The sequence below is a fragment of the Patiria miniata genome, unplaced genomic scaffold, assembly GCF_015706575.1.
Source record: "Patiria miniata isolate m_02_andy unplaced genomic scaffold, ASM1570657v1 HiC_scaffold_3, whole genome shotgun sequence".
In the NCBI taxonomy this organism is placed as follows: Eukaryota; Metazoa; Echinodermata; class Asteroidea; order Valvatida; family Asterinidae; genus Patiria; species Patiria miniata.
Window position 1 is genome coordinate 7,526,424 of NW_024037069.1, and position 144,179 is coordinate 7,670,602.

The 144,179-nt window shown below is 41.5% G+C and overlaps 5 protein-coding genes and 1 non-coding gene across 6 annotated transcripts; 1 reads left to right on the forward strand and 5 right to left on the reverse strand.

Annotated features, from left to right (window-relative positions):
- Positions 1 to 24,342: 24,342 nt before the first annotated feature.
- Positions 24,343 to 43,286, reverse strand: LOC119736937 (plexin-B-like). Its single transcript, XM_038210974.1, has 27 exons — positions 42,077 to 43,286; positions 39,616 to 39,822; positions 39,144 to 39,269; positions 38,630 to 38,745; positions 38,115 to 38,247; positions 37,373 to 37,526; positions 36,942 to 37,041; positions 36,686 to 36,803; positions 36,247 to 36,381; positions 35,497 to 35,592; positions 35,224 to 35,332; positions 34,571 to 34,761; positions 33,987 to 34,141; positions 33,719 to 33,833; positions 32,201 to 32,337; positions 31,555 to 31,722; positions 30,968 to 31,058; positions 30,438 to 30,665; positions 29,733 to 29,909; positions 29,211 to 29,415; positions 28,409 to 28,576; positions 28,035 to 28,115; positions 27,409 to 27,590; positions 27,046 to 27,155; positions 26,637 to 26,799; positions 26,032 to 26,168; positions 24,343 to 25,617 (listed from the first exon to the last, which is right to left on the reverse strand). The coding sequence occupies exons 1-27, from the start codon at positions 43,268 to 43,270 to the stop codon at positions 25,302 to 25,304; spliced, it is 5,112 nt and encodes a 1,703-aa protein (XP_038066902.1). The 5' UTR covers positions 43,271 to 43,286; the 3' UTR covers positions 24,343 to 25,301.
- Trnal-aag lies at positions 32,604 to 32,676 on the forward strand. Its single transcript has one exon. It is a non-coding gene; the product is annotated as a tRNA-Leu (tRNA).
- A 7,020-nt stretch (positions 43,287 to 50,306) lies between the features above and the next one.
- LOC119738635 (plexin-B1-like) lies at positions 50,307 to 76,780 on the reverse strand. The gene is made up of 27 exons (XM_038213545.1): positions 75,626 to 76,780; positions 66,005 to 66,211; positions 65,508 to 65,633; positions 64,976 to 65,091; positions 64,387 to 64,519; positions 63,610 to 63,763; positions 63,171 to 63,270; positions 62,923 to 63,040; positions 62,489 to 62,623; positions 62,051 to 62,146; positions 61,788 to 61,896; positions 61,209 to 61,399; positions 59,233 to 59,387; positions 58,681 to 58,795; positions 58,395 to 58,531; positions 57,739 to 57,906; positions 57,140 to 57,230; positions 56,186 to 56,416; positions 55,470 to 55,646; positions 54,596 to 54,797; positions 53,791 to 53,958; positions 53,419 to 53,499; positions 52,787 to 52,968; positions 52,426 to 52,535; positions 52,058 to 52,220; positions 51,461 to 51,597; positions 50,307 to 50,622 (listed from the first exon to the last, which is right to left on the reverse strand). The coding sequence occupies exons 1-27, from the start codon at positions 76,778 to 76,780 to the stop codon at positions 50,307 to 50,309; spliced, it is 5,073 nt and encodes a 1,690-aa protein (XP_038069473.1).
- Positions 76,781 to 97,704: 20,924 nt separating this feature from the next.
- LOC119738638 (hepatocyte growth factor receptor-like) lies at positions 97,705 to 105,537 on the reverse strand. The gene is made up of 11 exons (XM_038213548.1): positions 105,412 to 105,537; positions 104,174 to 104,401; positions 102,532 to 102,708; positions 101,611 to 101,815; positions 100,792 to 100,959; positions 100,420 to 100,500; positions 99,796 to 99,977; positions 99,432 to 99,541; positions 99,024 to 99,186; positions 98,420 to 98,556; positions 97,705 to 98,020 (listed from the first exon to the last, which is right to left on the reverse strand). The coding sequence occupies exons 1-11, from the start codon at positions 105,535 to 105,537 to the stop codon at positions 97,705 to 97,707; spliced, it is 1,893 nt and encodes a 630-aa protein (XP_038069476.1).
- Positions 105,538 to 135,572: 30,035 nt separating this feature from the next.
- Positions 135,573 to 136,841, reverse strand: LOC119737203. The gene is made up of 3 exons (XM_038211386.1): positions 136,611 to 136,841; positions 136,229 to 136,303; positions 135,573 to 136,123 (listed from the first exon to the last, which is right to left on the reverse strand). The coding sequence occupies exons 1-3, from the start codon at positions 136,817 to 136,819 to the stop codon at positions 136,063 to 136,065; spliced, it is 345 nt and encodes a 114-aa protein (XP_038067314.1). The 5' UTR covers positions 136,820 to 136,841; the 3' UTR covers positions 135,573 to 136,062.
- Positions 136,842 to 137,199: 358 nt separating this feature from the next.
- On the reverse strand, positions 137,200 to 140,675 carry LOC119738648 (plexin-A4-like). The gene is made up of 5 exons (XM_038213561.1): positions 139,518 to 140,675; positions 138,820 to 139,026; positions 138,322 to 138,447; positions 137,862 to 137,977; positions 137,200 to 137,392 (listed from the first exon to the last, which is right to left on the reverse strand). The coding sequence occupies exons 1-5, from the start codon at positions 140,673 to 140,675 to the stop codon at positions 137,200 to 137,202; spliced, it is 1,800 nt and encodes a 599-aa protein (XP_038069489.1).
- Between the last annotated feature and the right edge of the window lie 3,504 nt (positions 140,676 to 144,179).

Here is a 144,179-nt window from a genome sequence, read left to right on the forward strand (position 1 = left end):
CTCACTTGTCAGAAAAAGTCATGAAAAATCGACACGAACAGATGATGCAACGACTCTTCGCGTCAAATGTACTCATCAGTGATGTAGTCAGTGTTGTAGTACTCGTACTCGGTTATCGTACTCGAGTCTTTTTTTTAATATTCTTACTCGTACTTGTACGTCAAGTACTCGTACTCGAAATGATGGTACTCGTACTCGGGCAGCAAAGTACTCGTACTTGACATGTCGAAATTGTACTCGATCATCAAAGTACTCGTACTCAAATAGCAGTACTCGGGGGGAAATGGTATAGCTTGACTTACCACGGCCCTATTTTATCGATAATTTCAGTTTGAAATGGTTCATTAGCTTGTAGAGAAATCGAAGTTTCCTGATTTTCCTCTGTGCACGTCTGGACAAACACATTTAACAGCTAGCCGTGAGTGGGTCTGTTATCGGTCTGACTGGGCCTGGGCCAATTACGCACAATGAACCATTTGCCGTATGGCCGTATTCGGAAATACAAGTAAGTACTCGTACTCGTTCTTTTCCCCCTACTTTTGTTTTCTTCAAATGTCGGCTGATGTTGCAGATGACACTTTGATCCCCTTAAAACTAGCAAAAATATCCTTCAGTGTGGAGCTTGAGGTGACCTCAGTAAGGCCATAAGGCTTGATAATTCTGCACCCATTTACGATCTCGACCAACACGAACAGTCTTCGGGAAATTTGGATAGTCAAGACAAAAGTCAGAGAAAACGGTAACGTCAGATGCATATACACCGACATCGATATCATACAATGTGCTGCCAGGCCGATCATTTGTCTGCTCCCTTACATATTGCGCTAATTAAAAAACGTTTATAGGTTCCAGATACACGACCATCGCTCCCTCAGTCTAGCTTCTAGAGACACAATTACAAAATTACAACACAGTCTGCAAATTGAGCCCGACAAAATTTAGTACAAAATATATGGGAGCCCAGAGAGGCCACATAAAGCTTATACTAGATCGTAACACCCTCTTAAAACACGTTAAAATTGTGCAGCAGCAGGATTCCAGTCAAACCAGTGAGTTTGGCGGTTTTGAGACATCATCTTACATAGCTACGGCGATGCGGAGACTTGTTTGGCCTAAAGGGGAAAAACATCAAAGCTGACGGAGTTACCTTCTCCCAAAAATGATTATTACCTTTTTGTCAAAATACGCATGACAATTTGAAAGCATCAATACTATTATGTTTCATTTACTAAATTTTGTATATATTTCCTCAAACTAAAGGATTTTGTTTTGTTTTGGTGTTTTAAGAATAATTTATTGCAATTCTAAAGGGAAAGTTCCTGAAATCCGTCGAATACGTGTCTGGATATCAGCCAAAATCACAAGGCCAGAGTCAAAAAAAGAGGCACGTACTTTGTCGAGAGTGAAAGTCAAAGTTTTCGGATCCGGGATCAGTTCCCTTGGTCCACTAGTGACCAACCTCGTCCCCAGGGTGTCGAGCAGTACGCGCCCACCACTACCTGCTCTCTCACCCTGGTATTGGATCATTTGCATGTGCAAGATGTTTGAACACGTATGCAAATGAGGAACAGTCTGGTGCCTGGATATACGTTACACATTAGCGTTTGTTTTGGTATGCGGTGTCTGGGGTAAAAACAGAGTCAATTCGTAGCAGCGCGAGCACGGCGTGAGTTACGAAAACACGATTTTTGAAATCAAACTGTTACAATCTTATCGAGACAACATGCAGTATCATATTTCATATTAATATAAGCAAATTGGAAAGGAAATTAGTATTTTCGAGAAGGCGTGGACGAATGATCGCGAAAACGCGTACTGCACGTTGTGAATAATAGCACCAAGTACACGATAAAATCCATTACTAGCCAATTGCGGTATCCAATCAGGATACAGGAAGAAAGTTTCCTATCCAGGGTTTACTATTGGAAACGCGGTTGGAAATAAAGTAAGCACTGGGAACGAGGTTGACTAGTGACATCCGTGCCCTGTTGATTTTTGTTACCATATTCCGGTAAACACATCCTGTTTGTTTCCTGGTACCCGTGTTTTTTCAAAGCCGTGCTAGCTAAAAACACACGAATATACCATATTATATTCAGAGGATGGAAGGAGTAGAAAAAGATCCGATTAACCTGGGGTCAGGTATTCAATCAAGTGTGAAGGTTTGGGAATGCATTACATAGAAGCGCGCGTTTTTTAGCGGATGAAACATGGGCAAACAATTTTAGGAGGTCTGGAGGCGGGGGGGGGTGGAGAAGAGTGCGGTGAACACGTGTTCTGTGCTTGTGCATCTGCTTTTACTTGTGCATCTGCTTTTACGTGGTGTCACGCTCACGCGCATGCTGCACGTGTTCTTAAAAACGACCTGCACGCATTTTTGTATTCCTATGGGCTCCGTGCGTCGCAAAGAGGGCGCCCTTTTACGAAGACGCACGAACACCTGGGGATTTGCACGCATTTTTGTATTCCTATGGGCTCCGTGCGTCGCAAAGAGGGCGCCCTTTTACGAAGACGCACGAACACCTGGGGATTTGCTCTATGTACACGCAGTGGCCGTGCTTCGCGGCAAATGAATTTCAGTCTGGCAAGATGGCGTCGGTCGGTCACCCCCAACTGTACTTTCTTTGCCAGTGACGGGGTACTTGTGAACGGAGCGGATTGGTCGAAGGCATAATAGACATAGAATAAAAAGACTAGATCGGCAGCGCGTGCAGACGCGCCATAGAGTGTGCACAAAATTCTCCGTTCCTTCATGGACGCTCTTCGCGCAGTTGCAGAGTTTTCATGCATATTCGTATTAAAATTGAATATGAAAACAATTTCTAAAGATACTTTCCTCGTGTTTTTTTCGACTGCTATTAATCTTTTTTTTCTTCTCCACCATAGCCATACAACAAACGTTAACGTTTCAAAATGCCGGTGCGCGTTGCTAAAATTTCAAAATACATGTCATGCTTTTCTGATTATTAATCAGAAAAGCATGACATTTATTTTGTTTTATATGCAGTTTAAAACTGCATAATTATTTTAACAATAATACAAACACATGGAATGTAGTAAACGACTTTAATTTCCATTTGAATAATTTGATATTAAAATTATGATATATGTAAATGATGAAGGATTTGCAAGATTTGTATTAGTTTGTTGGGAGAGAATAATTTACTTGCAGTACGTGTTCACCACGTTTTCATTCAATTTAACGCCTGGCTCATTCAATTTAGACTGAAATTGAAGGATCACGCAGATCGTCATTCGACAATCAAAAAGATATTTATTTTCACTATCCGAACATTCTATCGTCTTTTAGCTACACTCGTCTATTCAAATTAAAAGTATCGCATTGTTAATGTTCATTCCATTTCGTCTGAACCAGTACTTAGGGGTTGATCGGGCATTCCTTCTCATTAATGGGCAACATATTTCACATTTCGTCAAGCATGTTTTTACACTTCCTACGTGTAAAATTCTGAATTATCTGGGCTTAAATCATATCTGATGTCTTCAATCCGTAAATGCTCACCTCTCTCTCTTAATTGAAGGATCCGTGCAATGAATTTTTCTCAGTAATACATTTTGTGCAACTTTCTACTACTCTGAAATGTATAAAACTACACATTCCTTTTTTTTTGGTTAATCTTATTTCAAAGTACACTTTAATCTTTAAACTTGTAAAAGTATCCATGATTTTCCGGACTATACTGAGCGCGCTGTTGCTGTAATGTCATTTCAGGAAGACACTGTTCAGCTCGGGTGGTTTCTTTCAAATTATTCAGCCAAAATTTGCTAATTGAAAACATTTTGTGAAAAGTGTTGCTCATTGGCTTACTGCTTACAACAAAGAATCACCAAAGAAACGAAATTTATGACAGCACAAAATTCAAAATTCTAGCAATTGTTTGTGCTGAAATAGACAAGTAACATTAATCTGCCCGGAATGACATCAAAGTTTTACTCAGGCAGATGGAACTTTGCGTTAGCATAAAAACGGAAAAACACCCTCTAAATAGAAAAATAAGAGCAGTGGCGTGGCGCGGTCGGGGAGGGAGGGAGGGGTGGATGCAGTGTGACAACCAACAACGAGATGGAGACTTTAAAAGCGAAATTGGGAAGCTGATACAAGCAAAATGATGATGGTGAAACAAATTTTAAAGGAACGAATATGATATGTTGCAACGGGAAAAAAAACAAACAAGGCGTCGCATAGGGGAAGGAGACTGGTATTCGTACGATCGATTTAAACAATATATTAACTCCTTCAGTTTGTTTAGATCTGCATACTCTTCATATGCTCCTCAACATTGTGAGATTGTGGCGCCTTTTTGAAGATTTTGAGATGTTGAACACGCCACTGGAGGAGAGCACAATAACACGAATTCATTTGGAATAATATTGGGTGGGGATATGGGGGTGGGGGACGTACGGCCCGCCCCCCCCCCCAACCCTACCGAGATCCAACAGTATCTGACAACAGCGCATTAGGGACAATGGAGAGAAAACATTTTGGGGGTATTGTCCCTTACAAATACAGATTTTTTCAACAAAGTGTGGGCATAATGAACTTTAATGTACCGTAGTGCCGTGAATTTTAAGGACAAACACAACAAATAAAAACAACAAAAAGTTGTTGAAACGATCATCGATTTGTGATTTGATGAGGGCTAGAGGGCCTACATTGTTAAATTCTAAGGTAAATAGCTTGATGCAAGGTTTTTTTTTTAGCAACGCGCACCAGCATTTTGAACCAAATAATATATAAATACGAGGAAACAACTTGATCAAGCCTTGAAATCAATACTTAGTTTGATAACCCATTTTGAATTTTGTTACGGGCATAACTAATACAGGCCAAACATTTTATTTCTACAGGCAGAAAAATACACTTTGCATACAAACTTACGGTAATAAGGGTGCGCGCAACGCAACTTTTGCCCCGCCCCGGCCCCAAGAGCTGAAAAATGGCGCCGTCCATGGCAGAACGCGCGTCTGTACTGTACGCACTGCCAATCTAGTCTTTTTATTCTATATGGTCGAAGCTGACCAAACTGCGTGTGTACTAGGTATATTCCATAATTTAGGGTGCCAACTTTTGACATTTTGACCCAAAATGGAAAATTTGATTGACAGGGGATTCATTAATAGTGATTTTCAGTATAACTTAAAGATATTGACATTCCTCATTACATGTAATTGTAGCTAAAATCAGACATTATTTACTCCTGAAATGCCAATATACCATGTCAAAACTCATTCACGGATTCACGTGTAAAGGGGCACGCTTCACTAACGCACGGAGCCAATAATTGGAGCAACTAAAGTAATTTCTATATATTTCACTATAAGTAATACTAGGGTAAAAATTATCACAATGTAAAGAGGCACACCAAAATTAATTGGCCTCCGCACAATGGGTGCTGTTACTCGTGCTAACACGAGTATACTCTTGAGCACACGAACGGCAGGAGTACGACCCGAGGGTAAGCGAGAGTGTTCTCCCGCTCAGTCCGAGAGTGTGCCCTTGCAACGAGAGCAATGCACACGCAACATTTTCCTGCACTCGAGAGTAGCAAGAGTAACACGCTCGAAAGCACCCTGTAAGAGAGAAATGTGGAGCAGACAAACCATCATCGCTAAGAGAATATTTTTAGGGGGAAATTTGTAGAAGACAAACTAGTACGGCTCGAAGGAAAGTTTTAAGAGGGAAATATGGAGAAGATACGGAGCCCCTAAAGGGACATATTATGTTTTTATCTCGTGCGCACGAGATATATGTCGTGCGCACGACATATATCTCGTGCGCACGACATAATTATCTCGTGCGCACGAGATATATCTCGTGCGCACGGCATAATTATCTCGTTCACACCGGAGATAATTATGTCGTGCGCACAAGATAATTATGTTGTGCGCACGAGATATGTGTGGCTACGCCACTGGTTACGACTGTTTTAAACCTGGGGGAAAAGTCATTAATACAACGTATAAACCATACCTGGTGACGTAGGCTGAATCACTAGCACTCAGGAAAAAGTATGCGGCGCTTGAAGATATTGGATTGTCCGATAGCAGTCGCAAGAGCTTGATATAACCATTACCACGGCATAGCGTTAACCGCCGCATAACCATGCCAAATGGACTGCACGGAGAGCAGTTAGCCTTGTTGGAGAGAGTTTAGTCGGTCACATACGGCAAATGGTTCATTGTGCGTGATTGGCCAGGCCCAGTCAGTGACCAGTTGATACAGACCCACTCACGGCTAGCTGTTAAATGTGTTTGTCCGGACGTGCGCAGAGGAAAGTCAGGAAACTTCGATTTCTCTATAAGCGCCAATCAACCATTTCAAACTGAAAGTATCGATAGAATATAAGGCTGTGGTAGGTCCAGCTATACCACCCCCCCCCCGAGTACTGCTATTCGAGTACAAGTACCTTGATGATCGAGTACAATTTCGACATGTCGAGTACGAGTACTTTGAAATTTGAGTACGAGTATCACAACACTTGAACGAGGCTACAGTGTGTGAACTGAATTATTGTCGGTCCACAAATAAATCAAAAGTTGTGAAGTAAAAATGCCATTTTTTCGGTCGATGTCTCACTCTTAAGTGAATAACTACTGGATTGCTAGAGAAAAAAGAACATTTTAGGCCAAAAAAAAAAATATTCGGTCTCTGGTCAGACCAAAGTTACGGAATTGACGCAGCCACGCGGCTTTTTTTTTTTTTTTTTTTTTGGCTTTGTTTTTTTCTTCAAGCTTAGGTACTATTTTGCTTTTTTGGTGTCCTCATGTACATTGGTGTCCTCCATAATTTGCCTTGGTGCTTTCGATCATTTGCCTTGGTGCAATTTCCCATTCCTAGGTGCTCTTTGGTAAAAAAAATTGAGGAGGTGCGGAAATAGAGGGCGCTGTTGGAGCTACCGCGGAACATTTTGAAAAAAGAAAGATCGACGCGCATGATTAAAATCGACGCGCGCGCTGACCAGAGACTGACTTATTTTTTTTTTGGCCTTAGTCAATTTTTTTTTCTGGGTGAAATGAAACGGGAGAAAGCAAGGACAGTAAATCTACAAAATTCTGCGTAGGCCAATACATCCTGCAAACACATTTACCAGTTTGTAATAATAAGGCCAATGAAAATGATTGCAAGTGAAAGCTAGGTCGAGGAGCGCTTTCGACATTGTCCATTTTTTATGTACAATTTATCACAGAGTCCTCCCTGTGACTCGAAGCAGTTACAACTATTTCTGAAAAAGAAAAACATTTAATTTTTTTTAAGGCAAGTATAGAATACCTCTGTCCGTCGAACAGAGGAATACCCTTTACCGTCAGAGATGTCGTATAGACGTGCTATTACGACATACATCCACCAGGCGCGGTTCTACGAGGGGGGGGGGGGGGGGGGCTAGGGGGGGCTGTAGCCCCCCCCCAAAAAAAAAAATTGTCTAGCCCCCCAAAATAAATTCTGTAAAAAAAATTATTGCATTAGCAAAAAGAAGGATTGTGATGTACATGCGAACGGTCTCCCCCTGTATTTATTTTTATAATCAGTTCCGTATCGTACAGACGTGCTATTACTACATACATCCACCAGGCGCGGTTCTATGAGGGGGGGGGGGCTAGGGGGGTGTAGCCCCCCCCCCCCCCCCCCCCCCCCCAAAAAAAATTTGTCTAGCCCCCCCAAAATAAATTCCGTAAAAAAAATTATTGCATTAGCAAAAAGAAGGATTGTGATGTACATGCGAACGGTCTCCCCCTAAAGAAGAAATAGCCGTGACAAGGGTGCATTAGTTAATATAGTGTGAATGATTTTAGGATTTTATTGGCGCTCCCCATTGAAAATATGGCATGAGCCCCCCCCCCCCCCCCCCTATTGATTTTCGGAGGCCTAAGTGTCTGGAAAAAATAACCGGTCAACATTTCAGCACGCCTCCCTGAAAAAATTCTGGATCCACCGTGCTAGCCCCCCCCCAAAAAAAATATTGGTTCTAGAACCCCGCCTGACATCCACTGCAATTGTGTCTCGCTTGAAATAACAATTGTTTTATTTTGCGTGTTATACATGTATTTATTTTTATAATCAGTTCCGTATCGTACAGACGTGCTATTACTACATACATCCACCAGGCGCGGTTCTACGAGGGGGGGGGGGGCTAGGGGGGGCTGTAGCCCCCCCCAAAAAAAATTTGTCTAGCCCCCCCAAAATAAATTCCGTAAAAAAAATTATTGCATTAGCAAAAAGAAGGATTGTGATGTACATGCGAACGGTCTCCCCCTAAAGAAGAAATAGCCGTGACAAGGGTGCATTAGTTAATATAGTGTGAATGATTTTAGGATTTTATTGGCGCTCCCCATTGAAAATATGGCATGAGCCCCCCCCCCCCCCCCCCTATTGATTTTCGGAGGCCTAAGTGTCTGGAAAAAATAACCGGTCAACATTTCAGCACGCCTCCCTGAAAAAAATTCTGGATCCACCGTGCTAGCCCCCCCCCCCCCCCCCCCCCCCCCCCAAATATTGGTTCTAGAACCCCGCCTGACATCCACTGCAATTGTGTCTCGCTTGAAATAACAATTGTTTTATTTTGCGTGTTATACATGTATTTATTTTTATAATCAGTTCCGTATCGTACAGACGTGCTATTACTACAAACATCCACTGCAATTGTGTGTCGCTTGAAATAACAATTATTTTATTTTGCGTGTTATACATGTATTTATTTTTATAATCAGTTCCCTATCGTGACCTCCGTTTGATAGAAAAAGTTAACTGGCGTACATACAATTTGCATTAAAAACAAATCTGTTATCGTTCCTTTTCTAGGAATAGTTTCAGTACATTTCCTACTGCTTTATTATTGTTGCACATCGCAAAACAAAATTGCAGTTATGTAGGGCCGTTATATGCTTAAAGATTCTTTGAGAATTACTTTGATTATTCATCTGACTACAGGTTTTTATTTCTTAAATTGCAATTCGCCGCAACTCCAGTTATATGCTTGGGCATTTTACTGTAATGTTTCCAAAATATTGGCGATAACATTTGAATATAAATGTATCCATATTCTAGAAAACGGTGTTATTTGGTTTTAAACTCCACCCGTGACGTCACCCTATTTTCCTTGCGCTCCAAATTGTTGGAAGGTAATATTGCCTCCATCACTCCATTTCTACAAAAGAATGGAGCGGGAAATAAGAAACACCAAAAATGACACAATTACTTTTGAAAAAGTTGCAACTTTGCTACACCGTTTCTCAAATAACTTTTTTCTTCTTCTCATACTGTAAAATGCTACACCGTTTCTGAAATGGAATTTTATGCATCATTCGTACCTTTACGTGAAAGTCAAGAACCATTTTTGTTTCTTATACAGCATGCTACACCGTTTCTCAAATAGAATTTCATGCATTTTCTATTATAATTTCCTACAGTGTTTTGGCGAATGTCAAGAACCATTTTTTTCTTATGCAGAATGTTTACACGTAGTTACATGTAACATTATTCTCAGACGAAAATGAATTAAACCGATAAAAAACTATAGTATGAATTTCTGCCACAGCTGTGTTTATTTAGTCACACAGTTTTGTGCTGGATACCAAGTAAACGGGCAAACCAGACACAATGAACAACTTGTGGGGGCAAACCACACCCCCAGTATGGGTACTCAGACCCCACCCCTTCCCTAACAGACCTAACAGCTGCTAGGTACCCAGACCTAGCGTTACAACGGTACATGGACATGTAATAACAACAAAAGTACAGTGTTTCAACCGATGTAACATTCGGTCGACTCGGCTTGATCATAGCTTCCTGAAACTTGCGAGCTCTATGTCAAGTGTGTAATTAGTCTCGGTTCTCGACGCTCCGTGTGTTTTTATTCAACGAGCGCACAATCAACCCACCCAAAAACCGTTATCGCGAACCATCGCTGATAGAGGGCGCTTTCACACACAGACCGCTATATTAGCCACGAACGCCCTCACAGGAGCGTCTCGGGAAACTCGTAAAACTGCCCGCGATTTTCCGGGCAAAACGTGCCATATGCAAAATTTGACGCCCTGTGATGTGGTCATTTGCCAAAAAAATCAAGCATGGAGAACACGTGATAAGTTTAGTACCTGAACGACTGTTTTGCTGAACACGCAGTTAATGTTTATTGGCTTGTTTTGTAATGGATCGACAATGTCGTACGTACGGTACACGGCACGGTACACGGTCGATTACGAATAAAGTACAATAATGGCGGAGCGTGCAGCTCTATTGGCGGTCGCATTCGGCCAAGAAAATGTCGCTGTTCTGTAATTTGTAACCGAGAGTTAGTCACCTGTAAGAGATACTCTACATGTAGTACCTTAGCCAAGAAAAACCGTTATTTTCGACCCCCCCCCCTAAAAAAACTACACATGCCAGTTATCACTCTAGGGTTTCATTGCACCAAATACGCTCTAATAGAAAACAACATAAAATTGGACAGCGCCACCTGGTGACGCTCAGGAGCAAGGTGGCGAGTTTTTTTTCGCTGGAAATTAAATTGCGACCCCGTGAACATTTTTTTTTATATTCCCCCCCCCAAAAAAAAAAAAACCACCCCTAAAAGGGTTGTTAATCCCTAGGCCCAGGTCTAAGAGTAACCTCCCGCCTCTATGCGAAATAGACCCACAAGTCCGGCCTTTTCGAATAACATCGCCTGAGTTGGAAGCCACAAGTGACAAATACTTTATTGACATAAATATTTCTACAATCTATCCCAATTATAAGCCGCAAGGTCCTCTTATTCTAAAGTAACTGTGGGGGCACAAAATATTAATGAGCTCGTGCGCACTAATTTTAAGGTTTGTGGTGGAGTGCACCCATAGGAATTTTTGTGTGTGGACACAAGGATTATACTACATGTATAGCGATCTCCATTTTAATTCCTAAACTGGATCAGTGGATGACACAATAGGGTTTGCTTATAAACACTTGCAAGTATTCACCAACAGCCTTAGCCCCGCAAAAACAACTTCTCTGTGTACACATGACATGCATGAGGAGTGTATACAACAAAATGTATCGTAGATTGGAAGAGAAGTATGGCTGCATCAATTGCTGTGGCCATTCTTCAGTCCGTCAACATCAATGCAACACGTAGTGAGCTCGACGAATGACGCCATTCATCAAAACTGTCCACCAGTAGCGTACGTACACATCCAAAACGCATGGCCGAACGCATTTTGACAACACACGTACACGTAAGTATATAGTACACATATATACGGTGGCCCTGAAGGGACATCGCATATCGCAAACGTGTGCGCACACGTGTGCGATGTCGCGAAATTTATCGCGAATGTGTGCGCACACGTATGCAATGTCGTGAAACATTCGCAAATATGTGCGCACACGTATGCGATGTCGCGAAATTTATCGCGAATATATGCGCACACGTATGCGATGTCGTGAAATTAATCACGAATATGTGCGCACACGTATGCGAATTTGTTTGCAATGTCGTGAATTTTATTGCATACCTTGTCGCATACCTTTCAGTAAAATTCTCAATGAACTGGGGAGTTGTAGCAGCTAGTCTGGAATCTAGACGTACTGTTAGATGTAAATAGGGTCTGACTAATAAACCTTCGCGCGCACGCTGTTCCTCGTGCAATCGTTACTACTAGTACTGTCGAGCACAAACTTGCTACTTGCGCAACTTTGAAATTTGGGCGCGTAAGTTTGAAACTTGTGCGCGCAAATTTCAAAGTATGCAATAAAATTCACGACATTGCAAACAAATTCGCATACGTGTGCGCACATATTCGCGAATTGTTTCACGACATCGCATACGTGTGCGCACATATTCGCGATTAATTTCACGACATCGCATACGTGTGCGCATATATTCGCGATACATTTCGCGACATCGCATACGTGTGCGCACACATTCGCGATAAATTCCGCAACATCGCATACGTATGCGCACACGTTTGCGATATGCGATGTCCCTTCAGGGCCACCATACATATACGATATGAACGCAGACGAACTGTACCAGACTGATATGTCATTCATTACGCAGTATTATTGTGGGTTTTTTTTGCGCTTGCGTATTTCCGATGGAACCCTTGTTGATTATGCATGTTGAGGTCACTGCCTTTTTGTAACGTGATATCGCACCAGTTTCCCGAGACGCTCCTGTGATAGCGGTTGGTGTGTGATTGCTTTGTGTGATAGCGGTTTGTGGCTGATAGCGGTCTGTGTGTGATTGTGCCCTTTATCAGCGATGGTTCGTGATAATGGTTTTGGGGTCCGGGCGGCGAATTTTCTTTTCCCAAAACGACATCCGCAAAGCGCCCTCTACGACATTTCCCAAAGCGCCCTCTACGACACTGTTGTGATACGTACGCAGGTATATTATTATTATTTCCCTCATATTGCACCCTAAATTGTTGTCTTTTCTAATCTGAGGCTTTGAAATAAAGTCTGAATTTCATAATGCTCGAAATTATTTTTTTTCTTCTAATTTTATATTTTCTTCTCATGTTTTTAGAAAAGTTAAAGGGACACAGGTCCTGGAACAGCCCAATTGGGCTACAAAACGTGCTTTGAACGAGATGATGTTAATCGGAAATAAGACGAGTGCTTCATGTGATAATTTCTCAGAGTATATGAATGACATTTTTTGAAATATTAGCAATGAAAACAAAAAGTGTTTTATAATGGGTGATTTCAATATTAGTGTGACGGAAAGTGTAGTTTTTATGCCCTTGTTCATGTTATTGTATTCTAATCTTATGAATGAACTGTAGTATAGTACGCCCGTGACTGGGCGTGGCTTAGCAGTCAGGGTGTGTGTGTATGCACGCACACGATTGGTTAACAAAGCCCCATATGTTTAGTGCATCATATTGGTTTAGTGCATGTGCTATGTATGTGCGTAAGTAGATTGCTACGTACGTACGCGCGGGAGGTTTCTGGCAAGTGGCAGCGAGCTGTACAAACGTGAGTTGGGTGTGCCCTCGCTGTGGCGTGTATTGCTATATGGTGATTTGCGCTATATGCTAGCTACGCGCGGGCGAACTGTTGGACAGTTTAGCCGTACACTTGTGGGTGCATTGTGGTTGATTGGGGCTGGGCCCATGGTTTCGTAGTGCTACGTGCGCACAAACCATATCTCCACAGTGGCACTGAGCTATGCAATGTGATATTGTTTAGGCAGTGCAGCATTGGTTGTTGCGTTGCTGTATTGTTTCTACATTGCAGCATTGGTCTGTGCATTGCTATAGTGTTCGTGTATTGCAGCATTGGTCTGTGCATTGCTATAGTGTTCTATATATTGCAGCATTGGTCTGTGCATTGCTATAGCGTTCATGTATTGCAGCATTGGTTGTGCATTGCTATAGCATTCCTGTAATGCAGCATTAGTTTGTGCAGTGATTATTGGAGTGAGCAGTGCGATATTAGTTGTGTATTGCAAATAGGGCTCATATTCGAAAACCACAGGTTGTAATAAAGCTACCCAAGACAATTACTCCCAAATCATTTAATCATTTAATTGTTGTCTCTGAAATAAATCATTGTGTTACTTGAGATTACCGACCATTCAGTTGCCAGTTGTCCTTGTTATTGTGTTATTGCCTAGTTAACAGAAGGTTTAGGGATCAATTCCTGCGGCGGTAGATTTCCACCCAAAACGAGCCTGCATCCTTAGCCTTTAGACTGCTTTGTGTAGTCCCTGGTCCGAGGAATAACTTGGTTCGGGAACAGTCCCGCCACAAATGGTGTCAGAAGTGGGATTGGAATTGATTAAGGTGACTTCTCTGTTGACTAATAGAATTGCACAATTGGTCTTCACGTGTTGTTGATTTCGGTAGTGATTTTGGGGTTGAGATGAGCGATCCAGGCTCGAAAGGTCGAATTGGCACCTCGAGTGCTGAGGTCGAGGTGCAACGACTGCGGATGGAAAACCAAATACTGCAGTGGGAAAAGGACCTCACTGAAAAGAAGTTGGCACTAGCTGCCATGGACTTGCAGTCGGGTGATTCCCCAAATGGAGGAAACGGGGGTACGCAAGCCGAGAGTGGGCGTGTGCGCCGTCGTGTTGATTCCGATGTTGAGTTTAGGTTGCCCGAAGAAACATCTGGGTATGTCTCTGGAGCGACGGGGAGAGAGTCAGGTGCAGGTGTGGTGCCTGAGTTGGTCCCTACAGTGGGGAGGGGGGTGAGCTTTATTGAAAGTACACCTCAGAAAGGACAAAGCTCAGGGGTGTTCCCCCGAGCGCAGTCAACGCCTATTTCTAGGGAGACGGAGGGTCCTAATGGGGATCTGTTGTCGTTCACGCCTGAGGTTGGTGTGAGAAGGGGTAGGGCGAGTACCAACCTGTTCGTTGAAGATAAGGAATTGTGTACCCCTAAACAGGTACATAGTGAACTGTTGAGTTTCGCGACTCGACCAGTCGAGGCAAAGAACAACAGTTCAGCTCAAGTTGACATCTCGTCAGTGGGTCCGTGGCCACTGAAAAGAGAGGCACGGGTCCATGGTGGTGTGGGTCAGGTGGGTAGTTTGGAGCGACCAAATCGCAGGCCAAACATAACCCCTGATCGGTACAGTGGGAAGGTACTCTGGAAGGAGTACTTCCGCCATTTTGAGTCATGTCGTGAGGTGAATATGTGGAGCGAGAAGCAGGCTGCGAGGTGGTTAGCTGCAAGCTTGCAGGGAGACGCTCTACGGTTGTTGGGTGACTCAGGCCACAAGTACAAGTACAGTGCACTTGTTAAGCTGCTGGAGCGCAGGTTTGGGTCAGCTCGACAGAGTGAAAATTATCTTGTCGAATTGAGACATCGACGCCAAAAGCCAAAGGAGGGCTTGCAGGAATTAGGGCAAGCGATTCACGAGTTAACAGCAAGAGCATACCCTGAGTTGCAGGAGGATGCTCGGGAGAGGTTGGCTAAGAACCACTTCATAGACGCCGTTGATTGTCATTCAGTCAGGGAGGGCATTCATCGGGCTCGTCCAAGGACTTTGGATGAAGCGGTCCAGGCTGCCCTAGAGACAGAGAACTTTGATAAGGTCGAACAGCAAAGGTTGTTTGACCGGAAGCCCGCCAAGCTGGCGAGAGCTGTTGACTCCGGAACAGAGCAGAGGTTTGAGACTTTAGAGAAAAGTATCGGTGAACAGGCCCAGGCATTGAAGTCTGTGGCTGAATTGGTAAAGTCGTTGTCGACTCAGATCAAGGGTCAGGGTCAGGTTCAGGGCATGCCCCCCAAAACGAACAAGCCCAGTACCCTGAAGTGCTTCAGGTGTGGTGAGATAGGGCATTTTGCCCGGGAGTGTCAGAGACATCCACAACAGGGAAACGGCAGTCAGCCCCCCGTAGGACCCGCGGGAAGGCTGAGTGGACAAAAGGGTCCAAAAGACAACAAAGTGACAGCGAGGGTGGTAGTAGAGAAAAGAGGTCAAAGCATGGGGATGGGCAACGAGTAATAACTCTGCCCAACCCAAGTCGCGGCCCTCGTTATGGTTTATTTGTTGATGGAATGGTGAGAGGGATCAAGTGTCGGTTTTTGATTGACACGGGATCCACCGACACCTTGATAAGTAGTACGGTGTACTATCAAATTCCAAAGGAGAAGAGACCAGTCTTAGAGACGGAGGAGGTCCAGGTGAAGCAAGTAGACGGTAGTCGATTGCCCGTGCTTGGCATAGCTTGGGTGGAGGTGCAAGTTGGTCGAACCACGCACCAAGTAAGGGCAGTGTTTACCGAAATGAAGTATAGTGGCATCCTGGGCATGGATTTTCTCGTGCCAACAGGTGGAAACATAGACTTCCAGTCAAGAGAGTGGAGGCTCAAGGGTGAGCGAATCAGGTGCACAAACGGTGCCGGTGAGCCCTTTGTGGGACGTGTAGTGGTTTCAAAAACTACCGTGATTCCGTCCGGTCATGAGGCCATGGTCCCAGGTATAATTGCCCGGAAGGGTGCCGACTTGGTCGGGCCAGCCATGGTGGAACCAATGGAAGGTGGCGGTGACCTAGCTAAGAAGGGTTTGGTTTTGGCCAGATCTCTGGTTGAGACTGAAGCAGAGGTTATTCCGTTGCGGGTCTTCAATCCCGGAAGGGAGAAAAGAGTTGCACGTGAGGGGACCACAGCGGGAACGATCTTCCAGGTAGAGGTTGGTTCAATTCATGGTGAGTTGGATGTGGTGGCAAATGCTGGTGAGGAGTTACCCCAGCACTTGCAAGATTTGTTTGAGAGGGGTACAGCCAAGGTAGAGGCTACGTACCATGAGGATGTCCGGAAATGTTTAGTTGACTTTCAGGATGTATTGTCTAAGGGTGACCACGACATTGGTCGCACGGACGTGGTCCAGCATCACATAAGCACTGGTGATGCTAAACCGGTGAGAGAACGGATGAGGCGTCATCCGTATTGCCATCAGGAGGAAATCCAGAGACAAGTCGGTGATTTGGAAAAGAGGGGGGTGATTGAACCTTCCGACAGTCCATGGGCGGCAAATGTTGTTTTGGTTGACAAAAAGGATGGTACGAAACGCTTCTGTATTGATTATAGAAAGTTGAATTCGGTGACCATCAAGGATGCCTATCCTGTGCCGCGCATTGATGAAACATTCGATGCGTTGAGTGGGGCGAAGTGGTTTTGTACACTTGACTTGGCGTCGGGGTACTGGCAAGTCGCTCTGGATGAGGACGCCAGCCAAAAGTCGACATTTGTAGTGAGAAGCGGGTTGTACCGGTGGAAATGCATGCCTTTTGGGCTGTGCAATGCCCCGGCAACATTTGAGCGGCTCATGGAAAAGGTCATGGCCGGCTTGCAATGGGAAATCCTACTGATTTATTTGGATGACGTCATCGTGTTTGGTCAATCGGTGACGGAGACCCTAGAACGTCTCCGAGTTGTGTTGAAGAGGCTTAGAGACGCTGGGCTCAAACTCAAGCCCAGCAAGTGTCATTTGTTTCAGAGGTCAGTGACTTACCTTGGGCACATTGTGTCCTCGGAAGGGGTAGCCACGGATCCTCAGAAGATCGAGGCAGTCGCAAAGTGGCCGGTCCCGAGGTGTGTACGAGATGTTAGAAGCTTTTTGGGCCTCGCATCGTACTACCGGAAGTTCATAAAGGGGTTTGCAGAAGTGGCAAGTCCACTTCATGCCTTGACCGAGAAATCAAGAGAGTTTGTGTGGACTGAGAGTTGTCAGGAGGCATTTGACGAGCTGAAGGGCAGGCTTCAGGCCGCCCCAGTTTTGTCATACCCAATGCCCGAGGGCGACTTTATCTTGGACACTGATGCCAGCGGTGAAGGTATCGGGGCGGTGTTGTCGCAGGTCCAGGGTGGTGACGAAAAAGTGCTTGCGTATGCGAGCCGGAAGCTCAGCAAACCTGAGCGAAATTACTGTGTCACTCGTAAAGAGTTGTTGGCTGTGGTTGTCTACTTGAAGTATTTCAAACAATACTTGTACGGCCGCAGGGTGACGGTCAGAACTGACCATGCCGCATTGCGGTGGGTACTTAATTTCAAGAACCCCGAGGGTCAGCTGGCGAGGTGGATGGAAGTCCTGTCCCAGTACGACTTAGTGGTTGAGCACAGAAGCGGCAAGAAGCATGGTAATGCTGATGGGTTGTCGAGGCGGCAATGCAAACAGTGCGGCCGGGAGGAGGTGGTCAACGAGGCAATTGGTGTAGTACCCGAGGTTCAGCCTCAGGGGAGTGAGTTTTTGGTTAGGGGCGTAGCTGCCCAACCAACCCTGTCTCGAAGTGCTTTAAAGGAAGCACAGTCACAGGATGACACCATGAGCTGGCTCATGAAGTTGAAGGAGGACGGCGATAGTCGTCCTGAGTGGAAGACAGTCTCGCACTTGTCGGCAGCCTGTAAGACCTATTGGTCACAGTGGGACCAGTTAGAGGTCCGGGAAGGAGTTCTACATAGGCGATGGGACTCCGATGACGGGAAGTCCATCTGATGGCTGTTGGTGTTGCCATCAAAGTTACGGAAGGAAATTCTGTCTGAGTTGCACGGTGGGCAACTTAGTGGTCACTTGGGGGTTAGCAAAACTCTGGCCAAAGTCAAAGCCAGGTACTTCTGGCCAGGCATGTCTGCGGACGTGCGGTCATTTCTCCGGGGCTGCAATATCTGTGCCAGGAGAAAGTCGGCTGCAAAGAAGAGGGTTGCGCCCTTACAGCAGTATCGAGTTGGTGTTCCGATGGAGCGAGTAGCAATAGACTTGCTCGGGCCATTGCCCGTCACGGACAATGGTAATCGTTGGGTGATGGTGGTTGGCGACTACTGCACTAAGTGGATGGAAGCATTTCCGCTTCCTGATGCTACTGCAGTTACAGTAGCGCACACATTGGTGACTGAGTTTGTCTGTCGATTTGGGGTGCCCCAAGAACTTCACTCTGATCAGGGCACAAACTTTGAGTCCGAGGTGTTCAGTAAAATGTGCCAAATCCTCGGCATATCGAAGACTCGGACAACCGCCTATAATCCGAAATCGGACGGCATGGTTGAGAGGTTTAATAAAACCTTGGTCAACATCGTGGCGGTGCTGATTGACCCTGGGCGAAGGCAGAAAGATTGGGATGAGTTCCTCCCCTTTGCCACCTTCGCTTACAGGTGCACGCCGCAAGACTCGATTGGGGAATCCCCCAACATGATGATGTTGGGGAGAGAGGTGAATGTCCCAGTGGATCTGGTGACAGGGTGTCCTGAGGTTGAGGAGGAGGTGACTGCAGACTTCGCCGAAAGGTTGCGAAGTGATATGCAGGAGGCCCATAAAAGGGCCAGGGAGTGCCTCGGGAAAAGTGCCCGGAGGCAAAAGAAGAACTTTGACAGGAGAGCATCTGAGCATGGGTTGAAGGAGGGCCAATTTGTGTGGCTGCACAACCCTGCAAAGAAAAAGCACATGTCCCCCAAATTACAACTTAGGTGGGAAGGACCATGGCTGATTCTTAAGAGGTTGTCAGATGTGACGGTTCGAATCCAGCTTAAGCGTGGAAGCAAACCAAAGGTTGTCCATGTGGACCGACTCAAACCATATGTCGGTGAGGCCATCGAATCTTGGGATTGTCCATCAAGGGACGAGGTGACAGAAAACCTCCCCATGGTGACGGAGGGTCAGTATGACCAAGGTTCAGTTGAGGAGTTGGTAGATGAGTACCCTGTGGTGGATGAGGCCATTACAGAGGAACCAGTTCCAGACAGTAGAGTCAGTCTGCCCGAGAGGCAAGACATGTCACCGCCCAGGCGGTATCCTAAGCGATCACATAGGTTACCCCTGCGGTTTCGCTAAGATAGTAGGTGTGGCTTTGATTCCATAAGTGTTTTCGGGGTGAGGTCGAAACTAAGTTGTGGTGTATTTATTTTGAATTCTTCTTTCCTTTGTGTTTTTCAGGAGTTGAAGAAAATTGAGTCGCAGCATGACGAAGGGTGAACCGAGGCGATACAAGTGCCGTGAGTGTACCAGTTGGTACCTGCATCGGGCAAGCCTATGGCGCCATATCAGAGACATCCATGGGCCGGCGACGAACACCTTGATGTGTAGCAGGTGCGACTACGTTGCAGGTCAGGTGTATATCCTCCAGCATCACATGGAGACGGTACACAAAATTGGTGTGGTGAAGGGTGCAGCTGGTCCTTCCCAGGCACCAGAGTCTTGGAGCGTCAGTACGGTGACAAAGGTCGCAGAGAGCCGTGCAGCAGGTCCGGGTACGTCCTCCAGTGCTGGGTTGCCACCGGCAGCAGTGCCAAGTGGGGTCACGCCAGTCGTCGATGCATTGTCCCTGTCAGCCTCACCAATCCAGGATTCCCCGAAAGTTTCAACCTCGCCAAAGTTGGTTGTCCCCCCTTTTCGCCCCTTGGGAGGCAAGCCGAAGGGGATGATGCAGATGGTGAGAGCGGCCGAGGCCACGTCCCCATCCTCAGCATCACAGTCTTCATCCCAGGAGGAAGAGGAGATGTTCCCCACTCAGAAAAGGGAGGATCCTCCGAAGAAGAGAAGGCGCACAGCTACCGTCCGAGAGTACACCTGCATGCAGGTTTTCCTCGATGGGAAAGTGGTCAAGACGGATGAGCATAACAGCGTCTACACGAAGCAGATAGAGGTAGATGATGAGGGAAAGCCAACAGGGAAATAAACAGGACGACGCGTTCTAGTTTAGGGTTTTTGTTTCATTTTTCTGATTAACCAAGTTTCTTAAGGTTTCCAAAGTGTTGAACAGTTCAAGTTTTCAAAAAAGTTTTATAAAGTTAAGGTTTATTGTCGGTAAAAAGAGAGAAAAAATAATAATAATAGAATCAGTCTTGAAATCATATAGAAAATCTTACAAAATCTGCTGATGTGAATTTTGATGTATAAAGAAATCTTTATTTTATATAAAACAGAAATCCTAATTAACAATTTCGTAGATCTTGTAAAACGCCTAATTTTTGCACTGGGTGACTTCTCGTAAAAACAAATTGTGTAAATATTAAAATTGACAAATTCTTAGCTAAGACTCTGTAAAATTTATCCTAGTCAAAACATGTAAAATTTCGAGTTGAGAAAATCTTACATCATATTTAATGTGTATTTCATTATTTCAGAATTATCTTAACATTCCAGCAGGTGATCAAGCGAAAAATTATTTCAGAGCATTTATATTTTAATCGTTGTAAAATCAGTGGAAATTATCTGTAAAATTTCTTGTGAATTTTTAATGAGCTGAATTTAAGGAAAATTGTGTACGATCATTCCCTGTTAAATCTTGTGAATATTTAATTAGCAGCAAACTTTGGTGTTCCTGTACATGTAGAGTACATGTAAGGCAAGTGCCCTTATCCGGTGTATAAGAGCTTGTGAATATTTAATGAGCTTTGAAATCTGCCCCCCCCTTATGTTTTATATTATAATTTAAAGAAAAAGTTAAGCTTTAAGTTTTATATTGTAATTTAAAGAAGAAGTTAAGATTTAGTCACACTTTCCTTTTATTTTTATTTATGGCTTAGAGTTGGGGACAATCTCTGCCATTGGTCGGGCCCATGTGACGGAAAGTGTAGTTTTTATGCCCTTGTTCATGTTATTGTATTCTAATCTTATGAATGAACTGTAGTATAGTACGCCCGTGACTGGGCGTGGCTTAGCAGTCAGGGTGTGTGTGTATGCACGCACACGATTGGTTAACAAAGCCCCATATGTTTAGTGCATCATATTGGTTTAGTGCATGTGCTATGTATGTGCGTAAGTAGATTGCTACGTACGTACGCGCGGGAGGTTTCTGGCAAGTGGCAGCGAGCTGTACAAACGTGAGTTGGGTGTGCCCTCGCTGTGGCGTGTATTGCTATATGGTGATTTGCGCTATATGCTAGCTACGCGCGGGCGAACTGTTGGACAGTTTAGCCGTACACTTGTGGGTGCATTGTGGTTGATTGGGGCTGGGCCCATGGTTTCGTAGTGCTACGTGCGCACAAACCATATCTCCACAGTGGCACTGAGCTATGCAATGTGATATTGTTTAGGCAGTGCAGCATTGGTTGTTGCGTTGCTGTATTGTTTCTACATTGCAGCATTGGTCTGTGCATTGCTATAGTGTTCGTGTATTGCAGCATTGGTCTGTGCATTGCTATAGTGTTCTATATATTGCAGCATTGGTCTGTGCATTGCTATAGCGTTCATGTATTGCAGCATTGGTTGTGCATTGCTATAGCATTCCTGTAATGCAGCATTAGTTTGTGCAGTGATTATTGGAGTGAGCAGTGCGATATTAGTTGTGTATTGCAAATAGGGCTCATATTCGAAAACCACAGGTTGTAATAAAGCTACCCAAGACAATTACTCCCAAATCATTTAATCATTTAATTGTTGTCTCTGAAATAAATCATTGTGTTACTTGAGATTACCGACCATTCAGTTGCCAGTTGTCCTTGTTATTGTGTTATTGCCTAGTTAACAGAAGGTTTAGGGATCAATTCCTGCGGCGGTAGATTTCCACCCAAAACGAGCCTGCATCCTTAGCCTTTAGACTGCTTTGTGTAGTCCCTGGTCCGAGGAATAACTTGGTTCGGGAACAGTCCCGCCACATTAGCTTATTGCAGTATGACACAAACAATGCAGTACATAACTTTATTGACATGCTATCTTCTCAATTTTATCCTACTATAAATAAACCTACAAGAGTTACTGAAAGTAGTGCAACTGTGATTGATAACATTTTAACATCTCTATAAAAAAATTCTACAAAATCCTACTTCTCAAAATAAATCTATTTATACTCTGTATAAAAAAAAGTTAAATCCCTTAATCAAATATCCAAGAAAAGCTATTTTAGCAAAATAAAATAACCAGGAAAAGGGTAATATCAAAGGAACTTGGATAAGGGTAAGCGAAAAGACAATCCCTCTCATTTTGTTCAAGATGGTGTAACGATTGACAATTATAACAAAGAAATTGCTGATGCATTTAATGAGTATTTTTTTACCGTTGGCTCTAGAATTGCAAGTAATCTACCATTACGTAATGCCACATTTGCATCTTTTCTTTGTGATCGACAGGTAAACTCTCTTTTTTTTTAAACCTATTCTGCAAAAGAAATTGTAGACATTCTTAACAAAATTCCTAATGGAAAGGCCCCTACCTTTGATGGCCTAAGTGCTTTTGTTATCAGACAGGCTTAGTATGTCTTAGCAAAGCCACTTGCTTGTATCTTTAATGAGTCTCTGGTTACAGGTGTTTTTCCAAATGGTCAAAAGATAGGAAAGGTCACACCAATATACAAGAGTGGCGACAAACATAATATTAGTAATGATAGACCTAAAACAGTATGATCTACATTCTCAAAAAGTGTTTGAAAAAAATAATATACTATCGTCTTATAACTTTTATAAATAAACATAACCTTTTGTCCGAATCGCAATTCGGATTCAGGGAAAAGCGATCAACTGAACTAGCAACGTCGTATGTTGTTCATAAGTTGCTCAAAGCCATAGATGATGGTACATTTTTATTGGTATTTTTTTTTACCTTTCCAAGGCTTTTGATACAGTTAATCGTGAAATCTTAATTTGTAAACTGGAAAAGTATGGTATTCGTGGTGTATAGCCTTAAACTGTTACTTATCTGAACAAAAAGAATTTGTTTCTTATAACTCTGTAAATTCAAACCAGCAATCTATCCACTGTGGTGTTCCCCAGGGCTCTACATTAGGTCCTCTACTATTTATTCTGTATATTTACGATATATTTTATACATCTGACATCATATCATTCTGCTTGTTTGCGGATAACACAAGTTTGGTGTAATATTGAACTTAAAAAAAATTAGTCACTTGGCTTTTAGCAAACAAATTGTGTATAAATCTGTTTAAAACTAACTATATGATATTTTTCTTGAAGACAACAAAAGTAAACCCAATCTGTTCCACTTGTTTTAAATGATATAATTTAAATCGTGTCACGATTATCAAATTTCTTGGTGTGTCAATGGATGAACATCTTACATGGAAAAAACACATAAGTGATATCTAGAGCAAGATATCAAAAACGTTGGTATAATGAATCGCTTAAAGTTCCTATTCCAAGCAACATTTTAGTTATGCTTTATAATTCTTTAGTTCTCCCATTTTTTAACTTTTCAGTTCTAAACTGGGGTAGTTCCTCAGTAAATTTTGACAAACTTTTGTTGTTACAAAAGCGAGCTGTTCGCATCATTTCTAATGTTGGCCACCGTGATCATACTGCTAGCTTATTTGCAAATCTAAAACTGTTACGAATTAAAGACATTTACTACTTAAATTAAGGTAAATTTATGTACATGAATAATTCATTACCTGCTTGTTTTAGCTCATAGGCCTATTTTACGTTATCATCAAACATACATTCACACAATACTCGAAGTGCTTCTAGAAAAAATATCCATGTTTGTTACAGTCGAACGTCCTTGTTTAAAAACAGTCCTATTCAACGTGGTGTAAATTACTGGAACAGTCTTAGTAAAATCTTTGAAAAAGTCACCATCACAAACTATATGTGTCGAAAAACTGAAGAAAAAAAACAACTTCTTGATGCATATTTATAACTGTTATGTTTATAACTGTTATGTTAATTTATCTCGTAATGTTATCATGGGCGTCGCCAGGATTTTTTCAAGAGGGGGGCAAAAAAAAATTGCCAAAAAATGCTTGTATTTCTCAACACATTCTCGATTTATCAGTTTTAGAGGGGGGCAGGGACATTTCCCCCCCCCCCCCAACTCATTACATTTACACCACTTTGTCTTCGCGCCTCTTTTTTTTTTTTTTTTTTCTTCCTTTTTTTTTGTTGCTTTTCCAGGGGGGGGGGCAAGTGCCCCCCCCTTGCCCCCCCCCTATCGACGCCCATGAATGTTATGTCTTAGTACCTGCATGCACACTCATTCGCTGTTGTAGTCCTTTGTCCTGTCTGTCCTGTTGTCTGTCCCTAGGTTAGGCTTCAAAAGCATTCTTGCCTCACCCAAACCTATATAAATGTTGTCCTTTGCGTAATAATTTGATATTAAACTTAACCTGTAATATTGTACGTGATGCAACACATCTGAACTAAAATTTGTCTTGACATTTTCAACAGAATCTCAATATTGGCTATGTTAGCAATACACCAGTTACTATGCAATGCTAATAATCTGAATTTAAAAAAGTGATTAAATGTGTATCCGTGTATCAAATAAATGAAATAATGATCCAAAAGCAAGATTATCTTAAGTCAATTGAATATCGAATATGAGCATTTATACAGCACTCAGTGCTAACTACAATCATTGTCAGATCTAACTCCACGACTTTTTAAAATAAGTTTTTCGCAGGAATTTACCAACTGTTTCTGGTGGTTTTTTTTAACCTATTATGTCAAGTTGTTTTTGAACATTTACTAGGCAACCATTGAGCAGCTTCCAATACCTTGCATATAAAGAACACTTTCGACATAAGACTGTCCTTTCACCAAACAAAATGTAAATTTTTAAGGTAAACAAGATATCGTTTCAATAAAATGAGCTACATTTCATATTTATTTTGCAGAAGAATGCAAATATGCACGTGCCATCTTTCCACTAAGAATATTACTCCTTTACTACAGGTATTCCAAATATATAATGTCAATTATGTAATGCTGGAAAAACCTGTGTACAATACGTTAAATACAATAACATTGCTAGTATGGTTTGTTCCTTCTAGTTTTCTGGCGATACCGACAGTCGTTAATTTCCTGAAAACTTCACCCCTTTTTTATATCAATGCTTTGTGCAGCTTGCAGGAATCTGTGCAGAAATTTCCAAATCAGCAAGTTATCATTTGCAATTAATTTGCACAGTACTTATCTAATGACAATTTTATTGACATAATCCAAGGGATCATGGGCGGCGGTCGCATGGCTCCCGCTGGTTTCTCCGTCACTACACGGGCCGTCAGCACCAAAGGCGGTCTCCTGCTGCATCGGGACCAGATAGCTGTCGTCTGTGGCACCAGGTTCTTCGCGATGTTCGATGGGTCGCTTACCAACCACACCCGCACTAGGAGCTGCTACGTAGTCACGGTCTCCCTCCAACAGTTCTTCCAGCTCGTTGGCAACTTGGACGAAGGTGCAACGTGATTTGGGGTTGTCCTGCCAGCAACGTACCATTATGCCGTAGCTGTATCAGTCAGCAAATGTAACAAGAATCATTAGATGCTGCATGCTTGATCGTATATCAAATTGTGTTTGCACTTTTACTTGAAACCCCCGACAATACACTTTCCATTATTACTGATTACTCGAGCACATTAACCCTACATTTTTGAGAAAAACTGTTCACGAGAATTGAGTTTCCCTTTTTTTATTTGAAACCCCAAATAAAACAATCTTCACTGTTTCTCACAACTAGAGAGTGTTATACCTACTTTCAATTATGTAAAACCTTTGAGAGTAAAATAGATGCATTAAGATCCCTTCACCTTCAGAAAAATTTGAGCAAAATATAAAAGAATCATGCATACTTTTACAGAAGTTAAAACGGCATTAGATGTGTTATTATTTAAAGGTAATGGTGACCGCTGTTTGACCATACATTTCTGGCGGGCAGTTCTTGGGAGCATCCATGCGTTGACCTCTCTTCAAGAAATCATACACATCTTGGTTGGGTATTCCTGGATACGGTTTGGCACCCTTACTGAAAATCTCCCACAGGAGCACACCATATGACCACTGTAGAAAACCAAAGAAGACAAATATTTGTCAATGTTAGAGACCATTCGAATGATAACTGTTCAATTGAGCTACCGAACAGTTGACATGAGCAAGCTGGAAAGAGTAGCCAAGATTAACGAAGATTGACCGAACTACATTGTATTTGAGTCTTTATTGAACTGTTTAATGAGATCTTGTGTCAAATTGAAATAAAAACGTTCATTACTAAGTTAACTTAGAAATCAGTTCGAGGTGGGCGTCTTAAGACGAAATAATCCAGCTAATGAGGGTCAGGCGCCTTGAAAACATACCCGATGTAAATTATCAATAAACTGACATTTTATGACCGGACATCGAAGTTCATGTAGTTTCTCTTCGAAGGATAGTTCCACAGAACGCAAAGAGATGTGTTTTGCTTTCTTTTCCGTTAAGATCTTTATCTAAACATCATCTAACATTAAATCAAAGATGGATTTAATTGCGTACCACGTCAGTCCTGGCGTTGTACACTCGACGTTCCATGGACTCGGGAGCCATCCATTTGATAGGCAGCTTAGCCTGGGCATCGCCGCTTGTGTAGTAATCCGATTCGTGCATGTCACGGGATAGTCCAAAATCCGCTATCTTCACCAGAAGATCACTGTTCACCCTAATGAGGTTGTTAAAAGTTTATCTTACTTTGGGGTCACATCATTTAAGAATCGCAATACCATTAATTCGAACTCTGGAGTTAATTCAATGAATGCCTGTCCCTTGGTATCTCTGGTGCATTAAAATTATTTTTGATGAAACAGCTGACCGATTTCTCGTAACATTCATTTTGCTTTTTCTCAAACACACATGAAAAGACATGTGTAAAAGCCCCGGATGATAATAGAAGAGAGGATACACTCACATGCAATTTCTGGCCGCAAGATCTCTGTGGACAAACTTGTGCTGAGCCAAGTAACTCATACCGAGTGCGGCATGTGAGGCAAACCTCATCAACAGAGATGTCGCCAAGGTCTTAATTGAAAGTAAAAACCTCAAATGAATAAATAAATACTACACACTCATAACAAAACACATGACATACTGTTTACGAAATGGGACAGCATTTTGTTTAATAAATCTCGTGAGTGAGCTATTATTTATCAAACGTAACAACATCTACCAAAATCACCATTAAGTCAGTTCCAAACTCATGCCACTCATCACCAATTCTTTTATCAAACCTTCCTCTATTTGTTATCGACATTGATCGCTCTTGACTACATACCTGTTTCTTCTTGACCAGATATGTCTTGAGGTCACCGTTGGCCATGAAGGGTATCACCACCAAGGGGTTTTTGACCGCGTCAAAGGTCAACCCCAGAAGCCCCAGTACGTTGACATGGTCGAAGGTTTTCATGATCAGGCCTTCCTCCAGGAACTTCACCACATTTTTCGGGTCCGAGGTGTCTATACATGCAAAAGTGGGGCATTTATACGTGATAACTGGCACGCCCAACTTACATTTGGCAAAGCTACTACACAAAAACAGGAACTTGTATTTCAACTTATTTTCATCACCACAGAAATGCAATAACCCAGAGACACATTCAATTCAGTTTAAGAACATTTTACAAGCCACAATTCGCAATTCTGAATGAAAAGACTCTTTCAGCTCTTTCAATCAAGACGCACATTGATTAATGTTTTTCGTTCCTCTTTCTCGGTATAAGGTCATCCAACACCTCTTCTGTAACTCTAATTAGCAATAAGTATAATCAAGACCAAAATGCATACCATTCTGAAATGGGTCCTTTTTAACCGAGGAACAACTTTTCAATGCTTTGTTTTGAATCCATGATACTCAGTCATAGAAAACATCTCTCACAAATGGCCGACATTCTCATCACCAACCTTGCACTGTCTTTACGGCCACAATTTGATCTTCCCCTGACGTATCGTGTAGAACAGCTTTCAGTACACGCCCAAATGCACCTGTAAAATTTATTCAAGTGTTTTATACTCATCTTTGCTGATTATCTTTTGCTGGTGCGAAGACTAGCCAGATGGCAGACCAACCGTCCTACCGACCTACCGACTTACTGACAGACCGAGCGACTGAGTCTAAATAATCTCCTAAAGGTCGAAACGTGAAAATGTGTTTCAATCACGCCAATAACGGTTTGCACACACAGCCCCTTTATATAGGCCTCTCCTTCTCAGGTAAAATAACAGCTTACACTTTGAACTCATGAAATGTTTATAGTTTCGTCGTACAAAGTCACTACCTTGTCCGAGAGTTTCCCCCAATTCCAGTTGGCTGAAGTCGATATGAATGTCGTCGGGAACGAAGCTGACCTTGTTGTTCAGGACAATGCGCTTTTGTTTTGGCTGAGCAGATTCCGACTGTTTCTGGGATCTATACCACCTGCGTCTTTTGACGTGGGAGTCAATTTCTGAAGAAAAAAAATACAATGTCGCATTAACAGTAAATAACGTAATATAGTGGTAAGTTTACGAGCACGTTCAGGCTTACAAATCGGCAGACAAAACAACCTTTGCATGCTATACAAGATTCACAAGTTGTCTAAAATGTTAAACGCAATCTTGGCAAAAGAGTTCTATATTTATTTTTGTTTTTGTAGAGAACTTTGTTTCATCCTGTCTACAACTTGACAATTTACAGTCAAATGAGGAGCACGCCATTTGAATTCTTTTGCCGTGTATTTTACTTTCAAAACCGGCTGCCCGTTAGCAGCCATCTTGAGATGATTTTTTTTTCAGAAGTAGATCATAATTTAATACGGAGATGTGCAGCTACGTCCTGTTTAATTTTTTTTCTAAACTATCATAATTATGTTGAAAATAAAGAATTGATAAGTAGCCGTTAGACTCAAGTGATGAAGAATAAATGGATATTAAGTTTTAAAGGGTTTCAGGATGTTTACCATTTCGCCGTTTTGAGATCGAGTGATTTTAAGAGCATATTCCTAGGTAGAGTGAGATTATCCCTTTGCCGCAGTTTTGTGCACCTTATTTGGCAATCAGGGGTATAATTAACTCAAGTCACCTCCTGCCACCAGCACTTACCAAGATGAATCGCCACTATCCTGCCCAAAAGTCTTCGGTCGTGGGTGCGCTTCCTTCGCAATTGTCTGCAATACACGAAGGTAGCAGCGAGCAGTATCGCCATGGAGAGTGGAATGACCAAACTCGGTACAAGTATAGCGACAAGTGGCACCGTACTGGGATAGACCAAATAGCCCAACCTAAATTTTAAGTTATTGTGGCGAACCTATGAATAATACAAATGAAATGATAAACAATTCAACAACTGACATAGACTTAACCAATTCGTTAATGTCGACGCTATAATAATTACCTTTGAAGAAACAATCAACAATGAAAAAGTAGTGTAATTACGTTTTGGGGAGAACTGGCCGAATTTTGGGCGTTTTTGAACCTTTCGGATTGAGTATAACAGATGTTCAATCCGAAAAGGAAAAGGATAAACTTCCCCCTTGGGGCCGCAAAAGAAGGAACAAATTTAACAAACAAAAAAACACTTGACAGCTAACCTCTGATTCAAACATGGATCCGCCTCTAACTTACCCATACCACAGGCAGACCTTTCCCAGTATCTTTTCCCATGAAGTCCCCGGCTGCTGGTGCCTCATCGGGCAATTCACATACGAGTGATGTCTCACTGATCAAGTTGACGTCACAGCTCTCTTCGCCGATCGTCACCTTGATTTCTACAGCTGTGATGGCGCTGTTAATCCGCTTGCCCTGTTAAAGCATCCACAGGTAATTTAAGTTAAATACTTTTCAAGGAAATTTATTGGTATCTGCATTGGTGTATTTCAGAAGAATTTAGTCTTTTCGGTTGTGACAGTTAATGTTCAACACTTGTTTTATTTCTAAATACTTGGGTCATATGGCTGTATCACACGTACGGATTTATGTCATTTTTCATGTACATGTACTCCTACATACCGTGTGAGGACCGAGGTAACAAAAAAATCACATCACATTTACATATGCTTTTGCAATGACTGATCTGAGTTTGATATGAAGTTTTGTAACTCAGCAAGAGTTACCAAGATAGGCCTACTGTATTTTGGGAAGATCCACTTGATTCAGGAGGAAGAGATATCAACTTAAATTTATCTTTAGTCACATATGAGAGGTGTTTCACTTTACAAAGCACTGTATAAGTATGCTTCGTGCACGTTTACCGACAGGCCCCATATCTTTGTACAGACAGAAAAAACAATGAAAGGATAGGCGCATAGAATAAGACACGCGTATACCAACCGTGATTGTCAAGGTTTCTCCTTCTTTGTCCTTCATACCACCTTTAAATTTGTTATACACTGGATCCTCAAAGTACTCCAAGTCGACATCGTTATCCTGAGACCATGTCAACAGTTGAGTGACCCCATCCATGATGAAGCCAAAGGTCAAGTTTTCATTGCTTATGTCGAGGTCTGTTATGTTCGGAGATGGGCACCGCATCTCTGTTGCAGATTCACCTTGACATTCCTGCAAAATAAAGACCCACATCAGGCAGTTGATAATTCCGGTCAGCATTAGCTCCGGTTGACAATGGCACCCCTCTTTGTTTCTACTCTAAAACAGAAATATTTTTAATGATGTATTGGCTGTCATTCTTTACATAGTACCCTTTTTGTCATTTTCACATTTAAAGTGGTCGTTCGCGGTAACTCAGCAATATAGAAGATTTAAAAAGTTTCCTAATTATATATGTTGGAAGAGTGGAGCAAGTAGCTATATTGTGATCGGTGGTTAAGTGGAAGTTGAGCAGGGATAGGACGGTATAACACATTTCTCACCTCATTTGCATTACTGACAACGATTTTACGGTTTCCACTTGTGTTTAGAAAAGTGCCAGTAACCGTCAAAGTTCGACCACCCCTGACAATTAGAAACACCGATGGCAAATACTGAAAATACATTTCATACACTGAAAGATATTGGCTGGTGTATAGAATCAATTTAAACAATTTAGAAATGTATACGCACATGTTCACTTCAGATATTTTGAGCAAATGACATTTTGAAGTTTAGAATAAAGCATAATATTTCACTGTTCACTCAGTTATCAGTAGTCTTCGGTGATAAGATGATTTGTAGTAACCTGCTTCTTAAAACAATCAAGCATAAATTTGGCTGTAAGCTTGCTGTCTTGAAAGCGTGCCTTACAATAGAAACATAACATTTCACAAAATTAAGACCTAGACAAAAATTTCTTTTTACTCCATTTTTTGTTTGCATTTAAAAAGTTTTAAAACACCGAAATTCTCTTTGGACAATACAGTCTGTAATGATTTACTAATAATGTGGATGATGCCAATTGAAGTATATAGCCCATGGTAAAACAGATGAAGACAAAAAAATCATGTAGACTCACGAATTGATGCTTTTCAGAGGAGACACCTTAGTAATGGTGGGATTCTCAGTGTACGTGTACATATCTGATGAGGTTCTCATGGCCCCATCAAAGGAGACTTTCACAACACCTTGATATCCAACTTGGCCAGCAGTGGTTGTGCATTCTAGCACGGATTCAACCGGTTTGCTTTACAATTTGGGAAAGAAAAAAATCACTTGAGACAGAGGCCATGCAGAGCTTTCTGCACAGACGTAAACGTGAATTCATCTCTGTGTATGATGCTCCTTAATACTGAATGGATGTATAGCAATTATTTTTCAAGGTAATTGGAAATTGGACAGGATAAAGTAGTTTTTTATAATGAAATATATAACTAACAAAAGCCGTTCCACAAAGGCGGAAAAGGAAAACCTTTTTAACAAAATCTAAGCAACTGAAGCTTGATAGAAGTCCAAATGACTTTGTTGAAACTAGAAATTGTACCGATGTTGGGGAGATCCCTCTTTTTCCTGAATTAATAAGTATCGTACAAAACACTGTTATTTGTTTCCATTGAATGCTTCAATAAATGTCATTCCAAAGGGGAAAATTAGACAATGCTCCGATTTTTGCCGTATGCGCAACAATTTAAATAATGACGTGTATTAGGAAAGAGGCACAATACCTTGTTATGTTGCAAGGATTGTCGCCGATGAACGCTGCAATATTGCGTCCTGTGTTGAGGGCTGTACCATTCACACTTACTGCCGTCCCACCGGCTTCTGGGCCAAGGCGGGGTTGGACATGTGTAATCGATGGGTCCTGTTAACAAAATACATCTTATAAAAACAATTTTAGAACTGTGTTTGTCAGTGTGTAACCTCCCGAGTGAAAGTTGGAGTCCCACCCGAGTGATTTTTTCCAACTTTCACTCGGGAGGTAACACACTGAGAATACAGTGTTAAAACGTCGGTGAAGGGCGAAACCTTATTTGATTTATATCACCCCGACGCAAAATTCCATCTTATAAAAATATGCGGTACCCGCTGCTATGCACATCAGATTCGAACCAGCTAACCGATCCCGTTAGCTCGGTAGTCGAGTGGTAAGACATCTGCACAAGAAAGCAGGAGGTCGTGGGTTCGAGTCCCACCCGAGTGATTTTTTCCAACTTTCACTCGGGAGGTAACACACCGAGTATACAGTATTTAAACATAGGTGAAGGGCAAAACATAATTTGATTTATATCACCCCGACGCAAAAATTCCATCTTATAAAATTATATTATTGTTGGCCGGAATAAGTATTTGCTAGTTACTCGTGCATAGAATCCTCGAGTATTATTGATTTTAAATATTTTGACGTTTCAAACGTAAATCTGACCTACGTTTTAGGAAATTCACTCAAATGCCAGGGATTTTTCCAAATATCCTTAAAGGGAAAATACAACATTTGCAAACATCAAAAAATAAAACTACAAAATCATTTTGAAATACCTTGCTGGACTGTTAGTTAATGACAGTGTAAAGCATCCTGTAAAATAATGGCACCTGGTATACTGTCATTTTCAAGAAAAGTGGTATTTTTGTATCAATTTCCAACGCTGATCGGCCGACCAGCGTTGGAAAAAACTGGCTTTTTTTCAAATACTGGCCCCAGTTGACCATCGCACTTGTTTGCAATCGATTACACACCTATGAACGGGTACAAGCCAGCTAGACAGGTTCCCTGACCTTACAATTCCCCAGTGTATGTAAACTGCTCTGTTTCTTCTTAAATGGAGTCAGGGAACCAGACTACAGGAAAATGATTGTTTTTCTTGGTTTTTATAGCATTTTCGAACCCAAAACCTCAAAAAAGTCAGTGTAACTATATTTGCTATATATTTCCAACCCCCCAATTCCATCCATTTCTGAAAATTACAGCAAAAGCAAATGATGTATATTCCCTTTAACTCAAACATACAATTTTTGGTGTGAAAATATCAACTAATGCAGCTAACATATATCTTATCATTGCTCCAGCTGATATAATGTGGTGCCGAACTGCTAAGAAAAGAACATTCGTGAACAGATCTCATTCGTGATCATACATTCAGTGATTACTATTTCAGTGTAAACACATTTTTTTGGACGCTTGTTTCTTTTCCAAACAGGTTCCTCAATGAGTCAGTGTACACGAGTGCGTGCAGGACGTGACTTACTTTGAAGTTAAAGTTGAACGTTCCTAAGCTGTGTTGCATGGTACCATCTGCACCCGTGACTGTCAAAGTAACCAACTCGGCTCCTTCACTTTCTGCTCTCGTTCTGCAGCTGACACTGAAACATAAAGTGATATGTGACATTAAGACAAGGATGTTCAGCAAGACCACATCCACTCGGTACAGTTTTAAAATTAAAATTTAACAATGTTCCACAACATGGCAACAAAAGTAAAGTAATTTCCTTGCACGAAGTATGATTTGACCCTACCTTGCTCCAATTTGGTAGTCTGAGTTTAATCCAGCCAGATCACAGGGCTGATCGCCAACCATCACACTCACGACATCCTCAAATCTCCGACCGATATCAGTTCCCATCACATCTATGACTGTGTTGCCTTCAATGGGCCCAGTCAAGGGAAATACCTAATGCGTGATTGGAAACAATAATAACATAACACACCAAAGCAAGTACATGTAACATGAAACAATGCATTTAAATACAACACATTTTTAGTAAAGATGCATTGGTAAATGCTGTTGAAAGACAACTTGTTCAGCTTGGTGGCTCATATGCAGTCATCCATATAAGCCTACTTTATAGACCATACACCTTTGCTTATGCAGTCATACGAATTGCGGTTTTTTTCATCTTGCACATGACAAAATTTCCCTTTTTTACCTTGTCACAAAGGCAGGTCAAATGGATACAAGATGTGCTTCATTTGCTGGCAGCATTCTTTAATACTTTGTGATATATGGATAATTACAAACATGTTGACAAGTAGCCTCGCCTGGAATATTAATAAAGAATATTCAAACGAATAATATTCAGCTTGAGAGTTTATAGCTTACCTCACTCAGAACTGGATCAGGGCAGTTCAATCCGTTATCCAAAGTCACCCTATCTTCACTGCAAACTTCATTCAGTTTGCAAACACCAGACTCGCTCGGCATGGCACCACACCAAACACATTCGAGTACTGGGCGGGCTGTAACACAACGGCTGCAGTCTGGCTTCTGGACTTCACACTTGTACAACGATACTGTTTGGTGTGAGCAGAATACAAGATAATCTCATGTCTTTCATTCAATTCGACATTTTAAAGAACAACCTCCAATGCAAAACTGTTGATAACAAACAGTTTTGCATTGGAGGTTGTTCTTTAAAATGTCGAGTTGAATGAAAGACATAAGATTATCTTGTATTCTGCTCACACCAAACACAATCATGAAGAGTTTATTTTAAAAACTTGAAATACCAATTTTCACCCCAAAAAGTAAAACGTTTGCACGGTTCTGAACTTAAAATAATAAGAAACAAACATAATTTTTGTTTTGTTGTATTCCTAAATTCGATACTGACTTTGGGCAGCCAGGAGTGGGTGTGATTCTAAAAGGTAATAACTTGAGGTTTATCATGTTTTGGAAAAAAGTCTTCATATACATGTATAACCATTTTAGACTGACGAAAGCGTGAATCTCCTTAATCAGTCCTTATTCCTTACCGTCAAATCCATGTATGTCATCTAGGATGTGCGCAACACCGCTTGTGTCAGTCCATGAAACAGACAGTTTCACTTCCATCTCTGGTTCATCATTGGATAGGTAAGTGTACTGTTGAAGGCAAGCAAACAACCTCACCTTTTAATACCTGAAGCTCAAAACATCAACATTGTGTCCAGCCAGTATGCAAAATAGAGAATTACTTTCATTTTTATCAAAGAGATTAGCAATCCAAGGATACAATAAATATAAGTTTAATTGTAGGTATAACCTACAGCCTTATCTTGGCATGTGACTCTGTCTCCATTGCGGTCTGCATCTACAAACTGAGGTGATCCCTCAACGTCTAAGCTGCACTGATATCTAGAAATCTGCACATGGAAAAGAAAGGTATTGACAACCAATTTTTTTTTTTTTTTGCAAATGAAGTGAGTCAGGAAAGAGTATTAAAAACTAAGATTTTCTTGGCAGTATTTCCTTTCATGGACTCGGTAAAAGGTCTTTGAAAGTAAACAGCTTTCTTTGAAAATTCAATACATGACAATGCGATGTTTATAATTATTGCATGCCACCAAATGGCAATTCAAGAGCAGCTTATCATTCAAATATTAACCTCTATCTAAGCACACGCGATGTTAATGATTATGGTAATGTATAGGGTGCATAAAGCATTTGCAAACTGCACCGACTACACTGACCTCAAGTTTACATAGAGGGTCCAAAAATAGTTATCATACAGCTAATGATAACTTTGCAATTCACTTTGCATTTAATTCATTTAATTCAAAGTCATAAAGAAGGTCAGATATCTAGAACAATAGCATTTAGCAAACTATATCGGACAGTATTCCAAGGGGGAGTTGTATTTTCTTCTTGGGGATGAATTAAGCAAGGTTGCAAGGTTGGTATGAAAAATGTCACTCTCAGGCATTGACAAGGGACTTTTCTGATAGACGGGGGTTATCAGATTACAGATTGTCATTGTGTTTGTTGAAGGTTTTTTTTCCAGACATTAATAAACAAACCTCAGCTTCATTTGGAAGGTTTGCAGTCATGATAGTGATGCTCCTCATAATGTTATTAGGAAGCAAAACTTCAGCAGTCCGGTTCAGCAGTTGAGGGCAAAACTCAGGTCCTTTGACTGCAGAAGCTGTTGGATTCTGTAGGTAAACGCCAACAAACAACAAACTATGTCATTGCCTCCCCAAAAATATACATCTGCTTCGATTTGAACTAATGATCTACAGAAATCTGATAGAAATGATCTAGTGTCCAAAATATAAATATAATTTCAGATACTTCCACATGTACATGACAATTAGTGTCATTTTCAATAACTAATGCGCAAAATACGTATTAACTGAATAGTAAACATATAGGATTCTACAATCAAGAAATTAAAGTCAAACTTGGGTTTTTTTTTCAAATTTTGTCTTGGCTTAGCTCTTATATTTTTGTTCTCACGTTATCTCCAGTAATGATGATTTCATTAGGTCGTGTGCATGTGGAGCTTTCATGAGAACATCTGTTCTCAAACACGCACCAATCACAGGCCCAGCGACTACCAACGCAGGATACACAGCTACGCAAAAAAACAAAGAGAACTGCATTATTAATAGATTAAAAAATCATCAGGAAAACGTACTAGGGGAGAAAATAAGCATTTAAACAACCTAAAGGAAAACAAATTGAATTTCAAATACAACTGATTTATACTCACGAGGTGTGCGTTGAACACTCGTAGAAGTAGAAGTCGGTGTCTATGAATTGAACTGAAGTTTCAGATGACTCGACACCCAAATCTACATGTACTGCATCATCTAAGTGATAAATAAGAACAAAATCACCTTGTTTATGAGTTGAAACAGACAATTCGAAAATGAGCGTGTATTTTTAAATTACTACGAGTTCAAATCGATTTGTGTGGGTACAAAATGTAGACATCATTTTCATGCTAACAGTAAGCACGTCAGTGTATAAAAAATTGTACTGCCTACGATCACATTCCTCTGTTGATATAATGCAATTGATTTACAAGCATCATTTCATTCTAGAATGGACAAGAAGGAAACTATAAGTCGACTTTTTGAGTGCTTGTTCTGTATATTTTGCCATAAATAACATCCTATGGATGTCTCTTATTGCACTTGCCTCCTTGTGGAATGGTAGGTATCCCATCACTAGGAGGTGACGTACACTCTAGTACTTCACCATTCTTCGTAGCTGGAGATTCGAATGACCCGAAATAACATTCATAACTCTGGCTTGTCCCTAGATCGGGTAACTGCTGCACAGTCAGGGTTATCTAAAAAGGGAAAGATGAATACTAATAATTATTCATTTCATTAATATTCCAAGAACTGCAAGAACATAACTTCAGTGGTCAGGATACTCCCCACTCGCCAGGATAGATTTATGCCACTAAACATAGTTGAAATAACATTTGGTGAGCTCACTTAATGACTGAGAATGAGTGACAGGTATATTACACGAAGCACAACATTCTGAATCATTCCGACGCATGGTGACATATTTTCTTAGAGAGTCACAAATTTCAAAACATAAAAAAAAACAATTTGACATCAAATAAACAGGTCTCTGTACAAAGCCAAAATTTCAATAAGAATACAGAAAAAATACAAAATTTACTCATTACAATTAAGGAGGCAAAATAATTGAGCCTTATATGATTGAACCATAGGCGTCGCTTGAACTATACATGTATAGGCGTCGCATTGATGAAAAATATTTCCGCGTACCTATAGGCCTATCTGGATATGTCCATAACAAATCTGCACTTTGAAGAAAGTGTTTAGTTTTAAAGTATGTTTCAATTTTGTTCCTATAAGGATGCGAGTAAGATGTAATCTCAATACATCTGGCTCTAGCTCACCTGTTGCTCAGTGACTGTGATTGGCAGGTTATCATAGGGAGCTACATCGGTCATACTTATGCACTGAGCTGCATTGTAGGCCAACCATCGAGTAGATACATCAGGTAAAGGACAGTCGGAATATCTCGTACATCTAAAACAGAATTCAATGTTATGATAAGGAAAGCAAAAACCAAAACGGAAAAACATGCAATGCTTTACTTTCAAGATTTCATTGAGAAACATCGTTTCTTTCACGTACACATAACATCGGACAACCATGTAATTAATGAATAGGCTCCTTGAACTTTATTTATCATATACAGTGTAAATAAAAAGGAAGTTCTTTCACTGACACAATCAACTAGACTGACCAGCTGTGGGAACTCTCCTAATAAATTACTTCCATTCCAGAGTGCACAACTTATATACATGAAACCTAATTGTTGCACCTCGTCTGAGTGTGATAGACTACCGTTCTTACAACTTCTCGAACGACCCACTCACACACTTTGGAGACATCCCGTGTGACTTACCTTCGTTCCAGAGTGCACCATCCACAATATGGGTCTCCATCATTCCGTGCATCAGTCCCAATACACGTTTCGCATGTAGTGTATTGGCCACAATTCTCAACGCGAAGCTTCACCAACTAAAGTGTAAAACAAATTGTAACTTCTTTTTACAATCTTAAAAAGTATTGATTTCATCATCAGGAAAGTTTTTTCTTAAAATCTTGAATCTGGTTTTTAGTTTACGAAGCAAAGGAACAATGTTTATTGTGTGCATTTGGCCAAATTTGCTATGCTTTTCGTTGTTATAAATAATACTCAAAGCACCGAATGGTTTCTGTGGCTTTTCATAAATGACTGGAAATCTGGTTGCTGTTAAAAAAACACATTTGCTTGTCAGCTTAGCTTTTGACTTTTCTGTTGACAAATCTGTCAACTTTTCTGCTAATGCGAAGCCCACGAGGGACGCTAAATCAAGCAGAGAAAGTTATTATTCAGTTAAAAGCATTCCTCCTCGGCAGGTTAGGTATGCGCTTACCTTTTGTTCTGTCAAGAGAAATAGTACACGTGTTGATTCATTAACCTTGACATCTGGCAGAACTGAACTGGTGTCAACGCTAATGCGTTCATAAAGTCGGCTGGTAGTGTTACTTTCCACATGAACCTAATGACAAGATGCATAATTATGACACATAGGCCTATATATTACTTAAACAATCTGTTTACACCGACATTGTACATAGAGAGTTAAGTTTTGACACGGACATGGTCAACCCGGCATGCACTGCTTGCCTTGAGTGTTTGTTCATGCAAGCCAATTTATTAAGAGAAACCAAAACTAGCTAATTGTTTCTCATTTAAAAAAAAATCAATGCGTCGTGATAGTTACCAAAGTCTCGAGTGCAAGGGGTGTGAACGAAATGGTTTGAAATAAAACTGTTGCTACACATTCCAATTTAGGGTCTACGACGACTTCAGCCACACATTTAAATCGATTAGGGATAATTTACCTTGAGTAGATGCCCCCTCGATGTCCCGATTAAAGCGATAGTGTGGTTGACTTCTATTGTAGTTATGATGGATGACATGAGAGTACCAGGCAGCTCTAGAATTGCCGCAGATGGAACGGGGCCTATGCCCTTGGCGTACTTGAATAATGGCGTTTGATTTTGATCATTGGCCACGGGTATGCAGAAATAGCGATCCAGAATGGGAATCTATAACGAAAGTAGAAAGAAGAAACATGATTAAAACAGTTAAAGCAATATCGTGGTTCGGCAGTGGCAATTATCAAGACACATGAATCCAGTCAGTTCAAGGAAAGTCGTTGATGAAACGAGAATTTCAATTCAATTTAATTTAAGGGTTTTATTATCGATTCGTCGCATCCCAAAGCTGAATTGTGGATGATATACAATCAAGTACAAATATAACAAAACATTTGAATTACTTCATTCAAAAAATGAATCGTCATAACAAATTAATAGCTATCAATTAAGAATAAAATGAATAAGATGTCAAACAGAATAGCAATATAAGGACACACATAAAGAATATATATTTTATCTTCTAAGTAAACAATAAAGCAACATTCGTGCTGATGAAATTACGGTTGTTAATGAAATTTCGATTTCTATGTTATCATAACAAATTATCATACCCAAACTCACGCATTAACAATCCTATATCAGAAAAAAGAATGAGTGCTTTAGCGTGTTTATACAACCACACTGATACATCAACCAGGGGACTACAAAGAAAGTTACCTTGTTTTTACCATCATCTATGGTTCAATTACCTATAGTTTGCACCATTATTGCAGAAAGAAACAGTTTCAACCGTTCAGTTGATATAAAGTGGAGAAGTTGGACAGAGGGCTTGACTTTACACGACTGGTTTGCTATGAATTTTGGGGGCATATTTAGGGCCTACAGAGTAACAGACATTAAGAGCAGAATAGCGATGGCCAAGAAGCGCACATTGCAGTGGACCTGGTCCCTATCTGGAAAGATGGAGGCGTCGATACATTGCCAAAATGTTACATTTTATACTATTTTGCAGTTTTTCCTCTTCCCTATTCTATATTCACTCGTTGTTGTGAAATAGCAGCATATTTTGCACGTATACAGCGTGAGTAAAATAAAACGAAACCCAAATGTTGGGACCATTGTTTTATATGCAAACCCAATTCATAACCTTTCTTTTAGGCCAAAAAAAAGTCTCCGGTTTCTGGTATGCGCGCGCGTCGCCGTCGCCATGCGCGTCGGCAAAATGAAAAAGTTTTTTTTTCAATGAAAGATGATGTCTGAAAACCGCCAAACTCACTGGTTTGACTGGAATCCTGCTGCTGCACAATTTTAACGTGTTTTTAGATTGGGTTATGGTCGAGAATAAACTTTATGTGGCCTCTCTGGACTCCCATATATTTGCACTAAGTTTAATCGGGCATCATTTGCAGTCATCAGCCGACATTTGAAGCAAAAAAATCAGGTAAAAAAAAAAAAAAAGCCGCGTCGCCGCACCACTTTTTGGGCAAGCTCCATACCAGAAACCGGAGACTTTTTTTTGGCCTTAGTACTAGAATCATTCAAATCACCTATGTAATTTTTAAGTGATGGAATTTTAAACACAACCAGCGTTTTAAAGTTCTGTCCACGGATCACAAAAAGGTAAGTGTTCTTCCAGCAAAACGAAAACAAATCACGTAAGGATGTGTGTGAATTGTTTTCGTTTTGCTGAAAGAGTGCACACCTTTTTTGTGATCCGTGGACAGAACTTTAAAACGCTGGTTGTGTTTAAAATTCCGTAAATTGAAAAGTACTTAAGTGATTTGAATGAATCTTGCATTAAACAAAAGCTATGAATTGGGCTTTCATATCCTAGATTTAAAAAGTGATACTTGCAGAACTTCACTTAAACATTAGTCCCGACATTTGGATTTCACTTTTTTGACTCACCCTGATAGGTCTTAAATGTTTTTACAATGACTAAGACGACTCTAGACGATATTATTTAAGGTTAGGCAACCTGTGCACTTGCGTTGGGTTGAGTTGAGTTGGGTTAGATTTTCGCCACAAAAGTACAAGTAAACCGCCTTTTGATTTTGTAGTACGTGCAACGTATATATGCATACCTTATTCTCTCCAAAAAGTGGATTTTGTTTAGTTTGTATTATTTTTTTTTACGGATTTCATTTTGGGCACAAATAATCCGCTCTGTAAGAGCCAAATTAATGCCTGGCAACCAATAATTCGAAATTTTTGAAGAAATAATTCCATAATTAAATGTTGGTGGATTTTAAGATAAATGTGTCATTTAAAAGCGAATACAATTTATATTGCTAGGAAAATAAACCAAAAAATTGGGGAAAAACAGTCTACTTTTCGAGGTGAAACTCAAAACAGCACGGGGAATGCATCTTTGAATGTCAGAGAAATGGCAACATCTTTCTTAATATTCGTCTGTACTCACCACGAATGGTCTGCAAAAAGAACCCTCCAAATAGTCGATCTTGTTTGGCCCATTGTCATTATTGTTCCCATCCTGAATACATCCCCGCACTGCTTCTCTGAAGGCATCCAAGATATCCGTCATCCTGTACACACACAATGCTGAGTGATCGATGGGTACATCACTGGTACCCGGAGCTCCTTGGTTCTTGGCAAACACAGCATACAGCACCTGCTCGTCTGCAATGAGACCCAATGATGCCGCTAGATCAGGTCCTGCTGGTCCAAAGTGAGCTGCTTGCACCAAGCTGTACACACTGCCATCTGATCCACTGCACTGTAAGGTAATTTCTGTGTATGCGTCCATGGTTTCATGGCTGTGACAGACTCTGCTCATCTTAGAAACAAACTGCGCGGAATTCAAATCCTCTTTCTGGGAGGCAACGAAATATGTGAATCCATCAAGCTCGAAAGTCTCAACATACTTTATGGTATAAGATTCCCTTTCTGCCAAGTTATTGGAAAAGACTGTATCCGTTATGCGGGCTGATAAAAAGGAACTGCTGCCCAGGCTTCTTTTTGTAATTGCTGGAAAGAATCCTTCAGATTCAATATTTTCCCCAGTAAACGTAACAGCCACATAAAGCATCTGTTGTCCAACTCTTCCTGGAGCAATTAGACTAACAGTAGATGCATCCTCAAACCCAGCAACGTAAGGAACTGACTCCATCATCACGTTACTAATATCCTGTAACTGCCGTAACTGACAAATACCATCATATACACCGCCACAGGTTATCAAACTGTTTGGCCGAGTACTGTCAACTACCAGTATCTTGTTGTAGTTATTTGTAAGGTGGCAGGGCATCACACTATCTGGCCTGCTGGCATCACAGGTTGAAACATTCTGTTTCTCTTCCAAACTACCGTCCAACCTGTACAACCAATTGACAGCTCCAACATACACATCGCCATGGTCACTCAAGGTAAAATGGTTGAACTTTGAATCACGACTTTGGGGTTCATTCAAAATATCAGGATTGCCAAAGCTGGCCAACTCATAGTCTGACAGGTCTCCGTGCCACTCAGCTGATGTGATAAAAACATTTATGCAGATGACGCTCCAAGACAGAGCAATTGCCCACAAGAGGGCGGAGTGTCTCCTACTAGACTCCATAATATTTAGTTCACGGGGATGTTTGAGATGGCAATGCATCGTTTTGTACAATGCGGTGGGTCATAGAGAAAAGTCTATAGCCACAGGCTGTAAAAAAAAAAGAGATAAAATAAAAATTACCAAGGTTTATAGTAAAGTAAGGGAACCCATACAATGAAAAGATTTACAGATAAAGGATGGTTCTCCTTATTTCTAACTGATTTTTTTTTACAAACGTTCTAACTGTTGGTTTTGCACAAAGTCAATTTCTGGTTATGAAACGAATGTCCAGATCGGATCTTTCGGACCCTTGTTCAGAGCCTAGAAGTTTCAAGAAAAAAGGTTCTCGTTCGTTTACCTGAAAAATATACAAAAGGGTGAAAATTAAATACTTTTATGATTGAAGAGACAAAACAAAATCCAAAAATAGGACTGGATGTCGATTTCATTGTTTGTATCGTTCTGAAAAAAAAATACACACAACTTTTTCCACCTTCGTGGAAAGGAAAGTGGAAAATGTTTTGGTGTGATATCCAAAAGCAGTTGGCATCGATGAACTGGTTAACATCGATGAACTGGATAGTTAATGTCATACTCGGTTCTTCGATTATTCAGCACCCGGATCTACTACTTACCAAAAATATCGAGCTGCAACAATATTAATGGTGGAGAACCATTAACAAGGGTAGCAACACCTTTAAAACTTGGATTTTGTTCGAATGGGGCTTTTGTTTCTTTTTAAGAAAAAATGGCCTGTGAAAACACAAACCAAGGAATACCTTTATCAAATATAAAATGTTATACAAAGTTTAATGTCACGTGACTTTCAGGAACATTTTTACAATGCTGGCAAAATTGAGGAGAATTATTCTGAAGAATTTGGAAATTGAAGGCTTGAGATGATGAATGTCTTTAAAGCTGGATATTAAACCGAAATGTTGTCGTCCTTTTTGTCAATTAAGCGTGACCTCTTTTCGTTGATGTTCTATACAGATTAAATCTTAAATGTAACCCTTATTGATATCTTTTGACTGAAAGCAGGTTCGTACAGTCCATCTGTTTACCGCTGGCCCTCTTAAGTGCAAAACGGTGTAGAATTCCACATTTAGTCTATACGCCCATAATTCCCCATTCGTTCTTCCTCATAAATAATTTATATTCTACTACACTGTGGAATAACCGATGACTGCATGGCGACTGTTTGAAGCTGTGGGGAAAAGTGATTAATTCAAGATATCAAACGTACCTGATAATGTAGGCTGAATCATTAGCACTCAGGAAATAGTCTGTGACATTTGGAAATATTGGATTGTCCGATAGCAGTCACATCTATAACAGAGCTTGACGTGTGACAATTGCGTTAACCAGCACTAGTAACCGTGCCTAATGGGCTAGACGCAGAACAGCTAGTTGTAGTAGTTTAGGCGGTCTCATGTGTGCGAAGTGATTCTCCTCAACATCCCTCTGCTTAGTCTAAAGAGCAAAAGTTGAGTGACTGATGCTGGTGTCGGTACTCCAATGAAGGTTGTTCATGTTTGTTAAATCACTCTCTGCCGCTCAGCCCATATATAGCCACAGCAACATGAACACACCAAGAGTGGCAACAATCTAATGTCGATAGGGTGCGCAGTGCAGTACTGTATACACATATTGATAGAAAAACATGTTAAATAGAAAGGTTTCTTCATGGGCCAACGATCATCATTTGTTAAGTTGCCGTAGCTGAGTTTCTACATAGGCCTGGTTCAAATTTTGGGTTTCGTTTCCGGGTGTTGAAACTCAAGGTCTTTTTAACAGTTCCCTGAACGGTTGGTGAACTCGCTCAGTTGACAGTACACTCAGTGTAAGTTGTTACTGTGACGAACAAAATATTTTTTTTAAAATTACTGCCTGGTTTCTAAAGTTCTCGAGACTGACAAGAAATCTAGTTGTGACGAAGACAAATCCAATTCACAGTGAATTTTCCCTTTTATTGTTGACTATTACTCCAAAAAACTTTCTGTTTTACTTTGATTAATTTAAATGTCTGGTAAACTTGTACTGTTTATAAAGAGAGTGTAGTCCTAATCTTTCTCACCGTTCAAGTTCCGTAAAACAACTTATGAAACCATAGAAATTCAGTATTTCGTCATGACACGCAATAACCTCTCTGTCTAGTTTTCAGTTATGCTCCGGTTCTGTTGATTTTATAATGCCAGCATAACCGCTCAGCATTACGAGATTGCAAAAAAATGTTTTCTGGCAATAAACCCAGCTTGTCTGGATAAATCACGAAGCTAAGGATCGAGTTGTATATCCGACTGACAGGAGGTGTGTAGGAATAACTGGAGACAACCAAGCGAGGAGTGTCCGTGATGAACGGCTGAGCCTACACTCGCAAAACCCAAGATGTTCAACTCCACATGCAGTAGAAAGAGAAGTCTATCGGAGTGTACAATTCTACAAAACATGACTTATTATGTACAGGTGAAGTCACGGTTGTTTAGCTCGAAGCGTATATAATTGCTAAGGTATGTCATCATTATGGGAGCGACTCCAGCTACGAATTTCCGCAAGTTGTTTCCGGAAGCACACTGACGCTATTAACATTACGTGTATTCAACTGCAGGGCAAATACTAATTTACATTGGTTTCGATGAAGTAAACACTGACTGTATTATAGAAGCACTACAAAGACGGTGTCAAGTTTAACAAAGGTTTGGTTGAACTACTTCCTTGAGAGGTACTTTGACACGATGGGAACAGACTTTAGTTTCCTGGTGCATACGTTAGGGTTTATCACATACACAGGTTATACTGGTCAAATTGGCAAATAGATTGTTTTGTTTCACATGTCATTTTCATGGACTTTACACAATTTTGTTGTACTTATAAATTTCCGTCTCACACTTATTCAAACGTGTAGTTAGGTCTGACTGCAAAATACTATTTTGCCATGTTGTGGAGGGACCGTTTTTCAAGATGGCTACTTATTTTATTTGGGTCTCCCGGATTTCCATCCAATCTCATTATAAAAAGTCAATAATAGTGTTGTTATTACTTGATGCATTTTCAGGTGTTTACGGTGGGATGAACTTAGTCGTACAAACCAATTAACACTGCATGAAAATAAGACTGACGCTGGTTTTTTCCAAAGATGTGAGTTGTATTCTATGTTTTATTTACATGCAGTTCTTTAGTATTGAGTAAAACAAACCACTGACTTCTCCTATCGATTGATGTATTTCATTTCTCTTTATGCGGTGTGTAAGTGTGACTTCATTTCAACTTAACCATGCTGCTGCACATAGTGTAGCATTGGAACCAATGGAACCGGAAGTAAGTGTATCTGGAGTTCTTAGCCAATGGGCGCTATTGATCAGTGGGGCGCGCGCGTGTATATGACGCAGTCACTTACGAACCGGATAGTATCACTCCTGCCAAAATATGGTGAGGACATGCTTTCACATAACTTTCATGTCTGTAACCATAATACCAACAATCATGTAGGGCCTACAAATACAACTTACAAGCTTGAATATGCTAAATTGCGCAGTATGATATTATATTCAGATAAACGTAGTCAACTAAGCGTATAGAATTATATCGAATATATCGCATATAAAAGTTGCAATTAAGTCAAGTTGTATTTCTGCATTATCGAGGCAACATATGTGAGCGGCTTTTCTTACCTTACATTAAGAACTATTTTACAAAGGTGTGTTTATTTTTTGAAACAGCTTTGATAGATGTCTCTCCTCTCACACATAAAAAACACGATGCAATTTATGTAAATGCAGCAATTTACATAAGGTAGAACGCATATTAATTTGGCAAAATAATGCATATATGCACGTGGCATCTGTCTTCACAGACTAGTTTGTAGGAATATATGAATCTCCACTAAATACCAATTCAAAGGGATTCCATTTTTTTTTTCATGAGAGTGTAATGGTACAGTTGTGTTGACAATGGAATATCCCTCAATCATTTGTCTGTACGAAGGCGAAAACCTGTGCACACGCGATTACGTTAGAACAGATATTTAGTCAGCTAGCAGGCCTGCATGTACATGTATTGAAAATATAACAAGTAATGTCAATTATGTAATAGAATATATGCAGATGGAGCATTCAAATTAAAAATGCCGATTTTAGTCGTTTTTGTATTGATTTAAACCAAGATTTAGATTAATGATTAAAATAAAATAATTCAAATCAAACAACCCTGCTCCCCAAAACTATAAGAATAAGAAGAAAGTCATCGGATAAATCGATCTGTCTGTGAAATGTTTGTGATTCAACACATCTGAACTAAAATTGTCTTAACATTTTAAACAGAAATTCAATGTTGGCTATAAGTTAGCAATATACCATTGCAATGCTAATAATCTAAATAAAAAGGTGATTAAATATATATATCTGTATCGAATGAATCATGATCCAAAAGCAAGATTAAATCAAATCAAATGAAAATCGAATACATGTATGAGCATTTATACAGCACTCGGTGCTAACTACAATCATTGTTAGATCTCCAACTCTACAACTTTTTAAAATAAATCTTTCGAAGGTATTTACCAACTTATTCTGGTGTTTTGTTAACCTGTTAAGTCAGTTTGTTTTTCTACATTAACTGGCAACCATTTAGCAGCTTCTGTTACCTTGCTTAAAGAACGTCTTTACAAAATTGCTAATTTTTCGCACCTTCGACAGAACACTCTCCTTTCACCATTTTTTAAACACTTTTAAAGGTAAACAAGATATCATCTCATGAAATGAGCTACATTTCATATTTATTTCGCAGAAGAATGCATATGCACGTGTCATCTGTCTAAGTATATAGGTCTTTTTACTGGTGTTCCAAATATACAAATTATGTCAATTATGTAATACACTATTTATCTTAATAATTAAATGCTGAAAAACAACTGTGTACAATACGTTAAACAAAATAACATTACTATTAGTGTTTGCTCCAAATTTTAGTTTTATAGCGATACCGACAGTCCATAATTTATTGATAACTTCACCCATTTTTATATAAATGTTTTGTGCAACTTGCAGGAATCTGTAAAGAAATTTCCCAGTCGGCAAGTTATCATTTGCAAATAAACATTGTATGGCTTATTATTAGTTGTCTGTTTGTACAGGAATGTATTTTACGAAGCTAATGGTTATATAATACAATACTGGAAAAATAATTGTGTATTTTAGAATAAACGGTTCAAGTATTATTATAAAATGTGAACATTTTTATCTTTACTGGATGTCAAGGTTCTAAAGACGGATGATGGTTTGATCACAGATCTCTTTGTTAAACCCACAGATAAACACCAATATCTCCACTCAACCAGCTGTCATCCCCGACACTGCAAAACCAGCATAGCCTACAGTCAGGCCCTCAGACTCCGTCGAATCTGTTCTAATAATTCCGATTTTATCCACCACTTACAGGAACTTAAGAAACACCTCGTCTCCCGGGGTCATAGCTCCCTGGCAGTCCATCGAGCAATCCAGAAAGTCAAGGCTCGCTCCAGGGAGTCAGTACTTTCAAAAAGACCTGTGCAACAACAGAGTTCCAAGGAGAAAGTTCCCTTTGTTGTCACTTTCCACCCCTCACTTCCCCCATTCGTACAATAACCAGTTCTAACCATCATATTCTTCACACATCAGATCGACTTCAACGTGCTGTACAAGAAGAACCCATAGTTGCCTACAGACGGCCACCCAGTCTCAGGGATCTCATTGTCCGGGCAGAAGTCCCCCCCCCCCCTTTAGTGATAATGTTAACCCCCCTTTGCCACAGGGAACTTTCAGGTGTCCCAACACCTCCAAATGCATTGTCTGTAGACAACACATCAGAGAATCGGACTCCTTCACCAGCCATACCGGTGGTACCACCCATAGGACAAGGGGTCATGTCACCTGCACCACCACTAATCTAATCTATTTAATATCTTGCAAAGTTTGTGGTGTTCAATATATAGGTGAAACGAGAACTACACTCAAGAGACGTTTCTACGGCCACAGATCTACAGTCAACACCCATAAGCTGGATACACCCGTAGGACATCATTTCAATCTTCCTAATCACTCAATTTCTGACATGATTTTACAGGGCATTGAGGCACTAGGAAACCACAGAGAGATTGTTCGTCTGAGTAGAGAGAAATTATGGATAAGACGTCTCCAGACCAGTCAACCCCATGGTCTGAACATCCAAGAAGGAAATGACTAATAACTTTTTGTCTTTGCCTTCTCCTTTTCACCACAGATAAGCCCCCCCCCCCTCCAGTCTGCCTCATTCACCAATTAACTACCTTTCTCTCCCTCTCCCCATCATTGACTTTGTCCTTTGTGTTCCCCACCTCTTGTGGTCAACCATCCCCTTCCCCCAATCCCCCTCCCTTTTGTTACCTTCCTTTCTGTCCAGCTACCTGCTTTCTCTGTGTATTTTCCTCTGTATCATCTATTTCCACTTGACTGCATTTGTTACATCAGTAATGTATACATGTACATTGTTCCTGTTTATGTTTATAGTCTTGTCATTTAGCCTTCGAGAAAGACTCTGCCAGGGTCGAAACGTCAGGCCACTAACTATTTTTTTTGCATTTATACCATAGGTCCTTTTGGTTGGTAAGCAGGTTGCAACAGCTAATTCTATTTTTCATTTTTATCTTTAAAAACAATCATGCACTCATTTGCGGGAAATCAGAATAATATAAAGTAATACAAATTACGTATCTGTGAACGTTTCATTCAATGATGGTGAACGACAGTAATACCTCAGATTATTATACCACTGTCCATAAACAACAATGTCAATCGCAGAAAAAAAGGCATTTGGCACTGGTTTAAGACGGTAAAAAGCCATGTTTTAGCTATTAGTTTAGCCTGCCACCTTCTATATATTGTAAACGATTTCATTCCAATACACGGAGAGAAAAAACTAGAAAGGTTAAATCTTTTTTCTTAGTATGACAGTGAGCAAGGAGTGTGTCCTATAGATCCATCTTGATCAATAATGATTTTAATATATTGGCCACTTGAAACAGACTTTTTTCTTCAAACCATTTTCTTTTCAGATATTTCTTATCTGGGAATTCGCACGTTACTTATCTAATGACAATTTTATTGACATAATCCAAGGGATCATGGGCGGCGGTCGCATGGCTCCCGCTGGTTTCTCCGTCACTACACGGGCCGTCAGCACCAAAGGCGGTCTCCTGCTGCATCGGGACCAGATAACTGTCGTCTGTGACACCAGGTTCTTCGCGATGTTTGATGGGTCGCTTACCAACCACACCCGCACTAGGAGCTGCTACGTAGTCACGGTCTCCCTCCAACAGTTCTTCCAGCTCGTTGGCAACTTGGACGAAGGTGCAACGTGACTTGGGGTTGTCCTGCCAGCAACGTACCATTATGCCGTAGCTGTATCAGTCAGCAAATGTAACAAGAATCATTAGATGCTGCATGCTTGATCGTATCAAATTCTGGTTGCATTTTTACTTGAAACCCTCGACAATAACCGTTCCATTATTACTGATTACTCGAGCACATTAACCCTACATTTTTGAGATAAATTTTCGAGAATTGAGTTTCCCTTTTTTTATTTGAAACCCCAAACAAAACACTCTTCAATGTTTCTCACAACTAGAGAGTGTTATACCTACTTTCAATTATGTAAAACCTTTGAGAGTAAAAAAGATGCATTAAGATCCCTTCACCTTCAGAAAAATTTGAGTGAAATATAAAAGAATTATGCATACTGTAACGGACAGTTTGTTTTCCGTAGTTACCAGTAGTAGACGGCGCTACCGCCGCCGGCGGAGTGCCTCCGGCGGCGCGCACCTGGCCTGGTTTTGGGTCTGGGCCGGCGCGCGCTCCGGAAATAGGTTGTTGTTAATAGATCACTTCAATTGGGTTCTTTTGTTTGGGTACGCGGGAAGGGTTTGGATAAGTTCCAGGGCTGGGTTAAGTTGTTACAAATGTATACTTTTTCAGACAGTGCGTTTTGTATGCTGAGAATGTTCAGTTGCGTTTTTGGAAGCATTGCGGCAAGTAGCCGGTCTTTACAGAATTAAAACGAAACAAGTTGAGTTTTGCTTCAAGCCTTGAGTCAATTGCGTCCCCTTTTTCTGGCGTTTTGCTGGACTCGGAGGACAAGAACCCAACTAGGTCTACGCTACAATACTTTTACAGAAGTTAAAACGGCATTACATAGATGTTTTATTATTTAAAGGTAATGGTGACCGCTGTTTGAACATACATTTCTGGCGGGCAGTTCTTGGGAGCATCCATGCGTTGACCACTCTTCAAGAAATCGTACACATCTTGGTTGCGTATTCCTGGATACGGTGTTGCACCCTTACTGAAAATCTCCCACAGGAGCACACCGTATGACCACTGTAGAAAACCAAAGAAGACAGTTATCTATCTTCTAAGAGACCATTCTATGATGCCTGTTCAATTGAGCTACCGAACAGTTGACATGAGCAAGCTGGAAAGGGTAGCCAAGATTAACGAAGGTTGACCAAACTACGTTGTATTTGAGTCTTTATTCAACTGTTTAATGATATCTTGTGTCAAATGGAAATAAAAACGTTTATTAGTAAGTTAGAAAACAGCTCGAGGTGGGCGTCTTAATACGAAATACTTCAGCTGAGGGTCAGGCGCGTTGAAAACATATCCGATGTAAATTAACAATAAATTAACGTTTCATGACCAGACATCGAAGTTCATGTAGTTTCTCTTTGATGGATAAATCCACATAACGCAAAGAGAGATGTGTTTCGCTTTGTTTTCCTTCAGATCTTCACATAGACATCATCTTACTTTCCAATCAAAGATGGATTTAATTGCATACCACGTCAGTGCTGGCGTTGTACACTCGACGTTCCATGGACTCGGGAGCCATCCATTTGATAGGCAGCTTAGCCTGGGCATCGCCGCTTGTGTAGTAATCCGAGTCGTGCATGTCACGGGACAGTCCAAAATCCGCTATCTTCACCAGAAGATCACTATCCACCCTAAAGAGGTCCAAGTGTTGAACGTTGATCTTACTTTTGGGTCACATCATTTAAGAAATGGCTATGAAATATTTTCGATAATACAGCCAACCAATTTCTTGTAAAAGATTACCAAAATATTTGAAGTTAAATTTTGTTTATACAAACGCTTATATAAAGACATGTGCAAAAGCACAGAGTGACATAGAAGAGAGGATACACTTACATGCAATTTCTGGCTGCAAGATCTCTGTGTACAAACTTGTGCGGAGCCAAGTAACTCATACCGAGTGCGGCATGTGAGGCAAACTTCATCAGCAGAAATGTCGCCAAGGTCTAAATTAAAAGTAAAAACCTCCAATGAATGAGTAAATACCACACTCAGAACAAAACATATGACATACTGTTTACTAAATGGGACAGCATTTTGTTTAATAAATCTCGTGAGTGAACTATTAATTATTAAACGTAACAACATGTACCAAAATCACCATTAAGTGAGTTCCAAGCTCATGCCACTCATCACCTATTCTTTTATCAAACCTTCCGCTACTTATTATCGACATTGATCGCTCTTGACTACACACCTGTTTTTTCTTGACGAGATATGTCTTGAGGTCACCGTTTGCCATGAAGGGTATCACCACCAAGGGGTTTTTGTCAGCGTCAAAGGTCAACCCTAGAAGCCCCAGTACGTTGACATGGTCGAAGGTTTTCATGATCAGGCCTTCCTCCAGGAACTTCACGACATTTTGCGGGTCCGAGGTGTCTATACATGCAAAAATAAGGCATTTATAAGTGATAACTGGCACGCCCTACTTACATTTGGCCAAGCTACTACACAAAAACAGGAACTTGTATTTCAACTTATTTTTATCACCACTGAAATGCAATAACCCAGTGACACCGGAGATCATTCAATTCAGTTCAAGAACATTTTACAACCAACAATTCGCAATTCTGAATGAAAAGACTCTTTCGCTTCTTTCATTCAAGACGCACATTGATTAATGTTGTTAGAAGTTCCTCTTTCTCGGAATAATGCCATCCAACACCTCTTCTGCGAATTTAATCAGCAACAAGTATACTCAAGACTAAAATGTATACCATTTTGAAATGGGCCCTTTTTAACCGAGGGACCACTTTCCAATGCTCTGTTTCGAATCTATACTGTCATATCAAACATCTCTCACAAATGGCCGACATTTTCGTCACCAACCTTGCACTGTCTTCACTGCTACAATTTGATCTTCCCCTGACGTGTCGTGTAGAACAGCTTTCAGTACACGTCCAAATGCACCTGTAAAATTTGGTTAAGTGTATTATACTCATCTATACTGATTATCTTTTGCTGGTACCGAAGAACTAGCCAGATGGCAGACCAACCGACCTACCGACCTACCGACTTACTGACAGACCGAGCGACTGAGTCTAAATAATTTCCTAAAGGTCGAAACGTGAAAATGCGTTTCAATAACAGTTTGCACACACAGCTCCTGTACTTGATGAAGGCATCTCCTTCTCAGGTAAAATAACAGCTTACACTTTGAACTCATGAAATGTTCATTGTTTCCTCGTACAAAGTCACTACCTTGTCCGAGAGTTTCTCCTAATTCCAGTTGGCTGAAGTCGATATGAATGTCGTCGGGAACGAAGCTGACCTTGTTGTTCAGGACAATGCGCTTTTGTTTTGGCTGAGCAGATTCCGACTGTTGCTGGGATCTATACCACTTGCGTCTTTTGACGTGGGAGTCAATTTCTGAGGAAAAGAGATACAATGTCGCATTAACAGTAAATAACGTAATATAATGATAAGTTTACGAGCACGTTCAGGCTTAAAAATCGGCAGACAAAACAATCTCTGCATGCTACACAAGATTCACGAGTTGTCTAAAATGGTAAACACAATCTTGACAAAAGAGTTCTATATTTATTTTTGTTTTTGTAGAGAAATTTGTTTCATCCTGTCTACAACTTGACAATTTACAGTCAAATGAGGAGGTTGCCATTGGAATTCCTTTTGCCATGTATTTTAGCATCAAACCAGGCTGCCCGTTAGCAACCATCTTGAGGGGTTTGTTGTGGAACATAATTTAATACGGAGATGTGCAGCTACGTACTGTTTAAATTGTTTCTAAGCTATGATAATTATGTTTTAAAATGAAGAATTGACAAAAAGGTGTTAGGCACAACTGATGAAGAATAATTGGCTATTAAGTTTTAAAGGGTTTCGAGATGTTTACCATTTCGCCGTCTTGAGATCGAGTGATTTTAAGAGCATATTCCTAGGTAGACTGAAATTATCCCTTTACCGCAGTTCTGTGCACCTGTTTTTTTGGCACTCAGGAGTGTAATAATCGAGTTAACTGAAGTCACCTCCTGCCACCAGCACTTACCGAGATGAATCGCCACTATCCTGCCCAATAGTCTTCGGTCGTGGGTGCGCTTCCTTCGCAATTGTCTGCGATACACGAAGGTAGCAGCGAGCAGTATCGCCATGGAGAGTAGGATGCTCAAACTCGGTACAAGTACAACGACAAGTGGCACCGTGGGATAGACCAAATAGCCCAACCTAATTTTTAAGTTATTGTGGCGAACCTATTGAATAACACAAATGAAATGATAAACGATTCAACACTGACATAGACTTAACCAATTTGTTAATGTCGACGTTGTTATAATCACTTTTGAAGAGACAATCAACAATGACAAAGTAGTGTAATTACGTTTTTGGGAGAACTGGCCGAATGTTGGGTGTTTTTTAACCTTTCGGATTGAGTTTAACAGATGTTCAATCAATCTGAGGAACAGTGTTTAAACCTAGTTTAATAATATTCAATCCTAGATGAGCCGCTTTTCTTGGTCATTTTACAGCCAGAGGGGTCTTCTCTTTAGATTTCGGGAGTGTAATGACCGAATATTATGAAATTCTTTGATCGGAGAAATACTGATTCCAATTTTCTAATTGGTTTACTATTCATGATGTCGAAACAATTGAACAAAAAGTGAGAAGGAACATTACATTTACAAAGTTGTACTTAAAATGTTGTTGAAAAGCTTCAGAAAAACTTTGTTTCTTCGAGATGTTTTTACGGACAATATCAGAAAAAAGACCCACAATTTTGTACTCACAACAATGAAAAGAAAAAGGATAAACTTGACTTCCCCTTGGGACTGCAAAAGAAGGAAAAATCTTGAAAGAAAAAACACTTGACAGCTAACCCCCCACCCCCATCCTCTGATTCATACATGGATCGGCCCCTAACTTACCCATACCACAGGCTGACCTTCCTCGGTATCTTTTCCCATGTAGTCACCGGCTGCTGGTGCCTCATCGGGCAATTTACATACGAGTGATTTGTCACTGATCAGGATAACGGGACATCTCTCTACGCCGATCGTCACATTGATTTCTTCAGCTGTGATGGCGCTGTCAATCCGCTCGCCCTGTCAAAGCATCCATAGGTAATTTCAGCTAAATTGTTGGAAAACTATTGGTATCTGGATTGGTATATTTCGGAAGAGTTTAGTCTTTTCGGTTGTGACAAAATGTGCAACACTTGTTTTACTTCTAAATAGAAAGGTCATAAACTATGTCACACGTAAGACTTTCTGTCTTAGTTCATGTACATGTACTCCTATACACACCGATTGAGGACTGAGGTAAAAAAAAAAAAAAAAAAAACCTTAATTATTATTTCACATCACATCTAGATTTGCTTTGCAATGACTGATCTGAGCTAATGAAGTTTTGTAACTCAGCAAGAGTTACCAAGTTAGGCCTACTGTTTTTTGGGGAATATCCACTTAATTCAGGAGGAAGAGACATCAAACTTGAATTGATGCCTAGTCACATATGAGAGGTGACATGCAAAGCACTGTATAAGTGTGCTTCGTGCAATTTACCGACAGGCCCCATATCTACAGATAGAAAAGAACACAACAATGAAAAGGATAGGCACAAAGAATAAGACACGCATACCAACCTTGATTTTTAAGGTTTCTCCTTCTTTGTCCTTCATACCATCTTCAAATTTGTAATAAACTGGATCCTCAAAGTACTCCAAGTTGGCATCGTTATCCTGAGACCAGGTCAACAGTTGAGTGACCCCATCCATGATGAAGTCAAAGGGCAGTAAGTTTTCATTGCTCATGTCGAGGTCTGTTATGTTAGGAGATGGGCACCGCATCTCCGTTGCAGATTCACCTTGACATTCCTGCAAAATAAAGACCCACATCCGTCAGTTGACAATTCTGTCCAGCATTAGCTCCGGTTGTCAATGGCACCCCTCTTTGTTTCTACTTTAAAACAGAAATGGTTTTTAATGATGTAATGCCTGACACACTTTACATAGTACCCTTTTTGCCATTTGCACATTTAAAGTGCTCGTTCGCGGTAACTCAGCAATATAGAAGTTTTAAAAAGTTTCCTTTTAAGGATCACTGGATCCTCAAAGTACTCCAGGTGGACATCGTTATCCTCAGACCATGACAACAGTTGAGTGACCCCATCCATGATGAAGCCAAATGCTTCACTGATCTCTGACAAGGTCTGTTATGTTAGGAGACAAGCACAACATCTCTGTTGCAGATTTCACATTCCTGCAAAATAAAGACGTCATCAGTTGACAATTCGAGTCAGCATTAGCTCTGGTTGACAATATGGCACCTCTCTTTGTTTCTACTTCAAAACAGAAATGTGTTTCATGATGTAATGGCTGTCACACTTTACATAGTACACTTATTGCAATTTTCACATGAAAAGTGGTCGTTCGCGGTAACAAAATTTAAAAAATAAAGGATTTAAAAAGCTTCCTAATGATATATGTTGCAATAGTGGAGCAAGTAGATAGAGATCGGTGGTTAAGGGGAGGTTGAGCAGGGATAGGGCAGATATAAAATCATTTATGCAGAGATCAAAACACATTTCTCACCTCCACTTTACGATTACCGTTTCCATTAGTGACAACGATTTGACGGTTTCTACTTGTGGTTAGAAAAGTCCCAGTAACCGTCAAATTTCGACCACCACTGACAATTAAAACACCGATAACAAATACTGGAAAAACATTCTACACTGAAAGATACTGGTTGGTGTAACATTAATTTAAACAATTTAGAAATGCACGCACGTGTTCACCTTCAGACATTTTCAGCAAATGACATTTTAAAGTTTAGAATCAGCCATAACATTTCACTGTTCATTCAAATAACAGTAGTCTTCAGTAATAAGAAGATTTGTATTAGTGTGCTTCTGAAAACAGCCATGCACAAACTTGGTTGCAAGCTTGCTACTTGACAGCGTATCTAACAACAGAAACATAACATTTTACTATTACCCTCATTTTGTTGTTTGTGTTTAAAAATATTTAAAACACAGACATTTTCATTGGACAATACAGGCTGTAATACAAATTAGGTAGAAATAATGTGGTCGATACAAATTGAAGTATATACCAAAAAAGCTATACAAAAAAGCTATACAAAATAGCCCATCATGGTAAAACAGATGAAGTCAAAAAAAATCATGTAGACTCACGAAACGATGCTTTTCAGAGGAGACACCTCAGTAATGGTAGGATTCTCAGTGTACGTATACATATCTGCTGAGGTTCTCATGGCCCCATCGAAGGAAACTTTCACAACACCTTGATATCCAACTTGGCCAGCACTGGTTGTGCATTCTAGCATGGATTCAACCGGTTTGCTTTACAATTTGGGAAAGAAAAAAATCACTTGAGACTGAGGCCATGCAGAGTTTTCTACAGAGACATAAACGTGAATTCATCTCTGTGTATGATACTCCTGAATACTGAATGGATGTATAGCAATTGTTTTTCAAGGTAATTGGAAATTGGACGAATTTAGAGCAATTCTACAGAACAGGATAAAGTCGATTTTTATAATAAAATATATAACTAACACAAGCCGTTCCACAAAGGTGGGAAAGGAAAATTTAAGCAACTAAAGCTTGATAGAAGTCCAAATGATTTTGTTGAAACTAGAAATTGTACTAATGTTGGGGAGATCCCTCTTTTTCCTGAATTAATAATGATCGTACAAAACACTGTTATTTGTTTCCAATGAATGCTTCAATTAATGTCATTTCAGAGGGGAAAATTAGACAATGCTTCGATTTTTGCCGTATGCGCAACAATTTGAATAATGATGTGTATTACGACAGAGGCACAATACCCTGTTATGATGCAAGGATTGTCGCCGATGAACGCTTCAATATTGCGTCCTGTGTGGAGAGCTGTACCATTCACACTAACTGCCGTCCCACCGGCTTCTGGGCCGAGGCGGGGTTGGAATACTGTAATCGTTGGGTCCTGGTAACGAAAAATATTGTATAAAAACAGTAGATATTGTATGATAACAGTAAATGTGAACCTTTTCCTGGACGCTTGTTCCAATGTCAGGCAGATTTCTAAGGGGTTATCTCAATGTATAAGGAAAACTGATGCAGGACGTGACTTACTCTGAAGTTAAAGTTGACTGTTCCTGAGCTGTGTTGCATTTTACCGTCTGCACTCGTGACTGTCAAAGTAACCAACTCAACTCCTTCACTTTCTGCTCTCGTTCTGCAGCTGACACTAAAAAATAAAATTATATGTGACATTTAAAATATATGGAGGTTGGGCAAAACTCCTAAACTTTATCGACTCTGGAAAATAATAACTTTTACATGTTAAGCACAAAATGTATACTTTTACGATTTTACAATGTTCAACAACGTGGCACACATTCTGATGTTGACCAGATTGTGATTTGAGAATTCTGTGGGGACAAACATCATTTGATTAGAAATTCAAACATTTTTTCAGCAGGGCATACCGACATTGCCTACAAATATAGAGCAAAAAACGTATTATTACTGACAGAGAACAATATATAGATATAACATTGTTCAAAATAGAAAGATTAAACAAATGTTAACAAAACGTTGAAAAACTGAATAGCTGAACATAAGTCAAAGCTTGAATAAAAAGTACAAGGTAATGTCCTTGCATGAAGTATGAGTTGAACCTACCTTGCTCCAATTTGGTAGTCTGAGTTTAATCCAGCCAGATCACAGGGCTGATTGCCAACCATCACTGATACGACATCCTCAAATTTCCGACCGATATCAGTTCCCATCACATCTATGACTGTGTTACCTTCAATGGGCCCAGTCAAGGGAAATACCTAATGCGTGGTTTTGGAAACAATAGGGAGGTTTCGCAAGCGAACGGATACGCTTACACTTACGCTTAGCTATCCGTATTCGTTTTTTACTTACGTGTAGCGAGCGAGATATGCGTGTCGTCTGCACGTTTAGTGGAAAGTGAGTGGCGTATGACGTCATACGTGCAGACGACACGCATATCTCGCTCGCTACACGTAAGGGCCCTGTCACACTTCTGCGTATCCTAATTCCTTATGAGTTGCGCATTGACATTTTTTTCATACGCAGTCGTACGCACAATACGCACCTCATATGCATCTCTATTGTTTTGGGTAGGTTTTATGTACGCAGATATACGCATGGTACGGCCCAGTACGCAGGATAGTTTTGGGCATGCACACAACTACGCTGCGTACGCTGTTACGCAGGTCATAAGTTATAAATACGCAGCGCATCGGTCCCGCATCGGTCGAGTGCGTTATGAGTACGTTATGTGTTCGTGATGCACCCTGTCAGCATATGAGCCGCCTGTATTGGACGTATACATAGCGTACTTGTAGCGCAGATGCAACGCACGCTGAACGGCGTGCGGCGAAAATGCGGCGGGAATACGCTCAGAAGTGCGTCAAGCATGCGGTCGGCATAAGTCGGGTGCGTCCGGAGTTCGCTCGGCATGCGCACTGCATACTTACCTATTCGCAGCCCGAAAAATAATGTTGTGCACTGCATACGCAACTCATACGCATCTCATACGCAATGGATGCGCTGAATTCGTTACTTGCACGCTAGCCCTCCGACGCAGAAACTAGCCCTTTTGGGGACCCAATTTGGTTAATTACCTTAATAAAAAAAAAAATTCCAACCAATTCTGGTGATCTTCCATCTAATCCTAGCCAGAGACACCCACTACGGATATATGCAGTCACCTTTAGTGTGTGACCCCGGGTCAGGCATATCTGAGCCTGACAACCTGGGCTGCCCATATACACGTGCACAAAACAAAGTCACTTGCGGGTAGCCAAGAGCACGACTTGACCACAGACTATGTATACAACATCTGTTTCCTGTCAATGACCTCCTTATTTATAGTCTACAGACATGTCGAGATTGTATACATATAGATACAGTGTTATGTAGCCTAAAACCAAGGCGCTAAATATCTGGGTCCCCGGAGGGACCCCTTACTGTAAGCGTGTTAGTAAATGGGCTTTCTGCGTCGGAGGGCTAGATGTGCGTCGCACATAAGTCAAGGTGATCAAAACATTTCGACGTTAATTGAGCGTACGGCTGCGTATTGAAAATCTTTGATAAGGAATTCATAAGTAATTAGGATACGCAAAGGTGTGACAGGAGCTTAAGTAAAAAACGGATACGGATAGCTAAAAGTGAGTGTAAGCGTATCCGTTCGCTTGCGAAACCTCCCTATTAATACCATAACATACAAACGCAAGTACATGTAACATGAAACAACTTATTTCAATGCAACACATTTTTAGTAAAGATGCATTAGTAAATGCTCTTGAAAGACAACTTGCTCAGCTAGGTGGCTCATATGCAGTCTTCAATATAGGCCTTCTTTATAATCATGATAGGTCCAAAACTTTGCTTATGCAATCATAACATTTTTTTTTCCATCGTGCACAATTTTTTTTTCCTTTTTTTCATTCTGTCACAAAGGCAAGTCGAATGGATACAAGGTGTGTATCATTTAGAGGCATTAATCTTTGATACTTTGTGATAACTATGTATAATTACAAACATGTTGACAAGTACCCTCACCTGGAATATTGATAAAGAATATTTAAGCGAATAATATTCAACTGAAGAGTTGTATTACCTACCTCACTCAGAACTGGATCAGGGCAGTTCAGTCCGTTATCAAAAGTCACCATATTTTTCCTGCAAACTTCATTCAGTATGCAAACGCCAGAATCGCTCGGCATTGCACCACACCAAACACATTCCAGCGCTGGGCGGGCTGTAACACAACGGCTGCAGTCTGACTTCTGGACCTCACACTTATACAATGTAACTGTTTGATATGAGCAGAATACTAGATAAGCTCATGTCTTTCAACTCGACATTTTTAAGAACAATTAACCTCCAATGCAAAACTGTTGATAACAAACGAAGAAAAGCACATGAAGAGTTTATTTTAAAAAAATTGATATACCCATTTCAAAAAAGTAAAAAGTTTGCACGGGTTTGAACCTTAAAGAATATTAAACAAACATCATTCTCGCTTATTGTGTTCTTAAATTCGATACTGACTTTGGGCAGCCAGGAGTGGGTGTGATTCTAAAAGGTAAGTAAATGACGTTTATCACGTTTCGGAAATAATCTCTTTTATATTCAAACATTTTAGACTGACGAAAGAGTAAATCTCCTCAACTTATTATTAATCAGTTCTTATTCCTTACCATTAAATCCATGTATGTCATCTAGGATGTGCGCAACACCGCTTGTGTCAGTCCATGAAACAGACAGTCCCACTTCCATCTCTGGTTCATCATTCGAGAAGTAAGTGTACTATTGAAGGCAAGCAAACAATCACCTGTTAATACATGAAGCTCAAAACATCAACATTGTGTCTGGCCAGTATGCATAATAAGTGATACATAACATTCTTATAAAAAATACACATAGAAATCTTAGTCACAAAATAAGTTGGAATTTAACTTACAGCCTTATCTTGGCATGTGATGCTATCTCCATTGCAATCTGCCTTAACAGCCTGAGGTGATCCCTCAATATCTAAGCTGCACTGATAGCTAGAAATCTGCACATGGAAAAAACACAAAGGGTGTAACGACTGATATTGATCTACACAGTTAAGTGAGTATGGAAAGAGTAAAACTAAGAAGTACTCGGCAGTATTATCCCCATCATACCTGCGTTTCATAGACTCCAGTGAAGGTCTTATAAAGTAAACAGCGTTCTTTAAAAGCTCAATACTTGACAATGCGACGCCAACATTTTTAATGCAGTTATTCAGCAAATCCAATAAAGGTTAACCGATATAGAGTAGACATGCATAATGACGGGGCTTAACGTGTACATCGGTTACAGACTGACATTGTTTTTGTTTGCGCTTTATTTTCTAAGCCATTAATAAACTAACCTCAGCTTCGTCTGGCAGGTTTGTAGTCATGACAGTGATGCTCCTCATAATGTCATTAGGAAGCAGAACTTCAGCAGTCTGGTTCAGCAGCTGAGGGCAAAACTCAGGTCCTTTGACTGCAGAAGCTGTTGGATTCTGTAGGTAAACGCCAACAAACAACAAACTATGTCATTGCCTCCCAAAAAATATACATCTGCTTCGATTTGAACTTATGATCTACAGAAAACTGATAGAAATTATCTTGTGTCCAAAATATAAATATAATTTCAGATACTTCCACGTGTACATGACAATTAGTGTCATTTATAACTACTGCGTAAAATACGCAATAGTCATCTACATATAGGATTCTACAATCAAGAAATTTTAGTAAAACTTGGTTTTTTTTCTTTTCAAATTTTGTCTTGGCCTAACTCGTATATTTTTGTTCTCACGTTATCTCCAGTAACGATGATTTCATTAGGTCGTGTGCATGTGGAGCTTTGATGAGTACATCTGTTATCAAACACGCACCAATCGCAGGCCCAGCGACTACCAGCGCAGGATACACAGCTACGTAAACAACCAAAGAGAATTGCATATATTCAAAGATTAAAAAATAGGCAAATGTACTAGGGGAGAAAATATGTATCAAACAACCCAAAGGAAAACAAACTGCTTAATACAACTGCTTAATACTCACGAGGTGTGCGTTGAACACTCATAGAAGTAGAAGTCGGTGTCTATAAATTGAACTGAAGTTTCAGATGACTCAACACCCAAACCTACGTGTACTGCATCATCTAAGTAATAAATAAAAACAAAATCACCTCGTTTATGAGTTGAAACCATAGTGAAACAGACAATTTGAAAATGAGCGTGTATTTTAAATTACTATGAGTTCAAATCGATTTTTGTGGATACCAAATGTAGACATCATTTTCCTGCTAACAGTAAGTACGTCAGTGTACCATATTGTACTGCCTACGATCACATTCCTCTGTTGATATACTGCAATTGATTTACAAGCATCATTTTATTCTAGAATGAACAAGAAGGAAACTTTAAGTCGACTTTTTGAATGCTTGTTCGGTATATTTTGCCATAAATAACCTCCTATGGATGTCTCATATTGCACTTGCCTCCTTGTGGAATGGCAGGTATCCCATCACTAGGAGGTGACGTACACTCCAGCATCTCGTCAATGTTCGTAGCTAGAGATTCGAATGACCCGAAATGACCTTCATAAATCTGGCCGGTCCCTAGATCAGGTAACTGCTGCACAGTCAGGGTGATCTAAAAGTGAAAGAAAAAATTTATTTTTTTAAAATATTGAATGAACTCCAAGAGTTAGCTCCATTGGTCAGGGGTACGAAAGACAGAGTTGAAATAACATTTGGTGAGCTCAAATGACTGAGAGTGAGCGACATGTATAGTACATGAAGCACGACATTCTGTATCATTCTGACGCGCGATAAAATATTTTCTTAGAGAGTCACACATTTCAAAACATAATAAAGATGGTGTGACATGAAATATACCGTTCAATGTACAAAGCCTAAATTCATTCAGAGTACAGAAAATAAATTGCGCACAAGTTTTACTCATCACAATTAAGAAGGCAAAGTGCATGGAACAATGTGTAAAATTATAGACAGATGGAAACCTATTTTAATTCTGAGGATCCGTGGGAAGCAAAACTAAAATTATTAGGCCCTATACATGTACGTCGTTTGTGTGATAGGCGTTGCATTGACGGAAAATATTTCCACCTATACCTATCCACCAATCTGGATAAGTCCATAACAAGTCTGCACTTTGAATTAGGCATATAAAGTGTTTAATTTCTTAAGCATGTTTCATTTTTGTTTCTATAACGGATGCAATAAAGATCTAATTTAAAAACATCTGTCTCTCACCTGTTGCTCAGTGACTGTAATTGGTAGGTTATCATAGGGAGCTACATTGGTAATATCAATGCACTGAGCAGCATTGTAGGCCAACCAACGAGTCGACACATCAGGTGATGAACAGTCTGAATATCTTGTACATCTGGGCAAGAATTCAATGTTATTTATACGATCAGGATAGCTTGGTAGTCGACAGTGACCAAAAGCCAAAAACCAAAATTGAAAAACATGAAATGTCCTACTTTCCAGACTTCATTGAGAAACATCAGTAGATCATCACTGATTTAGATGGATCGTACGAAATTTGTTTCACATACAAATAATTACAACTTCGACGTTTCACTTTGACTCGACGTTTCGAAACAGTGTGCTCTGTTCGTCGTCAGGAGACTGCCGGACTCTTACTGGTGTAGTTATTTTCGTAGTGGAGGCTTGGATTTAGCATCAGGAGGATTCTTCAGGAGGACCAGTACAATGATACAACATGAATGATACATTTCCATACATGTTGCACCACGTCTGAGTGGTGACAGACTACCGTTCTTACAACTCTGAAATTACTTATCAAACTACTCTGTTGGCATCCCCTATGACTTACCTTTTTTCCAGAGTGCACCATCCACAATATGGGTCTCCATCATTCCCTGCATCAGTCCCAATACACGTTTCGCATGAAGTGTATTGGCCACAATTCTCAACGCGAAGCTTTACCAACTAAAGTGTAAAACATATTGTAACTTTTTTGACAATCTTAATGTTGAGAGAAAAAAGGATTTGATTTCAGCAGAAAAGTTGCGTGTTTTTTTTCTTTCAATCTTGAATTTGGTTTTCAGTTTACGAAGCAAAAATGGTAATGTTTAATATGTTCATTTGGCCAAAATGCTAAGGTCTTAGTTGATAAAGGCCTAAATAATAGTACCTCATGGTTTCTATGGCTTTTCATAAATGACTGAAAATCTAGTTGTTGTAAAAAAAAAATGTGCTTGTCAGCTTAGCTTTTGGCTTTTTCCCCTACAAAGTCTGTCTTTTTTTTCTGCTGATGCGAAGTCCACAGGTGAAGCTAACTGGAGCAGAGATAGTAATTATTTAGTTAACAGCAGTCCTCCGTGGCAGTTTAGGTATGCGCTTACCTTTTGTTCCGTCAAGAGAAATAGTACACGTGTTGTGTTATTAACCTTGACATCTGGCAGAACTGGACTGGTATCAACGCTAATGCGTTCATAAAGTCGGCTGGCAGTGTTACTTTCCATATGAACCTAATGACAAGATGACACATAGGACCTAAATACATCTGTCTACATTGTACATAGAGAGTTAAGAAGTTTGAAATGGATTTGTGGATATTAACATAAGGTCAACCCGGCATGCACTGCTTGCCTTAAGTGTTTGTTCAAGCACTATACTTCATGCAAGCCAATTTAGTAAGAGAGACCCAAAAATATAGCTTATTATTTCTCATTTTTAAAAATCAATAACTTTCGAGAATAAATGCGTCCTGCTAAAAACTGAAGTCTCGAGTGCAAGGGAAGTAAACGAAACGGTTTGAAATAAAACTGTTGCTATACTGTCCAATTTAGGCTCTACGACACCTTTAGTCATACATTTCAATCGATTGGGGATAATTTACCTTGAGTAGATCTCCACTCGATGTCCCGATTAAAACGATGGTGTGGTTAACTTCTATAGTGGTTATGATTGATGACATGAGAGTACCAGGCAGCTCTAGAACTGCCGTGGATGGAACGGGGTCTATGCCCTTGGCGTACCTGAATAATGGCGTTTGATTTTGATCATTGGTCACGGGTATGCAGAAATAGCGATCCAGAATGTCAATCTATAACGAAAGTAGAAACAAGAAACATGATTAAAACAGTTAAAGCAATATCGTGGTTCGGCAGTGGCAATTATCAAGACACATTAATCCAGAAAGTTCCAAAAGAGTCGTTAATTGATGAAACGAGAATGAGCGCTTTAGCGTGTTTATTGATGTATCAGCCAGGGGACTGCAAAGAAAGTTGCCTTGTTCAACCATCCTCCATGGTTCAACCTATAGTTTGCACAATTATTGCAGAAAAAAAACAGTTTGAACCGTTGTGCCTACAGAGTAGCAGACATCAAGAACAGAATAGCAATGGTAAAGAAGCGCACACTGGACCTGGTCCCCATCTGGAAAGATGGAGGCGTCGATACCTTGTCAAAATGTTACATTTTATACTATTTTGCAGTCTTTCCTCTTTGCTATTCTATATTCGCTCGTTGTTGTGAAATAGCATCATATTTTGCACGTATATGGTGATTAAATGATTTGCAATGACTAAGACGACTCTGGACGATTTTATTTTAGGTAAGGCAACATGTGCATTTGCGTTGGGTTGAGTTGAATTAGGTTGGATTTACGCCACAAAAGTGCAGGTAATCCGCCTTTTGACTCGTAGACATGCAATTGATGTGTAACGAAACATTGGACATAGTGCCAGTCTGGGGTACTGGTGCCCGCGTCGGTGGTCTCCGCGCTGCTACTGTCTATGCACGCGCTGCCCGCGGGTATAAAAGCGTGCGTCAGCCGCGCGCGCGATACTCACTCACTCACTCACTCTGGCAGTCACAAGCAGAAGCGCATGACACGAGTTGTTTCTTGGGTGAGTCGTCAGCCAGTTTCATGCAGGTCTGGCAGCGCTGCGATTGATTATCCGCTAGCGAGTTAATCTAGAAGAGGGACCCACCGGACGGGCTGCCTTTACATCACTAGTTGGTGAGTTTACTGGCCAGGAAGAGTTAAAATAAGCAGCCAACATTGTGTCCACGTTAGAGTTAGCGATAGACGCCTATATAGGAGTCGCCTGTCAAGGCGCACACAATAAAACACCATTGTTACGTTATATAAAGAGGACTGTGACTTAATCATTGTCTCCTGTGAGTTATTGGGCCTAATAGGGTGAGAGTGATTGAGTGCGAGTATCGCTGGTCCACTGCAATGCCTGGGGGTATACTTCCTCCAAACGAAGTAACGTCCCGGGTTTCCCGGTAACCGCTCATCGGGAAAGCCTAATCCTGTCAGCGTCCGTCCGGCGGCATCTCCCGGCTGGAGGCAGGGACGAAGGGTCGGCGGACCGTTACAAATTTGGTGTCAGAAGTGGGATTGGCGTTGCAGTGACATCAGTCACCATCAATCATCGATAGAGTGGGAAGGTGTACTTCACCTACCTAGGCGTCATGGCTGTCAGCCTCATTGATTTTGATGGCGATTTGTCGGAGGTCGACCAGATTGACAGCGATCTCCAGCGAGCGACCCACGAGAGAGAGAAACTCAAGGCTGAAAACTACCGGTTACAACTTCAAGTACAAGAACTACTCGAGATACTCAACATTGGACATCGGGGTTCGGTGATGTCAGCGCCTGCCCTGCGGTCCAGAATTCCACCTACTCCAAAACCTAGAAGGAAGTTTAACACATTCGCACCTCCACCTACCCCAGTGCCTACGCAACCAGCTTCATCGACGCCTACGGCTGAAACCAGCAACCTTGTAGGATGGACACCTTCCAGATGTGACAGTGAAGTTCCGCCCTCGAGTGCAATAGAAGATGTCTCTCTGCGAGTGAATCATAGCGCCAAGTTCGAAGGAGGCGAGCTGGATCCATTTGGCGCCGGGGAGAAAACCACAACGAAGGAGAAGGGCAGCTGCGAGTCGAACACTAGTACTAGTAAGCGGCCGAACATCCTACCAGACCGATTCAACGGGAAGACCCCTTGGAGGGAGTATAAGCAGCACTTCAAGGCGTGTAAACTGGCAAATGCTTGGACCGATAGTCAAGCGAAAGTTTTCCTTGCAGCAAGTCTCCAAAGCGAGGCAGTGAAAGTGCTTGGGAACCTCGCTTCCAGCGACAAAGACGTTACCTATACTGAGCTGATGGGTCTCCTTGAAAAGCGATTTGGCCCCGGACAACTGGCGGAAAATCACCTAGTGGAACTTCGCCACAGGCGTCAAGGAGATAAGGAGACTTTGCAAGAGTTGGGACAATCCATACGTGACCTGTCGGCACTCGCCTATCCAGAATTGACAGACGACGGGCGAGATCGCCTAGCTAGGGGTCATTTTTCAGACGCAATTCGGGAGCAAGCCATCCGCGAAGGAGTGTTCAGGGCAAGACCGTCGTCACTGGATGTAGCCATCCGCGCCGCCTTAAGCACAGAGAGCTTCCTCAAGATTGAGGAACAACGGAGTGACAGACGAGTCAAGTACGCCCGAGGAGTAGACGTGATATTGAACGATCCTATGCAGGAGGTCACGAGTGAAGTTCGGGAGAGTAGTAGTCAAGCAAAGGAGTCATTTATTCAGAGTGCAAGTGACCAAGAAGTTAAGGAGTGGCTCCAACGGATGGCAAAAATGCTAGATGACATGAAATCAAAGCGAAACCCAGGAGCGCCTAGAGGGCCGAGGATTGCTGCCAGGCGCAAGGCAACTCCCCAAGACGTGTGCTTCAAGTGCAATAACCGAGGACATTTTGCACGGGAGTGCAGGAAGCGCGTCGGACATGACATCGACAAACAGGCGTCGGGAAACGACAGCCAGCTGGCTCCAAGGCCCGAGGGACAGCTGGAGAAATAGACGGGCCGAAACACCAGAACGGAGACAACCACGAGAGACCATGTAGGGATGGGAGAGATGTGAAGCCTACCCTTGGCCAAAGGGCGCGCGCTGGACTATTTGTACAGGCGTTTATAAGGGGAATCAAGGCAAACCTCTTGGTGGACACAGGTGCGATGGACACCGTCCTATCGTCAGAGTTTTACTACAAGATTCCCATTGAGAAACGACCTAAGCTGGAGAGTGGAGGTACAGGAGTTCGTAACGCTGACGGTAGCAACATGGAAACTCTCGGAAGAGCCTTGGTAGAAGTGCAAATTGGAAGGACGACGTGTCCCGTTCGGGCTGTTTTCGGCAAAATAGGTGAAGTTGAAGGAATCCTGGGAATGGATTCTCTGTTGCCAACGCAGGGTTTCTTGGACTTCCACTCACTTGAACTGAAACTAAATGGGGAGAAAATAAGATGCAATGACCTAAAGGGAGGAGGCCTATGTGCAAGGGTAATCGTAGGAGAAACCACAAGGGTTCCCGCAGGACATGAAGCATTAGTGCCTGGGTTGGTGACGGGTGAGCGCGTCAGGAGTCAGCTGGGTCTTATAGAGCCTTCAGATCGAAGTGAGGTGGCGGACAAGGGCATGATCGTCGCGCGTGTTCTTGTGAACCCAGGAGAAGAGTTGCTTCCCGTGCGTGTGTTCAACCCTGGAAAGAGGGAATGTGTCGTGAGGCGAGGTACTATGGTGGGCTTCCTAACGTCTGTGGGGAATGATGAAGTAGAGAATGGGCTGATATCGCCTACTGAGACGGGGCAGGTAGATGTTCCCGAACACCTTAAGGATCTTTACAACCGTAGCATCCAAGATGTGGAGAGGAAGTACCATAGGAAAGTAAGTGAACTCTTGCGGACATACCAAGACGTTTTTGCAAGGAGCGACACAGATATCGGCCGTACAGACCTGGTCCGACATAGGATAAACACAGGCGAAGCGCATCCTATCAAGGAGCGGCCCAGGCGTTTTCCTCCAAGTGAACAGAAAGAAATCAATCGGCAAATCCAGGAAATGGTTAGGGAGGGTAGGATAGAGCCGAGTGAAAGTCCTTGGGCATCGAATGTGGTCCTCGTTAAAAAGAAGGACGGCAGCAAACGCTTTTGTGTAGACTACCGGCGCCTAAATGCGGTAACCATCAAGGACGCCTTCCCTATACCCCGCATCGACGAGTCCCTGGACACCCTATCCGGCAGCAAGTGGTTTTCCACCTTAGACCTGGCGTCCGGATATTGGCAGGTGGAGCTCGACGATGATGCGAGAGAGAAATCGGCATTCGTAGTCCGAGGTGGTTTGTACTCCTGGCGAGTCATGCCATTCGGATTATGTAATGCTCCATCCACCTTTGAGCGGCTGATGGAGCGGGTGCTAGCTGGCCTTCACTGGGAAACCTTATTGGTTTACTTGGATGATGTAATCGTCTTTGCAACAACGGTGGAGGAAGAGTTGAGCCGACTCGAGACAGTATTCCAACGCCTGCGAGCGTCCGGTCTCAAGCTTAAACCTAAAAAGTGTCACCTGTTCAGGAGGAGTGTACTGTACCTAGGGCATGTCGTGTCGGGTGAGGGTATCGGTACAGACCCGGACAAGATTCGCGCCATACGGGAGTGGCCGTCACCCAAGACGGTAAAAGATGTCCAGAGCTTTTAGGTCTGGCGTCTTATTACAGGAGGTACATCAGAGGGTTTGCTGACATCGCCCGCCCCCTGCATGGTCTCACCGAGAAGTCCAGAGACTTCATTTGGAGTAGCGCCTGTGAAGACGCCTTCCAGGAGCTGAAGATGAGACTACAACAATCACCTATACTCGCCTATCCTGTTGCAGATGCCGATTACATCTTGGATACTGATGCCAGTGGGTCGGGTATAGGAGCTGTTCTATCGCAGATTGTTGAAGGTCGAGAACAAGTCATCGCCTACGCGAGTAGAGTGTTAAGCAAGGCTGAGCGCAATTACTGCGTTACGAGGCGCGAGCTCTTGGCGGTGGTGGTCTTCCTGAAACAATTTCGGCAGTACCTGTACGGGCGTAGAATTACCATTCGGACAGACCACGGAGCCTTGCGATGGCTTGTAAACTTTCGGGATCCCCAAGGGCAAATGGCGAGATGGCTGCAGGTGATCAGTGAGTTCGACTTCACTGTGGTACATCGAGCAGGGCGCTCTCACACGAATGCGGACGGCCTATCAAGGATGCCTTGCACTCAATGTGGCCGAGAAGAGGGACAACAGGCAAAATGTCAACCGACAGACAACGATGAAGTAAAGAAAACAGAAACACCGTCGACGGTATCTCACTCGAGAGACCGCACAACCGACCCTCAGTACAGAAGAGTTGCGGAAGGCGCAGCTGGAGGAAGAAGACCTCAGATGGGTGATAAAAGCAAAAGAAGAACATCAGCGAGAACCTGACTGGGCGGAAATGTCTGCGTTGTCGTCCAGGGCGAAGACTTATAGGCGCCACTGGGGCCAACTTGAAATCCGCAGTGGTGTTCTCTGCCGGAAATGGGAATCAGACGACGGGCGCGAGGTGAGATGGCTCACGGTGCTACCAGCGAAATACCAAGACGAAATGGTGAATCAACTACATGGCAACACATCTGGAGGATACTTGGGCGTTAGGAAAACCTTGGCTAAAGTTAAGGTGAGATTCTACTGGGCTGGAATTTCGGCAGACGTTCGGTCCATCCTCAGGCGATGTAATGTCTGCGCCCGTAAGAAATCACCAACAAAGACCAGAAGAGCTCCCCTGCAGCAAAAGATGGTTGGAGCGCCTATGGAAAGAGTGGCCTTGGACGTACTTGGTCCTTTACCGGTTACCGAGAGAGGGAACAAGTATATACTGGTGGTGGGCGATTACCTGAGTAAGTGGACAGAAGCCTACCCGATCCCGGACCAAACGGCAAAAACAGTAGCCGATAAATTCGTGAAAGAGTTTGTGAGCCGGTATGGTGTGCCCGAGATTCTACACTCCGACCAAGGTCGTAATTTTGAGTCCCAGGTCTTCGCGGAAATGTGTCGCCTACTGGGCATCGAGAAAACGCGAACGACGCCATACAATCCGAAGAGTGACGGGATGATTGAGCGATTCAATCGCACACTGGTCACAATGGTTTCTATGATGATAGAGCCCCACAGACGACAGCGAGATTGGGATGAAAAGATTCCACTGGCAATGTTTGCCTATCGTGCCTCACCACAGGAGTCAACAGGTGAATCGCCTAATATGCTGATGCTCGGACGTGAGGTGCGCCTTCCCATCGACTTGGCTGTTGAACAACCCCGTGACGACCAACAAGAGGTTGAAGGCGAAGAGACTGACTATGCGCAACAACTGAGGGAGCAGTTCAGACTCGCGCACGGTAGGGCACGTAAGTGTCTGAAGCGGAGCGCCAGAAGGCAGAAGACTCATTACGACAGACGATCTGTGAAGTATAACTTGGTGGCTGGAGATTTCGTGTGGCTGCACAATCCGGCAAAGAGGAAAGGCTTGTCGCCTAAATTGCAGTGCCGATGGGAGGGTCCGTATCTCATCGTGCACAAGCTGTCCGATGTCATCTTCCGAATTCAACGTAAAAAGGGTGGAAAGATGAAAGTTGTGCATCGGGACCGCTTGAAGTCCTACATAGGAAATCCCCTAGTCTCATGGATTGAGAACACAACAGAGGCTAATGCAGACATGCTCAGCCAACAGCAGGAAACCAGCGTTCCAGCACAAGCGGAAGACAATTCCAGCGGGCAAATAGAGACGCCTACGACAGGGAGGCGAATTCCAAACCCAACCGCCCGTTCTTTCACCCCCAGAGTGTCACCAGAGGGCAATCACCCTACCCAGGAGACACCATCGATTGTGATTCGAAGTCCCAAAACCCCATTGAGGCCTGAAAACTCGGAAGGGCAAACATGCCATACTGAGACCCCATTACCGCGTCGGAATCCCCCCAGGCATCGCAGGGTGCCCCAGAGATATCGCTAGATGTGAGAGATTGTTGTGAGAGCGAGAGAAGGTGAAACACACATTAATGAAATGCACCACTTTTGCATTTTCCCTACAGAGTCTGTACATACTCGTCATGGGCCGAGACAGTCAAGAGAAGTCCAGAGATGAGGTGGACCAGGACCACACTAGGTGCCCCAAGTGCCACGTGAGACTTCACAAGAAAAGCCTAGAACGCCACCTAATTACCGAGCATGGGCCGCGATTGTACTACTGGTGTAGGCGCTGCGCCCACAAGAACAATCGCCGAGACAATTTGAAGGCGCACTACCGCGACTGTCACCCCGACCGCATGGATGAAGTGGGCGAGATAAAGGGCGAGTCTCACGAGACCCGCGAAGACAGACGCCGAAGGGAAAGCAATGCCGAATCCAAGGACAAGGCCACATCGGACAAGAAACGCAAGTATGAACAGGCAGAGGACTTTCCCAGTAAAGATCGTGGCAAGGCTACGAAGAAGGCGAAGACTCCACAAAGCACGGTATCGAAGGCGCCAGCTGACGATGTACAGCCAAAGCTAGGCGAGGCTACGAAGAAGGCTTATACTCCACCTAGCACGGTATCGAAGGCGCCAGCTGACGAAGTAGGGCCAAAGCTAGGCGAGGCGACGCTTCACCCATTGGAGAAAGTGCATGGAGAGCCTGCAGGGCAGGGCTCTTCCCAGCCAGAGTTGGATGCGGGACCGCTCCTAGCAAGTGAGGACATCCTCGAGATAGCGGTTTCGCCTACCTTATCCATGCTGTGGGACAGCATGCCGGAGGAAAACACGCCTAAGCCACAGACAGGAGGGAAACCTTTGAGCCTGGTCCGGCAACTGCAGCAGGGCCCCGATGATGTCGAGTCGATGTGTAGCACTACCACTAAGCCAGAGGAGCCGAAACGGCAACCAGGAGAGATACCCCTTGGGAAGTTCTTTGCCGGGCAAGTCGTGAGGATCACCGAGAAGGAGAAGACAGATACTTACCTTGGTGAGATGCGTACCCTGCACGATTCTGCATCCCGTCACTACGATGTAGTCGTACTGAGAGAGGCTAGCGAGCCTGAGAAGGCGGGCCACACTTTTAAGTCGCCACCCCCGGTGAAGATTCGTAGGATCATCGTGGATAAGGACTCGAGGTCAGAAGGCGTGGGATCCTCCATGAACAACGCACAACTGGAAGGCTCCATGATTGGCAACGTGACAAAGATCACCGAGAGGAAGACTCGTAGTCTGTACCATGGAGGACTGTTGGTTACCCAAGAGGAAACCGAGCGCGTTTTTGATGTTAATTTTAAAGCTGGGTTCTAAGTCCACAAGTTAACAGAAACCAGGAGTTTCACCTTAGACGCCTTTACATCTTTTTAAGTTCACAAGTTAACAGAAACCAGGAGTTTCACCTTAAACGCCTTACACCTTGAAGTTTGAAAGTTGTTTAATTAAGTTTACCGATTAAGCTGAGGAGTTGTTTAAACTTGATGTTTACATGTTAACTTTATTGAGGCCATAAGTTTAAGAAGTGTTTATAAAAGTCGAACAGTTTGAAGTTTAATGTTTATTGAAGTTATGCTGTATAGCTAGGAACCTATCTAGGACCAGGAAGTCCAGTAGAGATCACCTTATGTCAAAATTTAAGAAACTTTAGGTGGACCAATGTTTCTTTTATTTATTTTTGTATAAGTTTATTGGTCAAAGGGACTGACCAAACTTAAGGCGAGGCTGTGTAACGAAACATTGGACATAGTGCCAGTCTGGGGTACTGGTGCCCGCGTCGGTGGTCTCCGCGCTGCTACTGTCTATGCACGCGCTGCCCGCGGGTATAAAAGCGTGCGTCAGCCGCGCGCGCGATACTCACTCACTCACTCACTCGGGCAGTCACAAGCAGAAGCGCATGACACGAGTTGTTTCTTGGGTGAGTCGTCAGCCAGTTTCATGCAGGTCTGGCAGCGCTGCGATTGATTATCCGCTAGCGAGTTAATCTAGAAGAGGGACCCACCGGACGGGCTGCCTTTACATCACTAGTTGGTGAGTTTACTGGCCAGGAAGAGTTAAAATAAGCAGCCAACATTGTGTCCACGTTAGAGTTAGCGATAGACGCCTATATAGGAGTCGCCTGTCAAGGTGCACACAATAAAACACCATTGTTACGTTATATAAAGAGGACTGTGACTTAATCATTGTCTCCTGTGAGTTATTGGGCCTAATAGGGTGAGAGTGATTGAGTGCGAGTATCGCTGGTCCACTGCAATGCCTGGGGGTATACTTCCTCCAAACGAAGTAACGTCCCGGGTTTCCCGGTAACCGCTCATCGGGAAAGCCTAATCCTGTCAGCGTCCGTCCGGCGGCATCTCCCGGCTGGAGGCAGGGACGAAGGGTCGGCGGACCGTTACAGATGCATACCTTTTGTTCTTCAAAAAAGTGGCATGTTTAGTTTGTATATTACTTTAACGGATTTCATTTTTGGCACAAATAATCTGCTCTATGAGAGCCAAACTAATGCCTGGCTACCAATAATTTGAAATTTGTGAAGAAATAATTCAATAACTAAATGTTGGTGGATTTTAAGTTTAATGTGTCATTTAAAAGTGAATACAATTTATATTGCTGGGAAAATGAAACATCTTTCTTAATATTCGTCTGTACTCACCGCGAATCTTTCGCAAAAAGAACCCTCCAAATAGTCGATCTTGTTTGGCCCATTGTCATTATTGTTCCCATCCTGAATACATCCCCGCACTGCTTTTCTGAAAGCAGCCAATATATCCGTCATCCTGTACACACACAATGCTGAGTGATCGATGGGTACATCACTGGTACCCGCAGCTCCTTGGTTCTTGGCAAACACAGCATACAGCACCTGCTCATCTGCATGGAGACCCAATGATGCCGCTAGATCAGGTCCTGCTGGTCCAAAGTGAGCTGCTTGCACCAAGCTGTACACACTGCCATCTGATCCACTGCACTGTAGGGTGATTTCTGTGTATGCATCCATGTTTCGGTGGCTGTGACAGACTCTGCTCATCTTTGAAATAAACGGGGCAGAATTTAAATCGCCTTTCAGAGAGGAGACGAAGTAGGTGAATCCATTGTAGGCAAACGATCCAATATGTTTTATCTTGTAATTGACCAATATGGCATGCATATTTAAGATAATACTATCCTCATTTAGTGCTGGTAAAGAGGGGTACCCTTCGAGACTTCTTCTTGTTATTGCTGGAAAAATTCCCATATTATCAATGTTTTTCCTACTATATGTAACAGCCACATAAAGCATTGCTTGTCCACTTCTTCCTGGAGCAATCAGACTAACAGTAGATGCGTCCTCAAACCCAGCAACGTAGGGAACAGATTCCATCATCACGTTACTAATATCCTGTAACTGTCGTAACTGACAAATACCATCATACACACCACCACAGGTTATCAAACTGTTTGGCCGGGTACTGTCAACTACTAGTATCTTGTTGTAGTTATTTGTAAGGTGACAGAGCATCACACTATCTGGCCTGCTGTCATCACAGGTTGAAACATTCTGTATCTCTGCCAAACGAATGTCCAACCTGTACAACCAATTGACAGCCCCAACATACACATCGCCATGGTCACTCAAGGCAAAATGGTTGAACTTTGATGCCCGTCTTTCGTTTTCACCCAAGATATCAGGATTGTCAAAGCTGGACAACTCATAGTCTGACATGTCTCCGTGCCACTCAGCTGATGTGGTGAAAACATTTACGCAGATGACGCTCCAAGAGAGAGCAATTGCCCACAGGAGGGCGGAGTGTCTCCTACAAGACTCCATAATATTTAGTTCATGGGGATGTTTGAGATGGCAATGCACCACTTTGTACAATGCAGTGGGTCATAGAGAAAAGTCTATAGCCACAGGCTGTAAAAAAAAAAAGATAAATAAAAATTACCGAGGTTTACAGTACAGTAAGGGAATCCATACAATGAAAAGATTTACAGATAAAGGATGGTTCTCCTTATTTCTAAATGATTTTTTTTCACAAACGTTCTAACTGTTGGTTTTGCACAAAGTCAATTTCTGGTTATGAAACGTATGTCCAGATCGGATCTTTCGGACCCTTGTTCAGAGCCTAGAAATTTCAAGAAAAAAAGTTCTCGTTTGTTTACCTGAAAAATATACAAAAGGTTGAAAATTAAATACTTTTATGATTGAAGAGACAAAACAAAATCCAAAAATAGGACTGGATGTCGATTTCATTGTTTGTATCGTTCTAAAACAAAAAAACACACAACTTTTTCCACTTACGTGGAAAGGAAAATGGAAACTGTTTTGGTGTGATACCCAAAGGCAGTTGGCTGTTGCTCGTCTTTAAGAAATATTAGTTCGGAATTTACAATGACTTCTGGTTATTAAACACCGATGAAATGGAATTGTCATACTCGGTTGTCCGAGTGTTCAGCAACCCGGATCTACTTCTGCATGGGCCTTACCAAAGCTATCAAGCTGCAACAATATTAATGGTGGAGAACCATTAACAAGGGTAGCAACACCTTTAAGACTTGGGTTTTGTTCGAATGGGGCTTTTTAAGAAAAATTGGCCTGTGAAAACACAAACCAAGGAATATCTTTATCAAAATAAAATGTTAAACATAAAAAGTTTAATGTCACGTTACTTTCATGAACATTTTTACAATGATGGCAAGCAAACTATTATACGTGAAAATTGAGAAGAATTATTTTGAAGAATTTGGAAATTCCAGTCTAAAAAAATGTCTTGAAGGCTTGAGTTTTCTTGCAATCAAGATACCAAAGAGTTGTTTACTCGGCTGGCAAGAGGTGATTAACTGGAGACAACCAACACTAGGAGTGTCCATGATGAACTGCTGAGCGTGCCGCCAAACCTAAAATATTCACCTTCACAGGCCACAGAAATTGAGGTCTATCGGAATGTCAAATTTATCAAAAGCAAGACATAATGTACACGTAGATCGCGGTTATTTAGCTCGAAGCATATAAAATTGCCAAAGTAAATGTTTATACGGTCATTTGCATAGCGAATCCCGCTACGAATTTCCTCAAGTCGTATCCGGGAGCACACTGACGCTTTTAACAATACGTGTATTCAACTGCTGGGCAAATACTAACGTACTTTGGTTTCGATGAAGTAAACACTGACAGTACATAGAATCACTACAAAGACAGTGTCAAGTTTAACAAAGGCAGTGGCGTAGCCACGGGGGGGGGGGACCTTGTCGACCCCTAGTCGCCCCCCCCCCACTGAGATTTTGAGTTTCTAAACAAAATATCATTGATCTACATGACACCCCCCCCCCCCATGAAATGTTCCAGCCTCCCCAGCGCCCCCCCCCCCCCCCCCCCCCCACTAAAAAAATTCCTGGCTACGCCACTGAACAAAGGTTTGGTTGAACTACTTCCTTGGGAGGTACTTTGACACGACGGGAACAGACTTTAATTTCCTGGTACATACGTCAGGGTTCACACCCATTCACTGGTTGCAATGTTTAAATTGACAATCATGCCTTCAAGTTTTCGTTTCAAATATTATTTTCATCGATTTATATTAACTTTTTTTTTTTTTGAGCTTGCACTTAGCAGACGGTGCGACACGGTGTAAGGTGCGCATAGGCCCTAACTATAGCAGCGAGCGCGCGCGCAGGCTGGAAAAGCATCCTGCTTTTCTTCGGGGCGGACTATTTTGACGTTGGTGGCGCCACTTCAGGGGCAGATCCAGGAATTTTCACAGGGGGGGGGGGGTTCGTCAGCCAAAAATATGAAAATGTACACAGTTTTTTTCTCCGGACACTTGGCCTCCGTAAAATCAAAAACTGGGGGGGGGGGGGGGGCACTGATCTCTATATAAAGATTGGATAGCGGATATCAATACACCAGTCACACAGTAGACTTTGCATATTGACCATAGAACTACATTAAATTACTAGAGCGCTAACTCCTCGTTCTGCGCGCCGAGACGCTTTGAAGCCGTCCTGCACCCGATTTCACGAAGCACTGCGACGCGTCGCAACTCGAGTTACGACGTGTAACCATGCCCCATAGGAAAGCGCACAAGGTACCCCAGATGGTTGTGTAATAAAAAAAATATCGCCCGCCGGACGTCACGTTGGCAGCCATTGTTATTGCATGGCCTTATGGGATACTTACCCAAATAACCGGCTCGGCGAGTCGGTCACTTGGGCCAAGCTCGAGTAAGCGCGAGAAGTCTCGTGAGAGGTAAATCGAACGCTGTCGCGCTTGCACGAGTAAACGCGGGGGAAGTAATCGAACGCACTCAAAATTCACAACCCTTTCATAAGCTGAGCGCGGCGATCAGGCTTAGGACTACTAGCATAATCAAGCTTATTAGCAAGTGACCCGCGTGAGGGAAAATCGTATAGACCAAGGCTACTGAAATGCCCTACATTCGACCCCAACTTCATCGAAATCAGTAAAATTGCGCTATAGAGATAATTATGATAATCTTTAGTACACTTGTATAGCCAAATCAGCATATTCTGTTTTTGTTTTTACACGCGCACCACTTTCACATTTGCACACCACCAGCGCAGTAGGAACTCTCCCTAGACTTATTGCAAGGGATAGCTAGGGAACTACATTTGTATTGAATTCAGGTTAAGAAGTGTTTCTGCGTGTTTTGGTTAAAAAAAATTAGGACGTATTGTGTATTTCCTCCAGTAGATAACAACAGCGCCCTCACTTGTCAGAAAAAAGTCATGAAAAATCGACACGAACAGATGATGCAACGACTCTTCGCGTCATATGTATTCATCAGTGTTGTAGTCAGTGTTGTAGTACTCGTACTCGGTACTCGTACTCGATTACTACTCGAGTCTTTTTTTTAATATTCGTACTCGTACTCGTACGTCAAAGTACTTGTACTCGAAATGACGGTACTCATACTCGGGCAGCAAAGTACGCGTACTCGACATGTCGAAATTGTACTCGATCATCAAAGTACTCGTACTCAAATAGCAGTACTCGGGGGGGAATGGTATAGCTTGCCTTACCACGGCCCTATTTCATCGATAAATTTCAGTTTGAAATGGTTCATTGGCTTGTAAAGAAATCGAAGTTTCCTGATTTTCCTCTGTGCACGTCCGGACAAACACATTTAACAGCTAGCCGTGACTGGGTCTGTTTATCGGTCTGACTGGGCCTGGGCCAATTACGCACAATGAACCACTTGTTGTACGGCCGTATTCGGAAATACAAGTATGTACTCGTACTCGTTCCCCCCCCCCCCCTACTTTTGTTTTCTTCAAATGTCGGCTGATGTTGCAGATGACGCTTTGATCCCCTTCCAAAAATATCCTTCAGGGTGGAGCTTGAGGTGACCTCAGTAAGGCCAAAAGGCTTGAGAATTCTGCACCCATTTACGATCTCGACCAACACGAACAGTCTTCGGGAAATTTGGATAGTCAAGACAAAAGTCAGAGAAAACGGTAACGTCAGATGCATATACAGCGACATCGATATCATACAATGTGCTGCCAGGCCGATCATTAGTCTGCTCCCTTACATATTGCGCTAATTAAAAAGCGTTTATAGGTTCCAGATACACGACCATCGCTCCCTCAGTCTAGCTTCTAGACACACAATTACAAAATTACAACACAGTCTGCAAATTGAACCCGACTAAATTTAGTGCAAAATATATGGGAGCCCAGAGAGGCCACATAACGCTTATACTAGATCGTACCACCATCTTAAAACACGTTAAAATTGTGCAGCAGCAGGATTCCAGTCAAACCAGTGAGTTTGGCGGTTTTGAGACATCATACATAGCTACGGCGATGCGCGCGCAGACCAGGAACCGGAGACCTTTTTGGCCTATTAAAAGGGGAAAAACATCAAAGCTGGCGGAGTTACCGTCTCCCAAAAATGATTTTACCTTTTTGTCAAAATACGCATGACAATTTGAAAGCATCAACACTATTTTGTTTCATTTACTGAATTTTGTATACAAGTCCACAAACTAAAGGATTTTGTTTTGTTTTGGTGTTGTTAGAATAATTTATTGCAATTCTAAAGGGAAAGTTCCTGAAATCCGTCGGTACGTGTCTGGATATCAGCCAAATCACAAGGCCAGAGTAAAAAAAGAGGCACGTACTTTGTCGAGAGTGAAAGTCAAAGTTTTCGGATCCGGGATCAGTTCTCTTGGTCCACTAGTGACATCCGTGCCTTGTCGATTTTTGTTACCATATTCCGATAAACACATCCTGTTTGTTTCCTGGGGTTTTTTTTAAGCCGTGCTAGCTAAAATAAAAAAAAAACGAATATACCATATTATATTCAGAGGATGGAAGGAGTAGACAAAGATCCGATTAACCTGGGGGTCATGTATTCAATCAAGTGGGAAGGTTTGGGAACGCATTACATAGGAGCGCGCGTTTTTTTTAGCGGATGAAAAATGGGCAAACAATTTTAGGAGGTCTGGAGGTGGGGGGGCGGTGGAGAAGAGTGCGGTGAACACGTGTTCTGTGCTTGTGCATCTGCTTTCACGTGGTATCACGCTCACGCGCATGCTGCAAGTGTTCTTAAAAACAACGCGCACGCATTTTGGTATTCCTATGGGCTCCGTGCGCCGACAAATAGGGCGCCCTTTTACCAAGCAACGACGTCCCATGGGCGGCAGATTTCGCTGGTTGACGCGCACCGTTCCTTGTGTGTGACGCACGTACACGAGGGGATTTGTACTATGTACACGCAGTGGCCGTGCTTCGCGGCAAATGAATTGCAGTCAGGCAAGATGGCGTCGGTCGGTCACCCCGCCCCCCCCCCCCCCCCCACCTGTACTTTCTTTGCCAGTGACGGGGTACTTGTGAACGGAGACTAGATCGGCAGCGCGTGCAGACGCGCCATAGAGTGTGCACAAAATTCTCCGTTTCTTTATGGACGCTCTTCGCGCAGTTTCAGAGTTTTCATGCATATGTCACAGGCGTAAAAAGTATCCCCCCTTATTTTTTTTTACATTCACCCCGCAAACCTTTATTCTGATTCAAAGCATCGTTTTGAACATTCATTTTCATTGACCAATCACTTTCGCCGTTACCACAATAGAGATTCAGTATACGGGGCGCGGCCCGCGTTAGCGCCATTCCAATGCTAACCGGAGCCGAGGGACACCTTGTCCTAAACAGAGCTTCCCTTTCCCGTATTTTCATCTTTCAGTGAGTGTGAGAATAAATCACCACATCAGAACTGAGAAGCCGAGTCCTCTTCCCCTTTATTACTGACTCTAATAATATCAAGGGTCACACATATTCGTATTAAAATTGAATATGAAAACAATTTCTAAAGATACATTCCTCGTGCTATTTTCGAGTGCTATTAATCTTTTTTTCTCCACCATAGCCATACAACAAACGATAACGTTTCAAAATGCCGGTGCACGTTGCTAAAATTTCAAAATACATGTCATGCTTTTCTGATTAAAAAAGATATCTATTTTCACTATCCGAACATTCTATCGTCTTTTAGCCACACTCGTCTTTTCAAATTAAAACTATCGCATTGTTAATGTTCATTCCATTTCGTCTGAACCAGTACTAAGGGGTTGATCGGGCATTCCTTCTCATTAATGGGCAAACATATTTCACATTTCGTCAAGCATGTTTTTAGACCTCCTGCATGTAAAATGTAAAATTCTGAATTATCTGGGCGTAAATCATATCTGATGTCTTCAATCCGTAAATGCACGCCTCTCTTTCTTAGTTGAAGGGTCCGTGCAATGAACTTTTCTCAGCAATACATTTTGTGCAACTTTCTACTACTCTGAAATGTATAAAACTACACATTCCTTTTTTTTTTTGGCTAATCTTATTTCAAAGTGCACTTTAATCTTTAAACTTGTAAAAGTATCCATGATTTTCCGGACTATACTGAGCGCGCTGTTGCTGTAATGTCATTTCAGGAAGACACTGTTCAGCTCGGGGGGGTTTCTTTCAAATTATTCAGCCAAAATTTGCTAATTGAAAACATTTTGTGAAAAGTGTTGCTCATTGGCTTAAGGCTTACAACAAAGAATCACCAAAGAAACGAAATTTATGACAGCACAAAATTCAAAATTCTGTAACATGTAACATGTAATAGACATGTAACATTAATCTGCCCGGAATGACATCAAAGTTTTCCTCAGGCAGATGGAACTTTGCGTTAGCATAAAAACGGATAAGGCACCAAAAACACCCTTTAAATAGAAAAATAAGAGCAGTGGCGTGGTGCGGTCGGGGAGGGAGGGAGGGGTGGATGCAGTGTGACAAACAACAACGAGATGGAGACTTTAAAAGCGAAATTGGGAAGCTGATACAAGCAAAATGATGATGGTGAAACAAATTTTAACGGAACGAAAATGATATGTTGCAACGGGAAAAAAACAAACAAGTCGACGCATAGGGGAAGGAGACTGGTATTCGTACGATCGATTTAAACAATATATTAACTCCTTCGTTTGTTTAGATCTGCATACTCTTCATATGCTCCTCAACATTGTGAGATTGTGGCGCTTTTTTGAAGATTTTGAGATGTTGAACACGCCACTGGAGGAGAGCACAATAACACGAGTTCATTTGGCCTAATATTGGGTTGGGATATGGGGGTGGGGGACGTACGTCCCCCCCCCCCCTACCGAGATCCAACAGTATCTGACAACAGTGTATGTAGGGACAATGGAGAGAAAACATTTTGGGGGTATTGTCCCTTACAACTACAGATTTCTTCAACAAAGTGTGGGCATAATGAACTTTAATGTACCGTACTGCCGTGAATTTTAAGGACAACACAACAAATAAGAAAAACAAAAAGTCACGATCATCGATATGTGATTTGATGAGGGCTAGAGGGCATACATTGTCAAATTCTAAGGTAAATAGCTTGATGCAAGGTGTTTTTTAAGCAACGCGCACCAGCATTTTGAACCAAATAATATATAAATACAAGGAAAACATTTTACTTTTACGGGCATAAAAATATACTTTGCATACAAACTTACGGTAATAAGGGTGCGCGCAACGCAACTTTTGCCCCGCCCCGGCCCCAAGAGCTGAAAAATGGCGCCGTCCATGGCAGAACGCGCGTCTGTACTGTACGCACTGCCAATCTAGTCTTTTTATTCTATATGGTCGAAGCTAGCCAAAGTGCGTGTGTACTAGGTATATTCCATAAATTAGGGTGCCAACTTTTGACATTTTGACCCAAAATGTCAAATTTTGATTGACAGGGGATTCATTAATAATGATTTTCAGTATAACTTACAGATATTGACATTCCTCATTAATTGTAGCTAACATCAGACAATATTTACTCCAGAAATGCCAAAATACCATGTCAAAATTCATTCACGGTTTCACGTGTAAATAATTCGAGCAACTAAAATCATTTCTATTTCACTATTAGTAATACTAGGGGAAAAAATATCACAATGTAAAGAGGCACACCAAGATTAATTGGCCTCCGCACAATGGGTGCTGTTACTCGTGCTAACACGAGTATACTCTTGAGCACACGAACGGCATTAGTACGACCCGAGGGTATAAGCGAGAGTGTTCTCCCGCTCAGACCGAGAGTGTGCTCTTACAACGAGAGCAATGCACACGCAACATTTTCCTGCACTCGAGAGTAGCAAGAGTAACACGCTCGAAAGCACCCTGTACGAGAGAAATGTGGAGCAGACAAACCATCATCGCTAGGAGGATATTTTTAGGGGGAAATTTGGAGAAGACAAACTAGTATGGCTCGAAGGAAATTTTAAGAGGGAAATTTGGAGAAGACAACCATCGTGGCTAAACGATGATATTTTTGAGGGAAATAAAGAGAAATGTGAAAAAGACAAACCATCATATAGGAGGATTTCTTTTTTAGAGGAAAATGTGGAGAAGACAAACCATCATGGCTAGGAGGAAATTTTAAGAGGAAAATGTGTAGAAGACAAATGGCTGGGCAGGCGCGGTTCTTGAGCCAATATTTCTGGGGGGGGGGGTGCTACCAGGGTGGATCCAGATATTTTTTTTTTTTCAGGTAGGCTTGCTGAAATGTAGACCGGTTATTTTCTCCGGACACTTATGCCTCCGAAAATCAATAGGTGGGAGGGGGGTCGTGCCATATTTTCAATGGGGAGCGTTGATAAAATCCTACAATCAGGCACACTATATTAACTAAAAGTGTACAAATGCTTGCATATTTATCTAGGGTGAGACCGTTCGCATATACGTCACATTCTTACATTTTGCTAGTGCAATTTTTTTATCGAATTTTTTTTGGGGGCAAGACAAAATTTTGGGCGGGGCTAATACAGGATGTATTAAGAAAAAAAGGTAATCCAAATATAATGCATTAATATGCAAAAGTTATGAACTTAAACACTGACATAAAGGGTAGGTCTTTAGCTTTTCATTAATATCATATTTGCATTTTATCAGTCACGGATGACCAAGCACAATTGATTTCAAAACAAAGGCCAATAGACCTTTATCATGTTGCGGCCATCGTGATTTTTTTCCCATTCAAGTCAACGTAACCAAAGCGAGGCTGAAAGGAAAATAGTCTGGTTCCTTTTTGCACAAAAAAGTAATCATTCAGTACTGTTATTGGATACAGGTAACATAACTGATATGGTGGCAGCATGATAAAGATCTATAAACATCTGTTTCCAAGCTTGAACTTGGTGAGTTCAACTATCGGAAGAATGCGCTGTCGCTTTGAACAGGTGTGTTACAGTGTTAGTGGTAAATAATAATGTAGTACGTGAATGATTGATCATTCCAGAGACTTTTTTTCCAAGTTTACCTGATTCAGTGGCGAATTGAGGTGTTCAATCAAGTCGCAGCGGATAATGTGTTCAATGGGAGGAGAAAGACATGTTGAACGTGTTTCAGCATAATGGAATATCATGTTTCGTAATTAAATCAATCATTTCAAATATTTTTTGTTGTTTACTCATTAAAATAATAACGTCCTAATGCAAAAAAAATGTACTTAAAACATGTGCTTGGCTATGGCCAAACTTGGCAAGGCTTTGTCTATACCCATTGCAAGCTATGTTTTGAAACTCCATTGCTGGTTTGTGATGGGAAAAAAAATCTTTGGAATTATTAATCATCTATGGGCAACATGATGTTCCGATTTCAGCAATAACACCTCTAACATCGCGTTTTTAGCCCACTGCCCACAGCCACAGCGCATTCTTCTGACAGCTTAACTCACCACTATTCTGCATCTTGAGTTTTTTTTTTTGGCCTTTGTTTTGTAATCAAAAGCGCACAGTCATCTGTGAGTTAGAATTAAGGAATCAATTGAAAGTTAATGACCTATCCTTTAAGATGAAGCCACTGTGACATTGTACAATTTCCTAACTTTTGCAAATGAGCCCATTGGTTTTGGATTACCTTTTTTATGCACCCCGTAGAACTGTACTTTTCATCCGTTTAACGCACGGTCACTCCGAAGTGCAGGACGTTGCAGACTTCCAAATATAGTCCACGCACTGGACTGTGGAATAACCGACAATTACGACTGTTTTAAACCTGGGAAAAAAGTTATTAATACAACGTATAAACCATACCTGGTGACGTAGGCTGAATCACTAGCACTCAGGAAAAATTGTGCGGCGCTTGAAGATATTGGATTGTCCGATAGCAGTCGCAAGAGCTTGATATAACCATTACCATAGCGTTAACCGCCGCATAACCATGCCAAATGGACTGCACGAAGAGCAGTTAGTTGGAGAGAGTTTAGTCGGTCGCATACGGCAAATGGTTAATTGTGCGTGATTGGCCAGGCCCAGTCAGACCAGTACACAGACCCACTCACGGCTAGCTGTAAAATGTGTTTGTCCGGACGTGCGCAGAGGAAAGTCAGGAAACTTTGATTTCTCTATAAGCGCCAATTAACCATTTCAAACTGAAATTATCGATAGAATATAAGGCTGTTGTAAGTCCAGCTATACCACCCCCCCCCCGAGTACTGCTATTCGAGTACAAGTACCTTGATGGTCGAGTACAATTTCGACATGTCGAGTACGAGTACTTTGAAATTTGAGTACGAGTATCACAACACTTGAACCAGTCTACAGTGTGTGAACTGAATTATTGTCGGTCCACAATTAAATCAAAAGTTCTGAAGTAAAAAGGCCATTTTTTCGGTCGATGTCTCACTCTTAAGTGAATGACTTCTGGATTGCTAGAGAAAAAAAAAATTTAAGTGAATTTTTTTTTTCTGGGTGAAATGAAACGGGAGAAAGCAAGGACAGTAAATCTACAAAATTCTGCGTAGGCCAATTAATACCATCCTGCAAACACATTTACCAATATGTCATATAAGGCCAATGAAAATGATTGCAAGTGAAAGCTAGGTCGAGGAGCGCTTTCGACATTGTCCATTTTTTATGTACAATGTATCACAGAGTCCTCCCTGTGACTCGAAGCAGTTACAACTATTTCTGAAAAAGAAAAACATTTAAATTCTTTTTTTAGGCAAGTATAGAATTCGACGGACAGAGGTATACCCTTTACCGTCAGATAATTTATGTCGTATAGACGTGCTATTACTACATACATCTACTGCAATTGTGTCTCGCTTGAAATAACAATTATTTTATTTTGCGTGTTATAATTATACATGTATTTATTTTTTTATAATCAGTTCCGTATCGTACAGAAGTGCTAATACTACATACATCCACTGCAATTGTGTCTCGCTTCAAATAACAATTATTTAATTTTGCGTATTAGGCCAAAAAAAAAAATAAGTCGGTCTCTGGTCAGCGCGCGCGTCGATTTTAATCATGCGCGTCAACCTTTTTTTCTCCCAAAATGTTCTGCAGTAGCTCCAACAGCGCACTCTATTGCCGCACCTCCTCAATTTTTGCAAAAGAGCACCAAGGAATGGGAAATGGGAAAAATGATCGAGGGCACCAAGGCAAATTATGGAGGACACCAATGTACATGAGGACACAAAAAAGCAAAATAGTACCCCACCTTGTCTGTACAATCCAAGCTTGAAAAAAAAAAAAAAAAGCCGCGTCGCCGCATCAATTCCGGAACTTTGGCCTTACCAGAGACCGAGTATTTTTTTTTTTTGGCCTTATACATGTATTTATTTTTATAATCAGTTCCGTATCGTATAGACGTGCTATTACTACATACATCCGCTGCAATTGTGTCTCGCTTGAAATAACAATTATTTTGTTTTGCGTGTTATACATGTATTTATTTTCACAATCGGTTCCGCATCGTACAGACGTGCTATTACCACAAACATCCACTCACTTCCGTATTGAGACGTTCGTTTTGATACAAAAAGTTAACTGGCGTACATACAATTTGCATTAAAAACAAATCTGTTATCGTTCCTTTGCTAGGAATAGTTTCAGTACATTTCCTACTGCTTTATTATTGTTGCACTTCGCAAAACAAAATTGCAGTTGAGTAGGGCCGTTATATGCTTAAAGATTCTTTGAGAATTACTTTGATTATTCATCTGACTACAGGTTTTTATTTCTTAAATTGCAATTCGCCGCAACTCCAGTTATATGCTTGGGCATTTTACTGTAATGTTTCCAAAATATTGGCAATAACATTTGAATATCAATGTATCCATATTCTAGAAAACGGTGTTATTTGGTTTTAAACTCCACCCGTGACGTCACCCTATTTTCCTTGCGCTCCAAATTGTTGGAAGGTAATAATGCCTCCATCACTCCATTTCTACAAAAGAATAGAGCGGGAAATAAGAAACACCAAAAACGACACAATTACTTTTGAAAAAGTTGCAACTTTGCTACACCGTTTCTCAAATAACATTTATTTTCTTCTCATACTGTAGAATGCTACACCATTTCTGAAATGGAATTTTATGCATCATTCGTACCTTTACGTGAAAGTCAAGAACCATTTTTGTTTCTTATACAGCATGCTACACCGTTTCTCAAATAGAATTTCATGCATTTTCTATTATAATTTCGTACAGTTTTTTGGCGAATGTCAAGAACCATTTTTTTCTTATGCAGAATGTTTACACGTAGTTACATGTAACATTATACTCAGACGAAAATGAATTAAACCAATAAAGAACTATAGTATGAATTTCTGCCACAGCTGTGTTTATTTAGGCACACAGTTTTGTGCTGGATACCAAGTAAACGGGCAAACCAGACACAATGAACAACTTGTGGGTCAAACCACACCCCCAGTATGGGTACTCAGACCCCACCCCTTCCCTAACAGACCTAACAGCTGCTAGGTACCCAGACCTAGCGTTACAATGGTACATGGACATGTAATAAAAACAAAAGTACAGTGTTTCAACCAATGTAACATTCGGTCGACTCGGCTTGATCATAGCTTCCTGAAACTTGCGAGCTCTATGTCAAGTGTGTAATTAGTCTCGGTTCTCGACGCCCCGTGTGTTTTTATTCAACGAGCGCACAATCAACCCACCCAAAAACCGTTATCGCGAACCATCGCTGATAGAGGGCGCTATCACACACAGACCGCTATATTAGCCACGAACGCCCTCACAGGAGCTTCTCGGGAAACTCGTAAAACTGCCCGCGATTTTTCGGGCAAAACGTGCCATATGCAAAACTTGACGCCCTGTGATGTGGTCATTTGCCAAAAAATCAAGCATGGAGAACACGTGATAAGTTTAGTACCTGAACGACTGTTTTGCTGAACACGCGGTTAATTTTTAATGGCTTGTTTTGTAAGGCCAAAAAAAAAGTCTCCGGTTTCTGGTATGCGCGCGCGTCGCCGTAGCCATGCGCGTCGGCAAAATGAAAAGTTTTTTTTTTCAATACAAGATGATGTTTCAAAACCGCCAAACTCACTGGTTTGACTGGAATTCTGGTGCTGCACAATTTTAACGTGTTTTTAGAAGGAGTTATGATCGAGAATAAGATTTATGTGGCCTCTCTGGACTCCCATATATTTGCACTAAGTTTAGTCGGGCACCATTTGCCGACATTTGAAGCCAAAAAAAAAAAAAAAAAAGGTAAAAAAAAAAAAAAAAAGCCGCGTCGCCGCACCACTTTTGGGCCAAGCTCCATACCAGAAACCGGAGACTTTTTTTTTTGGCCTAATGGATCAACAATGTGGTACGTACGGTACACGGTACGGTACACGGTCGATCACGAATAAAGTACAATAATGGCGGAAAGTGCAGCAGAGCCAAAGGCTCTGCTGGCGGTCGCATTCGGCCAAGAAAATGTCGCTGTTGTGTAATTTGTAACCGAGAGTTAGTCACCTAAAAAAACTACACATGCCAGTTTTCACTCTAGGGTTTCATTGCACCAAATACGCGCTCATAGAAAACAACATAAAATCGGACAGCGCCACCTGGTGACGCTCAGGAGCAAGGTGGCGAGGTTTTTTTTGCTGGAAATTAAATTGCGACCCCGTGAACATTTTTTTTTTATATTCCCCTCCCCCCCAAAAAAAAAAACCACCCCTAAAAAGGTTGTTAATCCCTAGGCCCAGGTCTAAGAGTATTAAACCTCCCGCCTCTATGCGAAATAGGCCCACAAGTCCGGCTTTTATCGAATAACATCGCCTGAGTTGGAAGCCACAAGTGACAAATACTTTATTGACATAAATATTTCTACAATCTATCCCAATAATAAGCCGCAAGGTCCTCTTATTCAAAAGTAACTGTGGGGGCACAAAATATTAATGAGCTCGTGCGCACTAATTTTAAGGTTTGTGGTGGCGTGCACCCATAGGAATTTTTGTGTGTGGACACAAGGATTATACTACATGTATAGCGATCTCCATTTTAATTCCTAAACTGGATCAGTGGATGACACAATAGGGTTTGCTAATAAATACTTGCAAGTATTCACCAGCAGCCTTAGCCCCGCAAAAACAACTTCTCTGTGTACACATGACATGCATGAGGAGTGTATACAACAAAATGTATCGTAGATTGGAAGAGAAGTATGGCTACATCAATTGCTGTGGCCATTCTTCAGTCCGTCAACATCAATGCAACAAGTAGTAAGCTCGACGAATGGCGCCATTCATCAAAACTTTCCACCAGTAGCGTACGTACACATCCAAAACGCATGGCCGAACGCATTTTGACAACACCCGTACACGTAAGTATATAGTACACATATATATGGTGGCCATGAAGGGACATCGCATATCGCAAACGTGTGAGCACACGTGTGCGATGTCGCGAAATTTATCGCGAATGTGTGCGCACACGTATGCAATGTCGTGAAACAATTCGCAAATATGTGCGGACACGTATGCGATGTCGCGAAATTTATCGCGAATGGGTGCGCACACGTATGCGATGTCGTGAAATTAATCGCGAATATGTGCGCACACGTATGCGAATTTGTTTGCAATGTTGTGAATTTTATTGCATACCTTGTCGCATACCTTTCAGTAAAATTCCTAATGAACTGGGGAGTTGTAGCAGCTAGTCTGGAATCTAGACGTACTGTTAGATATAAATAGGGTCTGACTAATAAACCTTCGCGCGCACGCTGTTCCTCGTGCAATCGTTAGTGCAATCGTTAGTACTGTCGAGCGCAAACTTGCTACTTGCGCAACTTTGAAATTTGCGCGCGTAAGTTTGAAACTTGCGCGCGCAAATTTCAAAGTATGCAATAAAATTCACGACATTGCAAACAAATTCGCATACGTGTGCGCACATATTCGCGAATTGTTTCACGACATCGCATACGTGTGCGCACATATTCGCGATTAATTTCACGACATCGCATACGTGTGCGCATATATTCGCGATTAATTTCACGACATCGCATACGTGTGCGCACATATTCGCGATAAATTTCGCGACATCGCATACGTGTGCACACACATTCGCGATAAATTTCGCAACATCGCATACGTATGCGCACACGTTTGCGATATGCGATGTCCCTTCAGGGCCACCATACATATACGATATGAACGCAGACGAACTGTACCAGACTGATATGTCATTCATTACGTAGTGTTATTGTGGGGTTTTTTGCGCTTGCGTATTTCCGATGGAACCCTTGTTGATTATGCATGTTGAGGTCACTGCCTTTTTGTAACGTGATATCGCACCAGTTTCCCGAGACGCTCCTGTGATAGCGGTTGGTGTGTGATTGCGTTGTGTGATAGCGGTTCGTGGCTGAAAGCGGTCTGTGTGTGATTGTGCCCTTTATCAGCGATGGTTCGTGATAATGGTTTTGGGGTCCGGGCGGCGAATTTTCTTTTCCCAAAACGACATCCGCAAAGCGCCCTCTACGACATTCCTAAAGCGCCCTCTACGACACTTTTGTGATACGTACGCAGGTATATTATTATTATTTCCCTCATATTGCACCCTAAATTGTTTTCTTTTCTAATCTGAGGCTTTGAAATGAAGTCTGAATTTCATAATGCTCGAAAGGATTTTTTTTTCTTATTTTATATTTTCTTCTCACGTTTTTAGAAAAGTTAAAGGGACACAGGTCATGGAACAGCCCAATTAGGCTACAAAACGCGCTTTGAACGAGATAATGTTTATCGAAAATAACATTTAAAAGTAGGATTTAAACATCCACACAACTATCCTTTCAAAACTGGACGTTTTTGTGCCTGTATTATGCATGCGAGAATGAATTTCTTGGTCCACTTTTGCGACCCCATAAATTCGGGCTGTTTGGATGCTAATTGCGATTTCATTCGCAAAGTGTTAGCCTTTTGCGGACGTTGAAGGAACCTCTTTTTTGGCATTGGTGATTGGTCACCGCGCGCTGTTCCCGAGACACACAATGTGTATATCGTACACTGAGAACAACACGAATAACGTATTCGTACTCCATCATGTCCGATGTAAACAAGCCGGGTTTTTCTTCGCCTTTTCTCGGGAACGGTAAGACATTAGGTTGGTTTCCTTTATTGAGTGCCCCTATAAGTCCTTAACACCATAGCGTTCACCCATATGCGGATGTCGTTTGGGAGAAAAAATCGCGTCCGGGCGGGTGACTGTGCGCTCGTTAATTAAAAACACAAAGAGCGTCGAGAACCGAGACTAGTGTGTAATGAGAATGATCTATTTTAACAGGACAGTTACTCTAGAACAAATTATAATTCCAAAAAGAGTTGGAAAGGCTGCCTGACCCGGTGAAAAGACCGCTGCAAGCTGTAAGATTGGGTGAAGGACATGCACCCTTACTATTACAATGCCATTCCGTATTGAGCACAGCCTCATGAAACTTCCGAGCACGGTGCATGCGACAAGGTACGTGAGCGACAGGTGTGGAAAAGCATCAAATTTTAGAAAACCTTCTGCTATATACCCATTAAAAAGGGGGGTAATCCCGCCTGTCCAAATTACGCTTATGTGCATATATTTGATTGGAATTAATGCACAGGCTACAATATAAGGTCAAAGCCTCCTGACACTTTTAAGCGCCATCACCACCGTATAGACAAGGTGATCTTGAATTTGTAACAATGCCACCTGTACCGTTTTTCAATTTCCAGCCCAAAGCCTAAAATATCAGTAATTAAAAAGGTGGACTGTCTGGGGTTCGTGAAGGGGATACACTTTTCCAATGTATAATATACAAATATAACATGGTTTGAGGGTGGACAGTCGATATTCGCTCCCGAGGTATTGAAAGTTGACAAACTAGTTCCCGGGGCGAAACCGAGGGAACTATAGTTGGTCAACTTCCAATACCGAGGGGAGCTAATATCGGCCGTCCACCCGAAATAAACCATGTTATATTTGTTTTACTATACCTCATACATATTCAGCGCCGATTTTCTTTTTAATTTTTTTTTTTCGCTGCAGTATGCACTTCAAAAAAGTTTTTTTGAAAAATTTGTCGAGTTCACCACTAGAATCGTATTGCTCAAATTCACTAGTTCAGTTCGTTTACAATTCCCGTGCAGCTGTAAATACAGTAGTTTGTGTACAACATTCTTTTCAATCTTTTGTACAGGATGCATCTCTTTTGTCCATAAATATTCTCTAGTTCGGCATCATTGACACCACATCCTCAAAATGGCCGCCAAGCTTCTCAAAAACAACACTGGTCAGAACATCTTCATAACTGATGATGTCACTCCGAAGAGAAATGCACCTCAGGCGCATCCAGAGAGATGATCGGGTTCATTCCGTCTGGGGGAGAATCATGAATCATCACCTCACGTCATAGATTATTCTGATAAATACTTGTATTTATGATTTAAATGTTGTCGTATATGTTTATTGTGTCTGTGTTTGTGTGTGTCTGTATGTGCATGAAATAGAATCACCTCTAATTGAGCTTGCTAATGTATTAATCGGAGTTGTGTATAAACTGCCGAGTGCTTCATGTGATAATTTCTCAGAGCACATGAATGACATTTTTAGCAATATTAGCAATGAAAACAAAAAAGTGTTTTATAATGGGCGATTTCAATATTAATGTATTACAGTATGACACAAACAATGCAGTACATAACTTTATTGACATGCTATCTTCTCAATCACTTTATCCTACTATAAATAAACCTACAAGAATTACTGAAAGTAGTGCAACTGTGATTGATAACATTTTAACTAATGACTTACATAACCATACTGCTGGTGTTTTAGTAACTAATATTAGTGATCACTTACCAGTATTTTTCATTATTGAGAGTTTCAGAGAGAAGGTACAAGATGAACAAAGATATAATAGAAAACGTAATTTTAATAGTAACAATATTGAACATTTTGTAAATGAATAAAGTACTACTGATTGGTCATTTATTACATCAATGAACGATATTCCTGATATGTATAACTCTTTTTTAAATCATGTTCTCGAAATTTATGATAAACATTTTCCACTCCAAGAGGTACAGTTCGATATAACAAACATAAGTCACCTTGCTTTCAGACGGTATCTATAATTCAATAAGAAAAAAAAACTATCTCTATAAAAAATTTCTAAAAAATCGTACTTCTCAAAATAATCTATTATACTCTGTGTAAAAAAAAGTTAAATCACTTAATCAAAATATCCAAGAAAAGCTATTTTAGCAAAATAAAATAACCAGGAAAAGGGTAATATCAAAGGAACTTGGATAAGGGTAAGCGAAAAGATAACCCCTTTCATTTTGTTCAAGATGGTGTAACGATTGACAGTAACAAAGAAATTGCTGATGCATTTAATGAGTATTTTGTTAAGTTGGCTCTAGACTTGCAAGTAATCTACAATAACGTAATGCCACATTTAAATCTTTTCTTCGTGATCGACAGGTCAACTCTCTTTTTTTTAAACCTATTACGCAAGAAGAAATTGTAGACATTCTTAACAACATTCCTAATGGAAAGGCCCCTGGCTTTGATGGCCCAAGTGCTTTTGTTATCAGACAGGCTTAGTATGTCTTAGCAAAGCCACTTGCTTGTATCTTTAATGAGTCTGTGGTTACAGGTGTTTTCCCAAATGGTCAAAAGATAGGAAAGGTCACACCAATATATAAGAGTGGCGACAAACATAATATTGGTAATGATAGACCTAAAACAGTATTATCTACATTCTCAAAACGTTTTTGAAAAAAATAATATACTATCGTCTTATAACTTTTATAAATAAACATAACCTTTTGTCCGAATCGCAATTCGGATTCGGAGAAAAGCGATCAACTGAACTGGCAACGTCGTATGTTGTTCATAAGTTGCTCAAAGCCATAGATGATGGTACATTTTACAGTTAATCGTGAAATCTTAATTTGTAAACTAGAAAAGTATGGTATTCGTGGTGTAGCCTTAAACTGGTTCAAAAGTTACTTATCTGAACGAAAAGAAATTGTTTCTTATAACTCTGTAAATTCAACCAGCAATCTATCAACTGTGGTGATCCCCAGGGCTCTACATTAGGTCCTCTACTATTTATTCTGTATATAAACGATATATCTTATACATCTGACATCATAATCATTCTGCTTGTTTGCGGATAACACAAGTTTGGTGTACAGCCATAATAATGTGGATACAGCTATTCGGATTTTTAATATTGAACTTCAAAAAATTAGTACTTGGCTTTTAGCAAACAAATTGTGTATAAATCTGTTAAAAACTAACTATATGATATTTTCTTCAAGACAACAAAAGTAAACCCAATCTGTTCCACTTGTTTTAAATAATATAATTAAAATCGTGTCACGATTATCAAATTTCTTGGTGTGTCAATGGATGAACATCTTACATGGAAAAACACATAAGTGATATCTAGAGCAAGATATCAAAAACGTTGGTATAATGAATCGCTTAAAGTTCTTCATTCCAAGCAACATTTTAGTTATGCTTTACAATTCTTTAGTTCTCCTATTTTTAAACTTTTCAGTTCTAAACTGGGGTAGTTCCTCAGCAAATTTTGACAAACTTTTGTTGTTACAAAAGCGAGCTGTTTGCATCATTTATAATGCTGGCCACCGTGATCATACTGCTAGCTTATTGGCAAATCTAAAACTATTACGAATTAAAGACATTTACTACTTAAATTTAGGTAAATTTATGTACATGAATAATGCATTACCTGCTTGTTTTAGCTCATATAGGCCTATTTTACGTTATCATCAACCATACATTCACAAAATACTGGAAGTGCTCCTAGATAAAATATCCATGTTGGTTACAGTCGAACGTCCTTGTTTAAAAACAGTCTTATTCAACGTGGTGTAAATTACTGGAACAGTCTTAGTGAATCTTTGAAAAAAGTCACCATCACAGACTATATTTGTCGAAAAGCTAAAAAAAAACCTTCTTGATGCATATTTATAACTGTAATGTTTAATTTATCTCGTAATGTTATGTCTTAGTACCTCTATGCACACTCATTTGTTGTTGTAGTCCTTTGTCCTGTCGGTCCTGTTGTCTGTCCCTAGGTTAGGCTTCAAAAGCATTCTTGCCTCAGCCAAACCTAAATGCTGTCCTGTGCGTAATAATTTGATATTAATCTTAACCTGTAATATTGTACGTAATGCAACACATCTGAACTAAAATTTGTCTTGACATTTTCAACAGAAACTCAATATTGGCTATGTTAGCAATACACCAGTTACTATGCAATGCTAATAATCTAAATTAAAAAAAAATGATTAAAAATGTATCCATCTATCAAATAAATGAAATAATGATCCAAAAGCAAGATTATCTTAAGTCAATTGAATAACAAATATCAGCATTTATACAGCACCCGGTACTAACTACAATCATTGTCAGATCTCCTAACTCCACGACTTTTTAAAATAAGTTTTTCGCAGGAATTTACAAACTGTTTCTGGTGGGTTTTTTTTAACCTATTATGTGAAGTTGTTTTTGAACATTTACTAGGCAACCATTGAGCAGCTTCCAATACCTTGCATATAAAGAACACCTTCGACATAAGACTGTCCTTTCACCAAACAAAATGTAAATTTTTAAGGTAAACAAGATATCGTTTCAATAAAATGAGCTTCATTTCATATTTATTTTGCAGAAAAATGCATATATGCACGTGCCATCTTTCCACTAAGAATATAACTCCTTTACAGGTATTCCAAAATATAATGTCAATTATGTAATGCTGGAAAAACCTGTGTACAATACGTTAAATACAATAACATTGCTAGCATTGTTTGTTCCTTCTAGTTTTCTGGCGATACCGACAGTCGTTAATTTCCTGATAACTTTTTTATATCAATGCTTTGTGCAGCTTGCAGGAATCTGTGCAGAAATTTCCAAATCAGCAAGTTATCATTTGCAATCAATTTGCACAGTACTTATCTAATGACAATTTTATTGACATAATCCAAGGGATCATGGGCGGCGGTCGCATGGCTCCCGCTGGTTTCTCCGTCACTACACGGGCCGTCAACACCAAAGGCAGTCTCCTGCTGCATCGGGACCAGATAGCTGTCGTCTGTGACACCAGGTTCTTCGCGATGTTTGATGGGTCGCTTACCAACCACACGCGCACTAGGAGCTGCTACGTAGTCACGGTCTCCCTCCAACAGTTCTTCCAGCTCGTTGGCAACTTGGACGAAGGTGCAACGTGACTTGGGGTTGTCCTGCCAGCAACGTACCATTATGCCGTAGCTGTATCAGTCAGCAAATGTAACAAGAATCATTAGATGCTGCATGCTTGATCGTATATCAAATTCTGTTTGCATTTTTACGTGAAACCCCCGACAATACACTTTCCATTATTACTGATTACTCGAGCACATTAACCCTACATTTTTGAGAGAAATGTTCGAGAATTGAGTTTCCCTTTTTTTCATTTGAAACCCCAAACAAAACACTCTTCACTGTTTCTCACAACTAGAGAGTGTTATACCTACTTTCAATTATGAAAAACCTTTGAGAGTAAAAAAGATACATTAAGAAAAATTTGAGTAAAATATATAAAAAGAATCATGCATACATTTACAGAAGTTAAAACGGCATTAGATGTGTTATTATTTAAAGGTAATGGTGACCGCTGTTTGAACATACATTTCTGGCGGGCAGTTCTTGGGAGCATCCATGCGTTGACCTCTCTTCAAGAAATCATACACATCTTGGTTGGGAATTCCTGGATACGGTTTTGCACCCTTACTGAAAATCTCCCACAGGAGCACACCGTATGACCACTGTAGAAAACCAAAGAAGACCAAAGAAGAGTGTAAGAGACCATTCTAATGATGTTTGTTCAATTGAGCTACCAAACAGTTGACATGAGCAAGCTGGAAAGGGTAGCCAAGATTAACGATAATTGACCAAACCACATTGTATTTGAGTCTTTATTGAACTGTTTAATGAGATCTTGTATCAAATTGAAACAAAAACGTTTATTACTAAGTTAACTTAGAAATCAGTTCGAGGTGGGCGTCTTAAGACGAAATACTCTAGCTAATGAGGGTCAGGCGCCTTGAAAACATATTCGATGTACATTATCAATAAATTGACGTTTCATGACCGGACATCGAAGTTCATGTAATTTCTCTTCGAAGGATAGTTCCACAGAACACAAAGAGATGTGTTTTGCTTTCTTTTTCCGTTAAGATCTTTATCTAAACATCATCTAACATTCCAATCAAAGATGGATTTAATTGCGTACCACGTCAGTCCTGGCGTTGTACACTCGACGTTCCATGGACTCGGGAGCCATCCATTTGATAGGCAGCTTAGCCTGGGCATCGCCGCTTGTGTAGTAATCCGATTCGTGCATGTCACGGGATAGTCCAAAATCCGCTATCTTCACCAGAAGATCACTGTTCACCCTAAAGAGGTAGTTAAACGTTGATCTTACTTTGGGGTCACATCATTTAAGAATTGCAATGCCATTAATTCGAACTCTGGAGTTAATTCAATGAATGCATGTCCCTTGGTATCTCTGGTGCATTAAAATTATTTTCGATGAAACAGCTGACCGATTTCTCGTAACATTCATTTTGCTTTTACTCAAACACACATATAAAGACATGTGTAAAAGCCCCTGATGATAAAGAAGAGAAGATACACTTACATGCAATTTCTGGCCGCAAGATCTCTGTGGACAAACTTGTGCTGAGCCAAGTAACTCATACCGAGTGCGGCATGTGAGGCAAACCTCATCAGCAGAGATGTCGCCAAGGTCTAAATTGAAAGTAAAAACCTCCAATGAATAAATAAATACCACACTCAGAACAAAACACATGACATACTGTTTACGAAATGGGACAGCATTTTGTTTAATAAATCTCGTGAGTGAACTATTAATTATCAAACGTAACAACATCTACCAAAATCACCATTAAGTCAGTTCCAAACTCATGCCACTCATCACCATTTCTTTTATCAAACCTTCCTCTATTTATTATTATCGACATTGATCGCTTTTGACTACATACCTGTTTCTTCTTGACCAGATATGTCTTGAGGTCACCGTTGGCCATGAAGGGTATCACCACCAAGGGGTTTTTGACCGCGTCAAAGGTCAACCCCAGAAGCCCCAGCACGTTGACATGGTCGAAGGTTTTCATGATCAGGCCTTCCTCCAGGAACTTCACCACATTTTTCGGGTCCGAGGTGTCTACAAGCAAAAATAAGGCATTTATATGTGTTAACTGGCACGCCCAACTTACATTTGGCCAAGCTACTACACAAAAACAGGAACTTGTATTTCAACTTATTTTCATCACCACAGAAATGCAATAACCCAGAGACACATTCAATTCAGTTCAAGAACATTTTACAACCAACAACTCGCAATTCTGAATGAAAAGACTCTTTCGGCTCTTTCATTCAAGATGCACATTGATTAACGTTTTTTCGTTCCTCTTTCTCGGTATAAGGTCATCCAACACCTCTTCTGTAACTCTAATCAGCAACAAGTATAATCAAGACCAAAATGCATACCATTCTGAAATGGGCCCTTTTTTAACCGAGGAACAACTTTTCAATGCTTTGTTTTGAATCCATGATACTGTCATAGAAAACATCTCTCACAAATGGCCGACATTCTCATCACCAACCTTGCACTGTCTTTACGGCCACAATTTGATCTTCCCCTGACGTATCGTGTAGAACAGCTTTCAGTACACGCCCAAATGCACCTGTAAAATGTATTCAAGTGTTTTATACTCATCTTTGCTGATTATCTTTTGCTGGTACTGAAGAACTAGCCAGCTGGCAGACCAACCGACCTACCGACTTACTAACAGACCCAGCGACTGGCCGAGTCCAAATAATTTCCTAAAGGTCGAAACGTGAAAATGTGTTTCAATCACGCCAATAACGGTTTGCACACACAGCCCCTTTATGTAGGTCTCTCCTTCTCAGGTAAAATAACAGCTTACACTTTGAACTCATGAAACGTTCATTGTTTTCTCGAACAAAGTCACTACCTTGTCCGAGAGTCTCTCCCAATTCCAGTTGGCTGAAGTCGATGTGAACGTCGTCGGGAACGAAGCTGACCTTGTTGTTCAGGACAATGCGCTTTTGTTTTGGCTGAGCAGATTCCGACTGTTTCTGGGATCTATACCACCTGCGTCTTTTGACGTGGGAGTCAACTTCTGAAGAAAAGAGATACAATGTCACATTAACAGTAAATAACGTAATATAGTGGTAAGTTTACGAGCACGTTCAGGCTTACAAATCAACAGACAAAACAACCTTTGCATGCTACACAAGATTCACAAGTTGTCTAAAATGGCAAACACAATCTTGACTAAAGAGTTCTACATTTATTTTTGTTTTTGTAGGGAAATTTGTTTCATCCTGTCTACAACTTGACAATTTACAGTCAAATGAGGAGCACGCCATTTGAATTCTTTTGCCATGTATTTTACCATCTAAACCGGCTGCCCGTTAGCAGCCATCTTGAGAGTTTTTTTTTTAGAAGTAGAACATAATTCAATACAGAGATTTACAGCTACGTACTGTTTTTTTTTCTTCTAAACTATCATAATTATGTTTGAAAATAAAGAATTGATATGTTGCCGGTATACACTAGTGATGAAGGATAATTGGCTTTGAAATTTTAAAGGGTTTCGTGATGTTTACCATTTCGCCGTCTTGCAATCAAGTGATTTTAACTTACAAGAGCATACTTATATAGACTGAGATGATACTCTCTCTTCACCGCAGTTTTGTGCACCTGTTTCTAGCACTCAGGAATTAAATATTCGAGTAAACTGAAGTCATCTCTTGCCACCAGCACTTACCGAGATGAATCGCCACTATCCTGCCCAATAGTCTTCGGTCGTGGGTGCGCTTCCTTTGCAATTGTTTGCAATACACAAAGGTAGCAGCGAGCAGTATTGCCATGGAGAGTGGAATGACCAAACTCGGTACAAGTATAGCGACAAGTGGCACCGTACTGGGATAGACCAAATAGCCCAACCTGAATTTCAAGTTATTGTGGCGAACCTATGGAATAACACAAATGAAATAATAAACTATTCAACATAGACTTGAATAAACGATTCAACAACTGACATAAACTTAACCAATTTGTTAATGTCGACGGTATAATAATCACTTTTGAAGAAACAATCAACAATGACAAAGTAGTGTAATTACGTTTTGGGGAGAACTGGCCGAATTTTGGGTGTTTTTTGAACTTTTCGGATTGAGTAATACAGATGTTCAATCAATCTGAGGAACAATGTTCAAACATAGCTTAATAATATTCAATCCTAGATGCGCCGCTTTTCTTGGTCATTTTACAGCCAGAGGGGTCTTCTCTTTAGATTTCAGGAGTGTAATGACCGAATATTATGAAATTCTTTGACCGGAGAAATACTGATTCCAATTTTCTAATTGGTTTACTATTCATAATGTTAAAAACAATTGAACAAAAACTGAGAAAGAACTTCACATTTACAAGGTTGTACTTAAACTTTTGTTGAAAAGCTTCAGAAAAACTTCATTTTTTTAAGGTGTTTTTAAGGATAATATCAAATTAGCACAATAAAAAATTACCCGCAAGTCTGTAAAGGCGTACAGTGGCAGATCTATACGGGGAGGGTAAGGGGATAAATCTCCCCCTTGGGGCCGCACAAGAAGGAAAAATCTCGAAAGAAAAGAACAATTTACAGCTACCCCCCCCCCTCAATTCAAAAATTGATCCGCCCCTTACTTACCCATACCACAGGCAGACCTTTCCCGGTATCTCCTCCCATGTAGTCATCGGCTGCTGGTGCCTCCTCGGGCAATTCACATACGAGTGCTGAATCAGTGATCAGGCTAACGGGACATCTCTCTACGCCGATCTTCACGATGATTTCTCCCTCTGAGATGGCGCTGTCAATCCGCTCGCCCTGTTGAAACATCCACAGGTAATTTAAGTTAAATTGTTTTAAAGGAAATGTATTGGTATCTGCATTGGTATATTTCGGAAGAGTTTAGTCTTTTCGGTTGTGACAATTAATGCTCAACACTTTTATTTATTTCTAAATACGAAGGTCATATGGCTGTATCACACGTAAGAATTTTTGTCGTTTTTCATGTACATGTACTTCTACACACCGTGTGAGGACTGAGGTAAAAAAAAAATCTCAACTTTTATTTCACATCACATTTACATTTGCTTTTGCAATGACTGATCTGAGTTTGATATGAAATTTTGTAACTCAGCAAGAGTTACCAAGATAGGCCTAGTGTATTTTGGGAAGATCCACTTGATTCAGGAGGAAGAGATATCAACTTAAAGTTATCTTGAGTCACATATGAGAGGTGTTTCACTTGGTTACAGCCCAATAGTCCGAAGGTTCGATAGTCCGAAGGTTCTTTAGTCCGAAGGCTCAATAGTCCGAAGGTTCGATAATCCGAAGGTTCGATAGTCCGAAGGGCCCATTAGTCCGAAAATAGAATGAGGTTAATTATTCCGAAGGTTCGATAGTCCGAATAGACGATAGGGTTCGATAGTCCGAATTGACAATAAGGTTCGATAGTCTGAATAGATGATAAGGTTCGATAGTCCGAATATATGGTAGGGTTCGATAGTCCGAATTGACAATAAGGTTCGATAGTCCGAATTGAGAATAAGGTTCTTTAGTCCGAAGGCTCAATAGTCCGAAGGTTCGATAATCCGAAGGTTCGATAGTCCGAAGGGCCCATTAGTCCGAAAATAGAATAAGGTTAATTATTCCGAAGGTTCGATAGTCCGAATTGAGAATAAGGTTCGATAGTCCGAATGGGCAACACGGTTCGTTAGTATGACACTTCGGACTATCGGACTTTACTGTTGATTCGGACTATCGGACCTTATTGTCGATTCGGACTATCGGACCTTTTTTGTCGATACGGACTATCAGACCTTATAGTCTTTTCGGACTATCGAACCTTGTTGTCAATTCGGAATAAGGAACCTTCGGACTACTGAACCTTATTTTCGTTTCGGAATATTAAACCTTCGGACTGATTAGCCTTATTCGAAATTCGGACTATCGAACCTTCTGATAAATGAACCTTTGGACAAATGAACCTTCGGATTATTGAACCTTCGGACTATTGCATCAAATGTTCGGATTAACGAACCTTATTTCATTTTCGGACTAACGAACCCCCTCTTATGGAAATTTTGTGCATTCGGACTATCGAACCTTCGGACTAAAGAACCTTCAGACTATCGGACCTTCGGACTATCGGGCGGCCCCCGTTTCACTTTACAAAGCACTGTATAAGTGTGCTTCGTGCACGTTAACCGACAGGACCCATATCTATATACAGATAGAAAAAAACGATGATAGGACAGGCGCATAGAATAAGACACGCTATACCAACCGTGATATTCAAGGTTTCTCCTTCTTTTTCCTTCATACCACCTTCAAATTTGTTATACAGTGGATCCTCAAAATACTCCAAGTCGGCATCGTTATCCTCAGACCATGTCAACAGTTGAGTGACCCCATCCATGATGAAGCCAAAGGTCAAGTTTTCATTGCTCATGTCGAGGTCTGTTATGTTAGGAGACGGGCACCGCATCTCTGATGCAGATTCACCTTGACATTCCTGCAAAATAAAGACCCACATCAGTCAGTTGACAATTCAGTTGACAATTGCACCCCTCTTTGTTTCTACTTCAAAACAGAAATGTGTTTAATGATGTAATGGCTGTCATTCTTTACATAGTACCCTTATTGCAATGTTCACATTTAAAGTGGTCGTTTGCGGTAACTTAGCAAAATAGAAGTTTTAAATGTTTCCTAATTATATATGCTGGAAGAGTGGAGCAAGTAGATATAATAAGGGAGGTTGAGCAAGGATAGGACAGATATAAAATCGTTTATACAGATAATAAGTATAACACATTTCTCACCTCATTTGCATTAGTGACAACGATTTGACGGTTTCTACTTGTGTTTAGAAAAGTGCCAGTAACCGTCAACATTCGACCACCCCTGACAATTAAAATACCGATAGCAAATACTGAAAATATATTCTATACACTGAAAGATATGGGCTGGGTAACACCACTCTAAACAATTTAGAAATGCACGAACATGTTCACTTTCAGATATTTGAGCAAATGACATTTGGAAGTTAAGAATAAAGCATAATAGTTCACTGTTCACTCAGTTAACAGTTGTCTTCAAGAATAAAGCATAATAGTTCACTGTTCACTCAGTTAACAGTTGTCTTCAGTAATAAGAAGATTTGTATTAGTCTGCTTCTGAAAACAGCCATGCATAAACTTGGCTGCAAGCTTGCTACTTGACAGCGTATCGCGTATCTAACAACAGAAACATAACATTTCACTAATACCAGGACCATTTTCTGGTTTGTGTATATACCAAAAAAACACTATACCAAAAAGCTATATTTAAAACACAGACATTTTCATAGGACAATAGAGGCTGTAATAAAAACTAGGTAGATATAATGTGGTCGATACAAATTGAAGTATATACCAAAAACACTATATACCAAAAAAGCTATACAAACTAGCCCATCATGTTAAAACAGATGAAGACAAAAAAAATCATGCAGACTCACGAAACGATGCTTTTAAGAGGAGAGACCTCAGTAATGGTGGGATTCTCAGTGTACGTGTACAGATCTGCTGAGGTTCTCATGGCTCCATCGAAGGAGACTTTCACAACACCTTGATATCCAACTTGGCCAGCAGTGGTTGTGCATTCTAGCATGGATTCAACCGGTTTGCTTTACAATTTGGGAAAGAAAAAAATCACTTGAGACAGAGGCCATGTAAAGTTTTCTGCAGAGACGTAAACGTGAATTCATCTCTGTTTATGATGCTCCTTAATACTGAATAGATGTAAAGCAATTATTTTTCAAGGTAATTGGAAATTGGACAGGATAAAGTAGTTTTTTATAATGAAATATATAACTAACAAAAGCCGTTCCACAAAGGTGGGAAAGGAAAACCTTTTTAAGAAAAATTTAAGCAACTGAAGCTTGATAGAGATCCAAATGATCTTGTTAAAACAAGAAATTGTACCGATGTTGGGGAGATCCCTCTTTTTCCTGAATTAATAATTATCGTACAAAACACTGTTATTTGTTTCCAATGAATGCTTCAATAAATGTCATTCCACTAAGGGAAAAATTAGACAATGCTTCGATTTTTGCCGTATGCGCAACAAATTGAATAATGACGTGTATTAAGAAAAAGGCACAATACCTTATTGTTATGCTGCAAGGATTGTCGCCGATGAACGCTTCAATATTGCGTCCTGTGTTGAGAGCTGTGCCATTCACACTAACTGCCGTCCCACCGGCTTCTGGGCCAAGGCGGGGTTGGAAATGTGTAATCGATGGGTCCTGTTAACAAAATACATCTTATAAAAACAATTTTAGAACTGTGTTTGTCTCTTACACAATTTCTACAACAATAATATTATTCAAATTAGGTTTTGCCCTTCACCGACGTTTAAACACTGTATACTCAGTGTGTAACCTCCCGAGTAAAAGTTTGAGTCCCACCCGAGTGATTTTTTCCAACTTTCACTCGGGAGGTAACACACTGAGTATACAGTATTTAAACGTCGGTGAAGGGCAAAACCTTATTTGATTTATATCATCCCGACGCAAAATTCCATCTTATATAAAAAATATGCGGTACCCGCTGCTATGTACATCAGATTCGAACCAGCCAACCGATCCCGTTAGCTCGGTGGTTGAGTGCATGGTAAGACATCTGCACTAGAAAGCAGGAGGTCGTGGGTTCGAGTCCCACCCGAGTGATTTTTTCCAACTTTCACTCGGGAGGTTACACACTGAGTATACAGTGTTTAAACGTAGGTGAAGGGCAAAACATAATTTGATTTATATCACCCCGACGCAAACATTCCATCTTATAAAAATTATATTATTGTTGGAATAAGTATTTTCTAGTTACACGTGCATAGAATCCTCGAGTATTATTGATTTTAAATATTTTGACGTTTCAAACGTAAATCTGACCTACGTTTTAGGAAATTCACTCAAATGCCTGGGATTTTCCCAAATATCCTCAACTCAAACATAAATGTTTTGGTATGAGATTATCAACTAATGCAGCTAAAATATATGTTATTATTGCTCCAGCTGACATAATGTGGTGCCGAACTGCTAGGAAGGGAACATTCGTGAACAGATCTGGACCTCATTCTTGATCATTCATTCCGTGATTGCTATTTCAGTGTAAAAACATTTTCTTGGACGCTTGTTCATTTTCCAAGCTGGACCTCAGTGGCTGAGTCAGTGTAAACGAGTGCGTGCAGGACGTGACTTACTTTGAATTTGAAGTTGACTGTTCCTGAGCTGTGCTGCAGTGTAGTACCATCTGCACCCGTGACTGTTAAAGTAACCAACTCAGCTTCTTCACTTTCTGGTCTCGTTCTGCAGCTGACACTGAAATATAAAGTGATAATGTGACATTAAGACAAAGAGGTTGAGCAAAACCTTATCCACTATGTACACTTTTAAAATTTTACAATGTTCCACAACATGGCAACAAAAGTACAAGGTAATGTCCTTGCATAAAGTATGATTTGACCCTACCTTGCTCCAATTTGGTAGGCTGAGCTTAATCCAGCCAGATCACAGGGCTGATTGCCAACCATCACTGACACGACATCCTCAAATCTCCGACCGATATCAGTTCCCATCACATCTATAACTGTGTTGCCTTCAATGGGCCCAGTCAAGGGAAATACCTAATGCGTGATTTTGGAAACATAATAACATAACACACAAAAACAAGTGCATGTAACATGAAACAAGCATTTCAATACAACACATTATTAGTAAAGATGCATTGGTAAATGCTCTTGAAAGACAACTTGTTCAGCTTGGTGGCTCATATGCAGTCATCCATAATATAAGCCTACTTTATAGACCATACACCTTTGCTTATGCAGTCATACGAATTGGGGTTTTTCATCTCGCACATGACTAAATTTCCCTTTTTTACCTTGTCACAAAGGCAGGTCAAATGGATACAAGGTGTGCTTCATTTGGAGGCAGTAGTCTTCCATACTTCGTGATAAATATGGATAATTACAAACACGTTGACAAGTAACCTCGCCTGGAATATTAATAAAGAATATTCAAGCGAATAATATTCAGCTGGAGAGTTTATGGCTTACCTCACTCAGAAGTGGATCAGGGCAGTTCAATCCGTTATCCAAAGTCACCATATTTTCACTGCAAACTTCATTCAGTTTGCAAACACCAGATTCGCTTGGCATGGCACCACACCAAACACATTCGAGCGCTGGGCGGGCTGTAACACAACGGCTGCAGTCTGGCTTCTGGACTTCACACTTGTACAACGTTACTGTTTGATATGAGCAGAATACAAGATAATCTCATGTCTTTCAACTCGGCATTTTAAAGAACAACCTCCAAGTCAAAACTGTTGATAACAAACGATGAAAAGCATATGAAGATTTTTTTTTAATAACGCGATATACCCATTTCAAAAAAAGTAATTTGCACGGTTCTGAACTTTAAAGAATATTAAACAAACATCATTTCGCTTTATTGTATTCTTAAATTCGATACTGACTTTGGGCAGCCAGGAGTGGGTGTGATTCTAAAAGGTAACAAACTGACGTTTTTCACGTTTTGGAAATAATCTCATATTATATATAATAATATAATTATGCAATTAATTCAGAATATGAGCTGATCAAACGTTGGCATATCTCTCCTCTGGACAGACTGTTTCGTACCATAAGGCACTCATCTGCTGATAAGTGCCTTATGGTACGAAACAGTCTGTCCAGAGGAGAGATATACCAAAGCTTGATTAGCTCATATTCTGAATTTATGGCATGATTATAGCTCTACAGAAATGTATCGAGCACTGTGAATTTTGACAGAAGACGATTTCATTGGATAATAATATAATTATGTATAAATATTTTAGACTGACGAAATCGTAAATCTCCTCAAATTATTATCAATCGGTCCTTATTCCTTACCATCAAATTCATGTATGTCGTCCAGGATGTGCAAAGCACCGCTTGTGTCAGTCCATGAAACAGACAGTCCCACTTCCAGCTCTGGTTCATCATCGGAGAGGTAAGTGTACTGTTCAAGGCAAGCAAACAATCACCTGTTAGTATGCATAATAAGTGATTACTTTCATTCTTATATAAAAAAAGAACCACATTAGCAATCCAAGTCACAAAATAAGTTGGAATTTAACTTACAGCCTTATCTTGGCATGTGATCCTATCTCCAATGCGTTCTGCATTAATAGCCTGAGGTGATCCCTCTACATCTAAGCTGCACCGATAGCTAGAAATCTGCACATGGGAAAAACACACGACTAATATTGATCTACACAGTTAAGTGAGTCAGGGAAGAGTAAATTTAAGATTTACTCGGCAGTATTAATCCCATCATATCTGCGTTTCATAGACTTCAGTGAAGGTCTTATAAAGTAAACAGCGTTCTTTAAAAGCTCAATACAATGCGATGCCAACATTTTTAATGCAGTTATTCAGCAAATCCAATAAAGGTTAACCGATATAATGTAGACATGCATAATGATTTGCATGCCACCAAAGGACAATTGCAGCTTATTATCCAAACAACATTAACCTATATCTAAGCGCATGCAATGTTTACGATGATATACATTTGCAAACTGCACCGGGCCCACCTCAAGTGCATACGGTCCAAAAGATCTTCTTATCAAACAATAAATGATAACTTCGCAATTCACTTTGCATTGAATGTCATAAAGAAGGTCAGATATCTAGACTAATAGCATTATAGCAAACTATTTTATTAAGTATCCCAAGGAGAAATTGTAATTTGTCTTCGAGAAAGAATTAAACAAAGTGTTAACTGGACTCAGAAAAATTATGAACAATGTCACTATCAGGCATTGACGGGGGAATTTTCTGATAGACGGGGCTTAACGTGGACATCAGTTACAAACTGACATTGTTTTTCCCCAGCCATTGATAAACTAACCTCAGCTTCGTCTGGCAGGTTTGTTGTCATGACAGTGATGCTCCTCATAATGTTATTAGGAAGCAGAACTTCAGCAGTCTGGTTCAGCAGCTGAAGGCAAAACTCAGGTCCTGTGACTGCAGAGGCGGTTGGATTCTGTAGGTAAACGCCAACAAACAACAAACTATGTCATGACCTCCCCAAAAATATACATCTGCTTCGATTTGAACTTATGATCTACAGAAAGCTGATAGAAATTATCTAGTGTCCAAAATATAAATGTGATTTCAGATACTTCCAAGTGTACATGACAATTAGTGTCATTTTCAATACCTACTGCGCAAAATACACAATATTCATCTACATATAGGATTCTACAATCAAGAAATTTAAGTAAAACGTTTTTTTTTTCTTCAAATTTTGTCTTGGCTTAGCTCGTATATTTTTGTTCTCACGTTATCTCCAGTAATGATGATTTCATTAGGTCGTGTGCATGTGGAGCTTTCATGAGTACATCTGTTCTCAAACACACACCAATCACAGGCCCAGCGACTACCAACACAGGATACACAGCTACGAAAACAACCAAAGAGAATTGCATATATTCAAAGATTAAAAAAATCATCGGCAAATCTATACAACAAACAACCTAATAGAAAACACATTGAATTTCAAAAACAGCTGATTAATAGGGTATATAAACACAAATACTCACGAAGTGTGCGTTGAACACTCATAGAAGTAGAAGTCGGTGTCTATGAACTGAACTGAAGTTTCAGATGACTCGACACCCAAATCTACGTGTACTGCATCATCTAAGCAATAAATAAGAACAAGCCTCTGCATTTATTAGTTGAAACAGACAATTACAAAAACAAGCGTGCATTTTAAACCGATTTTTGTGAGTACCAAAAGCAGACATCATTTTCATGCTAACAATAAGCACGTCAGTGTACCATATTGTACTGCCTATGAACACATTTCTCTGTTGATATCCTTATGATTGGTCCAATTATGCGATTGAATGAAAAATGACACGCTGGTTCACAAGCATCATTTCATTCTAGAATGGACAAGAAGGAAACTACAATTCGACTTTTTGAAGGTTTGCTCTGTATATTTTTGCCATTAATCAATTCATATGGATGTCTCTTATTGCACTTACCTCCTTGTGGAATGGTAGGTATCCCATCACTAGGAGGTGACGTACACTCCAGCACTTCATCATTCTTCGTAGCTGGAGATGCAAATGACCCGAAATGACATTCATAACTCTGGCCTGTCCCTAGATCGGGTAACTGCTGCACAGTCAGGATGATCTTAAAGAGAAAGTAAAACATATATATGTATATATTTCATTAATATTCAAGGAACTCCAAGAGTTAGCCTCAGTGTTTAAGGGATACTATAGACAGAGTTTAAATAACATTTGGTGAGCTCAAAATGACTGAGAATGAGCGACAGGTATAGTACATGAAGGACAACATTCTGTATCATTCTAACGCATGACAAAATATTTTCTTGAAGAGTCAGAAATTTCCAAACATAATAAAGATGGTGTGACATTGAATATACAGATCTCTGTACAAAACCAAAATTCGTTAAGAGTACAAAAAACAATTGCATACAATATTTACCCATAACAATTAAGAAGGCAAAGTGCATGAAACAATAATGTGTAATTATACACATATCAAAATCTATTTAAAGGCTGGAGATCCCGGGGAAGCAAAAATAAAATTGTTAGGCCCAATGTCGATTGAACTAAAGGCGTTGCATAGACGTATACATGTAATATTTTCACATCCCTAGGCATATCTGGAGTAGGGGGGGGGGATGGGGGGGGGGGGTACGAGACCAAACCCAATAATCTCGCCCCCCTCTCTCTCCCTTTGGCCACGCCCCCCACCCGCCCCCTCCCAATGATCTCTCCCTCCCAATATCTCAGTCTCAGCCCCAAGCCAAAACCGGGGCTCAATATCTCTCGTCTTGAAGATCTCTCTCTAGCCGGTGAGTCTGATCGCTTATAAATCCAAAATAATGACCTCATCTACAAAAAAAAAATAATAAATAAAATATTATATTAATATATAATAAATGGTGACTACGATCAAGCCAATCGTTAAGGGATTTTCTAGATGGAATAAAGCGACGCTGCGCGATTACGCCCAGCGATATGATATACCGTACAATCAAAATGTTACTCTTACGCGTAAAGTCTACATCAACGGGATAAAAAACCACGAAGCTCGATTTAAAAACTTGAGGAAAAAGACTCTACATGAGCTCAAACAGATTGTAGACGATAACGATCTAGAATATAACCCGTCGGGTTATAAAGGTCGATTTTTGAAAAAAGATTTACTCTCGGCGATTCAAAACTCTAGGCAACCCGACGATTTTCAAGAGGCTGAGTTTAGAGCGACGAGGAGATTTAGAAACAACTTTAGAAACTGGGAACTGATTCCTAGACTTTTTAACGACGATTTAGTCAGATTTTTTGATACGCACAAAGATCAAATTGTAAATAAAATCAAGTCAGAATTGAGAGAGCTAAGAGGTTTAAAAATGGAGCTCACAATCAAAATAAAATACGAAAAAACCAAACCGGATGGTACGATCGAAACGATCGAAGCTACACATTATACCGATCAGAGAGTCGTTTTAAATCAAGGTCAAATAAAACAGGTTTTAAAAGAAGACATCGACCAGATATTTAGAAAGGATGAAAGGTATACGAATCAAGGATCGGGTTGGGTTTTAAAAAAGATAATGGCGTTGTATATCAACATCAACAGGTTTAACCCCGTGAGAGGTAGTTCTTACATTGACCTACCCCCGCATATTAAAAGAAAACAGGCGATGATAAACATCAAAAACAAAGACGACGAGTGTTTGAGATGGTGTTTGAGAGCTGCTCTTGGCTTGTATACGGATAAAGTAAAACATAACATAAAAAACGATCCCAAATATAGACCTCGCGAAGAGAGACCTAGTATTTACACCAAAGACGACGGACTCAAATTTAAAGGCGTAGACTTTCCGACACCGATCGACCAGATACCAAAGATAGAAAGACAAAATAATTTAACGATAAACGTATACGGTTATGAGGGAGAAATATATCCGTTATACGTGTCTAAAAACTATAAAGCAGAGTCACGACCTATCGATCTGTTTTTGTTTTCTGAGGGCGACAAGCATCACTACTGCTGGATAAATAATTTTTCGAGATTGATTTACAACGTAACAAAACATAAAAGTAAGAAATATTTTTGTCGAAGGTGCCTGTGTCATTATAGAACGCAATTAAAATTAGATAGACACATGACCGATTGTAACGGTATAGATACACATCCGTCAAAGATTGTATTTCCTACCGCTAAGCGAAAATATGTAAATAACGAGTGGATAGTCGACGAAAAAGATGTGCCAATATTAGAATTTAAAAACTACAGGTTTAAACAAAAAGCACCGTTTGTAGTTTACGCCGACTTTGAATCGATATTAGAAAAAAACTCGGACGCTAAAAAGAACAACACGCAAAAGACAAACATTCACAAAGCAAGCGGTTACTCGTTGGTAGTAGTTAGATGCGACGGCACCAATGCGTATCAAGAGACTTATAGAGGTAAAGATGCTGTATCAAAGTTTGTACATAAAATGTTAAAAATACAAAGCGACATAAATTGCATATTTAAAAAACCCTAACCCATGAAATTTAACGAGCGAGCTAAAGAACATCATGATAAAACAAACACGTGTTGGATTTGCGAGAAACCAATTTATCCCAATTACTCGAGCAACTGTCAGTGCCAGAAACCCAAAAAACCAAAAACAGAAAAACAAATAAAAGAACATCAGTACGAAAACAAAAATGGATTTACCGAGTATAAATGCCTCGAATGCAAAAAGAAAATCAACAAATTTAGAAAGGTGAGAGATCACTGCCACGTCACGGGTAGATATAGAGGTGCCGCGCACGCCTACTGCAATCTAAAATTACAAGTTAAACCAGGTTTTACCCCCATACCGGTCGTCTTTCACAATCTGCAAAATTACGACGCTCACTTGATCATGCAGAGTATTTCAGAGTACGATGACAAGGAAATACAAGTTATCGCTAGAAATTCGGAAAAGTATATTTCGTTTTCGATCGGAAATATGCGATTTATAGACTCGTTTAATTTTATGGCGTCTTCGTTGGATAGATTATCTAAAGCTTGTCCGAGAGAGTCGTTTAAACTACTCAGAGAACTTTTTAATCGACAAAATATCGACTCGTTGTTACAAAAAGGAGTTTATCCGTATGAATACATGGACTCGTTTGACAGATTTCAAGAGACCAGCCTACCCCCCATCGAACAATTTTACAGCAGCCTAAAAGACGAAAATATATCGCGAGAGGACTACGACAGAGCTAAACTGACGTGGAACGAGTTTAAAGTTAAAAACATGGGGGAATATCACGATTTGTACGTCACTACCGATACGTTATTACTGGCATGCGTATTTGAAAACTTTAGGAAAACGTGTATTACAAACTACGCGTTAGATCCGGCTAATTACTATACAGCACCAGGATTGTCGTGGGATGCCTTGTTAAAACACTCGGAAGTTAAACTCGAACTATTGCAAGACGTAGACAAACATTTATTTTTTGAAAAGGCAAAAAGAGGTGGTATCTCGAGCGTGGGTGGTATGAGATACCACAAAGCCAATAACAAATACCTATCCGACCATAATCCAAACGAGCCGTCGAGTTACATCACCTACCTCGATGCAAACAATATGTACGGCTGGGCCATGAGTCAATACCTGCCGTACAAAGACTTTAAATGGGCGTCTACAAAAACGTTTACCGAGTCCAAGATATTATCTCTCAGGAAAACGTCAAACACCGGTTATTGCTTTGAAGTAGACCTCGATTACCCGGACAATCTCCACGACCTGCACAACGATTATCCCCTAGCGCCAGAAAACATCGTCATACCAAAAGAATGGATGTCTGATTATCAAAACGAATTATTGGATACCGAACCTAGTAGCAACGTGCACAAATTAACGTGTACCCTTAATCCTAAACAAAAATATGTTTTACACTACGTCACGTTGCAGTTGTATCTCAAACTCGGCTTGAAACTTAAAAAGGTGCATCGAGTGCTGCAATTTAAACAGGCTCCTTGGATGGCATCTTACATAGACAAAAACACGCAACTCAGAACAAAGGCGACCTCTGATTTTGAGAAAGACTTTTTTAAACTGATGAATAACAGCGTGTTTGGTAAGACGATGGAAAACGTCAGAAACAGGATTGACGGTTCCCTGCTCAGAGACAATAACGATGATGATCGAGATAAATACGAAAATATTATACAGAAACCGAGCTACAAAACGACGACGTCATTTTCAGAATGCGAGTTGTCATTTGTCGAAATGTACAAGACTAAAACCGTGTTAAACAAACCGATCTATTGCGGAGTGAGTATCTTGGATCTCTCAAAGACGCTGATGTACGATTTTTATTACAACCATTTGAAAGACAAGTACAAAGAGAAAATCAGGTTGATGTACACAGATACAGACAGTTTGGTACTCGTAGTGCACACTGACGACGTATACAAAGATATGCAGCAAAACGGACAACAATACGACCTTTCGAATTATCCGACGGATCATCCTTTGTACGATCCAACCAATAAGAAAGTGATCGGTAAATTTAAAGACGAGTTTGGAGGTAAAATAATCAAAGAAGTCGTTTGCATAAGACCTAAAATGTACTCCATTTTAACCGCTGACATCAACCTGAAAAAAGCCAAGGGTGTCACAAAATCGGTCACCTCTAAGAAATTAAAACACCGACACTATTACGACTGCATCTTAAACAAGAAATCTCATTACGAAACCATGACTCACATTAGATCGGAAAATCACATCCTTTACACCGTATCTCAAAATAAACTATCGTTGAGTCCGTTGGATACCAAGAGGTACATTTTACCGGACGGTATAAACACGCTCGCTTATGGTCACTACGGCGGTAATTGAGTGTCCTCGGGTACGACTTGAAGCTCTTGTCTCACAAAACTCCTTTTTGGGCCGTTTTGAAGGTAATAAAGAGTAGGACCCGTCGTGACTTTTTTACCGTTAATCTTTTTAAATTGACTCGTTCTTTTTTCAATGTTGAAGATGTCTACGCTCCAAATGGGATCCGTGGCTCTTCTCGAAGTTCCACCCTCTTGCTCGCCCGGGTAATATAAATATCTAACCATGGCGTCTTGTGGTAAATTCTGCTCTGTTGTTTTAATGGGGTTAGCTTTGATCACGCTGGGTAATCGCTCGACCCATTGCGTGTTTCTACTCTCGGGATTTAACATTTCTTGAGCGTACTGATGACCAAACAGTCTCTCGGCTAGCGTTCGATTAAATCTTTCTAAGATACCCTGCGATCGGTGGTTTCCGGGTTCGCCTACGATAATCTCGACGTTTTTTGAGGCCATCCATTTTTTAAATGCGCCCTTAAATTCGGTACCGGCGTCTACTCTCAACGTTTTGGGGTAACTCAAAGGCGATCTCGCGTAAATCTTGACGATAGCATCCCGCGTGGAATCCGCCGTTTTAGAAACCAAAGGTTCTGCTTCGTGGTATCGACTCGCAACGTCGACAACCGTCAAAGCGTATTTATAAGTCTTGCGTTTTACTTTATCCCAGGGTAGGTATAGCACATCCAATTGGTGAAAGTCGTTTGGTGTTTCAAACTCTCGCGAAGTACTCGTAGGCCTGGGTACATACGCAGGACCCGGCAGATTAATTTGCCAGATCGCTTGTTTTTTAAGCCAATCTCTGATTACCTTTTTATCGATTTTTGTTTTATCGTTTAAATGGTCGACGGCGCTTTCACCTCTCCAATAACCGCTCGGGCTATAATACAGTTTAGATAATTTTTGCATATTATTTAATATAAAAGACGTTTATAATAATAATTTGGTTAGCCTTGCTATGATGGTAGGAGGTGCGATCGTCAACGCTTTAGCTTTTACGGGTTCAAACTTTTTCTTTTCAAGTCTAAAACAGAGACACGAATTAGCGATAGAACAATTCGCGGCCGCCAGAGATAAGTGGCAACGAGAACGAACGAAATATCTAGATTTTCTTAACGAACGTATCAGAAAACAAAATGTCTCTAAAGAAACATTTTCCAACGTAGACCGAGCGTTGCGTTACTACAACGAGGTGAGTGGACAATCTACCGAACTACCCGTAGGACTGCAACGCGAACCAAAACTCGAAGATTTTTACGAGCCTAGCGACCAACAAATAGAAAAAGAACTGGCGTTTATCGCGGGAGGAACGCTTTTGGTGGGCCTATTGGCTTACAGATATCTTTAAATTTAAAACTCGTATAAATAAAATGAATGCGTACGGAAAAAAGCTCAATCCCAGCAGACTATTAAAAGTACCCAGATCTATCAAGGGTGAGAGAAAAGAGGTGGTCATTACCCACAATCCTAGTAGTGTATCGGCGGGGCAAACGCTGAGGGTCAAGTTTCCTCAATTGGGCGTAGACGACGTGATCGTACCCGGCACTTGTAAACTAGCTTTTAGTTTAGAACTCGAAGGTGGAAGCGACGGCAATAGAACCATTTTTGGCAATTTGGCCAGAAATTTAGTCAGTGAAATCAGCGTCAGACTTCAAGGTCACGAAATTATAAGTTATCGTAACGCCGACGTGTATCACAACTTTAAAGACAATTGGCTCAACAGCTCGGCAACTCGAAACATGGCGTACTCGGGCATAGAAAAAGAAAACGTGTCTAAACTAAGAACGGGGGCAAATGATGCTAACGCGGGTGCCAACAACGGTAAAGATCAAGCTATCGCGGATGCCTATGGTAACAGATATTGTATTCCCCTAGACATTGACATACTGACTTCGCATCACCCTTTTTACCCCAGCGGTTTAAAACAACCTCTGACGTACGAGATAAAGTTTAACGATCACGATAAAGTAGTCAACAGTTCAGATACGGCGGCGATGTATTCTATCTCAGACTTGTCTCTTGAATACGAAGTGGTGAACAACAGAGACCTAGCTATCACCATCAGAAATAAACACAAGGGGTTAATGCAATATCTGTTTGATAAAATCCACTCGCTAGAAGTTAGATCCGTCAACAAATCGGACACGCTTTGGAACGTCAGCGTCAATCAACCCATCAGGAGTCTCAAGGGTATTTTGTTTTTGTTTAAAGATCCCACGGAGAAAAGCCCGCAGCGATTTTATAATCCAAAACTAACCAAAACATCGGTTACTGTAGAAGGTAAACCCAATAAACTCTACAGTCAAGGCATGTTTCAATATCAACACTGGAACGAAATTATCAAGTTCTTTGGAGACAGCGATACCGAAAGCGGGCGCGGAGTATCCAAAGACTTAAATTTGATGGGTCTTGACCTCGGAGACTATCTAAAAAACAAGTACGGTCTGTGGCTCGATTTTAGAAGTAACGACGACAATTCCGCTCACGGATCCGGTAGGAAACTCGGAGACGGAGGAGGCATCAACGTTCAATTTAACAGAGAAGCCGAAAGTCAAGGTGACCTCACGATGTACGTCTTTTTGGTCATGGATGCTCAATTGAACTTGGAAGACGGGAATTTTAAATCTCTGTTAAGTTAAAATGACACAACCGCATTGCGCTTTAATCGTCGGCAAAACAAATTCGGGTAAAACCAAATGGATTTTGGATCTGTTAGAGTCAGACTATAAAAATACATTTGAAGCGATTGTCATCATTTGCCCTACCTTATTTAAAAACAAAACGTACATCGAAAGAAAGTGGATTCAAGCAGATCCCGAGGTATACCTCTGCGATCCGGAATTGTACAAGATGACGCTCAACGAGGCGATCGATTTTTACAGTAAAATATTCGAAGGTGTTGCCACGCTGTTTATCGTGGACGATTGCTCTTCGGATCAAGAGATTAAATATCGTAAAAAGACGTGCGCGCTAAGCAAGATGGCGTTTAGCGGAAGACACGTAAATCACAGCTGTTGGTTACTGACCCAAAAGTACAACAGCGTTTTAAAAGATTATAGAGAAAACACGGCTTGGTTGGCGTTATTTTACTGCAAGGATAAAACATCGTTTGATCAAGCGTTAGACGAAAATGACGTCGTACCGATTGAAGAACGAGATTATATAAAACGACGTTTGAGAGATGTGAAATATAGTAAATTGGTGATATACACCGAACCTCCAGTTAGTTACGAGCTACTTGAGTAGGTCAATAACCTAACTGCTTAACTAAATTAAGTTAGGTGCTTAACTAAATTAAGCAAGGTGCTCAAGTTAAATTACCTAGCTGCTTAACTAATAGGACCTAGGTGAGTAGCAACCTATTTAACAAGCTACACATGTATTACAATTTGTTAATCAACAAACGTCAACAAAATACATTTTGTTGTTAGTAAATGATAGCAATATTTGAGTATTTGCAGTTTTTGGCTATTATCGTCATATCGATTAATCTATCGTTTTACACCTACGAATACCTTTGCTTTTGTAACAAAGTTACAAAAGCTACAACAAAATTAAATTCCTTTCTAATAAAATAGAGGACCTAAAACTTACTTTAACAAACGAACAAGATCACAACGCAGAACATAAAGATCGTTTGTGCGGTGTCATAGCAGCCGGAAACTCTAGAAAGTACTTGGGAAAGGAATACACTGTTAAACATATCGAAGCTCTTGACAGTAAAGAACTCGACAAGCTGTATCATCTGTACGAAACTAAATTTGGAAATGAAATTGTTCAAACCGTTGGTAAATACACTTTAAGTCTATTTTCGAGAGTGTTAGCTGTGGTTACACCCGTACAAGTTTTAGGATATAACGTCACTATAGATTCTGAAGAAGAACTCACTAACGACTTGGGTTCTGATCCTATTATAAGCGCGAGTATGGCTGGTATGTTGAGCGACGTTTGTTACAAGTACGGAACCCTTTTATCACCCTTAGTAGCTACGATTATCACAACAAAACATTTGAAATTTAATAAACCTAATATAATAAATGGAAGATCAGAAAGCAGCGATCACAGCTCAACCAGCAGAGACAGAGACGTCCCAACCGATAAAAACAACGCCATCACCGACGGTAACGAGAGTGACTAAGACTAAAAATCCTAAAGGAATTCAGCAGGGTAAAGCTTTAGCCGAGCACAATAGACAGATGCAATTAAAATTAGCAAAAATGAACGTAACATCGGACGATAATACGAGCTCACCGGACTACAACTCTTGGGTCATGTGGGGGGCTATAGCGTCTATAATAGGAGTGGGGTTGCTGGTACTAAAAAGTAAGGCAACTGCGCCGGTAGTACAGCCAGTGCCGGTAGTCACGTAACCCACTACACCCAGCGTCCCCAAAACGCTAGACATGGAATAAACCAGCAATTTAAAAATTGTTATATTAAAAACGATGAGTAACTTTGACACCAACGGAATAGCTAATACGATTTATCACGGAGCCGTCATATCGGGTCTTTCGATGGGATACGCCATGGTAGGAGCTAAACTACTCAAAATGAAAGCGCCGGATTTAAACAAACTAAGCGTAGAAGATGTGGCTAAATTGACGTGTATTATAAGTGGAGCTCTGGCCACGCAAAATTGGTTGGTGACCCAGGGTATACTACCGGGTAGTATAATGAAAACGGCTTAATTTAAATAGGAGTATTAAATAAATGGCCGAGGGAGGATTTGACGATCCAGACTACGAAAGAACAGATGATAACAATGATGATGATGTAGCAGAGACCGATCTGGATTGGGACGATACTTTTGATACTCCTGATACACCCATCTCAACTACCGACATAGATGAGGTTTTATATCGAGGAAGAAGCATGGTCACAAGTGATCGCGTCGATGATTTTTACAAAAATTTTAACAGAGGTGACGGACCATTAGCTCCGCGATACGAAAATGTTGTCGGTAATAAAGACGGGTTATTTTTCCAAGCAACTGATAAAGCCTTAGTAAGGTTAACGGATAAAAGAAACCCCACAAAATTCTTGAGTCTACCGAGTATAGAGAATAATGCAAAGAAGTTAGATCTTCCAGGTAGAGATTTCATTATAAAAAGATTGGGCTTTAAGGATTATAAACTTAACCCGCTCGAACAAGTACAACCCGAGAGTATCCCCATGACAGAACTACCAAGCGGCACCGATGAGGTAACCGAAATTATAGAAGATTTACAACGCGACACCGACGCTCAAACGGAAGGATTGAATTACAGAGAACTCCAGGGTTTAGACAAAACTCTTCAGACGTTAAGAGGTAACCTAGAACTTAATTTATCGCGTCTCACAGAAATAGACCGAGAGATAGCAGCCACGAGGCAAGAACGCGACGAATCTCACAGCGAAGAGGGACGACGAGAGTTAAACGATAAATTGAGCGACTTGAACGTTGAAAGATCCGCCAGATTAGAAGCCGCAAAAGCCAACGAACGAGGGCTCAAAAGTCAGATCGCTAGAATCAAAGAAACGATTAATAAAATATTAGGCGGCGACACGACTCTGGCAGAAAAGATTAGAACTCTGTTTAGAGAACAAGGTGTGACCGTAGTGAGTATTTTAGCCGCTTTGAGTTTAGCCATCAGCACCATAGTGAGTAGCATCGTCGCTAGCGTGAGAGGTGCGGGTGCCCCAACCGCGCCATCGCCAACACCAACACCAACACCAAAAGGCGGTATCAAAGAGTGGATTTCAAAACAACTCGCTAATTTTGCATCTGCTCTTAAAAACTCGGAGTGAGCGCGTTGGGTGCTCTGCCGGGTATCATAGGCAGCGTACTCAGTTGGATATTTAACGCGTTGAGTAAGTCCGTATCGTGGTTGGCCGAACACGTGTGGGCTTTGTTTTTGGGTGTGGGAGCCTTGGTGTTTGCGTACCTGCAAAAACGATGGTAGTAATAGTAATCAAGTTTAAACAAAAAAAAAATAAGCCTTACCAGCACAAAGTTGGTAAGGCTTTTTTTTTTGTGTTGTGTGTGATTAGAGTGTGACTTATCGCGTTGCCTCGTAAGCCATAATACCCATGCCAACGATAGCTAATATTCCTACCGTCAACGATAGTTTTTCGTCTTGGTGAGTTTGTAGTTTCGTGGGCTCCTGGGTTAAAACTGTAGGTGAGGGTGTTGGTGTTGGTGCTGGTGTTGGTGCTGGTGTTGGTGCTGGTGTTGGTGATACAACATCGTTCGTCATAGGCTCTGGGGGTGTTGGTGGCGCGACGTCATCGGTGTCATCAAAAGAGTCGTCCGGTTGAGGTTGTGAGTTTAAATCTGGCACCAAACCAGTGTTCATACTCTGGGTAGCGATTTGAAGATTGTTGTTATAGCCGTCGTGCGTTCCAACCCTCAAGTTCATATCCGATGGAATTAAATACAACCCCGGTTTCACGACAAAATTTAAAGGCGTTCTGGCATACTGCAAAGAGTCTTGAAATTGATCGATACTCGTTTCCATGTCGTCTACTGCATTGATATCTTCAACGATGACGTTAAATTGTCTCTGAGCGTTTAATCCGGTGCCCGGTGTTAATACGCTCGTTTTTGTTTGAGCCTGCGCACCGAGTAAAGCGTACACGTAAGATCTGATCGATTCGTTGATCTTTATGATTCCCGCGGGGGTAAACGAACTTTTGTCGGGTATAAAATCTAACCAAGCCTTTTGTACCGATTCATTTTGTTCGATGTAAATAACCGTCCAAGGAACGTAACTGCTTCCACTCTTTTTAGGACTGTCTAGACCGTGATAGCCGCCGTAAATAACGTTGGGTTTGTCGGGTAATGCTCTATCGTATTCGCCAACCGCCAAAAACTTGCCCTTATTAAAGCTGTACGAGGTACCCAAACCGTTAGATTTTGTGTCTCTCGTCTGTTTAAAAGACTTGTTTTGATCTACGCCAAACAACAAACAGGTATCGGTAAATGCTAACCGTAAAATATAAATGAAAGTTAAAGATGGCCCAAACGTAACGGTTGCTCGCGTTTAAAAGATCGAATCCAACACCGCACCCCGTAGTAGCGCAGTAGATCGCAAAATTTAACTGATTTTGATAAAACGACATGGGCTGTGATTTCCAACGATCTACATCTTCGTCCGTCTCAACGTGAGGCAATTTATAGTCCGAGGTTAAGTCGGGAAACGAGCTTAAAAACCCGTTGATATTATTAACTATGACCTCCAGTTCACTGGGTTAAGTACTGTGACGTGTGGTGCCAGCTCTCCTGCGTCAGGCTGGTTTGGTTGGTAGCGTGCCGTCCCGATGGTGTCCTATCCCTGCAGTGGTGGGCCACAGCACCAGGCTATCCCCTCTTCTGGGTTGGTTGGATCAGCCAGTAGACTGGTAGTCAGGGCAATGGAGCAGGGGAATGGAAGTGGAGTAGGAATGGGGTGGAATAGGCGGAGTCGGAATGTGGGTGGAGTAGGAATGGGGCGGAATAAGCGGAGTCGGAATGTGGGTGGAGCCGGCGGAGTCGGAATGGGGGTAGACCAACTTGTATCCCTTGGGACTTTGCCCTTGACTTAGTCCTAAGTAGACCCTATACCCTTAGACAGACTAGTAATTGGTGAACAGAAACAGTAATCAAGTACGGTGGTCATGCCTTTAATCATCATCATCCGTCATGTCATTCCACATAATCAAGAGCCCTAGCATTTAGTCTAATCATCAGAGAATCAAGCAATCAACTGACTAAATCCTAGCCCTGCAGCTCCTTTTATAGACTTTGAGCCCCATAAGCTAGTGCACAACTTCTCTTTGCCATACAACAGTGCATAAACTCAATTGACCAATCAGAAACAAGGATTCCTTATATGCAAAGTGTGGGTGACTCACAGTGTGCTAGTGTATTTAAAACATACAGTTGGTGACTTAATTCCTATTCCGTCACATAGCCCCCCTCCCAAAGTTTTCAGTCCCTGAAAACCAGTACAAGAAATTTGATAACAGCTTTAGCTAAATAATTTAGATGAAAATATTTTGCCTAAAAATCAGTCAGGCAAATTATTCCTACGCACTTCTTCGAACCATAAATTTGAAAATTCACAACAAATAATCCGCACTTCAACTTAACTCCAGTTTTGTCCTCAACATTTTAACATGAATATAAAAATGCAAACAATGGTATAAAACAGTCCTCAACTCTCAACATGAATAAATATTTGTATAAAATAATCCTCAACGCTTAACATGAATAAATATCTGTATAAAATAATCCTCAACGCTTAACATGAATAAATATCTGTATAAAATAATCCTCAACGCTTAACATGAATAAATATCTGTATAAAATAATCCTCAACGTTTAACATGTATAAAATAATCCTCATCTTCATCAATTTATAAAACTTTGGAACAACAAGTTATTAGAAAAACTTTGCAAACTTCTTTATAATATTATTACTATAGCTTTGAAAAACATTAACGACCATAAACTTATCGGAATGTTGTCATCTACGGAAAGTGGAAGATCCTCTTAATCTCTTCCTCATGGCAGACGACCTCGCCGCGATAGAATTTCGTCGATATTGTCATCTCTATTCGATCGGCAGGGCTGGCGGTGCCCGTACTGGTAGGAGCAGGCTCCGACGGATGACCTTCAGCCTCCCTTCCGTCGCTGTCCGATGTGGACGAGTCTACCATCATGGGGCTGCTGTATTCCCGGAGGAGGGTTTTTAGGCATTTCCCTCCCGTTCGTGGATGGGGTCCCGCTGATGGCTCCGCCCGTTCCCCAGAGGTGGACTCCGGTGCCGGTCGCTTCCGATGAGCTTGGGAAGGCACTTGCAGCTCGATGGTGGGTGCTGGGGGAAGAGGCGGCAGAGTAGACGTGGAGTGTGGGTTGGGGTGGGTCGCCTGAGGGGTAGGACGCGATGTGGACGGTCTACTAGTGGACTTCTGGCTGGTCTTGGCCATTGTGCTCCCACCCCGGTGGTTTTTTTTCTCGTGCCGATCGCGGGAGTCCCTTCTAGAGAACCGTTCGTCGCATCCACCACAGCGAAATTGGGCCTGTTCCCTGTGGCACTCTCTCAGGTGTCTGACGAGGTTCGATCTTTTGGTCGTGGTCGTGCCACACCCTGGCTCCGGGCAGCGGTGCTTCGGTTCGTCTGCGGGCTTGGGCTGCGTCCGATGGTCTGCATGCCGGTCTTTGTCGTTCCCCCCCTTGCTCTTGTCTTCCGGCATCTTGATCTCCCCTTTGCCTTCTCAGAACTGCTGTCGGAATCGTCGTCGGAATTGCTGTCGGAATCGTCGTCGGAATGGCTGTCGGAATCGTCGTCGGAATGGCTGTCGGAATCGTCGTCGGAATTGCTGTCGGAATCGTCGTCGGAATTGCTGTCGGAATCGCTGTGGAAAGTGCTGAAATACGTGTGAATTGTACGAAGTCTGAGGCGTGAGTGACTATTGTACGTACGCACGTTGGGTGGCGCTGGCATGGCAACGGGCACGCGCGCGCAACGTGCAACGTTACCATACCAGTGGATGCTCTCGTGTCACTAGAGGGCGCTGTTCGATGATTATTTCTAATCACCACGGCCAATGTGTTTTTCGTTGTAATTTGAAGTTATTCGTAGTCATTAAGTCGAACTGGGCGTCTTCGTTGTCTGACCGGATACCTTGGCTGTTTTGGCAGTTTGATGGTGGATTCTTCCGTTGATTTTGATGCTTTTGTGGGTGTTTCTGGATTCACATCCAATCTATTCTGCACAAGTTGGCTTGATTCCGTCGCTTTCCCCTCATCATTTTGCGGAGCTGGCGGTTGGTTGATTCCAGAATCACCCTGCTTTTCCTCTTCATTTCTTGTATTCTTCTCGTTGACGGGTCTTTCTACTTCTCTAGTCGGCAATTCTGACGGTTCTTCTGCTGACTCGTTTTCCGGACGAGATCTGGAATTTACCCGCCAGTCCTCAAGACAAGGCCCTGTATACAGCTTCAGCTTGTCGTAATGCACGACTTTAGGCTTGGATCTTGGCTTTTCTTGGATGCGGAACGTCACATCAGACAGCTTATCTGTTACAAGGTAGGGACCCTTCCACTTGAACTGCAGCTTGGGTGAAAGCCCTTTCTTCCTTGCCGAGTTGTGTAGCCACACATACATGCCACTTCTGATGTCTTTTCCCGCCACATGCCTATCGTAGTTCCGCTTCTGTCGCTGTTGGCTTGCCTTGATGTTCTCTCTTGCTTTGTCATGGGCTTCACTCAGTTTTTCCCGAAGGTTTTGGACGTAGTCCGTGGTCAGTGGATCCTCTTCCTCTTCTGGTACTTCCGTCAGGGCATCCAGGGGGAGAGTTATTTCTCGTCCCATCAACATGAAGTAAGGGGACTCTGACGTACTGTCTTGGGCCGCACTACGGTAGGCCATCATGGCGTAGGACAACTGTTCGTCCCAGTCCTTCTGATCTGGTTTTAACATGACACTCACCATGTCCACCAAAGTCTTGTTAAACCTCTCGATAAACCCATCCGATTTGGGGTTAAAGGGGCAGGTGCGGGTTTGGTGGATTTCTAGAAGCTTGCAAACCTCCCGGAACACCGCCGACTGAAAGTTGGTTCCCTGGTCGCTGTGGATTTCTTTGGGGCAGCCGTATCTACAGATGAATTCTTCCACCAAAGTCCTGGCTATAGTTGAAGTCTTTTGGTCGGGAAGCGCGTATGCCTCTATCCATTTCGTGAATGGATCGCCAATGACTAGCACATACGCATTCCCCCGCTCACTTCTTGGGAGGGGTCCCATCACATCCAATGCAATCCTCTCCATCGGTGCTCCTACCATGTACTGCTTCAGTGGTGCCCGAGCTTTCTTGCCTGGGGATTTTCTTTGGGCACAGATATTGCATCGTCTTATCTTCGCCCGCACATCCGCAGACATACCGGACCAGTAGTAGTGCCGGCGGACTTTCTGCAATGTCTTGTATACTCCTTGGTGTCTCGATGTCTTACTGTCATGTAGTTCGGTGAGGACGTCTCCCTGCAGGGAAGCCGGTAACACCACTTGCCACTGCCTGTGTTTCCCATTTTCTGTTTCCCATCTACGGGACAACACCCCATTGCATATCTTCAACTGCTGCCATTGGGCCCAGTAGGTTTTCACCGCCGCTGACTCCATCGAGATGGCCTCCCAGGTCGGCCTTTCGTCCTTCTCGACTGCCCGCATTATCGGTCCAATGGAAGGATCCGACAACTGCATATCCCTCAATTCCTTCAGCGTCCATCTTGACTGAAGTGTCAGTGCATTTGTACCCCTCTCCTCTTCACTACTTGTGTCATCCGACGTATCCTCCCCTGGCAATGGTTCTCGTGATCGGCTGATTTCATCCTCCCTACCGCACTGCTTGCATGGCTTACGGGACAGGGCATCCGCATTCTGGTGGACTCGGCCAGGTCTGTGCTCGATTGTGAAGTCGTATTCGCTAAGAACCTCCAACCATCTTGCCAGTTGACCCTCTGGATTACGGAAGTTCGTCAACCAGCGAAGCGCTCCATGGTCTGTTCGGATTGTAAACTTCTGTCCATACAGATACTGTTTGAAGTGTTTCACGTACACCACCACAGCCAGCAATTCCCGTCTCGTGACGCAGTAGTTGCGTTCCGGCTTGTTCAACGTACGGCTGGCATACGCCACTACCCTCTCTCTTCCATCCTCCTGCTTCTGGGAGAGAACAGCCCCGATTCCGACGTTACTTGCGTCTGTGTCTATGATGAACTCACCCTTCGTCTTGGGGTATGCCAGTATAGGCGCGGTCGTTAGCTTTCTCTTGAGTTCCGCAAAAGCCTGGTCGCATTCCTCCGTCCAGATGAAAGTCCGGTTCTTCTCTGTTATTCTGTGGAGAGGTTTTGCAATGTCAGCAAAGCCCTTGATGTACCGTCGATAATAGGAGGACAGCCCTAGAAAGCTCCGTACATCCTTCACCGACCTCGGGGTTGGCCACTCGGATACCGCCGAGACTTTCTCCGGGTCTGTGGAGACTCCTTCTTTCGCCACGACGTGACCCAAATAGGTCACTTGTTGCTTGAACAGACAGCACTTCTTGGGCTTGAGTTTCAGGCCAGCCGTCCGGAGTCTTCGGAACACCTCCCCCAGCCTTTCCACTTCTTCCTCTACACTCCCAGCAAAGACCACTATGTCGTCTAAGTACAACAGCATCACTTCCCACTGCAATCCGGCGAACACCCTCTCCATTAGCCTTTCGAAGGTTGCAGGTGCATTACATAGGCCGAACGGCATGACGTTCCATTGGAACAGCCCAGCCCTTGTCACGAAAGCTGACTTTGCCTTGGCATCTTCATCCAGCTCCACCTGCCAGTAGCCGCTAGCCAGGTCGAGAGTCGAGAACCATTCAGCCCCCGCCAAGGAGTCCAAACTGTCGTCTATACGAGGTATGGGGTAGGCATCCTTCAGTGTGCACTCGTTCAGAGCTCGGTAATCAACGCAAAACCGGGTGGATCCGTCTTTCTTCGTAACCAGAACCACTGGTGATGCCCACGGACTACTTGAGGGCTCTATGGTACCTCTCTCTAGCAACTGTTGCACCTGTATGTCAGCCTCAGCCCTTTGCCAGATAGGAAGTCTTCTTGGCGGCTGCCGCCTGGGACGTGCTCCGCCCACCTCAATCTTGTGCTTCACCAGGTCAGTTTTTCCCAGGTCGTCGTCGCCCTTCGAAAATATGCCTTGAAAGTCCATCAACAGTTTCTTGACTTGCCCATGTTGCTCCTCCGGTAAATTCTCTATGCTCCTGGCGTACAAATCCACTAGATGCCGTGGCAGTTCATTTTCCACCTCCCCATTTGTCCGTTCCAAACCTGCCACGCTCCCGCCGCTCACCTGCGTCTTGATCTCCTTCCCATCGAGCGGTACCAACAGACCCGCTGTAGTCCCCTTGTAAATCGTGACCACTGTGTCCCCAGGATTGAACACTCTCACCGGGTATACGTCGGCCGCCGCCCTTACCAAGGTGCTTGCAACCACCAATCCCCTCTTCCCTAGCTGAGACTTGTCACTGGGTTCAATGATGCCCCATCCACTCAGTTTTACCTTTTGCCTCAGCACTCCTGGAAGGACAGCCTCGTGTCCCGGGGGAACCTGTACCGTCTCCTTCGTCACCACTCGGCAGGAAAACGAGTCTTCGGAGGTGTTGCCATTGCAGGGAATGGTTTGGTCGCCTATTCTAAGCTGTAGCTGATCCAGATCCAAGATGCTACCCGTCGTTAGGAGAAAGTTCATCCCCAGAATGCCTTGATGGTTTATGGACCCCACGATGACTTCAACCCTGGCGCAGTGTCCCCCAATCTTCACTCTCATGAATGCACTTCCCTTCACCGGTAGGGGAGTGCCATCGGCCTGGCGTATGGTTTCTGTCAGAGGCTGCAGGTCAGGTCTTCTGGTTCCTTCTATCCTCTCGAACTCCGTGGTACTAATAACTGTTTCGGTGGAACCGGTGTCTATCAGGAAATTAATAGGGTGGTCTCCTATTTGTCCTTGGACGTACACCATCTGCACCGGATTCCCTCTGTCTATTGGTAGGAATTGTGGCCTTCCCTCTTCTACTTTGCTCCTTCTCTGTCGCTTTCTTTCTTCGGGTCTGTCTGTGTCGACCCCCCCACGACCCTCTGGGTTGGTCCGGTGGCGTTTCTCGAAACCCATCCTCGGTTTCTAGTCGATGGACAATTCCTTCGAAAATGTCCCAAACCTCCGCAGTTGTGGCAGGCTTCATCTTCCCGTGGTTTCCTGCCTCTCTCCTGCGGAGTCCATCTCTTGTTTGCCACAGTCTCTTCATTCCTTGAAGCTGTGGTCCCACTCCGCATGGCTTTTTCTAGACCCGCCATCATCCCATGTAATGCAGCGAGCTGCTCCGACATTGCTTGCGTCTGCCGGTTGAATTCCTCCCTGGAGACAGTTTCAACATATCGATTGGCCCTTGGATTTCTGTCCTGCCTACCACCTTGGCCCCGCTGCCTCTGTCTCTCGGAGTTGATGAACGATTCTGTCTCCAGTGCCGCCCGTATTGCCTCATCTAAGGACTTCGGGTGTGCTCTGAAGATTCCCGCACGCACTTCTGCATCTGGGATGGCATCCATGAAATGCCCTCGGGCGAGTCTTTCCCGCGAATCTCTGGGGAGCTCAGGGTATGCCAATTCCGTCAGCCGTCGGACGCTGTGACCGAGTGCTTGTAGACCTTCGTTGACCCCCCTTGTCCTACTCCTCAGCTCCGACAGGAATCTCTCGGCCTGCTCCCCGGGACCAAATCGTCTTTCCAACCTTGTAGTAAGGTCGTTGTAGCTCAGTGTCTCACCCTGGACCCCGTCTCCAAGCACTTGCTGGGCCTGCCCCTTCAGGCTTGCTGCCAGGAAAAATGCTTTCTCTGCAGAGGTCCACGCGTTGATCGTTGCGCAAGACTCAAAGTGAGCCTTGTAATCCCTCCAGGGAATATCCCCTGAAAATCTGTCTGGAACAAAACTCGGCTTCCGTTGTGCTCGGTGGATCTTCTCATCCCCTGCACCTGTCTTTTTCTCTGGTTCCTCCGTGGGCCCCTCTGGTTTCTTGCTCCCAATTGTCACTCCCGCCAACCCTTGCTCCAGTCCCTCCACCTTCATCGGTGAGGAAACCTTCGGTGGTAGCTGTGGTTGACTCGACTCCATCTTGGTAGCAAAAACTGGACTCCACGTGCTTGACCGTTCACTTGAAACCGGCATGTACTCGCTTCCGGCTCCCGCTCCGGGCACCTCAAACGGTCTCCCTTGAGCAGAAGCGGTGCTTACGCTTGCTTCGCTTGTGGACTGCCTTGCTGCTGCTGCATACCCTGGGGATGTCCGCATTCCTGCCGTCATAGTGCTGAAGACTAGTGGCACGTAAGGGCCGAACCCTGGTGGTGCTTGCCATGCTCCACTGACGGTAGTGATTCCTGGTGGTGCGGAAGTTCCAATATTCACACTTCTGGTGGAATATTCCCTTGCTCCCGCTCCGCCCGGGCACCAGTTTTCGATCTTCCCGATCGTCACTGGTAGCCTTGGTGCTTGCTCGACTCTGGCTCCTGATATCTGTAAGTTGCTCACGGGAGTAGAAGTGCTCAGTGGGTTCAACATCGGCGATCCTCCGGCTGGTTCCCCCAGCTCGCCCATCCATCCACGTTGTGGAGTTCTCTGTTGAGACCCCTCAAGATGTGCAGGGTTGATGCTCGCCATCGGTTGCCTTGCCCACTCTTCTCCAACCGTTGTCCATGGTGTCGATGCTTCCTGGGCCGGTTGAAGGATGCTGCTTGCTCCGCTCGTCGCCGCACTTCCCACAGCCGCTGGAAATAAGTCACTGCCTTGATACCGGAACTCCACTCCCGAGTCGACTTCTTCCACTCGGTGCCTCCCTGGTGTAAGCACTGCTTGCTCTCTTTGTTCCATTCCGTTGTCTTCTTCCTTCAGCTGCTGAATTCCACTGAAGTTTCTCTCCTGGTGGATCCCACCGCTGCCACCAATGTGACGTGTGGTGCCAGCTCTCCTGCGTCAGGCTGGTTTGGTTGGTAGCGTGCCGTCCCGATGGTGTCCTATCCCTGCAGTGGTGGGCCACAGCACCAGGCTATCCCCTCTTCTGGGTTGGTTGGATCAGCCAGTAGACTGGTAGTCAGGGCAATGGAGCAGGGGAATGGAAGTGGAGTAGGAATGGGGTGGAATAGGCGGAGTCGGAATGTGGGTGGAGTAGGAATGGGGCGGAATAAGCGGAGTCGGAATGTGGGTGGAGCCGGCGGAGTCGGAATGGGGGTAGACCAACTTGTATCCCTTGGGACTTTGCCCTTGACTTAGTCCTAAGTAGACCCTATACCCTTAGACAGACTAGTAATTGGTGAACAGAAACAGTAATCAAGTACGGTGGTCATGCCTTTAATCATCATCATCCGTCATGTCATTCCACATAATCAAGAGCCCTAGCATTTAGTCTAATCATCAGAGAATCAAGCAATCAACTGACTAAATCCTAGCCCTGCAGCTCCTTTTATAGACTTTGAGCCCCATAAGCTAGTGCACAACTTCTCTTTGCCATACAACAGTGCATAAACTCAATTGACCAATCAGAAACAAGGATTCCTTATATGCAAAGTGTGGGTGACTCACAGTGTGCTAGTGTATTTAAAACATACAGTTGGTGACTTAATTCCTATTCCGTCACAGTACTGTTTAAAAACTTTGCTTGGGGTGCAGCTTGATGCTTTAGCTCGTTTGCCTTGGCTACATTTTGATTTACTTGTTTCGTTACCTGATCGGCTATAGCTAGTATCTGCTTTTTTAACGACTTAAAATCACTCATTATTTTAGTTTCAGTTTTAATATAAAAAGACCTTAAAATAAATGCATTCGTTTCACTTGTTTCAAAATGAGCAGACGTTTAAATTAGAAGACGTTGTAAATAATCTAAACGGCCAAAAATCTGTACGCGTAAAAAGGGTGATGTTTAACCCCGGATATTTTAATATTTCCAGCGCCACGGAGATTGATTGGTATACGCAAATAGATGGGAGACCAGCTGAAAGACCTGATGATGGTAGAAGATACGAACAGGTTGACTCAGATATAGCAGTAAGAACAGATAGAGACTTTATTTACTCGTTGCTACCTTGGATAAACTACGACTATTTATTTAACGACGAAAATACTTTCAATAGAGTTATAAACGATCTTATAGAAGCGTACGAAGAAGATAGACTAGCTGTAATAGCGGTCAGAACGGAAATGGGGCATATAAGAAGATTACAAGAAACTTTAAACAATAAAAGACAAGACAAAACACTATCTGACGTACAACGCAATACGATTATATTTATAATAACAACTTTATCTGAAAAAGTAGGCTTCATCGTAGAAGGTAGAAAGATAGCGCTAGAATATATCGAAGGTACAATAAGCGAACCTAGAGCGAGAGTAATTAGACAGGCGGGTGTGACAATACGGGGGAGTCTTGTCGTGTCTGGTGATAATTTAGATTTCATTTCTCCGAGTCTTTTAGCGCCGTTACCAGCCGGAGTCACCGGTTCGGTCACCATACCACCGGGTCGGTACGACGTCGATTGGTTCGATTTCATTTTAAATTATATACCCGGTGTAAGTTTTCGAATATTTAGAGAATCTAAAAAGGTGACGTTGGTGGTAACCGACGTAAATCTCAAATTGCGCTTAAACAGAGAAGTATCTCGATTACTCAATTTACCCAAAGGAAGACTGATACCCAAAGTGGTGTATGCGGGGTCTTATGACGTTAATCCGTTTAAATTTTTGTTTATTCGCTGCCCGCAATTAAGTACGAGTGAAAACTTTTTTGATGGCCGACCGTCTGACATCTTAAAAATCATATCCGTGGGTACGCGCGAACCCGAGCCTGATAGAGTCGAGGATTTCAAAAAACTTAAAAACGGTATAATCGACAAACTGACATTTTCAATCATAGGTGAAAAAGGACAGATCATCAACAACAAGGGTGTGAGTATCATGATAGAATTGGAGATCTTTTAATTTTAAAATCTGTTTATATTAAAAACATGAGTGTAGATGGTAAGGCGTTATACCCCGATATTTCTGGAGATGTACTCCGATTAAATAGTAACGAAGAAATAAAAGTGTACAGACTTAAAAAGATTGAAGAGATTCGATCTTTAATCTTGAAAGAGAGAGACCACCGAGAGCACACTTATACAAAAATAAAGAGAGTGATCGACACTATTAATTACGTAGAGATAGGATTAGAAGGATTGGGGGCTATAGCGGGGGCTGTCGGTATTCCCGCTCTATTGGGTATTATATCAGCCCCCGTTGGATTGGTGCTAGAAGGAACGTTTATAGGCGCTTTTGGTGTAGATGTTCTGCTTAAAATCGCGTCTAAGCGATTATCCGCCAAGCTAAAAAAGCACGACCAGATTAAGATATTAGCAGACACCAAACTTAACACGATTGAAGAATACGTGTCTCAAGCCATCAACGACGGAGATATATCGCACGAAGAGTTCTTATTGATTACGAGAGAGCTCGCAAAATTTAACGAGCTTAAGCAGAAAATTAGAACAGAAACCAGCACAAAGATTCAAAAAATTAAAAACGATACAGACTTTGAAAAAGAAGTTAAAAAACGGGTAGACGAACGGCTGGCAAAAGAAGAAAAATCTCTTATCGAAAAACTTACAAGTTCAAATTCTCGGTTTCTAAACATTATGAAAGCGATCCGTCGAGTTATACCTCTATTTCACCTCTTAGGGCTACGCCCTCGGCCCCGCCTTTATTGTAGTGGTCATCGTATTTATTAAATTGATTTTGAGTCACTTTAAATAAATCTCTAACTCGTTCTTTGTCTAATCCAACGACGTGATGAAAACTCGCGGCTATTAACGAGCGTTTGACGCAACCATTTCCCCTCAATGTTTTGTAATTAACGAGCTCGTTATATTTATTGATTGTTTCTTGGACATTTTCTGAGTCTTGCTCTGGACACACCGACAAAATAAGTTTCTCATCAGTTTTTCTTTTGTTTCTTTTTAAAATTGACCAATTGATACGATCTTCTTGCGCATTTTCTGCCGAAAAATCAAAGTAACGCGAGACTATTTCACCGCACGTTTCACAAACTAAATAACCATTCTCGATGATTATATGGTGATCGCACTTATCCCCAAGTTGTGGCGTCTCAAAGTACATCTATTTAATAAAATTAAATAAAAATGATTGCATTTTTAAATAAATAAAATATCGCCCTCTGTTTTTTTTATTGAACAGCACCTATCTTTATAAAATTAAAATCAGATCTCTTAGCGACTATAAATAGCACCCCTTATCATAAAAATTAAAAACCGCCCTCTGTTTATAATTGCTATCCCTCACACCCATAAATGGCGCCCTCTATAGGATAAACAATACTCAGACACAAACAAAAAAAAACCTTAAAGAAACAAATTATATTTACAACCATTTATTTATACAAAATTTTACTAAGATTTACAAACAATGATAAACTTTAAAACAACAATATCAAAGTCTTTTTAAAAAGCATTCACGTTGCTAGGCACCACACTTAATAGATCATAGACTCTGATTGTTAAATGGTCATACTAGGACCGAATACAAAAGAATACTTTTGATGATTCATATAACGATCAGCCTTTTACCAAAAACCACACTCCATTGTTAAATGGTCATACTAGGACCAAATACAAAAGAATACTTGTCATGTAAACTACTTTGATGATTCATATAACGATCAGCCTTTTACCAAAAACCACACTCCATTGTTAAATGGTCATACTAGGACCAAATACAAAAGAATACTTGTCATGTAAACTACTTTGATGATTCATATAACGATCAGCCTTATCGTGACAACCAGTGCCTTTGTACACATTTTGTACCCGATGGGTTATATACAAAACCATATCGACTAACGTCATGACAAAGCAATGTATAATCAGGTAGTCCTATATGTACTTTGTTTCCAAATATTGGCGATATGTGAGACTTGTAACATAAGTTTAATTTCTTTTCTTATGCTGTAAAGTTTGTAAAATGGTAGTCCTAATAGCCTAAACAAGGGATAGTCACATAATAAATGTGAAATCACGCGTAGCTTATTCGCGTAAGACCGCTGGATACCTACGTTGTCTTTTACCCAGTCATCCCAGGATTGTAATGGTTGCTCATAAGCATGAATTGCATGAGTAATATGAAGCGCTCTTCCATAGTCTAGATAAAAACGGATTGTGAGGGCCTCATGTCGCGCAACTCTATCATAGGCAGCTACAAGATAATAACGGGCTGTCTCTAGGTTTTTTACTTCAGATAATTCACCTAAAGGATAGTGGCTTTCCTGAGAACAGTCTTCTTTTAAGTTACCAATTAAATATAGATGCAGATCATTTCCAGTAAGCTTAGACGTTGTTTGTTTATCTAATAGAGATCGAATATTTCCTTTTGGTTTTTTGGGTATTGATAAATATACGCTGGGGCCTTGTTCATCTAACTCACCAAGAAATGTTACCATTTCTTGGTGATACTTTTTATGTGCTCTTATTTTTTCTATCTTGTGCTTGCTCCATTGGTGGGTATATTGCGTTTCTTCATGGGTGTATTGCTTTTTTTCGTGGGTGTATTGTAGTTCTACGTCCATCTGGGGGTCTGTATCGTCGCTTACCGGTGTGCTTGAAGGTGGTGTGTAGAGGGTGTTGGTTGTTAGATGTTCTGTAGTCCTCTCTGCCATAATTCCTCTTGTCCGAGTTCTTCTTTTTCAGTTCTGCAAAATATATTTAAAAAAATAATAAGTTTAAGAGTAAAAACCTACTGTAGAGTTTATCACTCTCTTACTTTAAGCTAAAAATATAGTCAAAAATCAGTTTACCTTTCAACAGTTAACTTAATTTCTTGGGTCTGCTTCAAAAGCTTGAGCACGTTCTGTCGATTCCCAACATAGATTCTAAAAGGGGGTAAACCAAATCAAGAATTAAGTTTTAAAAAATGACCAGAGATCTCCCTACGGGTAGTAAACCCAATCGAACAATTTGCATAAATAATGATATTTATCGTACACCTTATTCATAAACAAACTGCTTTTAAAACCATTCAATGCAAACAAGTCTATCTAAACATAAACTATCTATCTTCATACGACTTCCAAATATAATCTAAACTTATGTTTTCACGTCGGCGCCAGTTTGATTCTTGAATCATAATTCACGTACACACACTAAATGTTAAAATAATACACAGCGATCTAAACTTACCTTTTAGCAAAGATAGAGTTGGCTCCATATTTGAAAATAAAGCCAGTGTAATGTTGATTGTCGTCACTAAACTCTGTCTTGTATGCTTCTGGCAGTGCTGTAAGGGGTATCTCACTTATATAGGAACATTGTTTGCTCTGACGTATGCACACCCATGCATTCCTAAACCATTGTTTGCTTCTGACGTATGGGATATGAGTCATATGCATGCGGCCCCAACTAACAAAAGCAATTCACGACTCATTGAATTTAAATAGGTGCAAAAGTTCAGCGTCACCCCATGGAGCAAGGAAGTGCAAGTCAAGGTTAAAGTAGAAGTCGTATTTTATTTTTTAACACAAGATCAAAAATAAAAAAAATACATCTTAAATTGGGCCCCCGGTTTTGGGCTGGGGCTGAGACTGAGATATTGGGAGGAGAGATATATTTGGATTGGGAGGGGGAGGGAGATCATTGAGAGGGGGCAAGAGGGGGTAGAGACGGGCCAGGGGGCAGAGATCATTGGGAGGGGACGGGTGGGGGGCGTGGCCAAAGGGAGAGAGAGAGGGGGCGAGATTATTGGGTTTGGTCTCGTACCCCCCATCCCCCCCTACTTCTGGATCATTCCATAACAAATCTGCAAGTTAGATGTAATTTCAATACATCTGTCTCTCACCTGTTGCTCAGTGACTGTAATTGGCAGGTTATCATAGGGAGCTACATCAGTAATATTAATTGCAGCATTGTAGGCCAACCATCGAGTAGATACATCAGCTGATGGACAGTCTGAATATCTCGTACATCTGGGGAAGAATTCAATGTTATCACATGGTGAGCATAGCTTGGTAGTCGACAGTCATCCAAAGCAAACACCAAAACGGAAAAACAGGAAAGGCCCTACTTTCTAGATTTTATTGAGAAACATCGCTAAGTCACCAATGAATTTGATGAATCGTACGAATTCCATTTACTTTTTAACATCGGACAACCATACAATGAATAAGCTCTTTGAACTCTATATTAGTCATATAAATAAAAAAAAAGTTCTTTCACTGACATAATCCACAACTAAACTTACCAGCCGTATGAACTCTCCCAATAAATTACTTCCATTTCAGGGTGCACAACGTGTAGTTTTACCTACATCATTAATGCATTAGATCTAAGACACTTCATACATGTTGCACCCCGTCTGAGTGGTGATAGACTACCGTTCTTACAACTTCTCCAACGACCCACTCACACACTTTGGAGACACCCCGTGTGACTTACCTTCGTTTCAGAGTGCACCATCCACAATATGGGTCTCCATCATTCCCTGCATCAGTCCCAATACACGTTCCGCATGTAGTGTATTGGCCACAATTCTCCTCACGAAGCTTCACCAACTAAAATGTAAAACATGTTACTTTTTTAACAATCTTAACGTTGAGAGAAAAAAGTATTTGATTTCAGCAGAAAAGTTGTTTTTTCTTCCAATCTTGAATCTGGTTTTCAGTTTACAAAGCAAAAAAGGTAATGTTTAATATGTTCATTTGACCAAACTTCTATGCTCTTAGTTGTTAAAGGCCTAAATAAAAGTATCTCATGGTTTCTATGGCTTTTCATAAATGACATAAATTTTCATAAATGACTTCTTTTCTGCAAATGCAAAGTCCACAAGTGAAGCTAACCGGAGCAGAGATAGTTAGTTTAACAGCACTCCTCCGTGGCAGGTTAGGTAGGTGCTTACCTTTTGTTCCGTCAAGAGAAGTAGTACACGTGTTGATTCATTAACCTTGACATCTTGCAGAACTGGACTGGTATCAACGCCAATACGTTCATAAAGTCGGCTGGCAGTGCTACTTTCCATATGAACCTAATGTCAATATGACATATAGGACCTAAATACATCTGTTTACACCTAGATGTACATAGTTGAAAAGTTTAACATGGATTTGTGGATATTTACATATGGTATACCCGGCATACACTGCTTGCCTTGAATGTATGCTTAAGCAGCGTCGTTCATGCAAGCCAATTTATTAAGAGACCAAAAATATAGCTTATTATTTCTCCTTTTAAAAAAATTACTAACTTTCTGGAAACAATGCATGGCGCTAAAAACTAGAGTCTCGAGTGCAAGGGGTGTAAACGAAATGGTTTGAAATAAAACTGTTGCTACACAATCCAATTTAGGCTCTACGACGACTTCAGTCACATACTTTTAAATCGATTAGGGATAATTTACCTTGAGTAGATCTCCCCTCGATGTCCCGATTAAAGCGATTGTATGGTTGAATTCTATTGTGATTATGATGGACGACATGAGAGTACCAGGCAGCTCTATAATTGCCGTGGTTGGAACGGGGGCTATGCCCTTGGCGTACTGGAATAATGGCGTTTGAATAGCATCATCGGTCAGGGGTATGCAGAAATAGCGATCCAGAATGGGAATCTTTAGCGAAAGTAAAAACAAGAAAAATGTTTAAACAGTTAAAGCAATATCGTGGTTCGGCAGTGGCAATTATTACCAAGACACATGAATCCTGGAAGTTTAAGGAGATTCGTTGATGAAATGAGTGCTTTTAATAGCGTGTTTATTGATGCATCAGCCAGGGGACTGTTGCCTTTTTTCAACCATCCTCTATGGTTTAACCTATAGTTTGCACCATTATTGCAGAAAGAAACAGTTTGAACCGTTCAGCCTTGAAATGAAGTGGAGAAGCGGGACAGAGGGCTTGGCTTTACACGACAGGTTTGCTTTGCATTTTTGGGGCAAATTTAGGGCCTACACAGAGTAGAATAGCTATGGCAAAGAAGCGCACACTGGACCTGGTCCCCATCTGGAAAGATGGACGCGTGTAACTCGAAAGCAGCACAGGAAATTCATCTTTGAATCTTATTAGAGAAATGGCAGCATCTTTCTTAATATGCTTCTGTACTCACCCCGAACGTACTGCAAAAAGAACCCTCCAAATAGTTAATAGAGTACGTATTTCCATCCTGAATACATCCCCGCACTGCCTCTCTGAAGGCAGCCAAGATATCCGTCATCCTGTACACACACAAAGCTGAGTGATCAATGGGTACATCACTGGTACCCGGAGCTCCTTGGTTCTTGGCAAACACAGTATACACCACCTGCTCGTCTGCATGGAGACCCAATGATGCCGCTAGATCAGGTCCTGCTGGTCCAAAGTGAGCTGCTTGCACCAAGCTGTACACACTGCCATCTGATCCACTGCACTGTAGGGTAATTTCTGTGTAGGCGTCTAGGTTTGGACCGCATTGACATACTCTGCTCATCTTAGTAACAAATTGGGCAGAATTCAAATCCTCCTTCTGGGATGCAACAAAGTATGTGAATCCACTGTGGGCAAATGCTGCAACATACTTGATAGAAAAGATCGTATGCTTAGCAGGGTCATTAAAAAAGATGGAATCGTCACGCTGTATCGCTGATAACAGAGAACTCTGATCATAGCGATTGATTTCAAGGGTTCTTCTTGCTATTGTTGGAAAATTCCCTTGATCATTAACATTTTCACCAGTATAAGTAACAGCCACATAAAGCATTTCTTGCCCATCTTTCCCTAGAGCAATCATACTAACAGTAGATGCGTCCTCAAACCCTGCAACGTTAGGAACCGACTCCATCATCACGTTACTAATATCCTGTAACTGTCGTAACTGACAAATACCATCATACACACCGCCACAGGTTATCAGACTGTTCGGCCGGGTACTGTCAACTACCAGTATCTTGTTGTAGTTATTTGTGAGGTGACAGGGCATCACACTATCTGGCCTGCTGTCATCACAGGTTGAAACATTCTGTATCATTTTCAAACTACTTTCCAACCTGTACAACCAATTGACAGCTCCCACATACACATCGCCATGGTCACTCAATGCAAAATGATTGAACTTTGATGCACGTCTTTGAGTTTTATCCAAAATATCAGGATTGTCAAAGCTGGCCAACTCATAGTCTGACAGGTCTCCGAGCCGCTCAGCTGATGTGGTAAAAGCATTTACGCAGATGATGCTCCAAGTCAGAGCAATTGCCCACGGGAGGGTGGAGTGTCTCCTACAAGACTCCATGATCTTCAGTTCACGTAGGATGTTTGAGAAAAGTCTATAGTCACAGGCTGTAAAAAGAATTTAATAAAAAAATACCAAAGTTTACCATACAGTAAGGGAATCCATACAATAAATGAAAAGATTTACAGATAAAAGATTGTTCTCCTTATTCCTAAATGATTTTTTTTTCACAAACGCTGTAACTATTGGTTTTGCACAAAGTCGATTTCTCGTTTAATATGAAACGAATGTCCAGATCGGATCTTCGATTCTTCGTTCGATAACCTGAAAAAATATACAAAAGGGTGAAAATAAAATACTTCTATGATTGAAAAGACAAAAAAAGATGCAAAAATAGGACTGGACTGTCAATTTCATTGTTTGTATTTGTATCTTTCCAAGAAAAAAAACACAACTTTTTCCACTTTTGTGGAGAGGAGAATGACAAAGGCAGTTGGCTGTTGCTCGTCTTTTAGAAATATTGGTTGGGAATTCACATTAATTTCTGGTTAACATGGAAGTGGATAGTTAATGTCATACTCGGTTCTCCGATTGTTCACTAACCCGGATCTACTACTGCATGGGCCTTACAAAAAAAATCAAGCTGCAACAATATTAATGGTGGATAACCATTAACAAGGGTGGCAACACCTTTAAGACTTGGATTTTGTTCGAATGGGGCTTTTGTGTTTTTTTCCCAGAAAAGTTTGCCTGTGAAATATCAAAAATCCATCAAATATAAAATGTTAAAAATAAAAAATTAAATGTCACGTGACTTTCATGAACATTTTTACAATGCTGGCTAGCACGTGAAATGTGAACCAAATATTTTAAAACAAATTACTGACTGGTTTTCTCTTGTTTTAGAGATTGAGAAGAACTCTATAATAAGATGGAATTTTTGCGTCGGGGTGAAATAAATCAAGGTTTGTTTTTCCCTTCACCGACGTTTTTAACACTGTATACTCAGTGTGTTACCTCCCGAGTCGGTGAAGAGTGTACTCCTGCTCATTCACACCGTTTAATTTCCATACCAAGTGAACATTGAACTTATGGAACCATAGAAATTCAGTTTTTCAAGGCTTCGTCATGACACGCATTGCCATCTAGCTCTGTTTCTTACTATGCTTTCAGTTATATTTTAAACCATGCCCCATAGGAAGCGCACAAAGTACCCCAGATAGTTGTGTAAAAAAATATATCGCTTCCGGGAGCGAACTGGCGATATTAACAACAAGCTGATTTACCCGATCATAGATCGGGTAGGGCGTAGTGTCGGAGATGAAAATGTGGGGAGTTAAATGTAAATGGGGGTTAGTTGAGAAGACATGCAGTTATAGAAAAGCAATTTTTTGTGGTGTGATCTGAGGCAATTTCTGACCACTAAAACCAATTAGAGCAAAAGATCATCTTTTAAACATCATTTTCGAGCTTGGGGTAATTGAATCAGCTACACGGTATTCTGAGCAATAGAATCATTATAGTAGGCTACAATTTTTATTCGGGGAGAAAAAGTGGGGGGGGGGATTATACCGTGACGTGGCGGGCAACGAACTCACAACGCTCAGCCATGGTGGAAGCATAGAGCTAGTGGAAGCATGGAGCTGTAAACACATTATAAAAACAACAGCACTTTATCACGCGACGTCACATGCTTGCGCTGCAAATAGCGAGCACCGTAGACCCAACCTCGTTTCCAGAGTGTGGAGCAGGCTGCAGTACGCGTTGCCATCGACGGTTTTACGCAGAGCCCGGGAGTACTACGCAGTGTAGACTTTCGATTGGTCAGACCGCGCAAGGCATACTAAATATGTGTAGTCCTCCTGAGTATTCGTTGCACTCGGCGCAGGGGCGGCAAGCGAAGCACAGGAAAGAATAGGGACACTTGGTGGCCATGCACCATGGAGAAAAAAATATTTTGCCAAGGTCACCCCATGCTACCGTTTGGTGAACACTTTTGTAGAACAGCCGAGTAGAACACGTAAGGGCAACCCCTACGTTGACGTCGCTGACCTCGCAAAGTCTAGACACGCAGAAAAGCCAGCACAGGGGGCGGCCAGGCAGTCAACGTGAAAGCGCGCACGACGGCAAATTCCTGCGCAAAACGCAATCACGAAAAATCGACGAAACGGATCGCCGGTCCGTACGGGAAAATCAGGACGACCCGAAGTGTCCGACCCGGCGGAAGACACCCTCCGCATTTTTCCACGGACGTGGAGCGATTTTGGCGCCGCGGGAGCCCGCGGTCTCGGATCCTTTCATGAGCAAACATCGTCTGGCAGGCCGAGTTAAACTCTCTCTTATATATATAGATACGTGTATTCAACTGCTGGACAAATACTAATCTACATTGGTTTCGATAAAGTTAACACTGACTGTATTATAGAAGCACTTCAAAGACGGTGTCAAGTTTAATAAAGGTTTGGTTGAACTACTTCCTTGGGAGGTACTTTGACACGACGGGAACCGACTTTAATTTCCTGGTGCATGCGTTAGGGTTCACACCCATTCACTGGTTGTAATGTTTAAATTGACAATCATGCCTTCAAGTTGTCTTTTCAAATATTATTTTCATCGATTTATACTAACTTTTAGGCCCTAACTGTAGCAGCGAGCGAGCGCGCGCGCAGGCTGGAAAGGCATCCTGCTTTTCTTCAGGGGCGGACTATTTTGACGTTAGTGGCGCCACTTCAGGGGCAGATCCAGGAATTTTCGCTGGGGGGGGGGTTCGTCAGCAAAAAATATGAAAATGTACACAGGTTTTTTCTCCGGACACTTGGCCTCCGTAAAATCAAAAACTGGGGGGGGGGGGGGGGGGCACTGATCTAGACTGGATAGCGGATATCCATACACCAGTCACACAGTAGACTTCGCATATTGAACATAGAGCTATATTAAATTACTAGAGCGCTAACTCCTCATTCTGCGCGCGCGCGGAGACGCTTTGAAGCCGTCCCGGGCGCAGACATTTTGAATTCATGTGCGTGTTTTAGTCAGGTTCACTATGTATTTTCGTTGGGGTTTTATGGGGATTAGCAAAACTTTACATTTTTGAAAACGTTATGACCTACTGAATCCAAAAACTAATGTTTCTATTTTTTCCGACGCCATTATGTCGGCCATTTTGTGGGGACGTAATAAAAGGGGGCGGATCCATCCCCCCACTCTAAGATCTTGGCCGTGCCATGACAGATTTGATTCAATTTGGTATTCTTGTGAAGATAACACTGCTAAGAACATGTGTAGAGTCTCAGTTTAATAGAACAAAGCATTCTGTAATTATCTTGGTTTATAATTCACATTAAAAAATTATCACTTTATCCTATACATATTCAATGAAAAACTTTTACGATACCCTGCGTTTGCAATTGATATTTCGCAATAACTATAGGTCCGAATTTTGTAAAATAAAGTTTCCCCTTGTTGCATATCACATCGGCATAATATTTAGTTTCATTTACGCTGTGGACGACATTTTGAAAGGCACAAATATTGGGAGCAGGGGGGCGGGGCGAGGGATTCCAC

Excerpts from the sequence above, each read along its gene's own strand:
- LOC119736937 (XM_038210974.1), bottom strand. The coding sequence starts at position 43,270 with ATGCATTGCCATCTCAAACATCCCCGTGAACTAAATATTATGGAGTCT. Across the intron at positions 39,270-39,615 it reads CGAGGGGGCATCTACTCAAG|GTTCATGTGGAAAGTAACAC; the intron begins GTAAATTATCCC and ends TCTTGTCATTAG. Across the intron at positions 25,618-26,031 it reads AAGAACTGCCCGCCAGAAAT|CTACGGCATAATGGTACGTT; the intron begins GTATGGTCAAAC and ends TGACTGATACAG.
- LOC119738635 (XM_038213545.1), bottom strand. The coding sequence starts at position 76,780 with ATGGAGTCTTGTAGGAGACACTCCGCCCTCCTGTGGGCAATTGCTCTC. Across the intron at positions 66,212-75,625 it reads CTTTTTGCGAAAGATTCGCG|ATTGACATTCTGGATCGCTA; the intron begins GTGAGTACAGAC and ends CTTTCGTTATAG. Across the intron at positions 53,500-53,790 it reads AGGAGAAACTCTCGGACAAG|GTGCATTTGGACGTGTACTG; the intron begins GTAGTGACTTTG and ends CAAATTTTACAG.
- LOC119738638 (XM_038213548.1), bottom strand. The coding sequence starts at position 105,537 with ATGCTAGAATGCACAACCACTGCTGGCCAAGTTGGATATCAAGGTGTT. Across the intron at positions 98,557-99,023 it reads ACAACGCCAGGACTGACGTG|TGGTCATACGGTGTGCTCCT; the intron begins GTACGCAATTAA and ends GGTTTTCTACAG. Across the intron at positions 98,021-98,419 it reads AAGAACTGCCCGCCAGAAAT|CTACGGCATAATGGTACGTT; the intron begins GTATGTTCAAAC and ends TGACTGATACAG.
- LOC119737203 (XM_038211386.1), bottom strand. The coding sequence starts at position 136,819 with ATGCATATGACTCATATCCCATACGTCAGAAGCAAACAATGGTTTAGG. Across the intron at positions 136,304-136,610 it reads AACTCTATCTTTGCTAAAAG|AATCTATGTTGGGAATCGAC; the intron begins GTAAGTTTAGAT and ends ACCCCCTTTTAG. Across the intron at positions 136,124-136,228 it reads ATTAAGTTAACTGTTGAAAG|AACTGAAAAAGAAGAACTCG; the intron begins GTAAACTGATTT and ends TATATTTTGCAG.
- LOC119738648 (XM_038213561.1), bottom strand. The coding sequence starts at position 140,675 with ATGGAGTCTTGTAGGAGACACTCCACCCTCCCGTGGGCAATTGCTCTG. Across the intron at positions 138,448-138,819 it reads CGAGGGGAGATCTACTCAAG|GTTCATATGGAAAGTAGCAC; the intron begins GTAAATTATCCC and ends TATTGACATTAG. Across the intron at positions 137,393-137,861 it reads TGGTGCACTCTGAAACGAAG|ATGTACGAGATATTCAGACT; the intron begins GTAAGTCACACG and ends ATTCTTCCCCAG.